Genomic DNA, 144,179 nt, shown 5'->3' on the forward strand with positions numbered 1-144,179 from the left:
GAATAAGTATTAAAGATCAACTAATTTTGTTGAAATTCAAACTTGAAATTAGAAGTGAAAAACGAGTATTCCTTTAGTGATGGCTAGGTTTTGATTTCTGCAGCATTTCAGATTGATTCAGGGTCCCCCAAATGAATGAAGCAGTGCATCTATTTATAGCACAAGGTGATGCAAGGAGGTGGAGAACTCGTGTGTGCATGAGCTTGGGTCCTCCATGCATGGTCCTGTACAGGCGCATGTGAGGCCCAAACTCAATTGGTTTTGCATGCTGAACACAAATGGATGAGTTTCGGACGTGCAAATGGTAAGGCAAAGGCTTGTGCATGAAGTTTCATCATGAATTCCATAATTATGCCTAAATGTTCACCTCTTCGAAAATGCCAATTAGAAAATCCAAACATAAGCATGTGGGTAATTGTTGGAAAGTTATTGATATAAGGAACAAGTGTTATGTTGGACAAAAACTCATTTGGAGTGTGGATCACCTAGAAGCTTTTAGATCTTGTGACTGCTCAAGCTACAAACAAAAGATGTTAGTGACATATTTTTATGCCTTTGGTTAGTAAACAAAAAATAATGAGAAAAGCAATGATATACAATTCAAGCATGCTTGGTGATCTCACACCACTCACAAGAGGTACCACCCAAAGGCAAAGGGAACCAAGATGCTTATGATCTTTGAGGCTTTGCAAATGCAATGTTATGATGCTATGAGGGATCTTAGGGCCAAAATTGGGGTCTTACAATGAGCTTAAAAATAGGATGAGGGAAAACTCAATATTTAACCAATTCGTGGTGTATAAATTCCAAAAGACACTCCACCAATGCACCCCATTTTGTCATTGTGTTTAGGAAGCTTACACTAGATCCAAATGTTGAAGAATGTAGGTTACTCATTAAAGAACGTCTGTCGAATCAACCACAATATAGTCTCCATTCAGCTTCCCAAGTCGCAACAATTGTTATAGGCGGCGGTGATGAAGATACAATAGAACATGGAAGAGATATAAATGTCATCAACTATGATGGAAAGCTAACAAAGGTTCAAGAAACAATGGGGTATTATGATCCTTTACAATATCCTATATTGTTACTGTTCGGAACATACGGTTTGGACATAGAAACAAAAACTAATGTTGGAAAAAATGTTACATGCCGAGAGTACTACAATTATGTGCTTCAAGTACATGCTGGACTATTTTTCTAAGAAATATACTTTTAAATGTGTGAAAAAATAATTAAAAATTGATATTTTTATTCAATGTAGATTCGTCGTAATGATCAATCTGTATTGTTAAAATCGGGTCGACTTTTACAATAATATGTTATAGACAATTATGTAAAGATTGAAACAAGAAGGTTAAGATGGATCCGAAGAAATCAAAATAATATCCGGTCTGAGGTATATTAGGGGTTACAAGATTGATTGCACAATGGGGAGAATAACGCAGGTATTTAATATAACATGTTATATTTATACATGAAAAGCACCTACTTTATGTTTACCACTATTGACACATTTAATTTTTATACTTTTCATATATTTATATAGATAATGTCGGACAAAGAACAATACTACCATTGTCATTTATTGGAAGTAAGCGAGATATGACACAAAGATACCAAGATGATATGGTTATTGTTCTTAACAATGGTAAACCAAATATATTTCTTACAATGACATGCAATCCTTCTTGGATTGAGATAACTTCTGAACTAGGTCTTCATCAAACCCCACAAGATCGACCTGATTTGCTAACAAAATTTTTTCAATCAAAATTTGAGCAGTTGAAGGATGATGTCATTAACAAATGAGCCTTAGGGAGGGTTAAAAGTTATATGTATGTAACGGAATTTGAGAAACTGGACTATCACATGTGCATATGCTACTCATCTTGGATACTAATGACAAGTTACGGGAACCTGAAGAGTATGTGTAGGTGTTTAATTGGCTGCATTGTATGGTAAAACACTAGCTGGATTCTAATGTCTTGACTGATGTCATGACATGCTGTGAAGGTGTTTGTGTGACTGCGTTGTAGGTTAGAATATCTAACTGTACTCTGATGTCTTGACTGATGTCATGACACACTTGAGTAGTTTACTGCAGGATTAGCTAATACAGGATTTATTGAATGTCAAATTGGATGTGGTGACATTCATCCCTGTCAGCAGATACTGAGGAATAGAACAGTTGGTGTTCTGTTAGAGCTCAGTATTCATTTCCAGTCTGGTTATCAAGGAAATACCAGACCTCGCATAAGGCCTACTATCTGAATGTCAAACTGGATGTTATGACATTCATCATGGACAGCATATACTGAACAATAGACAGAATGGTGTTCTGCTACACTTCAGTATCTTTCTCAGTCTATTCTTCAAAAGGATAACAGAACTGATTTAAGGCTAAATGTGTAAATGTCAAATTGAATACTTTGACATGTATTAATGTAAGTTGCTACTGTAGAATGGACAGTTTGGTCCTGTACAGTTCAGCAAACTTGTACAGTCTGTTTTCAGGAAAAATAGACTTAGCATATGGTCCTTGATGTCAAGCTGAATGTTGTGACATTCATTCCTGACAGCATATGCTAGATTGTAGGTTGTTTAGTTTTTCTGTTTCGCTTTTTCTCAAGCTATTCTTCAGGGATTCAACAGCTGAGAGAAAATCCAGGAAATCAACAACCAAGCTACATTTAATGAACCTAACAAATAGCCTATTTGTTAGTAACCTAGATGTGGAATTTAGGGGAACTCGTGTGACCTTAAATTCAGGAGAATACAAGTGCAAAGGCCCAAGTACTGCAATATAAAAGGAAGTCGTTCCTTCATTCAGAACTGGGGATTTTAAGGCGTGAAGATTTAGTGTGTCCATCATACTTCACTGCTGTATTTTTGTGAGTCTTGTATTAGACATATCTTGTAAACCAAGCTATTATCACGTAGGTGATTGCTTTGGTATAGGGTGTTCATTGAGTTGTAAGTGTTGTGCCACTCTAAGCTTTTAAGCGTGAGTGCTGTGTATCTTGATTAAAGCTGTTAAGCACAATCAAGAATTGTTTGAAGTGTGACTTCAAAATTGTCTTTAATATTGATTAAAGGTAGTAATCACTGAGGTGATTGAGGGGGAGTGAGTAGGAACTCTGATCTTAGTGTAAGATTGAAATTGCATTGGGTAGGGATTAAGTGAAGAGTTGTAAACGGGTGAGTTTAGCTTTGAATTAATACTACTAATAGTGGATTTCCTCCCTGGCTTGGTAGCCCCCAGACGTATGTCATGTTGGACTGAACTGGGTAAACAATTACTTGTGTTATTAACTGCACTTACTTTTAAGGTCTGCATAATTCTTGTCTGTGCAGATTTAGATGTCATAACAACCCGTGTGACATCGAAAGTCTGATAACTAGAATTTCAATTGGCATCAGAGCAGGCACCCTGCCTGTTAATTTCTGGGTGAGATCTAGGGAAGTTACTTTCTAGTACCATGGACAAGGATACAGGACACTCAAATAGACCACCCATGTTGGATGGCTCTAACTATGATGACTGGAAGCCTCGTATGATAGCCTTCTTAAGGTCTCTAGATAGCAAAGTCTAGAGAGCTGTCAACAAAGGATGGGAACATCCAACGAAGACAGGTGAAGATGGAGTCAGTGTGCAAATTCCTGAAGAAGAGTGGGACAAGGAACAAGAGGCATTAGCCCTTGGAAATTCTAAGGCCTTGAATGCACTGTTCAATGGAATCAGTAAGAACATCTTCAGGCTGGTACACCACTGTGAGCTAGCTAAGGAAGTTTGGGATACCCTCAAGATAACCCATGAAGGTACTTCCAAGGTGAAGATGTCCAAACTTCAGATGCTGACCACCAAGTTTGAAAATCTGAGGATGAAAGAGGATGAGACCATTCATGACTTTCACATGAATATTCTTGAAATTGCAAACACCTCTGGTGGACTAGGTGAGAAAATGGATGAAGAGAAACTTGTAAGAAAGATTCTCAGGTCCTTGCCTAAGAGATTTGCTATGAAGGTCACAGCCATAGAGGAGGCTCAAGACATCTGCAATATGAAGGTGGATGAGCTCATTGGTTCTCTCCAAACCTTTGAAATGGGCTTGTGTGAGAATGCTGAAAAGAAGAACAAAAGCGTAGCTTTTGTATCTAATGCTGAAGAGGAGTCAGAAGCAGGATATATTGGAGGTGATGAAAGCATATCAGAAGCCATAGCCATGCTTGGGAGACAGTTCAACAAGTTCGTGAAGAAGATTGATCAAAGAGGTAGACCTAATGTCAAGAACATCTCGTCTGACATCAGGAAAAGATCAACTTCTGAAGAAAATTTCAACCTAGGCAAGGGAATCCAGTGTCATGGTTGTGAAGGGTATGGACACATTAGAGCTGAATGCCCTACTTACCTCAAGATGCAAAAGAAGGGACTAGCTATCACATGGTCTGAGGGAGATTCTGAAAGTGAATCTGAAGGAGAATCTGCTAAACATGTCACTGCACTAACAAGTGTTTGTGCCACTGATGATGACTCAAGTGCAGATGAACTGACCTTTGATGAACTTGCTGCAACTTATAAGAAGCTATGTGTCACCAGTACAGAAGTGCGTGTACAAGGAGAAAAGCAGAAGAAACTCATCAAGGAGCTGGAAGATGAGAGACAAAAGCATCTGACAGTCATATAGGGTCTAAATGGTGAGATAACCATGCTGACCTCCAAGCTGGATCAAATGACTAAATCCATCAGAATGTTGAATAAAGGAACTGACACCTTGGAAGAGATCCTAAAGGTGGGACAGAAGTCTGGAACCACATCTGGTTTAGGCTTTGTGAAAAAATCCTCAGCCAAACTCAAACGCCCAAAGGCTAAAGTTCAGAAATTCAAGCGGAGGTCACATCCAATGTCTCAACCTCGGGGAACCAGGATGAATAATCATCAGAAGAGGAAATTCCAGAAATGGAGATGTCACCACTGTGGTAGGCTTGGGCATATAAAAGCCTTCTGCTACAGGCTTCATGGTTACCCGAACCAAGCCCCTCGTGTCAGGCCTAAGCATAAGACATATAGGCACTATGTCCCAATCAAGAAGCGACAATGGTATGCTAGGTTAGCTCACACAGCTCTAAGGGCTTCTACCATAGAAGACTGGTACTTTAACAGTGGCTGCTCAAGACATATGACTGGTATGGAAAATCTATTGGTGGATATTCAAACTCACACTACCAGCTATGTGACCTTTGGTGATGGTGCTAAAGGAAAAATAAAAGGTGTGGGTAAGCTGGACTGCTCTGGAGTTCCAAAACTGAATAATGTGCTGTTAGTAAGAGGACTAACTGCAAACCTCATCAGCATAAGCCAGCTGTGTGATCAAGGGTTCTATGTTCAGTTTACTAAGGAGCTATGTATTGTGACAAATGGTGACAATCAGGAAGTTATGAGAGGATCCAGATCCAAAGATAACTGTTATCTGTGGGAACCTAAAGTCTCAAACTTCTCCACAATCTGCTCCTCAGCCAAGGAAGAACAGGAGGTGAAGCTGTGGCATAGACGCCTTGGACATCTCCACTTACGGGGAATGAAGAAGATCATATCCAAGGAAGCAGTTAGAGGAATTCCAAAGCTGCTTATTGATGAAGGAAGAGTCTGTGGAGAATGCTAGGTGGGCAAGTGTCATACGGTGAACTGACTTTATGTGTTTTTGCTTTGGAAAGCAAATGTCGCGGATAGCAAGAGTCGCCACCGACTTTTCTTTTATCCAATAAGGAAAGGTGGAAAAGAACAGGAAAGACCTTAATTAGATTTTGGGTTCGGGAGGTACATTATACAAAGGGAAGGTGTTAGCACCCTTTATATCCATGGTTATCCATGGGCTCTTAATTGCTTGATCACTTATGTTTTTCTTGTCTGAAAAAGTGTTTATGAACTGCTTAGAAAATGTTTTGAAAAGAGAATTTAACTTTGTAATGATTCTTGTATGAATGTATACAAAGTGGTTATCTCGTTTAGTTTTGAAAATGGTTTAGAAAAATATAACTCAGTAATGATTCTAGTATGAATGTATACCAAGTGGTGATCTCGTTTAGTTTTGAAAATGGTTTAGAAAAATATAACTCAGTAATGATTCTAGTATGAATGTATACCAAGTGGTGATTTTCTAGTATTTGTGAAGTGTGAAAAGTATTTTTAAATTGTGAGTAAGCAATTAAGAGTTATACCTACCCAAGGTCTTGATGGGCATTTCCTATCCTTGTGAGGGTAAAACCGTCCTTATTATTGAGAAATAAGTAGTTTTATCCTTTGGATGTAAAAGGGTCATCGTAGGGTCATCGATTGGTCATTGAAAGCAACGGTTGTAAGGATACCTTAGCATTCGAAGGGACTATCATCATTTAACCGTAGGCTACACCGAAGGGTCATCGAGGGACAAAATCATATATTCGAAGGCAATATCCGAGGGGCTATGATTTATTTTAGAGGGACATGATGATTTAATCGAAGGGTCTTGGCTAAGGGTATCCCCACATTCGCGGGACATGACCGTAATACTGTAAGGCAACAAAGAGAGGTCCAAGATCACATATTCAAAGGCAATATTTTGCAATTAAGTATTTAAGATGAATTTCCACATTATGATCAATTAGGATGAATCTCCACATTAAAATTAATTAGGCCATTAGGATGAATCTCCACATTAAAATTAATTAGGCAATTAGGATGAATCTCCACATTAAAATTAAGTAATTCAGAATCCATCTCCATAAGGGTATCCCACAAATAAAGTGGAATACCTAGCCGGCCGTTTCTTCGGGAATATGTAAGCCTTTACACAATTCAGCACACGGGTTAGAACATCGAGATAAAGTACAATTGAAAATTGCACCACAAAATAAACACAACAGTCATAAGGTCAGGCCAAATAATGCAGAATTATAATAAATCTTGATTAAATAAACATAAGGCATAACAGAAAAGAAACAAAACAGCCACTGTTCCGTTCGCTCCTGCTTCGCCTAACGAAGGCTTAGCGAGTGCTCGCTACAGGCTCGCTTAGCGACGTGCTAGCGAGCTGCTACGGGTTTTGAGTTTGATAGCAGCATGATCTCCGGAACCCTGAACTTTATGGCATTTAATTACAGGAATAGCATGGACAAACATCAGGATATTCAGGCATACTTAAATTCACATGTGAAATCAAATTACATATCCGAAAATTTAATCATGATGCCTTATGTATGTAGAGATTACCGATTAAAAGCATAAAACAATAGTGATGCGCAAACCTGTTTGCAACTGAGCTGCGATTTTGAAGGGACTGACCACTCTTGGTATCGGATGGAGTTGGGCGGAGGTAACTTCGGTGCGGATGAGCGGCCTTCAGGGTTTCTTTACTCGGAATTCTCTGAGTTAGTCTCCAGGGTTTCTATGCCAGGGTTTTTGTCCGTCTTCGTCTGTCCATTTTCGTGACTGAAGTGTCGGTATTTATAGTAATTGTGGTGACCTAATGGGCTCAGAATGAAGCCCGAAAATTCTGATATATCGCAAGCTTCGCTAGGCGAAGGAGTTGCTCGCCTAGCGAGCAAGCTAGTTTGGGCCTTTTTCTGGATTGGGTCTGTTGTGAGCTGGGCTTTTGTTCCTTTAAGGTTAATGCCTTGCAGAATAAGTTGGAGTGCTTCGAGAAATGTTTTGCAAGATTAATGGGCAAATTTTGGGGTATGACAGCAAGCAAACCAAGATGTCACATCCGAAGCTGGGACATCCTACAACTTCCAGAGTTCTGGAACTGTTGCACATGGACTTAATGGGACCTATGCAGGTTGAAAGTCTGGGTGGAAAGAGATATGCATACGTGGTGGTTGATGACCATTCCAGATACACGTGGATAAGCTTTATCAGAGAGAAGTCAGATACATTTGATGTCTTCAAAGACCCGTGTATCAGACTTCAAAGGGAAAAGGACAGCCGTGTTGTCCGAATTAGGAGTGATCATGGTACGGAGTTCAAAAATTCCAAGTTTGATGAGTTTTGCTCGTCTGAAGGAATAAGTCATGAGTTCTCCTCTCCTATAACTCCTCATCAGAATGGGATAGTTGAAAGGAAAAATAGAACTATTTAAGAATCTGTCAGAGCCATGATTCATGCAAAGAAGCTCCCTATGCACTTTTGGGCTGAAGCTATGAATACCGCGTGCTATGTTCACAACAGAGTCACCTTGAGAAAAGGAACCTCCTCTACTCTGTATGAAATATGGAAAGGCAGAAAACCCACTGTGAAGTACTTTCATATATTTGGAAGTAAATGCTACATTCTCACAGATCGTGAACAAAGAAGGAAACTGGATCCCAAAAGTGATGAGGGTATATTTCTAGGATACTCCACTAACAGTAGGGCGTACAGAGTGTTCAACTACAGGACCAATGTCCTGATGGAATCCATAAATGTTATTGTGGATGATAAAGAGGAAGGAATCGATGTCATAGAGGATGTTGAAACATTCCCTGACAGTTCAACAGACATTCCAATCAAGTCTGAAGAAGTACAGAAACCTCCTCCTGAATGTGAAGTAGATGCAACCACCAAAATGCCATCTATCAGAATTCAGAAAGACCACCCTAAGGATCTTATCATAGGGGATCCCAATAGTGGTGTGACTACCAGGTCAAGGGGAATAAGCTCAAATTCCTGTTTTGTATCCAAGGTTGAACCAAAGAATGTGAAAGAAGCCCTGACTGACGAATACTGGATCAATGCCATGCAAGAGGAACTTGAGCAGTTCAAAAGGAATGAAGTATGGGAGCTAGTTCCAAGACCTGAAGGGACCAACATCATTGGTACCAAGTGGATCTACAAAAACAAGTCTGATGAGAAAGGAGTAATTACTAGGAATAAAGCAAGTCTAGTAGCTCAAGGATACACTCAAATTGAAGGGGTTGACTTTGATGAGACGTTTGCTCCGGTTGCTAGGCTTGAGTCCATCAGATTGCTGTTAGGTGTAGCACGCATTCTGAAGTTTAAACTGTTCCAAATGGATGTGAAGAGTGCATTCTTGAATGGCTACTTGAATGAAGAAGTCTACGTGGAACAACTTAAAGGGTTCTGTGATCCTAACCAACCTAAGCATGTGTACAAGTTGAAGAAAGCCTTGTATGGGTTGAAGCAAGCTCCTAGAGCATGGTATGAAAGGTTGACTGAATTTTTGACCTCAAATGGATACAGAAAAGGTGGGATAGATAAAACCTTGTTTGTGAAGGATGAAGAAGGGAAAATCATGATTGCTCAAATCTATGTGGATGATATAGTCTTTGGTGGAATGTCAGAACAAATGGTAAAACATTTTATTCACCAAATGCAATCTGAGTTTGAAATGAGTCTGGTTGGGGAACTGACTTATTTTCTTGGAATGCAAGTCAACCAAATGGAGGACTCTATGTTTCTCTCTCAAAGCAAGTATGCCAAAAACATAGTTAAGAAGTTTGGTATGGATAATGCTAGGCACAAGAGAACTCCTGCTCCTACTCATCTAAAGTTAACCAAAGATGATGGAGGGCCTAGTGTTGATCAATGCCTGTATAGAAGCATGATAGGTAGCCTACTATACCTAACTGCAAGTAGACCTGACATTTCTTATGCAGTTGGAGTGTGTGCTAGATACCAAGTAGAGCCTAAAGTGAGCCACTTGAATCAAGTCAAAAGGATTCTCAAGTACATCAATGGGACTTGTGACTATGGGATGATGTACTCACATGGTTCTGAACCTGTCCTATCTGGGTACTGTGATGCTGACTGGGCTGGGAGTGCTGACGACAGAAAAAGCACATCAGGAGGTTGCTTCTTCTTGGGAGACAATCTCATATCTTGGTTCAGCAAGAAGCAGAATTGTGTATCCCTGCCCACTGCTGAGGCTGAATACATAGCTGCTGGAAGCAGTTGTTCCCAACTGGTTTGGATGAAACAGATGCTCACTGAGTACAATGTCACTCAAAATGTCATGACATTGTTCTGTGATAATCTCAGTGCCATCAATATTTCCAAGAATCCCATCCAACACAGCAGGACCAAACACATTGACATTAGACATCATTTCATCAGAGATCTGGTGGAAGACAAGGTGATCTCCTTGGAACATGTAGCCACTGAACTTCAAATGGCTGACATATTTACAAAGGCTATGGATGCTACTCAGTTTGAAAATTTAAGGGGCAAAATGGAAATATGTCTCTCTGAGAACTTATAGCAACCAATGATGTTTGGAATGTATTGTTTAATATCTCTGCCTATTAAACAATTGGATCTATGCTCTGATTGGTCAACAGATCATAGCTATGCCACTTACAACAAGTGTGGCAACAAGAGGATACTGAGATATCCTAACGTGAGGCGGCTTAGGCACCTGCAGGAATTCAAGGACGCTGTTCATGCAGGAGTGGTTCTGGATGTCAGAAACAAAGTCATGGCATCTGATATGGCTGTACCTACTGTAAAGCAAAAGTGGGTGATTACTTGATCAAAGCTGTGAAGCAAGATCAAGTGGGTGCTAACTTGGTTGAAACTGAGAGACAAAACCAAGTATGTAATTCTGTCATTTGTGTGTAATTCTGTGGTCTGTCATTTTAAGTGTTGCTTTGGCAACATTTTTGACAAAAAGGGGGAGTAAAGGTGATACCCCAGGACAACAGATTAGTGTGTTGAAACAGATATTCATGACAGATACAAGATTCCCTCCCCTGCAGCTGATGTGTGATGAAGTTTTTATTTAACTTCTGTATGTGTGCTGTTGTGTGAAGTTTTTATTTAACTTCCATCTGTGTGAGTGTGCTGCCACTCTGAGTGTATTAGCTAGGTATATTTCCTACTAGATGTGTGATTTCCGCTGCTATGAACTCTGTTATGGGGATCAAAATGTTTTAGCCAAAAATTTGCCAAATGAGGAGTTTGTAGGTGTTTAATTGGCTGCATTGTATGGTAAGACACTAGCTGGATTCTAATGTCTTGACTAATGTCATGACATGCTGTGAAGGTGTTTGTGTGACTGCGTTGTAGGTTAGAATATCTAACTGTACTCTGATGTCTTGACTGATGTCATGACACACTTGAGTAGTTTACTGCAGGATTAGCTAATACAGGATTTATTGAATGTCAAATTGGATGTGGTGACATTCATCCCTGTCAGCAGATACTGAGGAATAGAACAGTTGGTGTTCTGTTAGAGCTCAGTATTCATTTCCAGTCTGGTTATCAAGGAAATACCAGACCTGGCATAAGGCCTACTATCTGAATGTCAAACTGGATGTTATGACATTTATCATGGACAGCATATACTGAACAATAGACAGATTGGTGTTCTGCTACACTTCAGTATGTTTCTCAGTCTGTTCTTCAAAAGGATAATAGAACTGATTTAAGGCTAAATGTGTAAATGTCAAATTGAATACTTTGACATGTATTAATGTAAGCTGCTACTGTAGAATGGACAGTTTGGTCCTGTACAGTTCAGCAAACTTGTACAGTCTGTTTTCAGGAAAAACAGACTTAGCATATGGTCCTTGATGTCAAGCTGAATGTTGTGACATTCATTCCTGACAGCATATGCTAGATTGTAGGTTGTTTAGTTTTTCTGTTTCGCTTTTTCTCAGGCTATTCTTCAGGGATTCAACAACTGAGAGAAAATCCAGGAAATCAACAACCAAGCTACATTTAATGAACCTAACAAATAGCCTATTTGTTAGTAACCTAGATGTGGAATTTAGGGGAACTCGTGTGACCTTAAATTCAGGAGAATACAAGTGCAAAGGCCCAAGTACTGCAATATAAAAGGAAGTCGTTCCTTCATTCAGAACTGGGGATTTTAAGGCGTGAAGATTTAGTGTGTCCATCATACTTCACTGCTGTATTTTTGTGAGTCTTGTATTAGACATATCTTGTAAACCAAGCTATTATCACGTAGGTGATTGCTTTGGTATAGGGTGTTCATTGAGTTGTAAGTGTTGTGCCACTCTAAGCTTTTAAGCGTGAGTGCTGTGTATCTTGATTAAAGCTGTTAAGCACAATCAAGAATTGTTTGAAGTGTGACTTCAAAATTGTCTTTAATATTGATTAAAGGTAGTAATCACTGAGGTGATTGAGGGGGAGTGAGTAGGAACTCTGATCTTAGTGTAAGATTGGAATTGCATTGGGTAGGGATTAAGTGAAGAGTTGTAAACGGGTGAGTTTAGCTTTGAATTAATACTACTAATAGTGGATTTCCTCCCTGGCTTGGTAGCCCCCAGACGTAGGTCATGTTGGACTGAACTGGGTAAACAATTACTTGTGTTATTTACTGCACTTACTTTTAAGGTCTGCATAATTCTTGTCTGTGCAGATTTGGATGTCATAACAACCCGTGTGACATCGAAAGTCTGATAACTAGAATTTCAGTATGATAGTGTGATGAAAGTAGAGGGAGAGAAGGGGATTTTACCAAAAATATAGTTTTTAAAGAAATTTTGTTGTCACAAACTCAGATATTTATCTATTATGTTTAATCGTTCAACTATACTTTTTCAATGTCACACTTGGCGTTTACAATATATTTTTAACTACTAAAATTTACTTAAATTGTTTTATAGTGAAACGAGAGATATTTCAGATTTCGATTCCATGGTTGATATTCCTATTAAGCAACAATTTCACTTAATGTCTCTGTTAATATTTATGTTTATTTGCTTAATAAACTGTGAGAAATATTTTCTTCTTCTTATTTTATCTAAATCTTCTTATGGTTTTGAACAATCTATAACAATATATAAACACAATTTAATTTTGGTGTAACCTATTTTGATTTTCCATAGGTATTCCTAACCATCAAATTATTTCACTCACATTATTGATTTTCTTGAAAAAAACCGATTCAATATAGTCATGTCACAATACGGTTTTCTCAATTCAAACAAAATTTAATGCGTGAATATTACATATTGCAAACAAAATTTAATATGTATATGAATAAATATCATATGTTTCATCATATAAATAGTTTATATTAAAATCAAATTTATAAAAAAAACGCTGCTAATGTTTTCACTCGTTAGTGCAATAAAAAAATGGACAAACGTGCACGGAGTGCCCGTTTGAACCCTAGTAATAATAATAGTGAAGTTTAATGATGAGTTTGGTTCGGGATAAATGGAGAAGAAAGAAGAGAATATTTTAACTTAAATATGTTTGATTCAAAATTTATAAAAGGAGAGGATTTGGAGAGGAGAGGAAGGATATACATTTCAAAATACATTTTTTAGGTCTCCCCGATTGAAAGGATTTGGAGAGGAGAGGAGAGAATCTAAACTTTAATTTTAAAAAATTATTATATTTATTAAAATATTCTCAGTTTTAATTTTCAATATTATTTATTTTCTTTAATTTACTGCTTCTCTTTAATATTGTTTTTTTTTGCTTCCATTAATTTATCATAATTGTTCATCACTTTTAAATAATTTTTCATGTTTTTGTTATTTAATATAAATTATAACTATTTTATTTTTATTTTTTTATTTTTATGTTTATTAAGGTTTGTTTTTTTTCTAATTTTTTTATCCTATTATATTTCTTATATTAAATTTTAAACTATTCTTTCAATATATTTGTATATATATATATATATATATATATATATAATATATATAATATAATATATATATATATATATATATATATATATATATATATATATATATAGTAATATATATAATATATATATATATATAATATATATATATATATATATATATATATATATATATATATATATATATATATATATATATATATATATAATATATATATATATATACCAACAACACAGCGAATCGAACAACAGCAACCCAAAACGCGAAACCGACAAGTATCCCTTTCTTTGGCGTCACGAACGTGCGTACGTTTCGTTATTGTCGTCGATACTGATTCACGACGTTTATTCTTAACGTCGTTTGCTTTCGTGACTTTCAAAAGAAGGTGATTCGAATTGAACATTTAGGGTTTTTCTGGATGAATCTCCATTTGGGATTTTTTCTTAATGAATCGCATTAATGGCGATTATGTGCGAATGAAGAGTGAGCTATTTTTTCTTTCATCGTGCGGTTTTCTTTGATTCACGCATTTGGAAGTGGCGTCGTTTTAACCTGGCCGACAGCTGCAGAAGTGAAAACTAGGTTGGAATCCGGGTCGTTCATGGAGTCATTTGGCATGGTTAGAAGCTTGGGCTTCAAGCCCAAGCATTCCTGTTTTATTAATACAGCACCCCTATCCAGTTCTTGTCAACACCCCAGGCCCATCATCTATTTCTTAATTCATTTGTTAAACCATGATTAGGGTTTAACTTCGTTTAAATTATGTCGTTCATCGTGATGCTAATTAAAATTTCCAATCCATGTTAGATTTAGTTTAAATTCTAGACTTTAGATATTAGGAATTAATCCATCTTTTGACCAATTAGTTAACTAGATTCAAATAGATAGTTAATTAGAAATTAGGTTTAATTAAAATTTCAAGTTAGATTTAGTTTTCTTAAGTTTCCAGAATTAATTTTCATTTTGATTAACCATGCCATGATTAATTTTTAGTCATTATGTCTTGGTGTTTCATTTTGTGGATTTTTGTTGAGATTAATATGGTTAATGATTGATTTTACTATGTTTAGACCTTAGGTTAATTTCCACCACATTCGATTTGTATGATCATGTAGATTAAAATTCAATTCTTGATTATAGATTGGTAATTTTTCCTTTGATTAATTTGTTCCCTATTTCATGCTTAGGTAGATTTTAACTTCTAGAATTAATAGCCACTTTAATTGTCCATTTAATCGTTTCTTTGATTTATGATCATATTGTAAATTAAAAATCCCATTTCAATTTGGGTAATGAATATTTGGCATGTCTAATTTCATTTGTCATGATCATAAGATAGATCTTTGATTACTTTTCATTGAATAATCCATTATCTTTTGAATCGATTCTAACTATTGTATGTACTTACATATTATTGCATCATTCTCATTCATGCTAACTCGTTTGTTGTTTTGTGTCCATATGTGACTTGGAGAAGCAAGCTCACTCTTAGCTAGCCATGCTCCTAACCGTTTCATTTTCATTCAGTAACTTTGTATTGTTTGAAGTACCATGTCACTTGTATGCCTTAGGCATGGTACATAGTTTAGTAGTTTATAACTTGTATTTTCATTTCATTCTCTCTCCATTGTATTGCATGGATCCATCCCCCCATTGTGGGTCAAATGTTCCCCCTCCCCTTAGTCATGTAATAACTTAGGTTTATTGCTTTCTAGCTTAGTTCACCATACATGTTAATAATCAAAGATAAAATACCAAAATGATAAACAAAGCATTTCAAAAGAAACAAAAGGTACTTGATTCAACACCAAGTTGTTTTCCAAATAAAACTCACACCATTGCAACATGAATGCTTGATCCAACGCCAAGCATTCTCCATCCACTCCAAGATCCATCATTCACCTCTCTTCTCTATTCTCTTCTCTAACTCATTCTATCTCACCTCCATTCTTCACTCTCTATTTTCATAATAAATTCAAACGCTTGATTCAACGTCAAGTTTCCTTTTTCAAAACATTTTCATAACAAATTGGAATGTAAATGGGGTGTACGTGTTTTTACACAATATTCAAGTAATTGGGTTATCGACCGTACCTAGCCTGAGGACCCGACACTTGACTTTCCCCTTAATACATCTAATGATTCAAACAAGTTAGATCTAGGTGCTATGAGGATGAAAAAGAATAGTTAGGACTTCATTGTTCTCTCGATTCCTAAGTACTTTAATCTTTGATTGTACTTAGTCAAGGGTTAGATACTTGTCACCCTCTAAGTTCCAACAATTAAACTTGCCAAACTCCTTTCATAATCAAATCTCTTTTTTGGATGAAAAATAGTGGTTAGGACAACATTATCCTCTCAACTCCCGAGTTATTGGACCGTTGGATGTATCTAGCCAAGGGTCTAATGCTTGTCTCCATGCATAAAATCGACCCTAACAAATCAAATCATCTTTCGCCTTAGTGCACTCTATTCAAAACCTTTTAATAAGGACGTGTTACTTCCGTTCTACCGTGAACAAAGATTAAGCCTCCATGTGTGAGCAAGTAATGTTTAACTGCTAGAGTGCGAACAAAGCGTATCCATTTTATCGCAAACAAGCAAATACTTTCCGCTCCCATGATAGAGTATACAAGCAAGTGAACAGTAGCACGCGAACGTCAATACTGTTCAGTAAAAACAACCAAACAAATACGCCATTTTTGAGCCGAACTACGAAGCTCTTACTTCCCTATTGCACGTATGGGGATACGTAGGCATGAGGGCCCAAATTCTTGGCGAGCACACTAAATTAAAACTTATTTTCTCCCCCACCTTATTCTCTCATCTCACTTCCGATAGCAAGCAACTTACAGATAAATAAACATCCATACGTATTTGATACGAGCAAGTGGTTCCCATGGAGTACCGTGGATGTGAGGGGTGCTAATACCTTCCCCTTGCATAACTGACTTCCGAATCCGCTCTTGGTTGTGAGACAGTTTCTCCCATTTGGAGTTTTATCGCTATTTTTCCTTTCCTTTGGAATAAATAAAATCTGGTCGCGACTCTGTATTTTTTGCGGTGATTCACACTTTAAGTGGAATTGGTTTAATGGATTGGGTGATGACCCGCTCTGCAGGTTCCCTTGTAGAAGCCATATGTTATGTTCTATTACTGCTATGCCTTGGTGGGTTTTGGAATGCAAACCATTGCCTGCTTGTTTTGATCTCTTCTTGCACTGCCTTCAGTTGTGGTGGCTTGTTAAGCAGAGTGCTATTGTAGGCTTTGTGATTGGATTAAGAACTTGGATTGGACATGGAGGTTGCATTTTACATGAGCCTAATTGTGTTTGAATTGCAGGGTTAGTTGGGTCCATGGTGCGGCAAAGCAAAGGATCGGTATGGAATCCTCTGCAGGTCATTTGCAGGATGTTATTGTTCAGCATTGACACATGATTTGTGATGAACTGTTGCATTTCTGTTGTGGTCTGCAGGTTTATGATCATGGCCTTGTTTATGTAAGTGTTATGTTACAAGATTGTGCCTTGGAAAGGTTTGATGCAAGGTTTTGCACTTGGTTCTGCTGGGACCTGTTTTCATTATGACTTTGTTATTTGAATTCCAGGTTTGCAGACATGGAGTTGTTGGTGATCCTGCCAGGTGTGGCTTTTGCATGCAGGATGTTGGTGGGATTCACTTGGATTGCACAAATCTGGCTTGGCCTATGTTTTGGTTCAGGTGATAGCTCATGGCCTTGTGTGGTGATGGTAATACTTGCACTTGTCATCTGGTGAATCTTTGACCTTTTGTATTGCAGCCAATTTGAGTCATGATGGCATAGTCATGTTATTGTGCAGCTTGTGCATTAGAGATGGATTGTTGAGTTACTGAGTGCAAATGTTGTGTTTGAACTGAAATCATGTGAAATCAGGTTGGTGACTTACTGAACCTATTGTAGGTAGTGTTTTAACGTGCTCACTGTGGTAATTCGTAGGTTTAGGTTGATGATTAGCTTGTGCATAACCTGTCTAATTCCAACTTTGTTGAACTCCAACTGAGCATATTGGTTGTGATGTCAATTGTTGTTAGCACTTGTGCAGACTAAGACAAGTGGGTTAGTTTGTTAATTCATGTCAGTTTTGATTAGAAAATGAACTGTTAGTACATTTCCTGTCATATTGAAATGGTTTTAGTGTGGTATAAACTGTGATGTAGTAAGTTATTGTTAATCTGAACTGTTGGTTCGTGAGATGTTATTGGATTGTTAGTTGTTAATAATGGACCTTCAATTCTGATTGTACATATGCATTAAGTTGCTGACTTGCTTGCTAATCCAATGAGTTTCTCAATTGCAGTATGTTGACCTAGCCATGGTTGACAACATGTATTGTTTTCAATGCCTTTGTTCATGATTTGTTGCTGGCCAGTCTTGTACCCGATGACCTGTACTGGTGCTTGCTTACTTGGTGCATGATTCTGGGTTATTATAGCATATTGCTGGTTAAAATTTGGCATGTGCACAGGACATGGTAAGGACATTGTTGATGTTTGCAGGTCCTGTTTTGTGAAGGGTTTCTGACTTGGTTCAAAGCAAGCCATGACTTTTGCCCATATGTGCTTTAAGGCATAGTTCATTTGTAGGTATGCATCGTATTGATCCTGCATGCATTGATTCATGCAGTCTTGGTTCACCTGGGCATTTCTGACTGGATATGCTTAACATTTCATGGTTTCCTATGCAGCTTGACATTGGTTCTGTTTGATGGCAGGTTGGAGGCTTTGGCCAGGTAATGTGGTATACTGTGAACAAGGAATTTGGTTGTAGTTTCCAAGAGCATATTCCTATGGTGCTGGTGCAGTTGGTAGCATTTTAAACATGTCTTGTTCTGCTGCAGGAAGGTGTGTCGAGGTGAGTGCAAAACCAAAATTCATGTGCATTGCTTTGTAAAATTAACCATGTATGTGCCCTGTTTGATCATGTGATTAGGGTGTCTGGTTTTGTGGTGAATGCAGGGCCAGTTCAGTAGGGTAAAGGTTGGTTGTCAAGGCAAGAAATCCAAGTCATGATATGGTGGTGTGAATATGAAAATAAGCCAAATTGCTTGGAAATGAAGAAACAAGGGAAAACACAACCAACATGGATATTGGATTATGAATCAAGGCAAAGTAGCATGGGATTAGGTCCAAGTTTGGGGAAATTAGGGTTTTAGAATCTTGGGTTGACTTTGGCCAAAGTTGACCAAAAAGTCAACTATTGACCAAAGTCAACAATAGGTCAAAACTCATTTTCTTGGCATTTTCTTTGTAAATGGCAATGGATTAATAATTAGGGTGAAATTTAGGGTTTTTGAATTTTAGGTTGACTTTGGTCAAAGTTGACCAAAAAGTCAACTATTGACCAAAGTCAACAATTGGTCAAAAATGTCAAGTTTTGTATTTTCTTGGGTAGAATCACATGTAATGGTTTAAAATGACATGGAATGGATTAAAATGGTTTGAAAAAGGATTGGACATCGGTTTCACACTTGGTTTATTTATGGCTTGAATGTTTGACTTTTGAAAAGAAAATAACTTGACTGATAATGCATATGAACAAGGCCATGAAATGAGACCATAAGGTTAGGGTTTTGACATAACATCCATGAACCAAAGGCATGACTAGCAATTGGCTTGTGACACGAGAAGACTGGTTGTTTGGATGGCCAAGACCATAAGTGTATCAACAATCCCATGAACAACATCATGACCTTGAGACCAAAACCAATGCCCATAGGAGACCAAAGTAGGATTGGACCAAGTTCATTGATAAAAGGTGAAGATTGAGTGGTCATGGATGCCCAGTCAGGCCACCAAGTCCACCTGATTCACCATCTCCCTAATTAGGGTTTTCCCTGAGGCTTACCCCTCAAGCAAGTTTCTTGAATCAAGCCATAAGTTCCAACCATCGCCCTTCTTGTGTGTGAACCTGCATTAGGGTTTTGAAGGCCAAGACAAGGCCTAGGGAAGCCCTATGAGATCATGTCTTAAGGAATTAGGGTTTTGAAAGCCCTAGAAGATTTCCTGGTGAAGCTTTGTTGAATTCACAGCCTTCATCACCATCATTATGGTTTCACATCTCCCATGTTGATGATATGGTTAGACCATGCCTTTGAGATTTGATATCCACACTAGCTCTAGCTTTATAAGTCCAAGTTTCTTCTGAATCCATGATGAATGATGCATGTGGATGAATTATGAATGTATGCAAGTTATCTCCTGATCAAGTGATTGGATGAATAGGTGAGAAAGGGGAAGGCAAATTTTGAGGTACAACAGCTGCCCTTATTTAATCTTCTTGAACCTGAATACAAGAATTGTGGGAGCTTTCTCAGGTATTCAAGGTGGAAGGTAATTAAATACCTACGTGCTCGAAATTTACCTGAACAGGTGGTCGAAGTTCTATCATCGGTGTGGGGAAGATGCTTCATGTAGTGCATGATGTATGCTTATTTTTTATGATGCATGTTTTCTTGCTTATTTGTCATATGTAGGGATGAGTCTTTATTGTGATGGGAACTCTGACTCATCATCGAAAAATAATTGTCGTGACGTCTCAGTGAGGTCGACACTACTGTTAAGGAATCTTTGTTTGTTAAGGAGCACTGAAACTGCCGGAACCAACATGGTATCCTAGTCAATTGAGTGTCACAGGTGTTCGAGTGAATCATTTTTTGAGTCACCGATCATCTTTCTTGTTTATTGAGTTTTAACAGTAACGCAAAGTGTTTCTCTTTAGTGTAACTTTTTATTATTCCCCGAAATTTTAAAGCATTATGTGAGCAAGACGAGTCAATTATTTTGCATACAAAACACAGGAGAAAATGTTTGATGGAATAATTGAATTTTATTGATATGAAATCTATACATATGTCAGTACAAGGACGCATACACCCTTAATGAGGATGTTGCGAAAATTGAAAAAATAATTGAAATGGAAATGGGAAAAAAATTGTATGATTTTCTCCATTGATTATAACATTGGCCTCATTCTACCTTATAACCTGTATCCCCAAAACCTTGTTTCAACTAACGGTGATTGGATAAGTCCTTGACCCTTTGATATCTAGCTTGTAGTGTATGGACCCAAGGATCATAGTCGATGCCTTTATCCCTAACTTTTGCCTGGACCTTTCAATTATTTTCGTCCACCAGGATGCTCCTTTTTGCCTAAGCCTCCCTTTCGGGTTTTTGGCTTAGCGAGCTTCATATGTGTTCCCTAACTTTTGCATGGAGAAATCATTTTTTGGTCCATCAGGATAGCCATTTTTGCCTAGATTAACCTTGTGGAGATTAATCTAGCGGGCTTTCATCATTTCTTTTTAGGCATAATATTTTTTGACTTTGTCTACATTCATTGGCGAAGGCAAATCTTCCCCATCCATTGTCGTGAGGATCAGAGACCCACCTGAGAAGGCCTTCTTAATGATGAAAGGTCCCTCATAGTTGGAAGTCCATTTGCCTCGCGGGTCTGAGTGAATAGAAGAATACCTTTTGAGTATGAGTTCTCTCCAGCGTGGTATTCGCGAGGAAGAACCTTCTTATCAAAAGCTCGTTTGAGGCGTCTCTGGTATAGCTAACCGTGATAGACGACCGTCAAACGCTTCTCTTCAATTAGATTCAGCTGGTCATAACGAGATTGAACCCATTCAGCCTCATCAAGGTCGGCTTCCATGATGACTCTGAGTGAAGGAATCTCGACTTCAATCGGTAGGACAACCTCCATTCCATAAACCAGAGAGTATGGAGTTGGCCTAGTGGATATGCGGACCGAGGTTCTGTAACCGTGCAGAGCAAAGGGTAGCATCTCATGCCAGTCCTTGTATGTCTTGACCATCTTCTGGATGATTCTCTTGATATTTTTGTTAGTTGCTTCTACGGCGTCGTTCATCTTGGGCCGGTATGGTGAAGAGTTGTGGTGCTCGATCTTAAATTCTTCGCACAACTCCCTCATCATAGTGTTGTTGAGGTTACTGGCATTGTCAGTGATGATCTTGCTAGGTATTCCATAGCGACATATTATCTCTTTCTTGATAAACCGGGTAACCACTTGTCGAGTGACGTTGGCATACGAAGCAACTTCGACCCATTTCATGAAGTAATCAATAGCGACTAGGATGAATCGATGTCCATTGGAAGCTTTGGGCTCTATCATCCCAATCATATCGATGCCCCACATAGAAAAGGGCCATGGAGAAGTCAGGACATTCAATGGAGTTGGTGGCACGAAGATCTTATCACCATATATCTGGCACTCATGGCATCTTTTCACGAAATTGTAGCAATCAACCTCCATTGTCGTCCAATAATAACCAGCCCGGAGGATTTTCTTGGCCATAGCAGGACCCTTCGCATGTACACCCTCGCAACCCTCGTGTATGGACTTCATGATTGTACTAGATTCGTGTCTATCCATGCATTTGAGTAGTACGGAATCATAATTCCTCTTGTATAGTACATCACCGTTTAGGAAGAACTTGGAAGAGAGTCTTCTCAGAGCCTTCTTATCGGTAATGGATATACCCTTGGGATATTGTTGTTTCTCCAGAAGCGTTTTCATGTCATAGAACCAAGGCTTATCGTCAGGATCAGCCTCAATTGCTAGACAATGTGCTGGTTCATCTAAGTGGTTAATCTGGATAGATGATGCTTCATTCTTCCATTTGACTTTAAACATAGATGCCAACGTGGCTAGAGCGTCAACTAATTGATTTTCTTCCCTAGAAATATGGTGAAAGGAGAATTCATCAAAATAGGGTATCAGTTTTATGATATGCTCTTTATAAGGTATCAACTTGCTATCTCGAGTCTCCCAATTGCCTTTCACCTGACTGATTACCAGAGCTGAATCACCGAATACCTCAAGAATCTTGATTCTCAAGTCGATTTCCGCCTCTAAACCGTAGATACATGCTTCATATTTTGCCATGTTGTTAGTGCAGTCAAAACATAATCTAGCGGTAAATGGAAGGTGGAAACCAGTTGGAGAGGTGATAATGACACATATACCATGGCCTCGAGCGTTGGAAGCACCATCAAACATGAGCGCCCATCGCGATCCTGGTTCGGGGCCTTCCTCAGGGCCTGCCTCGAAGCCTGGGATAGTAAAGTATCTGATAAACATGATGTCTTCATCTGGGAAGTCAAACCTCAACGGTTGATAACCTTCGACAGGCAGGTGAGCGAGATAGTCAGATAGAACACTCCTCTTTATTGCTTTCTGGGTCACGTACTGTATATCATACTCAGTTAGCAGCATTTGCCACCGGGCAACTCTACCAGTAATAGCAGACTTTTTGAATATATACTTTATCAGATCCATCTTGGATATAAATAGAGTAGTGTGACAAATCATATATTGTCTCACGCAACGAGCAACCCAAGTCAAAGCACAACAAGTCTTCTCTAAAAGTGAGTATCGGTCTCACATTCAGTGAATTTCTTGCTGAGATAGTAGATAACATGTTCTTTATTTCTTGTGTCGTCGTGTTGACCCAAAATGCAACCCATGGATTCATCAAGTACTGTGAGGTACATAATGAGTGGCCTACCAGGAATCGGTGGTATCAAGATTGGCGGTTCTTGCAAGTACTTTTTTATTTTATCGAATGTAGCTTGGCAATCGTTGTTCCACACAATCAATTGGTTCTTTCTCAACAATTTGAATATCGGTTCGCAGGTAGCCGTCAAGTGAGATATGAATCTAGAGATGCAATTAAGTCGCCCAAGGAAACCTCAGACTTGTTTTTCTGTTCGTGGAGCTGGCATATCTTGGATGGCTCGAACTTTGTCGGGATCAACCTCGATACCCTTCTGACTGACTATGAAACCCAAGAGTTTACCGGATCGGACCCCAAAAGTACATTTAGCCGGATTCAGACGCAGTTTAAACTTTCGGAGTCTACTAAACAACTTTCTCAAGTTTACTAGATGATCTTCCTCAGTTCTGGATTTGGAAATCATGTCGTCCATATAAACCTCGATCTCTTCATGAATCATGTCGTGAAAGAGTGTTACCATGGCACGCTGATATGTTGCCCCTGCGTTCTTCAAGCCAAATGGCATGAATTTGTAGCAGTAAGTTCCCCAAGGCGTGATAAAAGTTGTCTTCTCCATGTCGTCTGGTGACATCTTTATCTGATTGTACCCAGAGAACCCATCCATGAAAGAAAAGATGGAGAATTGAGTTGTGTTATCAACCAAAACATCAATATGAGGCAAAGGGAAGTCATCCTTTGGGCTCGATCTATTGAGGTCTCGATAGTCTACACACATTCTGACTTTACCATCCTTCTTTGGAACTGGAACGATATTAGCAACCCACTGCGGATATTCTGAAATGGCTAAGAAGCCAACGTCTAGCTGCTTCTTAACCTCTTCCTTGATCTTGAGTGCCATATCGGGTCTAGTTCTTCTGAGCTTCTGTTTGACTGGAGGACATTCATGCTTAAGTGGCAAGTGATGTTCAACAATGCTGGTGTCTAACCCTGGCATATCTAGATACGACCAAGCGAAGACGTCAACATATTCACACAATAACTCTACCAATTCAGAGTGTACATGCTCGACAAGAGATGCCCCAACTTTTACTTCTTTTTTGTCAGTTTCAGAACCCAACTTAATGACATCCACTGGTTCTTTGTATGGCTAAATCTCTTTCTCTTCGTGTTAAAGGAGTCGTTCTAGTTCAGCCGGTAGTTCACAATCTTCCTCACTGTCGTCTTCATCTTGGTTGATTGGAAGTCCAGATTTATAGTTGATTTTATCCATGTCGTAATCAATGGTTTGATTTTCTCTGCATATGATGAGCTTATTTTAGTATGCCTTTTTTGAGAAAAGTGGGAAAAGAAAAAGAAGAAATCTTTTGCCATTTCGTTGTTTTTAGTGAAAAAGGAAAATAACTGAAAGAAAGGGAACACAAGTTTTGCATGCAAAAAAAGTACTTTTTATTTATTCACATAATAATTTTAAACATGGGGGCCCTTACAAGCTATCCTCTTATCTCGGGCGAGGACGAGGGATGGAGAAAACAAAATGCATTATGTTTTTTCTGAGTACACCTTAGGAATCACGATGGTTGTCCAATTGGGAATCTTGAATCCTGGAGGACATCTACGAACAAGGTTGGGTGCCCCTGGCCTGTTACCACTGGATTCTCCAATAACTTCCATGGTATGCTCATTTTTATAGCCAGCGCTGCTGAACTTGACTGGGTTGACTTGTTTTTTCTTCGGACGCACCTTGCATGTTGCCGGGTGATAACCGATACCATACATGTCACACTTTTCTGCCACATTGACGACCTTACCCCAACCAGGAAGCAGACCTTTCTCCAATGTTTGCTTGACACTCTTTTTTGAGGATAAGATGGTAGCAGATGATTGATTGTTGTTGGCTGTGGCGGAACTAACATCTTCATATTCTAGACAGTGGAGCGGAACCTCGACGATCTCCTCATCTGTTTTAACATATCTCAAGGAGGAGAGTTTACTGACCAACAAATCTTCTTCCCCACACACAATTACCAGTTTGTCATCTATCAGGTATTTCAGTCTCTGGTGCAATGTAGAAGTGACTGCTCCAGTGGCATGAATCAATGGTCTTCCCAACAGACAACTATAGATTGGGTTAATATCCATGATTTGGAATGTGATGTTGAACTGGTGGGGTCCCACACAAATAGGCAAATCGACCTCCCTAATTACCTGTCTTCGGGAATCGTCGAAAGCTCTAACGATCAGTGCACTGGTCCTTATTTCGGGCCACTTAAACTGTAACTGGCCTAATGTAGACTTTGGCAGTATGTTAAGCGAAGATCCAGTATCAACGAGGACTCGTGATAAGAGAGAGTAAGTACATGTGATTGAAATATGTAGTGCTTTGTTGTGGGCATTTCCCTTAGGAGGTAGCTCTGCTTCACTAAATCCCAGATACCTACTGGCGGTGATATTGGCAACCACGTCATCAAATTGATCGACAGTGATATCTTGCATCACGTGAGCGATATTTAGAACTTTCAGCAATGCTTTACGATGAGCCTCAGAACTCAACAGCAAAGACAAAATTGATATTTTTGAGGGCGTTTCGTTCAACTGTGTTGGCAGCAATTTTGGTAAAACAAAGAATGTTCACAAGATGTTACATGTAATGTCTTAACATAAGATATTATGTACCTGCTGGATATTTAAAATGGAATTATGCAGGACTGTTCCAGGATGTCAGACCCGATGTCATGACATCTGTGCACAAAATATTCAGTCTGAATGTTATGTGTTATGTGTTATGTGATTGCGCTTTTAATGGAAATCTATGTTTGATTGATGAGTTAATTGCAAACGCAATCAATCAATGATTACAACGTGATTTAACTTATTTTCCAAAGAGATCTAACCAACTGTCATGAGAAGATTTAAAAGGAAAATAGTTTTAGGGTTTTATGATGTCCAAGCCTAGCCAAATGCTTATATAAAAAGGACATGGAAAACCTGATTTGATACACAATAAATACAGAGCAAAATATTGAGAGAGAATAAGGGTTTAAGTCTTGTATGGTCGTGTGACTTGTAAGCCATTCAATTCATCCATTGATGATTGAATTGGTCTGATTTGTGAGTTGTATTTTGTCACTCAAAGCTTTTAAGCATGAGTGTGTGTCTACTTGATTGAAGCTGCTAAGTAAGATCAAGTGTGTGTCTTTGAAGAGTGTCTTCTTTTCATTGTAATTCTTGTTTAATATCACTGGTGTGATTGAGGGGGAGTGAGATGGGATCTCATATCTAAGAGTTCTTAGGTAGAAGTCACACGGGGTAGAGATTAGGTGAAAAAGACTGTAACTTGTGTAGTTTACTGAGAGTCTTTGAACTGATTCTATTTTAGTGGATTTCCTTCCTGGCTTGGTAGCCCCCATACGTAGGTGAGTTGCACCGAACTGGGTTAACAATTGCTTATGTCTCTTGCATTACTATTCTTTATCTTTATTCTGTTTGTATTATTCAGATATTAGTGTCGTGACATTACCTTCGACATCTCATATCTGATACCAGAATTTCAATTGGTATCAGAGCAGGCATCCGACTCTGGTTCTGGGTGAGATCTAGGGACGATACTTTCTGGTACAATGGAGAGAGATGAAGGGTCTGTTCACAGGCCACCTATTTTAGATGGATCCAACTATGACTACTGGAAACCTCGAATGGTAGCCTTCCTAAAATCTTTGGATAATAAGGCTTGGAAGGCTGTGTTGACAGGCTGGGAACATCCAGTAGTTACTAAGGAAGGAGAAGCTACAACTGATAAAAAACCTGAAGAACAATGGACCAAGGAGGAGGATGATCTAGCCCTTGGAAATTCTAAAGCATTGAATGCTATATTCAATGGAGTAGACAAGAATATCTTCAGATTGATAAACAACTGTGAGGTGGCTAAAGATGCTTGGGACATTCTCAAAACCACTCATGAAGGCACCTCTAGAGTGAAGATGTCTAGACTGCAGCTGCTCACCACCAAGTTTGAAAATTTAAGGATGAAAGAAGATGAAAATATTCATGAATTTCATATGAGTATCCTTGAAATTGCTAATGCCTCAAGAGCCGTGGGAGAGAAGATGTCAGATGAAAAATTAGTAAGGAAAATACTCAGGTCACTCCCTAAGAGATTTGCTATGACGGTGGCAGCCATAGAAGAGTCTCAAGACATCTCCAATATGAGAGTTGATGAGCTAATTGGTTCCCTCCAAACTTTTGAGATGGGAATGTGTGATGGATTTGAAAAGAAAACCAAAAGCATAGCCTTCATGTCAAACACTAAGGAGGAAGAAGAGGAAAGTGGTCAGGATGTTGATGAAGATCTGGCAAATGATGTAGCCATGATGGGAAGACAATTTAACAGACTTCTGAAAAAGATGGATGTAAGATCTAAGGCAAATGTCAAGAACATCTCATCTGACATCAGTAGATCCAACAATGCTGGAAGAAGAACAAGGTCAGATGAAAAACCCAAAGAAGGAAAAGGAGTATAGTGCCATGAATGTGATGGATATGGACACATTAGAACTGAATGTGGAACCTACCTCAAGAAACAGAAGAGGAGTCTTGCTGCCACTTGGTCTGATGAAAGTGAAACAGAAGTGTCTGCAAATCTGGTTACTGCCTTAATTGGAAGATGCGATTCTGATGAAGACTCAAGTGATGATGAAGTAACCTTTGAAGAGTTGGCCACTACCTACAGAAAGTTATGTCACAGAAGTGCAGAGGTGTGTAAACAGGTTGAAATCCAGAAGAAGGTAATAACTCAATTGGAGAATGAGAAGGTAGAACAATTGGAAACCATCTCCAAATTAAAAACAGAAGTTGTGGTTCTGAATGCCAAACTAGATGAGAGTCAACAAGTTGAAAGCTAGAAGAAAGTGATAGCACAACTGGAGAATGAGAAGGCAGAACATGTGGAAACCATCTCCAAGTTAAAGACTGAAGCTGTATTCTTGAATTCTAAACTGGATGAGATGACCAAGTATGTAAGGATGCTAAGCAATGGATCTGACACCTTAGACAAGATTCTCCAGACTGGTCAAATAACAGGAGACAAATCTGGCATTGGGTTTAATGAATCTAAGGCTGAGTGTAGTTACACTGGTGGCAGACCTAAATCCAAACCTAAGTGCAGCCATATGGATAGGAGACCTGCGATGTCACATCATATGTCACAACATCATAAAGGAAGACAACAGAAAGGGAAACACCAAAAATGGAGATGCCATCACTGTGGAAAGTTTGGCCACATAAGACCCTTCTGCTATAAGCTGTATGGTTACCCTCAGCCTGCTCATTATCAACCTAAACCCAAACATCACAAACCTGTCAACAAAAAGCAATGGATTCCTAAGACTAATGTTACATGTCTAAAAGCTCACACTTCCTTCAGAGTTTCAGCCAAAGAAGATTGGTACTTTGACAGTGGGTGCTCCAGACACATGACTGGAAACAAAAACCTGCTAACTGGTCTTCATCCTCAAGCCAAGAGCTATGTAACCTTTGGTTATGGAGCAAAGGGTGAAATCAAGGGCATTGGTAAGCTTGAATGCCCTGGAGTTCCTGATCTTGACAATGTCCTACTTGTTAAGGGCTTGACTGCAAATCTAATAAGCATCAGTCAACTGTGTGACAAGGTCTAAATGTTAACTTCACTAAAACTGAATGTCTGATTACTAACAAAGAAAGTGAAGTGATCATTAAAGGAGTCAGGTCCAAAGACAACTGTTACATGCGGAGTTCTCAAATTGGTTATTATTCAAAGTGTACCTTAGTCAAAGAAGAAGGAGTAAAGACATGGCATCAACGATTGAGCCATCTGCATCTTAAAGGTATGAAGATATCTGTTGAAGCTGTTAGAAGAATTCCTAACTTGAAGATTGATAAAAGAAAAGTCTACGGGAAATGTCAAACAAGGATGTCACACCAGAAACTCAGACATGACACCACTCCCAAAGGTTTGGAACTCCTCCATATGAAATTGATGGGACCTATGCAAAACCTTGGTGGGAAGAAGTATACATATGCAGTGATGGATGACTTCTCCAAATACACCTGGATCAACTTCATAAGAAACAAATCTGATGTGTTTGAAATCTTCAAAGATCTTTGTCTAAAACTTCAAGGAGAAAAGGAAAGTCAAGTTATCAAAATTAGAAGTGAACAAAGAAGGAAGATTAATTCCAAAAGTAATGAAGGATTAATTCTGGGCTACAGCAGAGTATATAGAGTCTTTAATTCCAGAACTAAAGTGATGGTTGTCGCAACCTGAAAAAGGAGATGCGAAAAAACAACCGGCGAGAAATAAATGACAGAAGAGTCGCCACCGTGCGTTATTTATCCCAAAGGAGGGAAAGGAAACGCTCGAAGTAAACCTAGAAAAAAAGGAAAGGAAAAGACAAGGTCTCGCAACCAAATCTTGGGTTCGGGAGTCGATTATGCGAAGGGAAGGTATTAGCACCCCTACGCATCCGTAGTACTCTACGGGATCCACTCTTGTGGTTCTTGTCTAAAGGGTGTGGGTTTATCTAATGTACTATTTACTAAAAGAGGGGTCAAAACAAAATGACTCGCACGGATATCGCATCCACTGCATACGTATCTCACCTGGATATGAGAATCAGAGTCTTCGTAGCTCGGCTGCCTATGGGCTAAAGAGGAGTGTGCTCGCTAAGACATCGCGTCTTATGCCTACGTATCTCATCTGGAATGAGAATCAGAGCAAACCGTAGTTCGGCTAACTACGTGTTAAGGGTTGTGTTTTTTAGATGAACGACGTTACTATGCAATCTACCGGATGCTCAACCTTTCGAGACTTACTCGCCTATAGTAGAAGGAGTTAACGTGTTCTTAGGAGAAGAAAAATCAATGAGTTTGTTTGGGTTTTAGGAATGCTCAGGTAAAAAAGGAAGTCCTAGATGAAGGAACAGTGCTACCTTAATTGACATGCAAACGAGAGACTATACGAAGCCTAGCAATCCTATGGGGAGACGATCACACCATACAAAACAAACATGCATAAAGTAAAATGCCAACAAGGGGGCTTAAACATACATGGGTAGGGCTTTAGTCAAGAGGGGTCATATCAACCTCGACAAACAAGCCATGGAATAGGTAATCAAATGGGCTCTTAACCACTGACATTGAACGTCAAGGTGAGCAGATCAAACGGGTAATGAGGATAAGACCTCATAGCTCTTAACCCTGGACAGGGTGAGCTCATGACAAAAAGTGGGGATTCAGAAAGGTGGAACCCTCTCCACTGACTGACCGGACAAAAGATCTTGGGCTTTTGTTCTAAAGCATCGACACGTAGTGTGATCTTAAAGAATGATACACTGAATAACGGGGGATTGACTGCTAATCCCTTTTATCCGTCAATTGCCTCTTTATGGAGGTCTTTGGGCACCAAAGTAAACAAACAAAAGAAAACATTGCCTCCTGTCGAGGTCTTCCAGCTAAGAAAGCGGTAAAATGCAGGGAAAATAAAGGGATCAAGAGATCTACCACACGGATAAAAATCCGAAGTAATAACAACTACAGAGACAAGAAACCCAGAGATCTCTCAAGTTGGCACCACCAAAGAAAGCAAGTCAGTACAGGTAATCGGAATAAACCTCCAAATGGTATCCCACAAATAAAGTGGAACACCAAGCAAGCTATCCCTGCAAGAGTATGTGAGCCCTCACAAAAAAACTCAACAAACAGGTTAGAGAAACAAGATGGAGTGCAATCAAGAGTTGCACCAAACAGAGAATCACATGAATCATGCCATTAAAGTTCACAAAAAGCTCATAAAAAGCAACCAAGGGTATGAGGCATAAACCTCTTGTCAAACAAATGCATTAAAAGGGTATCAAAACTCAAAGTCAGGGGGCAAGGATCCACACATCAAGGCATGACATACATACTAAAACATGTGCCCACATGCAAAACCTAACGATACCCACTCTTCCAAATTCACCCATAATACCTCATACATTCAGAAATTTCAGGTTGAAAGTATAAAGTAGTGGAAATAGGGCATACCTGATTGGGGAGGATCGATTGAAATTGAATTGCACCGTTGGCTTTGCAGAACAATCTTAGGGTTTATATGAGAGGGAATTCGTTCTTTGCAGATGAGTTCCCTTCAGTCTCTGGAGGTTGCTCTGAATTAGTTAGAATCTCTCTAGGGTTTTGTTCCAAGGAAACTTCAGAGTGTTTTCAGCTTTCACCAATTCTCCCTCTCTCTCTTTCTTTTTCCTTTACTGAAATTTCAGAATTTATAACCTGATTTTCGTGGCTTTGTGGGCTCAAATGAGAGAGGTCCAAGTCCAAGATTTTTCTGTTATATTTTATTTATTTATTTATTTATTCGTTTTTTTTAACGCGCGGGCTTCGCCTAGCGAGCATGACAGTTCAAGAAATTCCTCTAAGCGTAGGTGATTCTGGTGGCTTTTCTTGGGACTCGCTAGGCGACCCATTCTGCTCGCCTAGCGAGCATGACAACTCATGAACAAACTTTTGCTCCTTCAAGATTAACGTTTTGACTGATGAATAGACCCCATTTGAACATGTTGGAAGTATCTCAAGCCATTCCCTTGTGTTGACTGATCACCCAGATAGGACCCACAAAGTGTCTTGGATGATATTCAAGCTTCTTGGATCTAATTCCGATTGACATGATGAAATGCAATATGAAATGTTAAATGACCTAAAAATGAATGCATGAATGAGGGGGGCAAATTTTGAGGTATTACAGCTGCCCCTATTCAATCAACTGGAGACCCGAAAAGAATATAGCAGCGGCTTTCGCACTTTCGAGGTATCAAAGGATTGAATACAATAAAAGCCCGAAAATTTGCACTGAAGTGAAGTGAAGTAACAATGCCTGTCAGAATCGGCAAAGAGGTGGTCTTGAAAGAAGAATCCGTCTGGTACGGTGAGAGTCAATCTGAATACCGAAAAAGAATGTTAACCTGGATACCAAAATAAATGGTAACACAGAAATAACCATGGCCTGAATGCCGCTCATCAGTCTGAATACTGGAAATGACTTCGATCTGAACATCGGAAGATATGAGATTATTAATATCGGTCTGAACACCGAGAGGCTGGCCTGAATGCCACAAGTTGCGTCGACCTGAATGTCGGAAACTTCTTCGATTTGAACATCGGAAAACTGGCCTGAACGTCACTTCGATATGAATACCGGAAACTGGCCTGAATGCCACTTCGGTCTGAATACCGGAAACTGGCCTGAATGCCACAAGTTGCATCGACCTGAATTTCGGAAACTTCTTCGATCTGAATATCAAAAAACTGGCCTGAACGCCACTTCGGTCTGAATACCGGAAACTGGCCTGAATGCCACTTCGGTCTGAATACCGGAAACTGGCCTGAATGCCACAAGTTGCATCGACCTGAATGTTGGAAACTTCTTTGATCTGAACATCGGAAAATTGGCCTGAATGCCACTTCGGTCTGAATACCGGAAAAACTTCATGCCTGTCAGCATCGGCAGAAATAGGGAAAGATAATAGAGGTGGCACATGGGCCAATGACACTTGCTGGGGATAATAAAGGTAAGTCATGAACAATCTTCTTCTTCGATCTGAACATCGGAAAATTGGCCTGAATGCCACTTCGGTCTGAATACCGGAAAAACTTCATGCCTGTCAGCATCGACAGAAATAGGTAAAGATAATAGAGGCGGCGCATGGGCCAATGACACTTGCTAGGGATAATAAAGGTAAGTCATGAACAATCTTCAGTTTGAGTACTGGAAACAACTTCTGGCTTATCACTTGGGATACCGAGAATGTTTTATGCTTACATGCGTATGTTTGAATTTTTCAATGGCGTAATGCTCCATGAAAATGGAAATGCTACGCGATTTGGGAGGATGCAATGCAATATGATTCTACATGCAGGGATGCGAAATGCTGGGTAGAATGCCAAGCCGAGGAAAGGGAATCTACTGAGGAAATGATCACCATCTTCTGGACCCTGGCAAGGCTGTTGGAGATGCACAACGCAAAGAACTCTATGGGGAAATGACCCGCCACACGGTGTTCTAGCAATGACGAAATACCGAGACTCTGACTGGGGGGAGAACGGCACTGAAAACCTGCTGTTGGGGAAAGCGATAGTGGTTATGGCAACCATAATCTGCGAGAGAAACGACTTAGCAGGGGAAGCAAACACCGATACGGTACCAAGATTCTGCTTCAAGGAAAAAGACCATGGATCTGGCGTCGAGATCATCGATCTGGCATCGAACCCTGAGGAGCAGCCGCTTCTGTTGGGAAGATATAGTCTGGCACTGTCAACTCCGCTGGGGATGTATAGTCTGGCACTATCAACTCTACTGGGGAGTGTATATTCTGAAATAACCGCTTGGGGGAGGTACAATAGTGAGAGCCTGCTGGGGATCGAAGAATCCAATGCTCTGATCAGCTCTGCAGGGATAAGATACCAACTACGACTGTTGGGGGAAAACATTCGCGATCATCGGCTGGGAACCTTAAGGAAATGCCCCGAGGGTACCTGTTCTGAATAGACGATCTAAAACACTTAACATTTGCAGCAATTTAAATGTTTATTAAGCATGTACCTATAAAGCTCTTATGTTTATCAAAAATTCGGACGTCATTTTTGCAAACAAAACAGTAAAATGAAAATGAAAACAAAGATATACTGAATAACATGATTTTATTGATTGAATGGCCTCTTAATAGGCATTTACATCAGGAAGCAATCCCTGGAAAGAGGTAATCGCACAAAAGATAAAAACAGAAATTAATCTAATGGCAATGTGAAATGGATTTCTATTGGGTTCCAATTCTGCTATGACTTGCTCGTCTTCAAGATCCTCCAGATGATCAGCTTTCTGAAAAGAGTGATTGGACTGTTTCCTATCCTTCAAAAGTTTCCAGTCATTGACACGAGATGAGATTCAGAACTACTCAGAACGCAGTCATTCGTTTAATCCCTAACTTTTGCCTGGATCGCCCTTTTCGGGTTTTCAACCCACCGGGATACCCATTTTTGCCTAAGTTGCCTTTTCAGGTTTTCAACTTACCGGGTGTACGATCTTTTCATTTTTAATCCCTAATTTTTCCCGAACCTTTTCATTTTCTTGGTTCGTTGGGATGCCCATTTTTGCCTGGACTATTCTTTTTACTGTCCAGCGGGTCTATTTTATGCGAAGTATTTTTTAACTGCGTCTGAGTTCACATGGGAAGTGAAGTTTTCACCATCCATAGTTGCAAGCATTAAGGTCCCACCATCAAAAACCTTGGTGACAATATACAGTCCATCATAGTTAGGAGTCCACTTACCCCTGTGATCTGTTTGAGGAGGAAGGATCCTTTTCAACACCAAATCTCCGACCTGGAAGCATCGAGGACGCACTTTCTGATCAAAGGCCCTATTCATCCAAATCAGATACAACTGCCCATGACAAATGGCTGCCATTCGCTTCTCTTCGATAAGACTCAACTCATTGAACCTTGTCCGAATCCATTCAGCTTCGTCTAACTTGACATCCAACAGGACTCTTAGAGAAGGAATCTCCACTTCAACAGGTAGGACTGCTTCCATACCATACACAAGGGAGTAAGGGGTTGCCCCGGTCGATGTACGTACTGAAGTACGGTACCCATGCAAGGCGAAGGGTAGCATCTCATGCCAATCTCTGTACGTAACGACCATCTTCTGCACAATCTTCTTTATATTCTTATTTGCCGCCTCAACAACACCGTTCATCTTAGGGCGGTAAGGGGAAGAATTGTGATGCTGAATGTTGAAGTTCTGGCACAACTCCTTCATCATTTTGTTGTTGAGATTAGAACCATTATCAGTAATGATTCTTTCAGGAATCCCATAGCGACAAATGATTTCTTTCTTGATGAAACGGGCAACCACATGTCTGGTGACATTCGTGACGATGCTGCTTCGACCCACTTGGTGAAATAGTCGATGGTAACAAGGATGAAATGATGCCCATTGGAGGCGGTCGGCTCAATCTTTCCAATCATATTGATGCCCCACATAGCAAAAGGCCACGGCGAAGACATCACATTCAAAGGATTTGGAGACACATGTACCTTATCAGCATAAATCTGGCATTTATGACACTTCCGAGCATATTTGAAACAATCAGATTCCATGGTCATCCAGTAATATCCTGCTCTCAACAATTTCTTAGCCATTGCATGTCCGCCGACATGAGTACCGAAGGAGCCTTCATGAACTTCCTGCATTAACATGTCTGATTCGTGTCTATCCACGCATCTGAGCAAAACCATGTCGAAGTTCCTCTTATACAGCACATCATTTTTGTTCAAGAAGAAACTGCCTGCCAATCTTCTCAAAGTCTTTCTATCATTGTTGGATGTTGTAAGACCCCAATTTTGCCCCCTAAGATCCCTCATGGCATCATATCATTGCATTGCATTGCCTCAAGGATCAATTGGGCACCTTGCTTCCTTCCCTGTGGGTGGGTCATCATTTTGAGAGTTATTCTTGATCACCAAGCATGTTTGCATTTGTATATCATTTGCTTTTCTTTTCATCACTAACCAAAAGTACAAAAATATGTCATCTAACCTTGGTCTTGCAAATGAAGCAATCAACAGTCAAGACAATCAAAGGCATTCATTGAGCAATAGATGGTGGCCATTCTTGAGAATTTGGACCCCACAATAATTATCAAGAGTTCATATGAGCTATGATATCATGTTGAAGCAAAGTCCCAAGTGGTAGAGGCTTGAATTTCATCAGAACATTTTCAGATCAACTGAAGGCCCAGAAAGTCAACTGCCAAGTCAACTGTGGATTTGGAGGTGGGAAGTGATTAGAAATACTTAATTCATGTTCAAACAAGTCTCATTTGACATTTCAAACACTCACATTGAAGAATTTAAAGTCAGGTCAAAACTTTCCAAAAATAGAAAGTGACCTGTAATTTGAATTTGCCAAAAATGGAAAGGTTTTAACCCAACTTCAACTTCAAATTACATCATCAAGAAAGCTTCAAATGAAATTTTGTTGAAGATGAAAGTTGTAGATCTTTCTCTCCCATTTCCAAAAAGTCCAAGATCAAGGATTTCTCATGTGTGGTTAAGGAGATATGATCAAAACATGGCAAATTATGCATGGAACTTCAAATGGACATAACTTCTCAACCAAAGCTCCAAAATGGATGGCTCTTTTTGCATTCTTCTCTTTTTGACCTCTAATTTCCAAAACATGCATTGCATTTCACAAATTATATTCATATGATCATTTGGTAATTCATTGGTTTTTTGGAGGGAAATCTTGGAATTCAAATTTGGTGAATGGCTTGAACTTTTTCCCATCACCATTGGCTCCAAAATCAGATTTTAAGTGGAATTGAAAGGATTTTCGTGCACTGTTCATGCATGCATTCCATGCATAAGGGTGAAAGACCAATTTGCACTTACACCTCATTCTTGTTAATTACCATTAGCATTGGCCTAAACCTGATTAGAGCATGTTTAGCATGGCATATATAAGCATAAACCCTAACTGTTTTTCAAATTAGCATTCATTTTTCAGATCTAGATCCAAAATCACAAAAAAAATTCTCTCAAACTTTCTTGCAATTTTTTCACACACAATCACTTTCTCTTGGTTGATTCATGCTTCTGAAGTGTTCTTGAGCAAGTTTGGACGTGGAACCAATGCAAATCGTGCCTGTTTTGTTCATACTCAAAGCTTGGAGCATTAATGGCAATGTCAAATTCTGTTGGATTCAAGAGCAATTGAGCTTCAATCTCTCATTCAATCATCCATACAAGTATCATAGAAGACTTCTGGAGCATCACAAAGCCTGGATAACACGATTCAAAGGATCTGCACTTCAAGAGGTTATAATTTGCATCTCTTATTTTTGAAATCCTTTGCTATGATGTTATAGATCTTGATGTGCTGATGATGCTGAGCTTTGAATCATGAATTTTCGTGCTGTTTTGAGTGAGATACGAAAGTTTGAAGTTTTGATGATGAACTTTTAATCTCTTCGATTTGATCTTGTTATGTTTTTTTATGTTGAAATGATTATGGATCTTGAGTGTGCATTGCATGAGGAATCGTTTAGTGTAGTTGATTTCAATTTCTGGACACTTTTCGTTTTTTCTGGAAAATCCAGATGAAGATCTTCATGATCTTCATCTTCAATACATGAATGTTCATAATTTCCAGATTAGCTACGAGACTGCTGCGCATTTGCTACATTTTTTTGAATTAGCTACGAATTTGGTTGGGGCGCTAGGGTTTAGTACAAAACGCAGTCGTTTAGGTTGAGCGCTACTTTTGAATTGGTACTTGGTTCGATTCCCAGCGGATGAAATATTTCAAATGCTTCATTGTTTTTCTCTTTTCCCTCCTTTTCCATATGCTACATGCTTCATATCATTTTTTTTATTTTTTCCTCATCTTTAAAAAATCATAAGAAATGCAAAACTCATCCAAATTCATCCCAATTTTTTGCATTATGATCCTGATTCTCTCTAGTTTTTTATCATCATATTTTCACAAGTTGTGCTTGGCTGGATATGTTTTTGTGCTAGAATGTTTGAACATGTATGCTTATTTGACCTTGCCATGCTTATACATTTGTGAAATGCTGGTCTTTGATCCAATGATTCTGAAAATTTGCATGATGAAACTAGACTCATTGCTTGACATTTTTGTGTTGATTTGGTATTTTTATCAATTATCATTTCTGTTTTATGATCATGTTAAGTTGGTGTGACAATTTGTGTCACACCTTTGCTTGTCCAACTTGTATGATGTGTTTTCCATGCCAAATGATCTCCAATTGTCCTGATTTTTTGTGTGATGCATATTATGAATGTTGTGATTGCTCATGAATTTTGTTGGAATTATTTGAATCATTTATGATTTAATTGAGATTTTTCATTCTGGTTGATCACATTTGAGCTTTAAAATTGATTTGAACTTCAATTGATCATGAAATGCTTTTGGTTAATGATATTGATGTGAGACCTTTTGGAATGTTTCAAGATGTGTTTGAAGTTGATTCATGTTAAATTTCAGCTTCTGTTTTGAATTTTTTCTCCATCTTTGACCCTAGGCTTTGACCTAGTGGTTTGTGGCTTATCTTTGAGCTTTGATTTCAGGTTGAACATCCAAGTTCCATGGTTAATGATGCTTCATCACTTGAGCATTGATGTTTGCCTTTGATTACTAATCTTTGTGTGTTTTGTAGGTTGATGTTAACTCATTTGAGTTGGACTTTTGGCTTACACATTTTGTACATTGGGATTGTTGGTTGCTTATTGACTGTTGTTTGATTGTCTGAGTATTGTACTGATTTGTTTGATGTTTCCACAGGTACATAAGTTGCTTTAAGTTCATTTTGAACTTTGCTTTGCTTGGTTGCTTAACCACTTAGGTATAATTTCTAATCTTCATGTAGTCTGGAAGACCTACTGTTATTGGTAGGCACCTGTCTAAAGTCCTCCTTAAGAGGCAATGCTTGTGATTGTTTACTCTTTGTGCCAAGCAGAAAAAGTCCTCTTATGAGGCATTTGGTAGATAAAAGAGATGTGTAATCCATCTCCTACTACTCAGTGTGTCATTCACTTTGCTCACACAATGTGTTGATGCATTATGGATACTAACCCAAGATCCTATAGAGTCAAATCATTTGTGGAGAAGAGTTCCAGCTTTCTGAACTCCCACACATTCTATTGTTTAAAGCTCTCCCTGACCAGGGATAAGAGCTATGAGGCACACCCCTCATCTCCATTTCATCTGCTTCACCCTAACTCTCAATGTTAGGGTTAAGAGCTCATAATACCCCATTCCAGTTGGCTGTAAAGCCTAACCTTGCTTGAGCCTAATTGTTTGTATATAGTGTGTGCTAACTGACTTGATTGTCTGCTTACTTGATTCATCTGTGCATATTTGCTTGAGTGTGCCTTTGTGCATTTATCATCATCATTTGTATATTATTTCATAAACTTTGCTTTATAGCATTTTGCTTTGTCCATGGAGGAGACAAGCATAAGTCCATTACTTGGCAGTTGTCCCTATGATATGGTAGGAGACTAGTATAAGTCCATTGATTGGCATCTGGTATCCATGTTTTGTTTTAGGAGATTGGTGTAAGTCCATTGATTGGCATCCGGTATCCATTTCGTTTTGTGAGACTAGTATAAGTCCATTGATTGGCATCTGGTATCATTGTTTCTTTATTTTAGGAGACTAGTATAAGTCCATTGATTGGCATCCGGTATCCATTTTTGTTTTGGGAGATTGGTGTAAGTCCATTGATTGGCATCCGGTATCCATTTTTGTTTTGTGAGATTAGTGTAAGTCCATTGATTGGCATCTGGTATCATTGTTTCTTTGTTTTAGGAGATTGGTATAAGTCCATTGATTGGCATCCGGTATCCATTTTTGTTTTGTGAGATTAGTGTAAGTCCATTGATTGGCATCTGGTATCACTGTTTTGTTTCGTGAGATTGGAATAAGTCCATTGATTGGCATCCGGTATCCATCTTGTTATTTGCTTATTTGCATTGTTGCCTTATTCCAAAGGAATCACTTAAATCATCTACATATGATTTCAAGAGGTGAACATCTAAGAAGTTTTACTTCCTCACCCTCCCACCTTTTTGTTTCTTTAAACCTCCATGTGCATGTTAACTCAAACTTGAAAACTATTGTGCAAGCATCTTCATTTCTTTTCAAATTAGAAACCTAGGCCTTAAGCCTTTGATTTTCAAACTCCATTTCATAATACTTCTTTGAATTGAATTCTAATCATACTTTGACCATCTTTTGTGAATAAATCCTAATTGGTTAATTTCACTCATTCAATTGTTTTGTGGCTTTGTCCATTCTTGATAAGTTTTCATACATTAGCCATAGGTTTGATTTATCCTAGTTGGTTGATGTTAATCTCACCTTGTGGTCCTTAGTGATTGAATTGTAAGACTTCCTTGCTTATTATAGGGTTAACCCCTCACTAGCAAGTTGAAGCTTTTCTCACATGGTGGACTTGTTGTTTGTATAAGGTTGAGTTTTCTCCCGTGGATAACGAAAGACCTTAGGGCTTTTGTTTTAAAATGAATCCACTCATATTTTGGAAATCTTTTAGCCGAACTACGGCGTTTTGATCCTTACCTTCCATGGAAAGGTACGTAGGCAACGGGTTCATCCGTTCAAACACAAAAATAATAACTTGTATATTCTTTTCTCATCCCTTCAATTCATGTTTGCACAATAAATATTTCATAAACAAATAACCTTTCGTACAACAAGGTGTGAAAAGGGCTCCCTAGGAGTACCTAGGACGTTTTGGGTGCCTAACACCTTCCCATTGCGTAATTAACCCCTTACCCAGATCTCTGATCTTTTCATTAGTTTTCTATGTGTAAAACTTCTTAGGCTTTTGTTCGCTTTTTAGCCATTCCTTTGGATAAATAAAAGTGCGGTGGCGACTCGATTCTTTGTATGCGTTGCTTTTGATTTAGTCAATAAATCATAAAGTGACAAATACACCGCTACAAAAAAGTGGCGACTCTGCTGGGGATACATCCACTTGGTGGTTTTGCCTACTTTTCACCCTTGTTGTATGATATTTGTTTATTTGTTATTTGACATATTTTTGTACAATTTGGGATTACTGTATTGATTGTAATGTTTGAATTGCTTGATATACAATTGTTGTTTGCTTGGTGGTCTCTGTGAGATGAGTTCTATACCCGAACTCGAGTACACCTTAGGATAGGAGAATGGCATAGTCTCGTCGACTTGTGTGGAGTATTCCTTTGCAAGTTGACTTGCGAGCCCATTCACTTGGTGGAGGTCATATTGGATTAATAATGTCACACAAGTTATTTGTGGTTAGGAATTATTCTTTCAATCATGTGCCTTAGAAGCCAAGGACCTTAGTTTACCAAGCCCATCTTGGCCTATTTTTAGGGCGTAGTGCGGAGGTCGTTCAGATGTAAGATCTGATGCGATTGTTACACGATACTACACTCACAAGAGTCTCTCTTGAGAATATTTTTGGAATACGAGTATTCGTTCCTCCGATAATATTCGAAAGATGGGATGATGACTATGGGAACCTCTGGTAGAACATGTTCGGCAGGTTTAAACCCTAGTACACTCCCTTTGGGTGGTTCTTAACCAAGACTCCATGCTCGTGACTCTCAACAAACCCGTGATTCATGGTTGAGTCGTTCAGACATCCTTAATATCAATGGAACTTGGGTGTCGATAAGGTGAAAACCGTAATCCACCAAAATGGATGATTGATATTAAGGATGATTGAGCCGGTTCATGTATTGTTAATATCAATGGAACTTGGGTGTCGATAAGGTGAAAACCGTAATCCACCAAAATGGATGATTGATATTAAGGATACTATGAGCTTTCCCATGACCTTTGTTTGGTGTGATTTGCTTGATCCTTGAGTGTGATTGTTGCATTCATACATTCATGCATTCATCTGCATTCATGTCATCAGAAAAATGAGAAAATTTTCGAGGAACTTAAAGGGTTTATTTGCAAAATTTTCAGACATGGAAAGACCAAAAAGGCATACAAAGAAGTACAGCTTTCGACAGCCCGATGTGAAAGAGTTAAGGAATCTGACATCTTATGTATTAGATCCCTTGGGTTTCAAAGCTCGTTATGGGAAGCTTCTGCCTCTGTTGACTACTCAGGTTGACGAAGGGTTGATGAGTACTTTGACACAGTTCTATGATCCTTTGTATCACTGCTTCTCTTTTCTGGACTTTCAGTTGTTGCCTACGCTCGAGGAGTATGCTCATCTTGTGGGTATTCCTATTCTGGATCAGGTGCCGTTCAGTGGCTTAGAGAGTATTCCGACTTCTCGAGAGATTGCAGACTTGTTGCACATAGGTGAATCCCTGATTGAAGCGCATATGACCACCAAAGGTGGAATTCAGGGTCTTCCTTCTGATTTCCTCATTGCTCAAGCTACCGTTTATGGGAAGGCCATGAGTGAGGATGCCTTTGAGGCCATATTCGTGCTGCTCATCTATGGTTTGGTATTATTCCCCAACATCGACAAATTTGTGGATGTGAACGCCATTAGGATCTTTTCAGTTCTTAATCCCGTTCCTACTCTGTTGGGTGATACATATTTCTCTTTGCACCTAAGGAATGCAAAGGGTGGAGGAGTTATTGTGTGCTGTTTGCCTCTGTTGTATAAGTGGTTTATTTCTCACTTACCGCAGACGGTCGCTTTCAAGGAGAACAAGGGATGTCTACGGTGGTCTACGAGACTTATGTCTCTCACTAATGATGATATCTCTTGGTATGATCGCGTGTATGATACTGTTCAGATCATTGATTATTGTGGTGAATTCCCTAATGTGCCTCTTCTTGGTACATGTGGTGGGATTAGCTACAACCCTATCTTAGCACGTCGTCAGCTTGGGTTCCCCCTAAAGGATAAACCTCATAACATTCTGTTAGAAGGTGTGTTCTTTCAGGAGGGTAAAGATCCCCAAGGTCTGAAAGCCAGGATGGTCCGCGCTTGGCGCAAGATTCACAAGAATGGTAGAAATGAGTTGGGTCCGAAGAACTGCATTGCTTTGGAGCCTTATACTTCTTGGGTCAGACAGAGAGCCTCTGAGTATCTTATGCCATATGATTATCCGAGACCTACACCGTTGGATGTGGCTGGGCCTTCAACCCTCCCTAACCAAGGCGTAGAGGAGTTGAGAGAAGAAGACCTTTCACGTGCCTGGATCCGTAAAAGAGAAGAGTTGCTTCAACAGCTTAGGGAGAAGGACGCTCTGATCGAATTCCTCGAGCATCAGGTGATAGATGATCCGGATGATACCTGGACTTCTCTACTTCCTCAGTCTTCCAAATTCTGGAAGAGGAAGTATGATCGACTTGCTAAAGAGAAAGCAGATATGGAAGCGGCATATGAGAGAGAGATCAAGAAGCTTGGTGTATCTCGTCTTCCAGCATCTCGAGCTTCTAGGGATCCATAGGATGTTTATTTTCCTTTCCCCTTGTAATAATCAACAATGCTGTACTTCTTTGTCTTGAATATATATTGATGAGATATTTTCCATATGCGATTAAATGCTTTAAATTTCAAAAAAATTGCAAATAGAACCCTAAAAGTTCCTTGAAATAAAACAAAGCATATGCACGAGCATTGCATGCATCATTTGCATAAGCAGGTGTTGTTCTGGTCTTCTTGTCTGTGGCCTAACTCTGTGCTCTTCATTTATTTTGAAGACAAGCTGACTCACCGGTACTATACCAGAGCCAATTCTGCAAGAGTGATGGATCAGTTAGAACAAGAGAACCGAGAGCTGAAGGAAGAAGTTGCCAGATTAAGTGCTCTGATGGAGCAATTCTTGGATGCTCAGAATCAACCATCTCCACCTCCCGCAACTCCTCCCCAGAGGACTGTTATATCATAGATTGTCTCTTCGACTGTGCCAGCTGCTAGTGCTCATTTCATGCCGAATGCCATGCCAGCCGGGTTTCCGTGGGGTATGCCTCCTGGTTTTATGCCAGATATTCCAGCTCCTACTTTTGCTTCTATGCCGGCATCTAGCCCGATCCTTGCAATGCCTCCTCTTGTCGTGCATACCATTCCCAGGGTAGACGACACCATCTATCATTCTGAGCCGTCTGAGGGCCCAGATGTTAATGAAAAGATGGACGCGATGAATGACCAATTTCTTGAACTCCGCAAGGAATTGAAGACCCTCAGAGGGAAAGATTTGTTCGGCAAGTCTGCTGCTGAACTGTGCTTGGTTCCCGGTGTTAAGATACCTGTCAAATTCAAAGTCCCTGACTTTGAGAAGTATAAAGGGAACACCTGCCCTCTCAGCCACTTGGTTATGTATGCCAGGAAAATGTCTACTCAGACAGATAATGATCAACTGCTGATTCATTATTTTCAGGATAGTTTGTCTGGCGCAGCTCTTCGTTGGTATATGAGCCTTGATAGCGCAAACATTCGTTCCTTCAACGATCTTGGCGAAGCCTTCGTCAAGCAATACAAATATAATGTTGATATGGCTCCTGACCGTGATCAACTCAGGGCCATGTCTCAGAAGGACAAAGAGACATTTAAGGAATACGCCCAGAGGTGGCGAGAGCTGCCAGCTCAGATTACTCCTCCGCTGGAAGAGAAGGAAATGACTAAGATCTTTTTGAAGACTCTTAGTTCATTTTACTATGAGCGGATGGTCGCGAGTGCTCCTTCTGATTTCACCGAGATGGTGAACATGGGGATGCGTTTGGAAGAAGGTGTCCGGGAAGGACGATTATCTAAAGATGAAGGCTCTTCTAAACGATATGAGGCGTTTAAGAAGAAAGATGGGGAGGCACATGCTGTGCAATCCCATGTTAAACCTAGAAGACCCTCTGATAAGAGGAAGCCAGTGCGTCATGCCAGCAACCAGCACCAGGTGGCCAGTGTAGCACCTGTCTTCAGAGACAATCATCAGCATAATCAGCAACAACCTCAGTATCAGCAACATCGCCCACAGCAACAGGCTTACGAGCCTCGTGGCAGCACCAGTAATCAGGCTAATTTGAATTATGATAGGAAGAAGATCACTTTCGATCCTATTCCTATGTCATATGCTGAGCTATATCCCTCTTTGATAGAGCGGAAGCTGATTACCCCGAGGGATCCTCCGGCTGTGCCTGCTAACCCGCAGTGGTGGTACAAGCCCGACCAACATTGTGTTTATCATTCCGGTGCTCTGGGACACAATATAGAGAATTGCTATCCATTGAAGACTAAGGTGCAAGACCTTATGCGTTGCGGCATTCTGAGCTTTGAGGACTCTGGCCCCAATGTTACGAAGAACCCATTGCCCGAGCATGGGAAGTCGGTTAACATGGTCCAGGGTTGCCCTGGCAAATATAAAGTCAAATATGTAAGCCATATTCGACAGTCATTGGTTGAGTTGCATCGTCTGCTGTGTGATTACAGTCATATGGAGCATGACCATGACAGATGCCGTATCTGCTCTGTTAATAGATTGGGTTGTCACCAAGTGCGAAGAGAGCTTCAAGAGCTATTGGATGATGGTACCATTGAGATTCTTCAAAACAGAAATGTTGATGAAGATGAACCTGAGGTGAATGTGATTTCTCCTGTGTTTAAGATTCCTGAGCCTGTTGTCATCCGGTATGATGGTAGCAAGCCGAAGGTTTCTCCTTCTTTGGTGATCAAGCCTGCAGGCCCTGTGCCTTATTCTTCGGATAGAGCTATTCCTTTCCGATATAATCCAGTTGCTGTGGAAGATGGGAAAGAAGTTCCGTTGCCTTCGACTTCTGTGGTTAATATTGCTGATGTGAGCGGATTGACCTGTAGTGGTCGCGTGTTTTCAGCACCTAAGCCTCAAGCTAGAGCTATTGTTTCTGATTCTGCTGAGCATCCGGTTGGGACTGCGGTGAATGTTCCGAACCCGACACCTATTTCCAAACCCTCCTCTGTACAAAAGACTTCTGCTTCTTCTGTTGGCCCGAGTGGCACTGTGAATGAAGACTGTGATGAGATGCTGAGGCTCATCAAAAAGAGTGAGTACAACGTTGTAGACCAGCTTCTACAAACGCCGTCCAAAGTCTCCGTGCTATCTTTGCTTCTGAATTCAGAACCCCATAGGGAGGCTCTGCAGAAAGTATTGGATCTGGCTTATGTTGATCATGATGTCACAATTGAACAGTTTGACAGTATAGTTGCAAACATTACTGCTTGCAACACTTTGAGTTTCTGTGACGCTGATCTCCCTTAGGAGGGAAGAGACCACAACATGGCTTTACATATTTCCATGAACTACAAGACCGACGCCATGTCCAACGTGCTGGTGGACACTGGATCATCTTTAAATGTATTGCTGAAGACCACTCTTTCGAGATTGTCATATCAGGGGCCTCCCATGAGGCAGAGTGGTGTTGTTGTGAAAGCTTTCGATGGGTCGTGTAAGACCGTGATTGGGGAAGTTGATCTCCCAATCAAGATTGGACCAAGTGATTTCCAAGTTACCTTTCAGGTTATGGATATCCACCCATCTTATAGCTGTCTCCTTGGTAGACCATGGATTCACGAGGCTGGCACCGTGACATCCACCCTACACCAGAAGCTGAAATTCGTTAAGAACAAGAAATTGGTTGTGGTAGGGGGAGAAAAGGCTCTCCTGGTTAGCCACTTGTCTTCTTTCTCATATATTGATGCTGAGGATGAAGTTGGAACGCCTTTCCAAGCTTTATCTATTGTTGAGCCGATTGAGAAAAAGTCTCCTTCATTTGCTTCCTATCGTGATGCGAAACTGGCCATTGAATGTGGTGCAGTTGTTGGTTTAGGAAAGATGATTGAGCTTGAAGACAACAAGTCCCGGGCTGGCATTGGCTATTCTTGTGGGGCATTTAATGAGCAAGGGCTGTTCAAGAGTGGAGGTTTCATCCATGCTGATCAAGCTGAGGAAACTGCTGCTATTCTGGAAGAGGATGCAGAGGATTTGAGCAACTTTGTTATTCCTGGCGGTGTCTGCCATAATTGGGTCGCTGTGGATGTTCCTACGGTCATTCATAAGTCAGCGTAATTTGTTCACTTTGTTCAAAAACCCTTCTCCCATGCCAAAAGGAGAAGTGGTGACAGTCTTGGCAGCATTTATACAATGATATTTTCATTCAATTAATGCATTGTTAAACATTTGTTTTTCCATTTGTTTTCACTTTTTGCTTTTGCATGAAATCAGTGATCACAAAAAACCCTAAAAACAAGAATAAAAACAATCTTTTCATCTGCATATTGATTTGTTTGTTTAAATTCTAAAGCTTTTTATTATCCAAAATCATTATGCAGGTTGATTCTAAAACCCATTGAACATAATGATCTAACGCCATCTCCCAATTTTGAATTCCCTGTATTCGAGGAAGAGGAAGATGATGTTGAAGGGATTCCTGATGAGATTACCTGTCTCCTTGAGCACGAGAAGAAGATCATTCAGCCGCACCTCGAAGATCTGGAAACAATCAACTTGGGGTCTGAAGATTGTGTTCATATGGTGAAGATTGGGGCGCTTCTTGAAGAGTCTGTCAAAAAGGGGTTGATCAGTCTGCTACGAGAATATTCCAATATATTTGCTTGGTCGTATGAAGACATGCCAGGTCTAGATACAGATATTGTGCAACATTTCCTGCCTTTGAAGCCTGAGTGCGTGCCTGTGAAGCAGAAGCTCAGAAGAACTCATCCAGATATGGCAGTGAAGATCAAAGAGGAAGTTCAGAAGCAAATTGATGCGGGGTTTCTGGTGACTTCTACATATCCTCTATGGGTGGCCAATATTGTGTCTGTGCCTAAGAAGGACGGAAAAGTCCGTATGTGTGTTGATTACAGAGATTTGAATAAGGCTAGTCCTAAAGATGATTTCCCTCTACCACACATTGATATGTTGGTAGACAATACAGCTAAATTCAAAGTCTTTTCCTTTATGGACGGATTTTCCGGATATAATCAAATCAAGATGGCACCCGAGGATATGGAGAAGACAACATTCATCACACCTTGGGGAACATTCTGTTATCGAGTGATGCCCTTCGGTTTGAAGAACGCCGGAGCCACGTATCAACGAGCTATGACTACCTTGTTTCATGATATGATGCACAAGGAGATAGAGGTCTATGTTGATCATATGATTGCTAAGTCTAGAACAGAGGTTGAACATGTTGAGCATTTGTTGAAGCTTTTTCAGCGTTTGAGGAAGTTTAGGCTTCGTCTGAATCCGAACAAATGTACATTTGGAGTCCGTTCTGGCAAGTTGTTGGGTTTTGTTGTCAGCGAGAAAGGTATTGAAGTTGACCCTGCAAAGGTCAAAGCAATACAAGAGATGCCTGCACCCAAAACTGAGAAGCAAGTCCGAGGTTTTCTTGGCCGCTTGAATTATATTTCCAGATTTATATCCCACATGACTGCCACATGTGCGCCGATATTCAAGCTCCTCTGGAAAGATCAATCTCATGATTGGATCGAAGATTGCCAGAAAGCTTTCGACAGTATCAAGGAGTATCTGTCTGAACCTCCGATCTTGTCTCCTCCCGTAGAAGGAAGACCTCTGATCATGTATTTGATTGTGCTTGAAGACTCGATGGGTTGTGTACTCGGTCAACAAGACGAATCAGGGAAGAAAGAATCTGCTATCTATTACCTCAGTAAGAAGTTTACTGATTGTGAGTCTCGATACTCCATGCTTGAGAAGATGTGCTGTGCTCTGGCTTGGGCTGCTAAGAGTTTGCGCCAGTACATGATAAATCATATAACTTGGTTGATATCCCGAATGGATCCAATCAAGTATATTTTCGAGAAGCCTGCTTTAACCGGGAGGATTGCCCGTTGGCAGATGTTGTTGTCTGAGTATGATATCGAGTATCGAGCTCAGAAAGCTATCAAAGGTAGTATCTTGGCTGACCATTTAGCGCACCAGCCGATTGAAGATCATCAGTCTGTTCAGTACGACTTCCCAGATGAGGAGATTCTGTATTTGAAAATGAAAGATTGTGATGAGCCTACACTTGATGAAGGTCCGGAACCTGGTTCCAGATTGACGATGGTGTTTGATGGTGCTGTAAATCAGTATGGAAATAGAATTGGGGCAGTAATCATTACTCCTCATGGCACGCATATTCCGTTTACAGCAAGGCTAACTTTCAAATGCACGAATAATATGGCTGAGTATGAGGCCTGTATTATGGGATTGGAAGAATGCATTGATTTGAGAATCAAGCATCTTGATGTGTATGGTGATTCGGCCCTGGTTGTTAATCAGATTAAGGGTGAGTGGGAGACGAACCAGCCAGGTCTCATTCCGTATAGAGATTATGCGAGGAGGATTTCAACGTTCTTCACAGAAGTTGACTTTCATCATATTCCTCGAGAGGATAATCGGATGGCAGATGCGCTTGCTACACTTGCTTCCATGATTATGGTCAAATATTGGAATGAAGTTCCCAACATTACTGTGATGCGCTTGGATAGACCAGCTCACGTGTTTGCAGTTGAAGAAGTGAATGATGACAATCCTTGGTATTTTGATATCAAGAATTTCCTCCAGAACCAGGTCTACCCGCCTGGGGCATCTGTGAAAGATAGGAAAACTTTGAGAAGATTGTCAGGCAATTTCTACCTCAGTGGTGAAGTGCTGTATAAGAGAAATTTTGACATGGTTTTGCTCAGATGCATGGATAGACACGAAGCAAACTTGTTGATGACTGAGGTCCATGAGGGTTCATTTGGTACTCATTCCAATCGACATGCCATGGCTAGAAAGATGTTGAGAGCAGGCTACTATTGGCTGACAATGGAGTCTGACTGCCGCAAATATGTGAAGAAATGCCACAAGTGTCAAATTTATGCGGATAAGATTCATATTCCTCCGACATTTCTGAATGTGATTTCATCACCATGGCCTTTCTCTATGTGGGGAATCGACATGATCGGGATGATTGAACCGAAAGCGTCCAATGGGCACAGGTTTATTCTCGTAGCAATTGACTACTTCACCAAATGGGTTGAGGCCGCATCGTATGCGAATGTAACCAGGCAGGTGGTCGTGAAGTTTATCAAGAATCGGTTGATTTGCCGTTATGGTGTGCCAGATAAGATCATTACTGATAATGGATCTAATCTGAATAATAAGATGATGGAAGAGTTGTGCGCTGAGTTCAAGATTGCACACCATAATTCCTCTCCTTACAGACCAAAGATGAATGGGGCTGTTGAAGCTGCTAACAAGAATATCAAGAAGATTATCCAGAAGATGACAGTTACGTACAAAGATTGGCATGAGATGCTGCCATTTGCTTTGCATGGTTATCGTACATCTGTCCGCACTTCAACAGGGGCAACCCCTTTTTCTCTTGTTTACGGCATGGAGGCTGTTCTCCCAGTAGAGGTGGAGATCCCATCAATGAGAGTCTTGATGGAAGCCAAGTTGACTGATGCTGAATGGATTCAGAGTCGTTACGACCAGCTGAATTTGATTGAAGAGAAACGATTGACTGCCATGTGCCATGGTCAGTTATATCAGCAGAGAATGAAGAAAGCATTCGATAAGAAGGTCAAACCTCGTGTGTTCCGAGAAGGTGACCTCGTGCTCAAGAAAGTCTTGTCTTTCACGCCCGATTCCAGGGGCAAATGGACTCCAAACTATGAGGGCCTATATGTTGTTAAGAGAGCCTTTTCAGGCGGAGCTTTGATGCTTACAATAATGGATGAGGAGGATTTCACTCGTCCTGTGAATTCAGATGCAGTCAAGAAATACTTTGCCTAAAAAAAAAAGAATGCAAAAGAAAAACAGAATAGCTTGCTAAGTTGAAAACCCGAAAGGGCGGCTTAGGCAAAAATGAGCGTCTCGGTGGAGAACCCGAAAGGGCGATCCAGGCAAAAGTTAGAGACATAAAAAAAAGAAGAATATTTGCATCCCGCTAGATTGAGTACCTCACCCTGGGGCAATCTAGGCAAAAATTAGGGATTTGGCAAGTAACTGCATCCTGACAAGACTTTCTGTTCCATAGCTGTTCTTTTCGTCAGAGATTTTTGATTTGTCGTCGACTGAAGCTTCGAATACATCGAGATTCAAATTGGTAGAGAAATGATCATTATGTTCAATGTAGCCCTCTTCCAATATATATCACTGATTTCAAATTTGTACAGATCTATGGAGTCTTGCCATTTGCAAGCTACCATTCCATCAAATCAATTTGAGTTTTTATCCAATTATTTGCACTCTTATTTGTTTCAATTCAACAAATGTTTTGCATGTTTTAATTGATAAAGTGTCATTGTTTTAAACAAATAAATTTTTCAAAAAAAAATTTGCTGTTTTAAACAAAGTGAACATTCACAACGATGAAAGGATACTTAAGAATTTCTCAGTGCTCTCCCGAGGGTGGCATGATTTCCAACAGGTAAGACATTTATTCATGTTCCTGGCTTGGTTGTATCCTCTTTCTCCAAGATTTTTGTTGTTGGGGTTGTTCCCCAAGTAGAGCTCCTGTGGAAAGCTTGTTCCCTAAACAGAGTGTTTGTTAGGACTTCATGGTCCTCTCCAACAATGTTTTTTCCTCAGCACAGTCGCTGGCAGAGTTGTTGATATGATATACTTCATCTGTGCTACCTCTCCCCACCAGGGTGCTTGTTGAGGTTTTCACCTCTTTTCCCTTTAGCGGAGCAGTGATTATTTCCTCCTCAGCGGTTTTTAGTTTCCTCTAGGAAGGTTCAGCATTTGGTGGTTGATCCCCAGCTCTCTTCCTCATCCCCGGTGGAGCCACCAGTAGATTTGTAGTATGATGGATTGTATTTGTGGTGTTTCCCTATGGAATCCACGACAGAGTTGGTATCCTTAACAAATTTGCTTTTGTGGCAGTTGCTGCCTGTTGTGAACTTCTGTTCCCCAGTTGGGTCGGTTGGTGATCTATCATCCATAGATTTGATTGATTTCCTGATGCTTTTGATCCCCAGTAGAGTGGCTTGTTGCAGAATCTACTTGTGTGATCTATTTTTCCTCAGTGGGTTTATCCCCAATGGAGTGGCTGATAGTATTCCCAGAAGAGTTGCTTGTGCGGCTAGATTCTACTTATATTCTGTTCTCTTCAGCAGTTCTTGCTTGTGCAGTGAACTTTTGTGTCCCAGTTGATACTGAGGACTCCCTGCAGAAATCTTGGGATTTCTCCATTTCCTTAACAGATTTGCTTTTGTGGCAGTTGTTGCCTGTTGTGAGCTTTTGTTCTCCAGTTGGGTTGATTGTTGATCCATCACTCAGAGATTTTGTGATTTCTTTGATATCTTTGATCTTTTGCCTCCCCGCAGATCTTTGCTTTTTAGCATGTAGATCTCCAGCAGATTGGTTCTCCAGTTGGACTTCTTTGGTTGTTTTCCTCTGGAAGTGTGGTACCGGGCGTTTGATTCCTGGGCCTGTTTGTGTTAGATATGTCTGTATTGTCAGCATTCATCAAACATAAATTACGCATATTCATGCATACTTTCAACATTCAGATGTTCATAATTGCATTTTTTGCCATATATCTTTTGATTGTTGTCTCCTGCTAATGGGTGATATAGATCTCTTCAGTAGATCTTTCCAAGCAGATGTCGGGTGTTTAATCTCTCAATATAGAGTCAGCCCCATAAGCAGAAAGTGTTTGTCTTTCCTTCTGCAGTTCCCCACTGAGATATATCCTCGTGGATGACGGTTTCTTCCGTTTCCTCCCAACACATATATTGGGATGGATCTTCCTATTGAGTTATATCCTCATTAGGACGAGTCTTGATTCAGTTTTCCTTTTTGGTTTTATCCTGAATTGGCATTTGTCAACTGTTTCTTGTGCTTCCCTGTGGAATAAATGAATGAATTGCCCAGTAACCGACAATAATTCTTTTTATCCCCAGCAGAATCTTGTGGGCCTCTACCCTTATACCGGTAGTTATAAGTCCTATGTTCCCTCTTCTTGGCGGAATTTGTGGTTATATACCTTTTATTCCTCAGGAGAGTTGTTGGTTTTCTACCCAGTAGTTGGTAGTCGTAAATCCTAGTTTTGCTTGCTCCTCAGCAGTTTGTGGTTTGTTATAAACCCTATTTTGTTTCCCGTGCGGAATTGTGATTCTTTCATTCCCACGCAGACGTTTTGGTTTTCTACCCCGTATTCGGTAGATGTAAACCCTACTTTTGATCCTCATCAGAGTTGTTGGTTTTCTACCCCGTATTCGGTAGATGTAAACCCTATCTTTTTATCCTCATCAGAGTTGTTGGCTACTACCCAGTATTCGGTAGTTGTAAGTCCTATCTCTTTTCCCCTAGCAGAGGTAACCATTGTGGTTCATCCTAGTTGATGGTGGATGTTGTGGTCTTCTACCCAGTATTCGGTAGTTGTAAATCCTATATTGTTGTTGTATCCCTAGCGGAGTCTGTGCTTTCTTGTGGATAATTTCCGGATGCTAGCAATTTCATCCTCAGCCAGAGTTGTGGTCTTCTACCCCGTATTCGGTAGTTGTAAACCCTAATTTCTCCCCTTTGCAGAGTTAACCTTGTTGTTCATCCTAACCGATGATGGTTACTCATCGTGTTTATCTTCATTCAATATTCGATGTTGATAGTCCCCCATTGCTTCTGGGTAATTGCCGTATGCTAGCAATTGTATCCCGAGCAAGTCTTCGGGATAATTGCCGGATGCTAGCAATTTTATCCTCAGCAGGTCCTTTCACCGTATGCCAGTGATTTGTTCCCCGGATCATTGATTTTCTTATCAATGCATCCCTGGTGAGTCCTCTTTCATTTACCCTTTTGCTTGGTAATGATTGTTGCTCCCTTTGATCGGTCATCTTTATATACCTAGTTTGGTATCCTGATGCCTTTCTTTTCGGTGGATTTATCCTTTATTAACCCAGTAATCGGTTGTGGATAATCTTCCATGCGAGTATGTTATCCTCGTTCTGACGGTAATGGATAATATATCTCATGCAGTCTTCAGTCGAAGCCTGTTGTGTTTCCCCAGTCGAGTAAGATTCGTATTCCTTTGTGGAATTGAATATTTGTTGTTCTCTTGGATGATTGCCGGATGCTTGCAATTTGTCCCCTGTGAGTTATCTATCGTTTACCCTGTTGTTGTTGGTAACGATTGTCTCTCTTTTTGGTTGGCCACCTATTATATACCCAGTAACCGGTATCTCTGGTGTCTCTTCCTTTTCGAGTGTATTATTCACGTTCTGACGGTAATGAATAATATATCTCATTCGCTCTTTGGTTGGAATCCTTTGTTGATTTTCCCCAGCGGAGTAAGATTCGTATTCTTTGTAGAATCGAATATCCATCCTTTGATAAGTTTGCGTTTTGCTCCTTCAGGATGATGAGTGTTTTGGCATATATACCAATTCACATTTTCGGTAGGTCGCCTATTATATACCCAGTAACCGGTATCTCTGGTGTCTCTTCCATGCGAGTATGTTATCTACGTTCTGACGGTAATAGATGATATATCTCATGCGAGTATACTATCCACGTTCTGACGGTAATGGATATTGTATCTCATGCGCTCTTTGGGTTTGTTTCCCCAGCTGAGTAAGATTCGTTTTCCCGTTGTGGAGTCGAATGTCCATCTCGTAAGTCGATTTGCTTTTTCAAGCTCCCTTTCGGATGATGAGTGTCTTGGCATATATACCAATTCACGCTTTGGTCGGTCACCTATTATATACCCAGTAACCGGTATCCCTGGTGTTCCTTCCTTTCTGCTCCCTATTATGACCTCGGTCCCCTGTGGAGTCAGATTTTCCTGAGTTGATGTACCTTTTCAGGTCTTTCTCAGATGTTTGGTTGATTGATATCTCTTACCCTTATACCGGTCTTAGATATTCATTCTTCCTGAGCTTGTTATCCTTATACCGGTAACACCTCTTTTTTTTTGTTGCTTCTCCAGGAGAGTCTCTTTGTTAGACCTTCTCCAGTGGAGTTTTCGTTGTGATTTTACCCTTTTGCTGTATTGGCGTTTTCCCCAATATATGCAATTTTCCCCGGCAGGGAGGTTCTCTGTGAATCTTTCCCCAGTCCGAGTCCGGATTTTTATCCGAAGTATCCTTCGTGGATAGTTTGAGTCAGCTTGAGTCTTTCCAATGGATGTGTCTTCCTTTGGAATTCTTCTTCTCCCCAGTAAAGTCTCCAGTCGTGTCTTGTTCACGCAGTGTCAGTTTTGCCCTAATTCAGAGTTGTGTCCTGCTCACGCTTTCTTTTTCTTATCCCCATGACAGTCCTGTTAGAGTCTCTGTTCCTGGTGAGTGTATTGCTCCGATGGATCGTCCTTCCTTCTTTGTGGACCCATATTCCCCACAGAGTTTTATTTCTTTTGCATGCATACATTTGCATCATGAGGTCTCTTAGGGACCAAAATTTGTCTCATTACTGTTATTTAAGCCCATTCTACCGCGTCAAGATGAAGATTTCTAAACTTCACTTCTCTGGCTAGAATGACCTTAAATAGGGGCATCTGTAAGACCCCAATTTTGCCCCTAAGATCCCTCATGGCATCATATCATGTTATTGCATTGCCTCAAGGATCAATTGGGCACCTTGCTTCCTTTCCTGTGGGTGGGTCATCATTTTGAGAGTGATTCTTGATCACCAAGCATGTTTGCATTTGTATATCATTTTCTTTTCTTTTCATCACTAACCAAAAGTACAAAAATATGTCATCTAACCTTGGTCTTGCAGATGAAGCAATCAACAGTCAAGACAATCAAAGGCATTCATTGAGCAATAGATGGTGGCCATTCTTGAGAATTTGGATCCCACAATCATTATCAAGAGTTCATATGAGCTATGATATCATGTTGAAGCAAAGTCCCAAGTGGTAGAGGCTTGAATTTCATCAGAACATTTTCAGATCAACTGAAGGCCCAGAAAGTCAACTGCCAAGTCAACTGTGATTTGGAGGTGGGAAGTGATTAGAAATACTTCATTCATGTTCAAACAAGTCTCATTTGACATTTCAAACACTCACATTGAAGAATTTAAAGTCAGGTCAAAACTTTCCAAAAATAGAAAGTGACCTATAATTTGAATTTGCCAAAAATGGAAAGGTTTTAACCCAACTTCAACTTCAAATTACATCATCAATAAAGCTTCAAATGAAATTTTGTTGAACATGAAAGTTGTAGATCTTTCTCTCCCATTTCCAAAAAGTCCAAGATCAAGGATTTCTCATGAGTGGTTAAGGAGATATGATCAAAACATGGCAAACTATGCATGGAACTTCAAATGGACATAACTTCTCAACCAAAGCTCCAAAATGGATGGCTCTTTTTGCATTCTTCTCTTTTTGACCTCTAATTTCCAAAAAATGCATTGCATTGCACAAAATATATTCATATGATCATTTGGTAATTCATTGGTTTTTTGGAGGGAAATCTTGGAATTCAAATTTGGTGCATGGCTTGAACTTTTTCCCATCACCATTGGCTCCAAAATCAGATTTTAAGTGGAATTGAAAGGATTTTCGTGCACTGTTCATGCATGCATTCCATACATAAGGGTGAAAGACCAATTTGCACTTACACCTCATTCTTGTTAATTACCATTAACATTGGCCTAAACCTGATTAGAGCATGTTTAGCATGGCATATATAAGCATAAACCCTAATTGTTTTTCAAATTAGCATTCATTTTTCAGATCTAGATCCAAAATCACAAAATTTTCTCTCAAACTTTCTTGCAATTTTTTCACACACAATCACTTTCTCTTGGTTGATTCATGCTTCTGAAGTGTTCTTGAGCAAGTTTGGACGTGGAACCAAAGCAAATCGTGCCTGTTTTGTTCATACTCAAAGCTTGGAGCATTAATGGCAATGTCAAATTCTGTTGGATTCAAGAGCAATTGAGCTTCAATCTCTCATTCAATCATCCATACAAGTATCATAGAAGACTTCTGGAGCATCACAAAGCTTGGATAACACGATTCAAAGGATCTGCACTTCAAGAGGTTACAATTCGCATCTCTTATTTTTGAAATCCTTTGCTATGATGTTATAGATCTTGATGTGCTGATGATGCTGAGCTTTGAATCATGAATTTTGGTGCTGTTTTGAGTGAGATACGATAGTTTGAAGTTTTAATGATGAACTTTTAATCTCTTCGATTTGATCTTGTTATGTTGTTTTATGTTGAAATGATTATGGATCTTGAGTGTGCATTGCATGAGGAATCGTTTAGTGTAGTTGATTTCAATTTCTGGACACTTTTCGTTTTTTCTGGAAAATCCAGATGAAGATCTTCATGATCTTCATCTTCAATACATGAATGTTCATCATTTCCAGATTAGCTACGAGACTGCTGCGCATTTGCTACGTTTTTTTTTGAATTAGCTACGAATTTGGTTGGCGCACTAGGGTTTAGTACAAAACGCAGTCGTTTAGGTTGAGCGCTACTTTTGAATTGGTACTTGGTTCGATTCCCAGTGGATGAAATATTTCAAATGCTTCATTGTTTTTCTCTTTTCCCTCCTTTGCCATATGCTACATGCTTCATATCATTTTTTTATTTTTTCCTCATCTTTAAAAAATCATAACAAATGCAAAACTCATCCAAATTCATCCCAATTTTTTGCATTATGATCCTGATTCTCTCTAGCCTTTTATCATCATACTTTCACAAGTTGTGCTTGGCTGGATTTTTTTTTGTGCTAGAATGTTTGAACATGTATGGTTATTTGACCTTGCCATGCTTATACATTTTTGAAATGCTGGTCTTTGATCCAATGATTCTGAAAATTTGCATGATGAAACTAGACTCATTGCTTGACATTTTGGTGTTGATTTGGTATTTTTATCAATTATCATTTCTGTTTTATGATCATGTTAAGTTGGTGTGACAATTTGTGTCACACCTTTGCTTGTCTAACTTGTATGGTGTGTTTGCCATGCCAAATGATCTCCAATTGTTCTGATTTTTTGTGTGATGTATATTATGAATGTTGTGATTGCTCATGAATTTTGTTGGAATTATTTGAATCATTTCTGATTTAATTGAGATTTTTCATTCTGGTTGATCACATTTGAGCTTTAAAATTGCTTTGAACTTCAATTGATCATGAAATGCTTTTGGTTAATGATATTGATGTGAGACCTTTTGGAATGTTTCAAGATGTGTTTGAAGTTGATTCATGTTAAATTTCAGCTTCTGTTTTGAATTTTTTCTCCATCTTTGACCCTAGGCTTTGACCTAGTGGTTTGTGGCTTATCTTTGAGCTTTGATTTCAGGTTGAACATCCAAGTTCCATGGTTAATGATGCTTCATCACTTGAGCATTGATGTTTGCCTTTGATTACTAATCTTTGTGTGTTTTGTAGGTTGATGTTAACTCATTTGAGTTGGACTTTTGGCTTACACATTTTGTACATTGGGATTGTTGGTTGCTTATTGACTGTTGTTTGATTGTCTGAGTATTGTACTGATTTGTTTGATGTTTCCACAGGTACATAAGTTGCTTTAAGTTCATTTTGAACTTTGCTTTGCTTGGTTGCTTAACCACTTAGGTATAATTTCTAATCTTCATGTAGTCTGGAAGACCTACTGTTATTGGTAGGCACCTGTCTGAAGTCCTCCTTAAGAGGCAATGCTTGTGATTGTTTACTCTTTGTGCCAAGCAGGAAAAGTCCTCTTATGAGGCAATTGGTAGATAAAAGAGATGTGTAATCCATCTCCTACTACTCAGTGTGTCATTCACTTTGCTCACACAATGTGTTGATGCATTGTGGATACTAACCCAAGATCCTATAGAGTCAAATCATTTGTGGAGAAGAGTTCCAGCTTTCTGAACTCCCACACATTCTATTGTTTAAAGCTCTCCCTGACCAGGGATAAGAGCTATGAGGCACACCCCTCATCTCCATTTCATCTGCTTCACCCTAACTCTCAATGTTAGGGTTAAGAGCTCACAATACCCCATTCCAGTTGGCTGTAAAGCCTAACCTTGCTTGAGCCTAATTGTTTGTATATAGTGTGTGCTAACTGACTTGATTGTCTGCTTACTTGATTCATCTGTGCATATTTTCTTGAGTGTGCCTTTGTGCATTTATCATCATCATTTGTATATTATTTCATAAACTTTGCTTTATAGCATTTTGCTTTGTCCATGGAGGAGACAAGCATAAGTCCATTACTTGGCAGTTGTCCCTATGATATGGTAGGAGACTAGTATAAGTCCATTGATTGGCATCTGGTATCCATGTTTTGTTTTAGGAGATTGGTGTAAGTCCATTGATTGGCATCCAGTATCCATTTCGTTTTGTGAGACTAGTATAAGTCCATTGATTGGCATCTGGTATCATTGTTTCTTTGTTTTAGGAGACTGTTATAAGTCCATTGATTGACATCCGATATCCATTTTTGTTTTGGGAGATTGGTGTAAGTCCATTGATTGGCATCCGGTATCCATTTTTGTTTTGTGAGATTAGTGTAAGTCCATTGATTGGCATCTGGTATCATTGTTTCTTTGTTTTAGGAGATTGGTATAAGTCCATTGATTGACATCCGGTATCCATTTTTGTTTTGTGAGATTAGTGTAAGTCCATTGATTGGCATCTGGTATCACTGTTTTGTTTTGTGAGATTGGAATAAGTCCATTGATTGGCATCCGGTATCCATCTTGTTATTTGCTTATTTGCATTGTTGCCTTATTCCAAAGGAATCACTTGAATCATCTACATATGATTTCAAGAGGTGAACATCTAAGAAGTTTTACTTCCTCACCCTCCCACCTTTTTGTTTCTTTAAACCTCCATGTGCATGTTAACTCAAACTTGAAAACTATTGTGCAAGCATCTTCATTTCTTTTCAAATTAGAAACCAAGGCCTTAAGCCTTTGATTTTCAAACTCCATTTCATAATACTTCTTTGAATTGAATTCTAATCATACTTTGACCATCTTTCGTGAATAAATCCTAATTGGTTAATTTCACTCATTCAATTGTTTTGTGGCTTTGTCCATTCTTGATAAGTTTTCATACATTAGCCATAGGTTTGATTTATCCTAGTTGGTTGATGTTAATCTCACCTTGTGGTCCTTAGTGATTGAATTGTAAGACTTCCTTGCTTATTATAGGGTTAACCCCTCACTAGCAAGTTGAAGCTTTTCTCACATGGTGGACTTGTTGTTTGTATAAGGTTGAGTTTTCTCCCGTGGATAACGAAAGACCTTAGGGCTTTTGTTTTAAAATGAATCCACTCATATTTTGGAAATCTTTTAGCCGAACTACGACGTTTTGATCCTTACCTTCCATGGAAAGGTACGTAGGCAACGGGTTCATCCGTTCAAACACAAAAATAATAACTTGTATATTCTTTTCTCATCCCTTCAATCCATGTTTGCACAATAAATATTTCATAAACAAATAACCTTTCGTGCAACAAGGTGTGAAAAGGGCTCCCTAGGAGTACCTAGGACGTTTTGGGTGCCTAACACCTTCCCATTGCGTAATTAACCCCTTACCCAGATCTCTGATCTTTTCATTAGTTTTCTATGTGTAAAACTTCTTAGGCTTTTGTTCGCTTTTTAGCCATTCCTTTGGATAAATAAAAGTGCGGTGGCGACTCGATTCTTTATATGCTTTGCTTTTGATTTAGTCAATAAATCATAAAGTGACGAATACACCGCTACAGATGCCCCTGCAGGGTACTCTTGATTCTTCAGAAAGCGCTTGATGTCGTGATACCAGGGCTTGTCGTCAACTACCAGTTCAGCAGCAAACACATACGCGGCCTTGTCGAGGCGCATCACATCGATCCTGTGAGCGTGGTTCCACCGAATCACGTTGATCATGGAGGATAGGGTGGCAAGAGCATCTTCCATCTGGTTCTCATCACGAGGTATGTGATACAGCTTTACTATTGTGAAGAAAGTCAATAGTCTTCTCGTGTAATCTCTGTAAGGGACCAGATTGGGCTGGAGGGTGTTCCAATCACCATTCACTTGATTGATCACTAGAGCTGAATCTCCGAAGATGTCTAGAGTCTTGATTCTCAAATCAATGGCTTTCTCAATACCCAAGATACATGCTTCATACTTAGCTTCATTATTTGTGTACTCAAAAGTCAGACGAGCGGTGAAAGGCATGTGGGCACCTTTCTGAGTAGTAATGACAGCGCCAATTCCACTTCCTCTGGCATTGACAGCCCCATCAAACAACAAAGTCCACTTTTCGTCTGGATCAGGTCCCTCCTCAACAACTGGCTCTTCACAGTCTTTCATCTTGAGGAACATGATGTCTTCATCTGGAAAATCAAACTTCATCAGCTCATAATCATCAATCGGATGCTGAGCAAGATAGTCTGACAGAATACTCTCTTTGATGGCTTTTTGGGATGTATACTGGATATCATACTCTGTCAGTACCATTTGCCAACGAGCAACCCTTCCGGTGAGAGCTGGCTTCTCGAATATGTATTTGACTGGATCCATCTTGGAGATCAATAAGGTTGTGTGAGACAACATGTATTGTCTCAATCGCTTAGCAGCCCATGCAAGTGCACAACACGTCTTTTCAAGCATCGAGTATCTCGACTCGCAATCTGTGAATTTCTTACTCAGGTAGTAGATGGCTTGCTCTTTCCTACCTGTCTCGTCATGTTGACCGAGAACACAACCCATGGAATTGTCTAGTACTGTCAAATACATAATCAGCGGTCTCCCTAGGACCGGAGGCATAAGGATAGGAGGATTCTGCAAATACTCTTTTATCTTCTCGAAAGCCCTTTGGCAATCATCATTCCACCTGATAGCCTGATCTTTTCTCAGCAATTTGAATATTGGCTCGCACGTGGCTGTTAGGTGAGAGATGAACCTTGCAATGTAGTTCAACCTCCCTAAGAAACCACGGACTTGTTTCTCTGTTCTTGGCTCAGGCATTTCCTGTATCGCTTTCACTTTGGCCGGATCCACCTCAATCCCTTTTTCACTAACAATAAAACCCAGTAATTTTCGAGATCTCACCCCAAAAGTACACTTGTTCGGATTAAGCCTCAGCTTGAATTTTCTCAGACGCGCAAACAATTTCTGCAAATTCACCAAATGTTCTTCTTCCGTCTGAGATTTGGCAATCATATCATCAACACAAACCTCGATTTCATGATGAATCATATCATGGAAAAGAGTCACCATCGCTCGTTGATATGTTGCTCCGGCATTTTTCAGACCAAACGGCATCACCTTGTAGCAGAAGGTGCCCATGGGGTTATGAATGTTGTCTTCTCCATGTCTTCTGGTGCCATCTTAATTTGATTATAGCCAGAAAAGCCATCCATGAAGGAGAATACCGAGAACTGAGCCGTGTTATCCACCAAAACGTCGATGTGAGGTAATGGGAAATCATCTTTAGGACTAGCTCTGTTCAGATCCCAGTAGTCAACACACATCCATACCTTTCCATCCTTCTTAGGTACTGGAACGATATTTGCAACCAATGGCGGATAATTTGTGACTGCTAGAAACCCCGCATCCAACTGTTTTTGCACTTCTTACTTTATCTTGACAGCCATCTCTGGTCTTGTTCTTCTGAGCTTCTGCTTGACCGGAGGACAACCTTCTTTGAGAGGCAAACGGTGTACCACAATATCTGTGTCAAGCCCTGGCATGTCCTGATAAGACCAAGCGAAGATGTCAACATATTCTTGCAGCAATTCAATCAGCCCTTTCTTCACATTATCTTCCAAAGCAGCCCCTATCTTGATTTCTTTCTTGACGTCCTCGGTGCCAAGATTAATCACTTCAATAGACTCTTGATGCGGTTGAATGACCCTTTCCATCTGTTTTAATAACCTGGTAAGTTCTTCAGGGAGTTCACAGTCTTCATCACCCTCTTCTTCAGCTTGAAAGATTGGATTTTCAAAGTCGAAGCGAGCCATAGCAGAACCGTTATCAATAGGATCCGGTGACGTGCATCTGCATGAGTGATGGTATATGCTTATGAGTGTGAACAAGAAGTGACAACTAAACAAAACATTGCCAAATATGTACTTTTTTTATTTTTGAAAACTGCAAAAATAGAAAGACAGTGAACAAAATATTTGAATGCAAAAAGACGTCCTTTATTTATGATAAAAAATGCAGGTATCCACATAGATGAGCCCTACAATGAGTCATTACGCCCTGGGCGGAATGCAAGACTTGGATATGCATGAATAAACAAGAAAAATTACTCCTCCGGAAAAGTGACTTGGACAATCTCCTCAGAAGACCAATTGTTGATGACTTCACCCGGGATCCTCGGACGCACCCAATTATCGATGTCTCAATCACTATCCCCATCTTCTTCGTTGACCGCAGAGACCTGGCCATATTGGATGACGCCAGCACTAGAGAAAGTAATCGGCCCCTGACGAGTCTGAGGCATTGAAGTACACACATCCGAAACATCGGAATCAAGTTCAGCAAGTACATCAGAATCAAACGCCATGTTTGGAATATCAGCGACAACATCATCATGGATCACAGAATCAGTAGGAACACCATCTGCGAATTCATCAGTAGCATCTTCAAACACTTCTTCCTCAACCCCTTCCGCAGACTCTTGGACAGACAAATCTTCAACCTGGAGGATACCTTTGTCGAGCAAGACCTGGATACCCTGCTGTAGCTTCAAACAACTTCCACTCTGAGTAGCACAATCCAAACAACCCTTCCCACAACTGGGGAAAACATCGGCCTTCAACAAGTAGCCCTTGATATCCAACAACGGAGTCTTCAGCTTCAACGTATCTTTGACGGATCTGGCTTCCCCTTCCATCATATTAACATTTGCACCACCATGCTGGGGCATGGGATTGTTGACGAAATTCGGAGCCGGTGCAAGGTCGATGGCCTTTGAATCTATGAGGTCCTGAACTACGTGCTTAAAAGCTTTGCAATTCTCAATATTGTGGCCAGGTGCCCCAGAATGGAAGCTACACCTAGCGTTGGCGTCGTAACCCATCGGAAGTCTACCAACGGGAGGAGCCAGAGTGCGTAACTGCACAAGTTGTAGTTGTTGAAGACTAGAAAGTAGCTGAGCGTACGACATTGGAAGAGTATCGAAACGCCGGTCCATCGTCCTTGGCCTCTGTTGATAAGCGGGTCTGTTACCCGGTTGTTGTGGTTGGTACTGAGCTGGTTGACGCTGGGGTTGTTGTTGTTGTTGTTGTAGTGGTGCTGTAGCTGGAATGGTCACAGCCGCAACATACGATTGCTGATGATAGTTCTGAAAGTTATTCCTCTGGTTATCCCTGTTCTGATAAGAAGATATGGTACTTGCATCCCCTTCTCTCATCTTCTGTCCCTGAATGAACGACTTTTTCACCCCTGATGAAGATCCACCTCCACTCTGGGTCTTGTATGTCTACAGGTAATTCTCTACCCTCTCTCCGGTAGAGACTACATCAGCAAAGTTGGAGGCATTGCAACCCACCAGGCGCTCAAAAATAAGGTCCGGGCAGAGTGTTCATGAACATGTTAGCCATTTCCTTCTCCAACATAGGAGGTTGAACACGGGAAGCTGTCTCCCTCCAGCGTTGAGCGTATTCCCTGAAGCACTCATTGCCTTTAAGAGACAGATTCTGAAGTTGAGTTCTATCCGGAGCCATGTCTGCGTTGTACTGATACTGCTTCACGAAAGCCTCAGCCAAATCCCTCCAGCAACGGATGTGGGCTCTATCCAGCCTCATATACCATTCCAGGGACGCCCCAGCTAGGCTATCCTGGAAAAAGTACATAAGCAACTTTTCATCGTCAAAGTATGCAACCATTTTACGGAAGTAGGCTTGCACATGGGTCTTCGGGCAAGAGTTGCCGCTGTATTTGTCAAATATCGGGACCTTGAATTTCGATGGCACCCTCACCCCTGGGACCAATCCCAAGTCAGCAACGTCTACTCCCAGAGGATTCTATCCTTCCACTGCCTTCAACCTCTCTTCCAGTCTCCGAAACATAGGGTCCATACCATGACTCATTCCAAAGTCTTCCTGAAGCAAGGGGAACTGATCCTCCTGGTCATCATGGACGGGTTGTTGACCGGAGTTGACAAGTAGGATCGGGGTAGGCCCCGGTCCATTGGGTCCGTTAACCTCTCCAGCTGGAGGATCAGTCAACGTCTCTGGTTGAGTAGTGGCGGGATTCCTCTGCATCATCTGCCTGAGCTCTTGCTGTCCCTGAGCCACCCCTTGAACCACATCCATGAATTGGTTCATGCAGATCTTCATCTCGGCGAGCACTGCTTGTAGGCTTTCCATTGCTCTCTGGTGGTTTCTGCGGGTACCGTACCGGTGAATGCCTGAGTCAGCTATCCTGCTAGTGGAACACCAAACAACTGAGAACACTGCGGCGGTACCTGTTATGCAAGACATGCTAATGGATATGCAAATGCAATGACATGTTTATCGATTCCAAAGGGTATTCTACCCCCTTGATTCCAGTCTCACATTTGATAAACGGTGTAAGAAGAAAACCCCGACTAGAATCAAGAAGAAGATATAAACCCCTGGGAAAAGATAAACATGTGTTAAATGATATGAATGCAAAATGATGTGATGCAATGATGTGAATGCAAAACGATGTGATGCAATGCAGTGACATGGGAATCAGGATTGCTGGATCCGCTTGAATATCTGTTGGGTTGCACTGTCTGAAGAGAAACCCACTGAAGAATGTAATACAAGATCAGAACTGTGCTCCAGAAAACCGGGTTAGTTGGAGGTTAAGGTTTCCTGAATTTAGCCCGCCCCTCACTAGTAGGTTCTAAGAACAGAAGTTTGTCAGCTTCGGCCCTTCAGTCGAGAATAATACGTTTTCCACTGAAGGTTTGGAATTATTACGGGATAAAAGACCTCCATTGACTCCCCTCAACAAGACATCCTAATAGCAAGTTCCCAGTCTCGGGGTCCTCGGATTGATCAGCGAGAATGCACCCACCAGAGCTAACATAAACGCATCTCGGAGGAGAGGCCTCGACTGAGTTCTCGGGAAATGGTCACCAGAGTCGACGATTTCTAGAGGAACATCTGCCGTTATGGAACACCCATAGGACAAAATATATCCAAAAGAAACCTCGTCTGGATGTGGGTCTTCATGAACGACTTAACGTAGCAACACGCCACGCAAGCCTCACGACTATCCACTCTAAAACCTGTGTGTACACTCAAGCCTGGGTAATGGGCTTATCTCTCATAGAACACCCCATCCCAACAAACAAATAAACCAACAGCAGAGCCAACAGATACAACAATGATATGTACACAATGCAATGAAGCAGGTAAATGCTGAAAAATAAATAACTATACAAAAGAATGAACACCCAATAAACAAACAACCTACAAAAGCTAGGAGGGACTCGCTCAGGGAAACCAGGGTCCTCAGTGGAGTCGCCAGCTGTCGCAACCTGAAAAAGGAGATGCGAAAAAACAACCGGCAAGAAAGAAATGACAGAAGAGTCGCCACCGTGCGTTATTTATCCCAAAGGAGGGAAAGGAAACGCTCGAAGTAAACCTGGAAAAAAAGGAAAGGAAAAGACAAGGTCTCGCAACCAAATCTTGGGTTCGGGAGTCGATTATGCGAAGGGAAGGTATTAGCACCCCTACGCATCCGTAGTACTCTACGGGATCCACTCTTGTGGTTCTTGTCTAAAGGGTGTGGGTTTATCTAATGTACTATTTACTAAAAGAGGGGTCAAAAGAAAATGACTCGCACGGATATCGCATCCAATGCATACGTATCTCACCTGGATATGAGAATCAGAGTCTTCGTAGCTCGGCTGCCTTTGGGCTAAAGAGGAGTGTGCTCGCTAAGACATCGCGTCTTATGCCTACGTATCTCATCTGGAATGAGAATCAGAGCAAACCGTAGTTCGGCTAACTACGGGTTAAGGGTTATGTTTTTTAGATGAACGACGTTACTACGCAATCTACCGGATGCTCGACCTTTGGAGACTTACTCGCCTGTAGTAGAAGGAGTTAACGTGTTCTTAGGAGAAGAAAAATCAATGAGTTTGTTTGGGTTTTAGGAATGCTCATGCAAAAAAGGAAGTCCTAGACGAAGGAACAGTGCTACCTTAATTGACATGCAAACGAGAGACTATACGAAGCCTAGCAATCCTATGGGGAAACGATCACACCATACAAAATAAACATGCATAAAGTAAAATGCCAACAAGGGGGCTTAAACATACATGGGTAGGGCTTTAGTCAAGAGGGGTCATATCAACCTCGACAAACAAGCCATGGAATAGGTAATCAAATGGGCTCTTAACCACTGACATTGAACGTCAAGGTGAGCAGATCAAACGGGTAATGAGGATAAGACCTCATAGCTCTTAACCCTGGACAGGGTGAGCTCATGACAAAAAGTGGGGATTCAGAAAGGTGGAACCCTCTCCACTGACTGACCGGACAAAAGATCTTGGGCTTTTGTTCTGAAGCATCGACACGTAGTGTGATCTTAAAGAACGACACACTGAATAACGGGGGATTGACTGCTAATCCCTTTTATCCGTCAATTGCCTCTTTATGGAGGTCTTTGGGCACCAAAGTAAACAAACAAAAGAAAACATTGCCTCCTGTCGAGGTCTTCCAGCTAAGAAAGCGGTAAAATGCAGGGAAAATAAAGGGATCAAGAGATCTACCACACGGATAAAAATCCGAAGTAATAACAACTACAGAGACAAGAAACCCAGAGATCTCTCAAGCTGGCACCACCAAAGAAAGAAAGTAAGTACAAGTAATCGGAATAAACCTCCAAATGGTATCCCACAAATAAAGTGGAACACCAAGCAAGCTATCCCTGCAAGAGTATGTGAGCCCTCACAAAAAAACTCAACAAACAGGTTAGAGAAACAAGATGGAGTGCAATCAAGAGTTGCACCAAACAGAGAATCACATGAATCATGCCATTAAAGTTCACAAAAAGCTCACAAAAATCAACCAAGGGTATGAGGCATAAACCTCTTGTCAAACAAATGCATTAAAAGGGTATCAAAACTCAAAGTCAGGGGGCAAGGATCCACACATCAAGGCATGACATACATACTAAAACATGTGCCCACATGCAAAATCTAACGATACCCACTCTTCCAAATTCACCCATAATACCTCATACATTCAGAAATTTCAGGTTGAAAGTATAAAGTAGTGGAAATAGGGCATACCTGATTGGGGAGGATCGATTGAAATTGAATTGCACCGTTGGCTTTGCAGAACAATCTTAGGGTTTATATGAGAGGGAATTGGTTCTTTGCAGATGAGTTCCCTTCAGTCTCTGGAGGTTGCTCTGAATTAGTTAGAATCTCTCTAGGGTTTTGTTCCAAGGAAACTTCAGAGTGTTTTCAGCTTTCACCAATTCTCCCTCTCTCTCTTTCTTTTTCCTTTACTGAAATTTCAGAATTTATAACCTGATTTTCGTGGCTTTGTGGGCTCAAATGAGAGAGGTCCAAGTCCAATATTTTTCTGTTACATTTTATTTATTTATTTATTTATTTATTATTATTTTTTTTAAACGCACGGGCTTCGCCTAGCGAGCATGACAGTTCAAGAAATTCCTCTAAGCGTAGGTGATTCTGGTGGCTTTTCTTGGGACTCGCTAGGCGACCCATTCTGCTCGCCTAGCGAGCATGACAGCTCATGAACAAACTTTTGCTCCTTCAAGATTAAAGTTTTGACTGATGAATAGACCCCATTTGAACATGTTGGAAGTATCTCAAGTCATTCCCTTGTGTTGACTGATCACCCAGATAGGACCCACAAAGTGTCTTGGATGATATTCAAGCTTCTTGGATCTAATTCCGATTGACATGATGAAATGCAATATGAAATGTTAAATGACCTAAAAATGAATGCATGAATGAGGGGGGCAAATTTTGAGGTATTACAATGGTATCTATTACTGTTGTGGTTGATGACCGACAAACTAATGTCACAGACGGTGTTGACATATCTATGAATGATTCCCCAACTGATTTCTCAGATAAGGAGAATGAACCTCCTCAAGCTGAACCTGACAAAATCAACAAGGGACCCTCCATCAGAGTTCAGAAGGATCATACCAAAGATATCATTAAGAGAGATCCAAATAAAAGAGTCACAACTAGATCAAGGAAAGTGATCTCACATGGCTGCTTTGTGTCCAAGCCCAGGAATGTCAAGGAAACCTTGACTGATGAGTTCTAGATCAATGCCATACAGAAGGAGTTAGGTAAATTCAAGAGGAACGAAGTATGGGAACTGGTTCCCAGGCCTGAAAGAACAAATGTCATAGCTGGCCCTAAGTCCATTAGGGAGTGACATGTATTCTAAGGTTCAAACTATTCCAAATGAATGCCTTCTTGAATGGCTACTTGAGAGAGGAGGAATATGTTGAACATCCTAAAGGACTCACAAATTCAAACCCTCCAAAGCATGTGTACAAATTGAAGAAAGCCCTCTATGGTGTGAAGCAAGCTCCTGGGGCTTGGTATGAGAGACTCATAATGTTCCTCACTAACAATGGGCTCAGGAGGGGAGGTATTGACAAGATCCTATATGTGAGAGAAAAACTCATGGTAGTTCAAATAGATGTGGATAATATTGGGTTTGGTGGGAGGTCAGATCAGATGGTAAAACATGTTATTAAACAAATGCAGTCTAAGGTTGAGATGAGTCCTGTTGGACTTAAGCTATAAGTCAAGCAGATAGAAGAGTCTATTTTTCTATCTCAAAGCAATTATGCCAAGAACAAGGGTGGCATGGAGAATGTAGATCATAAAAGGACACCTGCTCCTCACATTTGAAAGTATCAAGCTAAATACATAGCAGCTGGAAGTAGCTGTTCTCAACAGGGTTGGTTGAAACAAATGTTGACTAAATACAATGTCACACAAGATGTCATGACATTGTACTATGACAATCTGAGTGGTATAACTATTTCCAAAAATCCTATTCAGCACAGTAGGACTACGCACATTGATACTTGTCAACACTTCATTAGAAAATTTGTGGAAATCACAACACTAAAGCATGAAATGCAATTAGCTGGCAAATTTACAAAGGCTAGGGATGCTAATCAGTTTGAATGTTTAAAAGGGAAATTGGGGATTTGCTTTCATGAGAATTTATAGCAATTAAAGTGGAGTGGAAAAGGTAATAAAAATATTATCTGCCCACTTAAAAGAAAGTGCCTCATTTATGATGAATCATTACCTAGTATTGGAACTAGTATCTATGTCATTTCCATACGCTACCTCAACACAACCATTTCCATCTTCATCCAACTTCTCAGACAACCTATGCTAGGGCAACCACATTTCTCTCAAAAGTTCAAAGAAATGTCTCAACATCCCTCATCCTCTAGTTCAAACCCCACTCATAAAGCAAGGACTCTCTCCATGGAGTTTCTAGATGAAGACGTGCTGAATGTTATTCCACTTTCTGTTATCCCAGGTGACGCCTCTGGCCCTTCTCCCACGACTGGAAACAATCAAGGTAACAACTCAGAAAACTCTCCTCCTAAAGATGACTTGCACTATACAGATCGTGTCATTAGGAACCTAGTTACTAGGATTCTAAACGAAGGACATGCAGTCAAGGGTGTTTCAACCCCTCTGTCTAGAAGGGACCCCTCACCTGAGATGGAACCTCAAACTAAGAAAGATGATGATTCATCTAGATCAGAAAAAGGCATTGCTGCTGAGGGACTATGCTCTCTAAGAAAAACCATGCCTAGCAAAGATCCTATAGATGCTTCTCACTCTAAGAAGCCTGACACTGCTGAGAGAGTAATCGATTTGGAGGAAGAGAGTTCAGAAGAAAAAGATGACACCTTGGTTCATCACTTGAAACCAAGTGTTGCAAGGAAAATGAAGACCAGGAAAGGCAAGACTGTGGCTGAGGTGTTGACAGCCAGAACTATAAAGAAGACTGTTGCAGTAGGACCCTCTATATCATGGAGTAAGGTAAAGGTCAAGAAGAGGAATATCAGAGAAAGCTCTAATTCTGAAGATGATGTCGAAGACGATGTCCCAGACATCTCTCCTACTAAAAGGCAGACTCTTAAAAAGTCTCCAGCTAAGGTTGCAGCTGTCCATTTGGACAACATTTCCTTCCATCTGGAAGATGGTGCTGCCAAGTGGAAGTTTGTTATTCAAAGGAGAGTTGTTGTGGAGAGAGAGCTAGGGAAAGAAGCTGTAGAAGTGAAGGAGGTGATGGAATTGATCAAGACTGCTGGTTTGATGAAAACAGTTGTTTCACTACCCCAATGTTTTGAAGGTTTAGTGAAGGAATTTGTGGTGAATATCGCAGAGGATATTTCTGACAAGAGTAGTAAAGAATTCTGCAAGGTCTTTGTGAGAGGAAGGTGTGTGAGGTTCTCCCTTGCTGTTATCAATAAGTTCCTAGGAAGAGGAACTGAAGGAGGTGTGGAGTTAGAGGCTACAGACAATGAAGTCTGTAGGATAATTACTGCTGGCCAAGTCAAGGAATGGCCAAGTAAAAAGCATCTATTAGCTGGCAAATTAACTGTTAAATATTCCATCTTGCATAAGATTGGTTCAGCCAACTGGGTGCCAACAAACCATATCTCAACTATCTCTAATGGTCTTGGAAGGATTATATATGCTATTGGAACCAGGCTCAACTTTGATTTTGGAAGGTTCATGTTTGAACAAATTGTTAGACATGCCTCCACTAATGCATTAAAGCTACCAATTGCCTTTCCCTCTATCATTTGTGGAATAATTTTAAGCCAGCAACCTGGTATTCTAAACACAAGTGATATTCCCAACAGAAGGAAGCCTCCATTGTCCATTCACTACAAGTTATTTGAGGGAAGTCATGTCAATGATATTGTCATGACATCTGCAAGGAAGGAGCCAGCCTCTCAAGGTGGCTTGATTGCTCAATTGAAGGAAACTTGTAAGGAGCTGGAAACTGGGATTAGGGTTGCTAAGGCTAGGAAAGAGGCTTTAGAGGTTCTCATTAGTAGCTTGGAACAGGAAGAGATGGATAAGGTTGGTACAACCAAGGAGTCAGATGCCCATACCTCAAGTGAGAGGTCCAATTCTCAAGATCAATCTAGTGGCAGTTCTGAATCTGAAGGTGAAGAAGATGCTACTTCCTCAGACTAAGTTGTGATGGTCCCCCTGTTATGAAGACTGCTGTTCTGGATGCTGTTTTGGATGTTTTGGGAGCTTGGATGTTTTTATGTTTTTCTGTTTAATGGTTTGTTTTGGCAGTCTTTCTGATGCCATGATGTAATATTTGGGCTCTTTATGAGTTCCATGGATTTCTGATTATCTCAACTATTGCAGTTGTGTATAATTATGTTTTGTATCTCCTGACATTGTGTTTTAACATTTTATATGTTATAACATCTTTTGTGACATTCTCTACTGACTGCTTGACATTTATTTTGTCTAATTGGCCACCTTTGGTCTATTTTGACTAAAAAGGGGGAGAAGTGATTATGTGGAAGACTGTAGAGTGATTATGTGGAGAACTGCAGAGTGATTATATGGAGATGTGGATTTGCAGTGTTGATGTAGCTAGCTAGCTAAACAAACAGATGAAAAGCTGATGTTGAAGGAGATGTTTGATGTGGGACAAACTGATGTTCTATTCTGTGATGTTGAAGAAGATGTCTGATGCATATTCTGTGTTGCACATGTGATGTTGAAGAAGATGTCAGAGGGTAACTCTGAATGTTACAGGTGCTGTTATTGTTGAAGGAGATGTCTGTGTTGTACAGACTTAGAGGGAGAAGAAGTACCCATGTTTTTTTTATGTGTATTACTAGTTGCTGTTATAACTAGTAATTGTGTTTGCTTCTGTTGCTGCTTAAACTGCTGATGAGTTTTTTCTTGTGAACAAAATGGACAGATATATGTTTTAGCCAAAATTTTCCAAAGGGGGAGTTTGTTGGTTCTAAGTGTTGGCAATAATTTTGGTAAAACAAAGAATGTTCACAAGATGTTACATGTAATGTCTTAACATAAGATATTATGTACCTGCTGGATATTTAAAATGGAATTATGCAGGATTGTTCCAGGATGTCAGACCCTATGTCATGACATCTGTACACAGAATATTCAGTTTGAATGTTATGTGTTATGTGATTGCGCTTTTAATGGCAATCTATGTTTGATTGATGAGTTAATTGCAAATGCAATCAATCAATGATTACAACGTGATTTAACTTATTTTCCAAAGAGATCTAACCAACTGTCATGAGAAGATTTAAAAGGAAAATAGTTTTAGGGTTTTATGATGTCCAAGCCCAGCCAAATGCTTCTATAAAAAGGACATGGAAAACCTAATTTGATACACAAGAAATACAGAGCGAAATATTGAGAGAGAATAAGAGTTTAAATCTTGTGTGGTCATGTGACTTATAAGCCATTCAATTCATCCATTGATGATTAAATTGGTCTGATTTGTGAGTTGTATTTTGTCACTCAAAGCTTTTAAGCATGAGTGTGTGTCTACTTGATTGAAGTTGTTAAGTAAGATCAAGTGTGTGTCTTTGAAGAGTGTCTTCTTTTCATTGTAATTCTTGTTTAATATCACTGGTGTGATTGAGGGGGAGTGAGATGGGATCTCATATCTAAGAGTTCTTCGGTAGAAGTCACACGGGTAGAGATTAGGTGAAAAAGACTGTAACTTGTGTAGTTTACTGAGAGTCTTTGAACTGATTCTATTTTAGTGGATTTCCTTCTTGGCTTGGAAGCCCCCAGACGTAGGTGAGTTGCACCGAACTGGGTTAACAATTGTTTGTGTCTCTTGCATTACTATTCTTTATCTTTATTCTGTTTGTATTATTCAGATATTAGTATCGTGACATTACCTTCGACATCTCATATCTGATACCAGAATTTCGAACTGGTCAATAATCTTGAAGTCACTTTTCTTGATCAGTTTGAGGAATTCCTGACTTTCCTCAAAGGTGATACTCTTCTTGTGATCTTCAGACTGTTCTTTCTCAACCATCGACTCTTTACCCTTGGATGCTTCGGCCTCGGCAGTTTTATTGTTGTCAATAACCTTCGTCAACACCTGAGCAGTCGTCACGATCGGAGTCGGAGCAGGAATGACCTTCTCCTTAGGCGGGATAACTGTGGGTGCTGGAGACACCCTAGGAGTGTATTTAGGAGCGAATACACGGCCTCTTCGAGTCATGGCTCCCGTTCCTGCAATGTTGACGATTCCTGTGTCAGAAGTGCGGATTTCTCTTCCTCCCAAATACATTATGGTCTCATAATTCCAAGGCACTGCCTTAGTATTCTGATACGGGAACGGAGTTGGAACACGAAAATGAATCGGCTGAATCCTCCTAGGAGGAGCTTCAACCTTCTTTTTCCTGTATACAATTGTTATTGGTTCGATCACTGCCACTTCTTTTGCTGCTTGAGATTTGGAGAATTGTATTAACCATTGATCCATCAGTTCTTGCACACACCCTTTCAACTGCTCGCAATTATCTAGATCGAACTCGCATACTCTGTGTCATACCCCAATTTTGTCCGGTTATTTGTGGTTTACCCATGAGATCTTTTTATTTCAAAGGTCCATTTGCATAAATGTGTTCATAATCTAAAATGTAGTTTGAATCCTTTTACATTACTAATCCAAAACCTATTTTTTCTATTAGTCAGTATTAAGAGCCACGTTATTATTTCTATGATCACTATTTACTAGTCCATTTACATATCCCAAATATTTATACAAAGTTCTAAGTTCTTCATGGGTTCCCAAATTAAATTTGCATTTTTTAGACACATGTATGTATTGTTTTTAAATTAAAAGTTTCATATTTATATTTTTGTAATTAAAATAAAATTGTGTTGTTTTTTAAAGTCCCCTATTTAGATTTTTATATTTAAAATAGAATTGTGTTGTTTTTAAAATTAAGTCATTATACTTAAATTAGAAATTTGTTTTTAAAATTAAGCCATTATACTTAAATTAGAAATTTGTTTTTAAAATTAAGTCATTATACTTAAATTAAAAATTTGTTTTTAAAATTAAGTCAATATACTTAAATTAGAAATTTGTTTTTAAAATTAAGCCATTATACTTAAATTAGAAATTTATTTTTAAAATTAAGTCATTATACTTAAATTAGAAATTTGTTTTTAAAATTAAGTCATTATACTTAAATTAGAAATTTGTTTTTAAAATTAAGTCATTATACTTAAATTAGAAATTTGTTTTTAAAATTAAGTCATTATACTTAAATTAGAAATTTGTTTTTAAAATTAAGTCATTATACTTAAATTATATGTTGTTTTTAAAATTAATTCATTATACTTAAGTTAGAAATTTGTTGTTTTTAAAAGTTGAAATTGATTAGCATAAATAAATATTGAGTTAAATTTTGAAAGATTAAAAGGTAATTACATAATTAAAATTTAATTCAATAAGTCCCAAATAATCCAAACACACATTTTGTCTAAAAAAAACTAAACTAAGTAATTACAGTGAAAAATTGCTACAGATGGAAATAGGTTCCTAATGACCAAAACCAAGCAATTAGGATGAAATCACTTTGGACTTAGTCATGAAAACAGGTTGTCTTGAAGCTTAGAGCATCCACCTTCCATTACAGCAGGTCATCTCAGAGTTTTAATCTGCAAAGAACAAAAATAGCTTATTTTAAAAGCACTTTTCAAAAGCACTTAGAGAGTTGAAAAACAACTAAATGAATCATTCAGTTTAAAGCTTTACCCAGAAAATTAACCTAAACATCCAAAAAAGCATGTCAAAGTTGATCTAAAATAGGAACATATCAAATCCTACATAATCTGGGATGAGACAAGTTGAAAAAGGAGGAGTTTTTTTAAAACTTAAAAAATTCTTCATAAAACGTTCATGAAAAGAGGACAGCAACCACACAGTAAGAAATTTCTTCTAAAAACCCTAAACCACAACAACAACAACATATGCACAACAAGATTTTTTTTCTAAAACCTAGAACACACATCAAGAACAACATAACAATATTTCATAAAAGACCTGATCTTTGCGTCGTTACTCTGTTGAAATTCGACCTCAAACCGCACACAAAAGCTCGAAACACAAAAGGGGTATTCAGGGTTTATCGCCGAAACTCTGGGTACACTGAGCTAGACCAAATCACACCAAGCACAGAAGTCAGAAGAAGGAAGCAGAAAAGAGAAATCATTTGGGCAAAGCGAAAGAAAGTTCGACGGTTTACCGTTGGGTTTTGTTGGGAAGACAAGAAGGAAGGACCGGAAAGGAGCACGAAGAGGAACCAACCTACGGGTCACCGCCTTAGCATCCGAATCGGGTAGATCTCTGTTTCATGTCCCTTGCGTCGTTGTTCTGTTTATTTTGCGTTTTCCTTCTTTTAATTGTTGACTGTCGACGATTTGCTTTAAATCGTTGATAAACGTTACTTATGGATGCATGAATTTAGGACGTTTAGGCGGATGAATCTGCAATAGGTTTAGGTTTGTTTCTTTTGTTGGAACGTGTGAGTGGAGCGTATGCAGGAAGAGAAATCAAAAACTGAGAGGAATCTAATGAATTTGTGGAGAGAGAGGGTGAAGTTGAAGAGACTAATGCTTTTAAAAAAAAAACATTATCGCTATGCAGTATATTCTTTGATTTTCTTTTAAATTCCCTTTATTAGAAATGGATTCTTGAATGGTTCTGTGTACCAATGGAATTACTAAGTAGGTGTGACTTTTAAAGTCCTTGGCCATAGCTGTCGATCATAGGAGAAGGGAAACGACGTTTCATTTATTTTACATTAATGCTTTTGTTCTTTTTATTTATTGCTTTTTTATGGTATTAATTAAAAACTTTATCATGGCTATTCAAAAGCTGGGTACCAATTTCCCACTGTCCAACGTTTCTTCTAATTTCCTTTCCCTACTTGATGCCACGTATCAGCAACCTTAATGGCTTATCATAGCATATTTGGATTGATACCATCATACTGTTGTTGAGTTTTCTTTACAAGTTTATTTTATTCCAGAATTTGTGATTGGGCCGTGGGGTTTTGGGCTTCGTGTGCTCATCTATTATCCCAACTGTTTTTTTTTGTAGTTTTTTTATAAGAGGTTGTTGTTCTAAATAGATGGAAAGAAATAATCAAAATAATAAAAAGCATAAAGAATAATATTTAGAAAATATTTTGTGTTCATGGTATCATCCTTTCAAAATGACTACTCCTAATTAATTATAAACTCTAAAAACTTTATTTTAAAAATTAATTTTTTGGATGAAAAGGAGGATAGTAAGTGTACGCTTCACTACCTCTCGATTATTCGAATAATTGGCGTTCGCCATATTGCTCGAATTTTCGTCATTCAATTAAAATCCTAAAAAAATTCCATAAAATTAAAATCATTTCCCCGATTTATTTATAATTTCTAAAAGCTTCATTTTAATAATTAATTTTTGGATGAAAAGGAGAATAGTAAGCGTCCGCTTCACTATCTCTCGACTATTCGAATAATTGGCGTTCGCCATCTTGCTCGAATTTTCGTCATTTAATTAAAACCTCAAACCATAATATTCAAATCATTTCTTCCAAATTAAATACGATTTCTAAAACATTCTAAATTCTAAATTTCCGATAATAAAAGGATAGGAGGCGTTCGCCTCACTATCTTCCGATTATTCGAATAATTGGCGTACGCCATATTGCTCGAATTTTTGTCATCAAATTAAAATCGCAATCGAATAAATTCAAATCACCTTTTTGATCAAATACAATTTCAGAAAAATAAATAACTTAAACTTTAATCGATTGAATGGGAGGCGTTCGCCTCGCCATTCCTTGATTATTTGAATAATTGGCGTACGCCACATTGCTCAAATCATCGATTTTCCAAACAAACCTACAAATTCAAATTCAAACTATTTTCACATATCAATTACAACGTCCAAAAACATATCTTTTATAAATTAAACTTCAGATGACAAAAGATGGGAGGCGTTCGCCTCACCATCTCTCGATTATTTGAATAATTGGCGCTCGCCACATTGCTCAAGTTATCGACTTCCGATTAAAATACTTTAAATAAACTTGGATAAGGGAATAGGTGGCGCTCGCCTCATTATTCTTTGAATAAGCAAGTAGGAGGCGCACGCCTCACTACCGTGCATATTCAACATCCACAAACAAACTTTCAAAATAATTCGAACGAAAAAGGAGTAGAAGGCGTTCGCCTTGTTATTCCTCGAAAGAATTGGACGATTGGTGTGCACCACATTGCTCAATCTTTCGTCGTTCTTCAAAAACATCTTAAACAAATCAAACTAGATTCTCGCCCCGCGCGATCGAAACCTAACCAAAACACCCAAACACATCAATTCAACTTGTCACCCCCGCGTGACTAAAACTCTTTTAAAAAAGAACACTGTTTAATCCTTTCTAACGCGCATAACAAACCAATGCTTAAGCCTCCGCCAAGAGTAGACAAGCCAGCTTTTAGCCTTTAGGACGCGATCTACACAACCGTTCATTAAAAGACACCAACAAAACCGTAGTTCCACGAACTACGAATGCTCTGACTTCCTTATTGCACCATAAGGATACGTAGGCACGAGATTGCGAGATCTTGGCAAGCACACTAATAAAAAACCTCCCATTTCCCCCTCCTGAGGTCGTCATCCATCTCTATTATCAACTCTAATTACTCGAAGAAAGCAAATAACATTTAACTAACATTCAAATAGCAAATTAGACTAAAAGGTTCCCGTTGAGTACAACAGACGTGAGGGGTGCTAATACCTTCCCCTTGCGTAATCGACTCCCGAACCCGAATATGGTTGCAACGACCATTATTCCATTTTCTAAAATGTTTTATCGATATTTCCCTATTCCTTCAATGGGATAAATAAAGTTCGGTGGCAACTCTGTTCGAATATAAATATTTCCGCGACTATCGCGAGGAATCGTATTTTTCGAGATGCGACACTGTGCAATCATCATGTGCCCTTTCTAGAAACCCAAATTGTCCAAGCTTTTGCAATACAATGGACATCAGAGTCTTTACTTCTTCAACCCTCAATATAACTTCGGTATTTTCCTCTTCTATCACGATGTTGACTGCCGCACCGCTATGATTTGGAAAAGGATTTATCTTTACGTTTGGTTTTTCTTCGGAAAATGACAGAATCTTTTGGTCAATTAACTCTTGGATCCTTTTTTTGAGGGTCCAACAGTCTTCGGTGGAATATCCTATATACCCTGCGTGGAAAGCTCATGTGGCATTAGGATTGTAACGGCGATTGAAAGGAGGAGAAGCTGCTGGTAGTTCTCTCGGTACAATAGCTCCCACATGGATTAGATACGGCACTAACTATACGTATGGCACCGGGATCTTATCAAATTGGGGACGATCACCAAAGTTGCCTCTATTATTCTGACCTCGGTTTCATCCTCTGTTGTCGCTATTATATTGTTGGTTTGGATTTTTCTGAGCGGGTGTTGATTGTTGATTTCCTTTCCGCGTTTGATACTAGAAAGGCGGTTGCTGGTATTGAGCTGCGGCGACGTACAAATACGGGTAATATGGCATAGGGGCCATCAGAAATTGATATCGGGGGCGAGCCTTCGCCGTTACAGCGTTTCTTCCCCTTCTTTCTTTTTAGCGAAGCCCTTATGCGGTCTCTTGTTGGTTGTCTGCTGGGCGGTCGTGTCTGTGACTTTCCCTGATTTTAACCCACTCTCATCATGTTCCCCAATGGTTACCATGTCAGCAAAATTTGTCGATGAACTGCCAACCATCTTTTCAAAATACAACCCTTGCAGCGTACCCATGAAGATGTCTACTAATTCATTGTCAGATAATGTTGGCCGAACCCTAAACGCCATTTCGTGCCAACGTTGAGCATATTCCTTGAAAGTTTCATTAGATCTTTGAGATTGATTCTGTAACTAAAGCCTTGTCGGAGCCATGTCAAGGTTGTACTTATATTATTTCAAGAATTCCTCAGAGAGCTCCCTCCAAGACCGGATCTTTGAACGCTCCAGACTCATGTACCAATCCAAGGAGGCCCCAACCAGGCTATATTGGAAGCAATGGATCAAGAGGTTGTCATTATCAATGTGTGAGGCCATTTTCCTACAAAACATGGTGAGGTGACTACGGGGACAACTGAGGCCCTTGTACTTTGGAAGATCAGGCACCTTGAATTTCTGAGGTAACACCACATTCGGGACCAAGTAGAGGTCTCGAGCATCTATACCAAAGGAAGAGAAACCCTTAATGGCCCTTATTCTGTCGTCCAAGAGCTGGTAATCCGCAGGTTTGACCAGATCAATAGTGGGAGGAACGACCTGACTGACCGATCAAGAAGCTTTTGGAGTGATCGGTGCAGGCATGTTCGGGGTGAACCACATTTGAGGCGGGTAGGAGAAACTTGGTGGCACAGTCTGAGCAGCATGAGTAGGTTGAGGATATTGCATTCTAGCCTGAGCATTAGGGGCCTGAGGTGCCCCTATCTATGCATGCTGGGATGCAGGGTATGTCAACATGGGCATGGAGGTTGCCCTAGGGTAACCAAAAGGAAAAGCCGGAACCTGGCCCGTGCTCACAGCTTGAGCGGTTTGATTGGGAAGTTGGAAGTGGAGATGCGGGCCTCAGTAGTCCTCTTCATCATTGGGGAGGTCGTCAGGAACCTGACCCTGGTTGTTATCTGGATCAACAACATCGATTGGAGTAGTTTGGAGAGTGGGGAGAGCCCACGGGAAACCAACATTTCTAGCAGTGGCAGCGGCGGAGAGAGCCGAGTGAGGGAAGAAAGCTCCCCCGCTAGAAAGACTGGTAGCTAGGTGTGGGGGCATTCCCCACGGATAGGCAGCATCAAGCCTAGCAGGGTCCATGGGGACCATCTGACGGTTCCTAGAGTTAGGCACAACAGTTTCCGCCGGAGTGTCAACGGTAGTGCCAGGAGCAGCATTAGGAATGGTCACCCCAGCAGCATGGGTGACATTGGCACCAGCAGAGGCAGGGTTCCTCTGAGATTGGAGGATCTCAATGATAGCCTCCATGTTTCCCCTGAACAGATTCATTTCACCTTGCACCTGGGCAAGGGATTCACGAACGGCAGCGTTGTTAACTTCGTATTCGGGCATGATTCTTAACTTGTTGGAATGTGTGTAGTACTGATGACGAGTCGTCGTTGTTGCTGTGGCAAAACGACGAGTGTAAGCATTTTGTTTTCTGACACCTTTTGGAAAATAAATGCGTGGATGCATGTATGTATTCAAAAGGATTTGATATATGCATTCATTATACTTTTTATTATTATTTTTTGTAAAGGAAAACAGTTCCAGGGAATCTGAGAGTTTGTTCATTTAACACAAGAAATTATAAATAAAATAAAGAGAGACAGTTTATGAAGCCAATAATCGAGAAACTCTTTTATTCAATGTCGATAAAGCGGAATATAAGTACATCAAGGAAATGCCCACCGGCTACAAGAGGGTCACATTAGTCCTATCTGACCTCAATCTAGTGAATTACAAGCGACTAGAAGCAATTGGATAACAGCTTTTCATAGTAAGTCTGAGATTTGGGGGACAGGCAGGCGCCCCACTTTCCCAACATCGCACTCCCTTCAAGTGGTGGGTTATGATCTGGCTCGCTCGGAATGTTGTTCACAATTGTCTTCCCCCGATTGAAGAGGTCTTCAGGATGCTCATTCACTTGTGTGTTGTTGTCTTTCAGGTTCCCATGTGATTGTACCTTCAACTCTCAAATCTCTTCTAGTCTCTGATTCATCTCGTACTGGTTTTGGCAAAGGATGACTTCTAGCTGTTTGTTGCGGATTTTCTCATCCTTCAACTCTTTCTTACAAGCTTCTAACAGGCTTTGAAGTTTCTTCATTTGTTCCATGTGTTCTAGTTCTGCTTTGCTGGCTCGACATTGGGCTTCGGCTAACTGCTTCTTTTTTGTTGTCAGGCTGGCATAAGTCCCTTTGAGAGTGTCACCCACTTTGAGTCTTTTGAAGACCTCTGTCTGTACCTCATCATCTTCTTGATGAACTCGGTCTCTCTTCTGATTCAGATTGAATTTCAAGGTTTCCTTTTCCAATGAGATCTTAGCAAGCCTAGATTTGAGATCGGCATTCTCTTTCTCTAGGGTCTTGATAACCTTCTTCAATTCATCTACTTCAGAATTTGGCTAGTTCTCTGGCTCGGGGAGGGGGGGGGGTTGCAGGCTCATGGACGGTTCGTGCGGGAACGGCAACAAGACCTCATTAACTCTGCTCTTGACCCAACTAGTGTAAGCTTCCTTGGTGATACAGTTCTTCTTACCCATCTCTGCTCTTCCTTGAGGACAAATCGATCCCAACGCCTTGACAATCTTCTTGATCAACTCTGGCTCTTCGACCCCTTCGTATAAGACAAAACCCTCTACACTTTCGAGATCTGGTTTGTCCATCATAGGGTATCAAAGTTGTCACAATGCTAGCCTCGGGTTGTAGTTGATCCCTCCTTTTGTACCAAGAAGAGGTACATGAGGAAAATCCCCATAATCGAGGATGAGCTTGACACCATCGTATACTCGAGAATACCAAGGAATGTCTTTGGCTTTTAAGGACATGATCCGCTGGGACCACTTCAAGTTATCTTTGTTCTCAATGAAAGGGCCTTTACTGGGTAGATGCGAAATAAACCATCTATATAGAAAATGGGTACAACATATGATAGTCCCTTTCTTCTTCTGGGTCCTCACATGGATGGAATAGTAAGTATCAACAAGAAGAGTGGGAATCGAATTCTGAGTCAGGAAAATGTGAATAGCAGCCAAGTCTATGAACTCCTCCATATTCGAAAACAATACAATCCCATAGATAAGTAAAGCTAGATTGACGTTGAAGGCCGTCCAGCTTACAGCTTCAGCGAAGGCGATAACTTTGTTTACGAGAAACCTAGAGGTGAAACCATGGATTCCACCCTTTGGCTTCAGGTTCAGTTCTATTTCCTTCTTTCCCATATGCAGAGCTTCAGCAAGATCTTGATATTTAGGAAGTTCCTTAGTGTGGATATAGGGCACTTGGTTCTTGATCCTAATACCCAGAATATGAGAGTACTCTTCCAATGTCAACGCTAGCTGGTAATCTTGGAAAGTAAAGCATCTTAGTGGTGGATCGTAGAATTGCACCAAGGTGTGCACAGCGGTGATGTTGACCTTGGTGTTCAGAATACCCAAAAGGTTACCATAAGCTTCCTTGAAGTTGTCTTTGTGTGTCAGATCTAAACGTGCCCCAAGTCCCCTAAATACGGCCAACTGAGGTTCCGCAAACTTGTAATTGTGGATGCTCTTTCTTTTGGGATTCATACTTTGCTTCAAATGCTTGGTAAAAAGACTGGGCTCTTGGATTCCTAGAGAAGACATGCATATGCAAAAATTGGTCATGATGAATGATAATATAATGATGAGATGATAATAAGTCACATGGTTTCGAAACTCAGGTAAGTTCTGGACAATCTGTAAGTGCCGCATGTTGCAAGTTAAAAAGTTCGACGTAACATGAGTATCAAGGTAGGTGGAGTCTATGGTTTCCTGCAATAAAAACCCATATCCCCCCTCACAGGTGTGGACTATGCTCCAAGATGGTCCCTAGAAGGTCTCCTAGAGTCATCAACTCAAAATGGAAATACCTTGCCATAGTGAATACTCACAGGACAAAAGTATTTCCAAGTGAATCTAGTCTGGGTGTGGTTCTCGTGACACCCAATACACGAAACGCAGGTGTACACGACTATCCACGAGTCTAACCTATGTGTGTACTAAGCTCGATTACAGAGCTTCCTCTCATGTAGTCTAACCCATCCCAACAATAGCACAACATATATATATATATATATATATATATATATATATATATATATATATATATATATATATATATATATATATATATATATATATATATATATATATATATATATATATATAAAGCGAGTAAAAATGCGATAAATAAAAGCAGATAAAGCTATAAGGATAAACACCTAAAACTAGCGAGAGAACAACCTAAACTAGGCTTGACTCCTTTTAGAGACTAGGAAGTACTCCAAGTAGCGAAGTATCCCCAATAGAGTCGCCAACTGAAGCTAGCGGAAATATACCCGATCGTATCGCACGCTTGAACATATAACAGAGTTGCCATCACACTTTATTTATCCCCAAAGGGAAGGGAAAACATCGATAAAACCCGGGGGAAAGAGATATGCTGGATAAGGAAGTCGGTTATGCAAGGGGAAGGTATTAGCACCCCAAACATCCATGGTACTCCATGGGAACCATTTTGATTGTTATCGCTTGAATAAGTGTGACATCTAAAGATTACTCGCAAAAGAATTGGAAAAGGAAGAGAAAATAGATAGAGTGCTCGGTGAGGATTAGGGCGAGGATTAGGGCCCTCATGCATACGTATCCTTATAGTGCAATAAGGAATTCAGAGCTCCGTAGTTCAAGAAACTAGTGGTGGGAGGTGGAAAGAAGTGTGATAAAAGGTATGATTTGAACCAAAGGATTGTGTGATTTGAGCTCGAAAAGAGGGTGAAAATGTGAACCCACGAGTAAACAGGTATGAACCGACAAGTGAGGGCATATAACACTTGTATCACTGTACGGGGACAACCGAAAAAGAGAGAAATTTGGTGTTTGGGGTAAGGGCCAAACAACTCTTGGTTCACAAGGAGGTACAAGATGGAGCACAAAGGTATAGTGTATTTGGCTCAAAGAATAAGTATATCACATGGAGTGAATGAAGGTAGAATATGAAGTTATCATGGAAATGAATGGATGAAGTGAACAAAGTCACAAAATTGGATATTTGGTAATAAGTGACTGAAGAAATATTGTTTGAAATCGAAACAGGAAAGTGTATTGGAATCCATAAGAGAAATAAGATTTCTACCATAGAGGGAAACAACTCTGACCGCGATAGGGTGTTAGCCAAAAAAGAAGGAATTAAATGTTTGGGATAAGAGCCAAACAACTCTAGGCATGAAATGCGGACTATTCGTTAGGCGTCCTAAAAGGGTGTATATGGAATTCCAAAGAAAGTGTATCTCGATGTCAAAGAGACAGTACATCACTGGGTGAACGGTTTATGATCGAAGGTAGGTAATGGGTTGTGAAAGGTATGAATGATGCCCTAAGGCGAAGAAGGAATAATTAGAAATATGCTCGCCAAGGATTCGCATCCTCGTGCCTACGTATTCTCAATGTGAAATGAGAAAGTCAGAGCAATCATAGTTCAAAACTATGAGAATAAAAAGAGAGATATTTTTCTAAGCAACAAGGACTCACAAGACAAACACTAAGTCAAGGGATAACTGCAATGCAAGGAGTAGTGTATCACTTGCTGGGGAATCAACAATTTGAGACCAAATCGGGATAATATATTGGATCCAAGAGAATGATAGACTCTTAATCGAAGAGCAAAGTGGCGTGTTAGCCGAAAAATAATGAATTAAATGTTTGGGATAAGAGCCAAACAACTCTCGATTGTAGAGATGGACTATCATCGGTACGTCCTAAAGGATGGACAAGGAGTCCAAGGAGAAATATGATTGATCTCAAAGAGATGGTATAGATTGCATGAATGAAGAATGATTGCTTGATAAATTGGGTAGCTCACGAAGAAACTGGGCTCTCCTGCCTACGTATCCTTATAGTGCAATAAGGAAATCAGAGCTTTCGTAGTTCATCCCACTAGGGCTGAAAAGAAATTGGTTGGAGGCAAGAAGAATGGATGATTGAGATTGAAGTGATTAGAATTGGAATGATTTATAATTGAATAGGATGAATAGACTTGACAGTTACTGGATGATGAGAATCACACTAAATTTCAAGTGGAGGGAGAAGAGTGTTTGTAGTTGTTTCTTGCAATGATGAAGATCTTATCAATCGTTCGATTCAAATTGAACTAAAGTCTATGAATAGAGGTGAATACGATTAGCACTGGGTCATATGTCCCATACTCAAAGATACTCAAAATGGGGGTAGGAATACTCCAGTCCCACTCTTCTCTATTACTTAAGGCTCGTATCGTACAACTTGACTCATGATTAATAAGTTGTTAACTATAGTCCTTGCTTTTGTTGTATTTTCTTTGTGAATATAGACTTGTTAATCGTATGGTTAGAATTGTGCTAAAGTCTATGAATAGAGGTGAATACGATGAGCGCTGGGTCATACGTCCCATACCCAAAGGTATTCAGAATGAGGGTAGGAATACTCCAGTCCCACTCCTTCTCTATTGCTTAAGGCTTGTGTCACACCCTTCTAACTTTGATTTAACAAGTGTTGAAGTTTCCACCTTTGATGTGCTTGAATAATCCGCTGCTTGGTATGACTAAGGATGCCTTGATCGAAGATCTTGAGTTGAGGCCTTGAGCTCCACAGCTTGGAGGAAAAGTCTTATTAAGTGACCAAGGATCTTTTGGTTACTCAATTTAGACTGTGGGATTATACAAGTTCGATGGATTTAATTAATCAAAATTTCTTTTGATCAATTTAATCAGGGGTTTTGATTTGGTTTTTAGGGAACTAGTTTTGGATCTAATCAAAGTCAGTAATCGTTAGAAACTATCCTAAGGGATCATGCATCAGAAGTTTATTGAATATTCTAAGTTAGAAGTCCTAAGGGAGCATGTGTAAATTGGTCAAAATCATGATTAAAATTCTATGTTAAGTCCTAAAATTGTTAGGAAATGATTGAATTCTAATCATAAGGGGAGCATGCAACTATAACACAAAAATACCAAAAATAAGCCCATAAGGGCAAAATGGTCAATTGCAAAAATATGTCTAATTTTATTCATGGCCTAAAGATAAATTCTAATCTAATGTTGAAAATGGTATGATTCTAAATTCAACTAAGAACCTAATTGTCCCTAATTAGGATCTAATCAAAGTCCCAATTAAAGTTCTAATTAAAAGTCCTATTTAAATCCTAATTAAATCCTAATATCCTAAAATCAAAATTTTATTCCTAATTATCAATTATCAACCTAATTAGTCTAACAATGTCCTAGTTAATCTACTTACAAAAATGCAAAAAAATAATTAAGAAAATAAAAGGAATGAAATTAAATGAGAGGTATGAATTGAAGCTGGAGGCGCAAAACTGGACTTACCTAATGGGCTGCAGGTGAGCCCAAGGCAGATTTTTTGTTATAAGCCACGTATTCCAAAAACAGAAGGGATGTAAACAACACATGGGCCGCGTCTGAGCCCATCATCAGTTCATTCGTTTCTTGGGGTGTGTACGCTAGAAAGGCGTGTGAAATTAGTAAAAAAACCAATGAGCTTGGTTGAGCCCAATTCAACTTCTTTCCAAAAGGCACTGGGGGTGTATCATCAATACAATATGTATGATAAGTAATTCCATGGGCCTTACACAGATTTGAGCCCAATATCCATTCCCTTTGATTCTCACGGGGAGTGTTAGCAATGTATGGTGTGTTAAAAGTAATCCCATGGGCCTGCTGACTTAAGCCCAATCCTCTCTCCTCTGTTGACTTGCCTAAGTCAACATAGTTCAAAATCCTTCACTGCGCGCGCTCATCCTCACCTCCGTTCACTGTGGCTTGCCGCGTCGGCGTCCATCGCCGACATCGGTGTTGGCTTACATCTAATCATCACTATTATTAGACGCGTAATAACAAGCTAATTATGAACATGGAAATGGAATTGTGAAACAGTTCCTGTACCGGTTGAATCGAACAACTAAATGGAAGAACCCTAACGATCTACAAGTTAAATTAAATTCTACTTAGTGCAAATCAATCCCTAATGCTATGGGGCTTCAATTTCCTACCTCAGATACTACAACTTGGTGTTCTCAAAGCAAGAAAGTGCCACTGAATAAGAAATGACATACCGGAGAAGATGATCGGAAAATCCACCGGTAAGTTTCCTGAACTTGATTCTTTCTTCTTCTTCTTCTTCTTCTTCTTCTTTCGCCTTCCTCTTCTTCTTCTTCTTCTGAACTAGAATAGTGAAAGGAGAATGTAGTGGCTTAGCTCAAGCAAAATTGAAGCTTCGATGTGAAGCTTTAATGGCTTCTTTGAGAGAGAAATAGAGCTCTGGTGAGGGTGAGGGAAGAGATTGCAAAGAGTGATTGCACATAATTACACAGGTTCTCCAAAAAACTCCTCCAAATGAGAGCCATGACTTGCTTAAATAGGGATCAGGTTTGGAGTTGGATTAGGCTTGGGAGGAGGTTAGGAATTAGTTGAGGGTGGCTTGGAGTTAGTTAGGGATGACTCACTGAGTTGATAGCAAACTCAGTTAGTTAGCTCAGTTAGTTAAATTGGTTAATGTTAGTTGGTTAATGATGGAATGACCAATTGGTTTTTTGTTGACTGGATAATGCAGGTTACACTTTAAGTGGAATTGGTTTAATGGCTTGGGTGATGACCCACTGCGCATGTTCCTTTGTATAAGCCATATGTTATGTTCTATTACTGATATGCCTTGATGGGTTTTGGAATGCAAACCCTTGCTTGCTTGTTTTGATCTCTTCTTGCATTGCCTTCAGTTGTGGTGGCTTGTTAAACAGGGTGCTATTGTAGGCTTTGTGATTGGATTAAGGACTTGGATTGGACATGGAGGTTGCCTTTTATATGAGTTGAATTGTGTTTAAATTGCAGGGTTGGTTGCGTCCATGGTGCAGCAAAGCAAATGATTGTTATGGAATCCTTTGCAGGTCATTTGCAGGATGTTATTGTTTAGCATTGACACATGATTTGTGATGAATTGTTGCATTTCTGTTGTGGTCTGCAGGTTTATGATCATGGCCTTGTTTATGCAAGTGTTATGTTGCAAGATTGTGCCTTGGAAAGGTTTGATGCAAGGTTTTGAACTTGGTTCTGCTGGGACCTGTTTTCATTATGACTTTGCTATTTGAATTCCAGGTTTGTAGACATGGAGTTGTTGGTGATCCTGCCAGGTGTGGCTTTTGCATTGCAGGATGTTGGTGGGATTCACTTGGATTGCACAAATCTGGCTTGGCCTATGTTTTGGTTCAGGTGACAGCTCATGGCCTTGTGTGGTGATGGTAATACTTGCAATTGTCATCTAGTGAATCTTTGACCTTTTGTATTGCAACCAATTTTAGTCATGATGTTATATTCATGTTATTGTGCAGCTTGTGCATTAGAGATGGATTATTGAGTTACTGAGTGCAGATGTTGTGTTTGAACTGAAATCATGTGAAATCAGGTTGGTGACTTACTGAACCTATTGTAGGTAGTGTTTTAACGTGCTCACTGTGGTAATTCGTAGGTTTAGGTTGATGATTAGCTTGTGCATAACCTGTCTAATTCCAACTTTGTTGAACTCCAAATAAGCATATTGGTTATGATGTCAATTGTTGTTAGCACTTGTGCAGATTGAGACAAGCGGGTTAGCTTGTTAATTCCTGTTAGTTTTGATTAGAAAATGAACTGTTAGTACACTCCCTGTATTATTACAATGGTTTAAGTATGGTATAAACTACGATGCAGTAAGTTATTGTCAATCTGAACGGTTGGTTCGTGAGATGTTGTTGGACTATTAGTTGTTAATAATGGACCTTCAATTATGATTATAGATATGCATTGAGTTACTGACTTACTTGCTAATCCAATGAGTTGCTCAATTGCAGTATGCTGACCTAGCCATGGTTGACAGCATGTATTGTTTTCAATGCCTTGGTTCATGATTTGTTGCTGGCCAGTCTTGTACCTGATGACCTGTACTGGTGCTTGCTTACTTGGTGCATGATTCTGGGTTATTATAGCATACTGCTGGTTAAAATTTGGCATGTGCACAGGACATGGTAAGGACATTGTTGAAGTTTGCAGGTCCTGTTTTGTGAAGGGTTTCTGTCTTGGTTCAAAGCAAGCCATGCCTTATGCCCAGATGTTCTTTAAGGCATAGTTCATTTGCAAGTATGCATCGTATTGATCCTGCACGCATTGATTCATGTAGTCTTGGTTCACCTGGGCATTTCTGACTGGATATGCTTAACATTTCATGGTTTCCTCTACAGCTTGACATTGGTTCTGTTTGATAGCAGGTTGGAGGCTTTGGCCATGTAATATGGTGTAATGTGAACAAGGAATTTGGTTGTAGTTTCCAAGAGCACATTCCTATGGTGCTGGTGCAGTTGGTAGCATTTTAAACATGTCTTGTTCTGCTGCACGAAGGTGTGTCGAGGTGAGTGCAAAACCAAAATTCATGTTCATTGCTTTGTCAAATTAACCATGTATATGCCCTATTTGATGATGTGATTAGGGTGTCTGGTTTTGTGGTGAATGCAGGGCCATTTCAGTAGGGTAAAGGTTGGTTATCAAGGCAAGAAATCCAAGTCATGATTTGGTGGTGTGAATATGAAAATAAGCCAAATTGCTTGGAAATGAAGAAATAAGGAAAAACACAACCAACATGGATATTGGAAGATGAATCAAGGCAAAGTAGCATGGGATTAGGTCAAAGTAGACCAAAAAGTCAACTGTTGACCAAAGTCAACAATTGGTCAAAAGTCATTTTTCTTGGCATTTTCTTTGTAAATGGACAATGGATTAATGATTAGGGTGAAATTTAGGGTTTTTGGATTTTGGGTTGACTTTGGTCAAAGTTGACCAAAAAGTCAACTGTTGACCAAAGTCAACAATTGGTCAAAAATGTCAAGTTTCGTATTTTCTTGGGTAGAATCACATGTAATGGTTTAAAATGACATGGAATGGATTGAAATGGTTTGAAAAATGATTGGACATCGGTTTCACACTTGGTTTATTTATGGCTTGAATGTTTGACTTTTGAAAAGAAAATAACTTGACTGATAATGCATATGAATAAGGCCCTGAAATGAGACCATAAGATTAAGGTTTTGACATAACATCCATGAACTAAAGGCATGACTAGAAATTGGCGTGTGACACGGGAAGAATGGTTTTTTGGATGACCAAGACCATATGTGTATCAATAATCCCATGAACAACATCATGACCTTGAGACCAAAACCAATGCCCATAGGAGACCAAAGTAGGATTGGACCAAGTTAATTGATAAAAGGAGAAAATTGAGTGGTCATGGATGCCCAGTCATGCCACCAAGTCCATTTGGTTCACCATTTCCCTAATTAGGGTTTCCCTGAGGCTTACCCCTCAAGCAAGTTTCTTGAATCAAGCCATAAGTTCCAACCATCACCCTTCCAGTGTATGAACTTGCATTAGGGTTTTGAAGGCCAAGACAAGGCCTATGGAAGCCCTATGAGATCATGTCTTGAGGAATTAGGGTTTTGAAAACCCTAGAAGATTGCCTGATGAAGCTTTGTTGAATTCACAACCTTCATCACCATCATTATGGTTTCACATCTCCCATGTTGATGATATGGTTAAACCATGCCTTTGAGCTTTGATATCCACACAAGCCCTAACTTTATAAGTCCAAGTTTCTTCTAAATCCATGATGAATGATGCATGTGGATGAATTATGAATGTATGCAATTTATCTCATGATCAAGTGATTGAATGAATAGGTGAGAAAGGGGAGGGCAAGTTTTGGGGTACAAAATTGTGCAGGTGGTCCCATATTGAGAATGACATGAAATTTGTGACCTGAAACTTGCGCAAGATAGAGTTCATGGTACCATGTTGGAGCTTAGGCCAAATGAAATTCACTCGTGCGTTTTAAGATGTTCTTCATGATAAATGTTCTCCTCATGGTGAATAATCATATGCAAAAATAATCAGATCAAAAGAGTGCTTGAGTTGAAAATGGCATGGATCGAAAGTTGAGGTCGTTAACTGAAATTCTAGGTCAAGAATTAGGTCGATCAGGTCTTGGACATGCTTTTGTGTACACATGGGCATCTTGGTCAATTCCAAAATTGATGGACTTAGAGGCAAACTTGATGTTTGACCCTTGAAGGAAAGTTGTAGAAGAGTTCAAATGTGACATTTGGCTCAAAGTATATTCCAAAAATGTTGAGAAATGAGAGAGTTATGGTGTTTGGACCAAGTGATATGCCATACTTGATTTTAGGTTAACCAAACATGTGCCAACTTGTGATTTCTCGCATCCAAATGCCTAATGATGAACACTTGAATACCAAATGAAGGAAACTTGATTATCCTTTGAAGAATCTTGATAATTGCTTGAAAATCGGATGGAGATGGCATGGATATAAACACATGAACCATACTTTAATCAACTTTGAAAACATGCACCAAATTTGAACTTCTCTTGATCAAATAATTTTGAATGAAACTTGACATGAATGTGACCTAAGATTATATGTCATTCTTTGAAGTGAAATCTCTTATGGACCACTTGTTGACAAAACTTTAACCTTGGGAAGCAAACCCCTAATTTAGAAACCAAGCTTGATCCTTTAATTACAAGTTCGTACCTTGTACAATAAGAAAAGAAAATAACAATTATTTTTGTATTTTGAATAAGTCTAGAAAAGTTAGAATGCAAGCAAGTAAAAAGGTAAAAAGAAAACACAAAGGATGCTTGATGATCTCCGACAAAGGTAAACCCAAAGAGGTGAAGGTTAGGAGGATACCATGCTTGTTATATTGGTTGAAATGCAAATGATATGATAGGTGGAATATTAGGGGTAAAATTAGGGTATGGCACATTGTAAGACCCCAATTTTTACCCTAAGATCCCTCATGTAATTTCATCATGAGCATTAGCATTGGGATCACACCTTAGCATCCTCCTTACCCCTCCTTCATTGGGTTTGTTTTGGGAGAGATCACCAAGCACTTTGTGATTATACCATACTTGTATTTTATCATTTCACTAACCAAAATACCAAAAATATTTCTTTGCATTTGTCTAACTCTTTTGTAGGAAGGGCATGATTCCATTGATTCATCAAGTTCACATCTAGGGTTTGATACCCTCATAAACAAAGAGCATAACCAAGAATTGATTCAAGAATGGTCATGAACATCATATATGATTCCCAATGTTCTCTACATGTTATATGGATCAAGTTTTCTTCAAGAGTTTGAGGGTGATTTGCCTTGAAAACCCTAGTTTGACTGGGTATCTTGAGTAACTTCTCCAACAAGCTATCTCACCAATTGATCAAATTTCTCAAGGGACACTTAAAAATTCATCATCTTATGCATATATGATCTACCATGAGCCAAGAAAGTCAAGAGGATTGGAAGTTAGCAAGTTGGTTGATGGTGGTTGGCCAGATGGATTCATCTGATCAAAACTGGGTCTCCCTAGACCCTATCTCCTATAATTTTCACCATATGAAAATTATTATAAGAGAAAACATACTCTAAATGACATTATAAACAACTTTCATGTTGAGACCTAGAGATAGTTTTGCTTGGAAAATCATTTTCTATGTTGAAACATTATAGGTCATTTTGTCTAAACCCTAATTTGAAAGTCAACTTCCCAAGGCCATAACTTGCTCAATTTTTATGAGATGAAATATTTACAAGTTTAACAATCACATTAAATGTGTCTACTTCAAATTTTATGTTTGGATTGGAAGCTAATTCAAATTGTTTTAGCATGTGATATGAGGTTACATTATAGGTCACTTTTGACCTATACAATTGACCAAGTGATTTTTCTAAACTTCAAAAATGCATAACTCTATCATTTCAAATCCAAATGACATGAAACTAGTGACCATTTTGAAGGTCTTTGAGAGAGATACAACTTTTATGAAGACACTTTTCTCATTTGAAGCTCATATAAAAAGTTAAGCAAGGTGGAACATTGAGACATATGGCTTGACACTGAGAAAAAATTTGATATGTCAAAAGTTTCCAAACTTCCACCTCAAATTTCTTCAAGTTCCAAGCTCCAAATGAAAAAGTGTTGAACATTAAAGTTGTTCCTCTTAATCTCACCTTTCCAAAGATCTAAAATTTATTCATTTTCGACAAGGAATGCATAGGCTGCACATGGCATGAACATGTTGTCATCACTTGGCAATGATAAAACTTCAAATCCAAATGTACACTTGCCTTGCAATCCAAGCTGAATTCAGACTATCTAACATTCATTTATGGACTTATTGCATTGATTTTATGGGCCTATGCACGCCCATGCATCTATGCATCATCAATGACCAAATTTGGAAAGTGATTTCAAGTGTTCAAATATCAATGGTTTCAGCTATAAATAGAGCCTCATATACTCAGCAATCAACACACATTCGCGCTAGCTTCGATCCCCCATCTCTAACCCTCACTTTGCAAAGGATAAACCTGAGAAATTCATTTGAATTTGAGGTTGAATTTACACTATTTTGAAATTCAAATCTCCATGAATCCACGGCCTTGTAAGCATCTAATCCTTCTTCTGCTAGCAAGTGGAGTGAGATCAAGCACAAGCAAGATCAAGATCAGTTGAATCCAAACCTCCATTGAAGGTATTTTTCAGAAATTTTGATCTCTTCGATTCTCTCAAATTCTTGCTCAATTCTATTGATTCTTTGGTTGTCTGAAGTCTTACCAATGTAGGCAAGAAGATTGAGTTGCTTTGAGGCCAAATCAAAGCAACTCAGTTCATGTACCTCAAATTTCAACTCCATGTATCTCTCAATATACTTGGAGTTAGAGTGAATTGAGGCTAGATTCGAGCTCAGTCCCATTTTTACTTTGAAATCATGTCCTTGTTTTTAATTTTGGTGATGGTTGATGGTGGACCAGTCCGGTGAGGTCCACCGGAGAGGAAGACCGAAGCTACAGCTCCGGCGACGTGTTGGCATCTCTCACAGCCATAGGATCCATCTTATTTGTTTTAATCACGATCGTCCCTCTTAAATACCAATGTTATGGCGCGCTGACTCATGTCCATCATGGATAGCGCGTTTCTGGCCACTTGATCTTCCACCTCAATTAATGAGGAAGATCAAGTGGTCCACATTTTTTCTGATATTTTAATTTTCATTTTAATTGCATTATTTTCAATAATTCATTTAAATTCAATATTGATCCGAGAAAATATGGGACTTTCACCAAAAAATTCAAATATTTTTCTCTTTCATATTCTGAATTAAAATTATTTTTTGGATCATTATTAATATTTTTCATGAATTAATTGATTTTGCATTTGTTTTTAATTGTTTAAAAATATTTTTAAATGTCCAAAAATTATGAAATTTTTTCTCCTAGGTCCTTTAACCTTGTTTGACCTATGATAAATCTCATGGTCATTTCTTTGGTGTTTTGATGAGATTTTAGGAATTAGACAAACCATATTTAATTTAAATGCACTATTTTAGTATTTTAATTTGAATAAAATGCCAAATAAATTTGTTGACCAATTATGATTAGTTGTTTATGTTTAAATCTTGTTGTTGGGTCTTGGTCAAGGTTGATTTGACTTTGTTAAATTAATATCATTGGATTTAGGGGATTGATGGAATGTACATTCCATCTCCCAAAATGAATGGATGATATTAATTTGGTAAAAGTCCTCATTTGACCAATTTGTGTTTTGATGCATTCCCCTTCCACATCATCTTATTCCCTTTCTTCATTCATTCATTCCATTTGGCCTATGACATCTCAAAATCCTAATGCTAGTTGATTGAAAAATTGACATGAGTATGGATGAGATTGAGCCACACCTTTTGCATATTCTTTTTGTTTGTGGTATGTTTAATGAGCATAGTCCATTATACTATGTCTCTAACATGCATTAACACCAAAATTCTATTGTCCGACCTCAAATAGTTGTGACTTCTACATAAGTCCAATTACGATTGCTTAACATAGCGCTAAATTTGTGACATAAAAGGAATAAGCATTCTAGTCAGTGAGATTGTAAGTCTCCCCTCTTTCATGGTATTGTGTGGAAACTTGGCCTTCTTTCCTTCCTTCGGAAGATGTTTTGGCTTAAATATTCATGCTTGTGATAAGTGGGTTGAGTGTTCTCCAAAGAATGTCTTGAAATGAAAAGCAAAAGCAAAACAATACTAACTTCTAATCAATTAACTACTAACTTTTAATTTCAAGCTTTTACTTTAATGCAATTTACCTTTAGCACTCTATTTCATTTGCCATTGTTCATATCATTCTAATTTTTTATGTTAATGCAATTTTCACTTTGTCCATTTAGACCATATTGTGTGATATATTTTGTTTGTGTATACTTTGCTTGTTTGTGTGGTCTTTAACCATTAATGTACATAATAATAACAAAAACCCTAAAAAACTTTTGAGTGGACTGTTGGCTTGATCTTGGACAAATGGACTTAGAATCTACGCAACCTTCATAAGATAAAGGACTTGGCCAATGCCAACTTGTTGAAGAATCAAGTGCTTGCAATTTGAACTTCATCTCATACATCTTTGAAGACCTCTTTAAGTACATCTACAACATGATCCTTGTGAAGCTGTTATTTTGAACCTGTGACTTATGGAATTCATCTGTTACATGGGCTATTTTGAAGAAGATCATGGAATGGATAAGCTTGGATGTGGCCATCTTTATTTGATGCCTTGCTCTTCAAGATAATATAATTATGCATTTGTGTGTTGCTTGATTCTAAAAGTCCAAGGGAATTCTGAGTTTCTATTGATATTCTTGTCTATTGGATTGCTACCCACTTGGTCAGATCTTTTCAACTATTAACTTTTAATTTGGTGCATAGGATAGTCTCTTCATCTTCTCCCCATTTATTTAATTTCAAAATCTCTCCCTCCATTTTTCAAAATATTCTTTATGTGAACTACTTTTGTTCTAAACTTTGACCACTTTTGCAAAAAGATAGAAACTTTGACCTTATGCCATTGCATTTTCAAACTTCTTTTCTTAAATCAAACTTGTAAATAAACTTACCTATACTTGACTTAAATTTTCAAAAATCAAAATAAAAAAAGAACTGACACATTCAAACCCTTTTTAGGCCTTTGTGCCTTTCAAACTTAATTTTTGTTAAAAGTAATGCATCCACTTTGAAATCTGTATCCCGAACTACGAGGTTTTGAATCCTCATTTTTATGTTGGTACGTAGGCATAAGACCGAAGGTCTTGTCAAACACAAAAATATAATTAACGAATTCTTTTCTCATCCCCCCATTCTATTTGTTTGTAAAGATCACTTTATACCAAGTACATATGCACACAAAAAGGGCTCCCTAGGAGTACCTAGGACACTTTGGATGCTAACACCTTCCCTCTGTGTAACCAACCCCCTTACCTGTGATCTCTGACTTTTTATTAGTTTTTATTTGAAAACTTCTTACTTTTGGGTTTTGTTCGTACTTTTTCCCTTTTCCCTTGGAATCAATAAAAGCGCGGTGGTGACTCTTGTTATTTGATCTCTAGCTTGCCAATAGCTTGATGATCATGAATTTCCCGCTACAGAAATTAAGTGGCGACTCTGCTGGGGAGTAGTCTCTAGTGGGTTTAGCCTACTTTTTGTGTGAATATATTTGTATATATGTGATGTTTGTATATATGTATGTGTGATATAATCTGCTTGTTGTGCTTGGTGATCTCTGAGTGGTGTGATAAGTTCTAACTCGAACTTGAGTACAATTAAGATAGGAGGATGGTATAGTCATGTTCGACTTGTGTGGAGTAGTCCTTAACAAGTTGGCTTGAGACCCATCTTCTCAATGGAGACTCTTTTGGATTTGTAAATGTCACACATGTATTTGTGGTTAGGCATTACTATCTCTAATTGGGTCCGAGAAGATGAGGACCGTAGAACATTTAACCCATCTTGGCCTATTTAGGACGTAGTGCGGAAACTGCTCAATTGTAGACTTGATAACAGTTGTTACGCGATACTACACTCAGACGAGTTTCTCTTGAGAATATTATGGGTCGATGAGTCAGTCATCTTAACCTGCAATATCCGATAGATGGAATTAAGACTATGGGAACTTTTTGGAACATGATCTACAGGTTTTTATCCTTAGTTCACTCCTTTGGGATGGTTCTTACCCATACTCCATGCTCGTGACTTACAATAAACCCTTGATTCTTGGTTGATCCAATCAAGTCTTGTCAATATCAATGGAACTTGGGTGTTGATAAGGTGAGATCCATAATCCACCAAAATGGATGATTGATCTTGATAATGACTTGATTCATCCCTTGACCTTTGTTTGCCTTTTGTGTGATCCCTTATTTGTGATTGTTGCATTCACGCATTCATGCGCATCATAACATTTATCACATGAAAATTTCAAGGAACTAAGGTGTCATTTGCAAATATTTTCAGACCATGGATTGTGGACGAAGGAACACTAAGAAGTATAGTTTCAGATGTCCCGACTTGAAAGAGTTAAGGAAGCTAGCATCTTTTGTATTAGATCCCTTGGACTTCAAACAACGTCATGGGAAGCTTCTATCCATCTTGTATGCTGATGTGGTTGATGGACTTTTGAGTGTGCTAGTGCAGTTCTATGATCCTCTCTACCATTGTTTCACTTTCCCAGATTTTCAGCTTGTGCCTACCTTGGAGGAGTATTCTCATCTTTTGGGGATACCTGTTTCTAGTAGAGTGCCTTTTAGTGGATTGGAGGAGATTCCCTGATCTAGTATTATTGCTGAAGCTCTTCACTTGAAGAAGTATGAGATAGAGGCTCATTGGGTGAAGAAGGGAGGATTATTTGGGTTGCCATCTGTTTTCCTCATCAAGGAAGCTACTACTTTTGCTCAAGCTGGTAGTGTGGACGCTTTTGAAGCTATCTTTATGTTGCTCATCTATGGATTAGCTTTGTTCCCTAACATTGACGGTTTTATTGATGTTAACGCCATTAGAATTTTCTTGATTGGGAATCATGTGCCTACTTTGTTGGGTGAGATGTATTTCTCTTTGCATCTAAGGAATTCTAAAGGTGGTGGAACGATTGTTTATTGTATCCCTCTTCTGTACAAGTGGTTTATTTCGCACTTGTCTCAGACACCTGCTTTTATGGAGAACAAATAATGTCTAAGGTGGTCTCAGAGACTTATGTCTCTCACTAATGATGATATAGTTTGGTATGATCCGTCCTTAAGCAGCTTGGAGATTATTGATAGTTGTGGTGAATTCTCTAATGTGCCTCTCATTGGTACACAAGGAGGAATTAACTACAACCCTGCTTTGGCTCGTCGTCAACTTGGGTTCCCCTTGAGAGACAAACCTAATAACACATTGTTAGAAGGTCTTTTATATCAAAAGGGTAAAGATCCCCAACATTTGAAGAAGAAGATTATGCATGCTTGGCATAATGTGCATAGGAAAGGAAGATCCGAGCTTGGTCCGCGCAACCGTGTAGCTTTGGAAGCTTACACTCTTTGGGTGAAGAAGAGAGCTATGGAGTTGAAGATTCCTTATCCTTGTGAAAGACCTATGTCTATGGTTGTGGTCGAGCCATTAGCTCTCTCTAACCAAGATGTAGAGGAGTTGGAATACACCTCGTCAACATGAAGCAAGAGAATGATATGTGGGAGGAACGTTTACGTGCTTTGAGCAAGAAGCATGAAGAGTTGCAGTTGGAGTCTAAGGACAAAGATGCACTTATCGAGCTACTTGAAGACCGAGTGACAAAGAGACAGAAAGAGCCAGAGGTTTCATCTTCTAGCATGCCCCAGCCTTCCGCTGCTTGGAAGAAGATTGTTGATCAGCTTGTCCTCGAGAAGATTCAGATGAAGGCTTCTTTTGAGACCGAGATCCGTCGCATTCGAAGGAAATACGCGTCTTCAGCTAGATCTTCTGACATTGTTGTTAGGGATCCTTAGAATGACTAGTCTCCTTTTCTCTTGTATCTTTTTATTTTAGTTTTTGAAATTGTACTCAGTGTAATCCTTCCAATTTATATAAATAAAAAGAGATTTTTGGTCATATCAAATTGTTGCAATTGCCATTTAAATGTTATATATTTGCAAATGATATAGTAAGTTCCTTGAAAAATAAAAATAATCAAGCATTGCATTTCATGCATCATTTGCATAAGCAGGTTTTCGCCAGAAGTATGATTGGTGTTTCTTCTGTGCTTTAGCCAAGCTGACTCACCGGTACAATACCCAAGCCAATCATCAGAAAATCATGGAACATTTGGAGCAAGAGAACAGAGAGATGAAGGACGAGATCTCTTACCTGACTGCCATGATGAAGTCAGTTCTTGCTGCTTAGAACCAAGCTTCTCCAACACCTGCAACTCCTCCCACGAGGACTGTTACTTCAGAGGTGACTACCTCTACCATGTCTGTTGCTACCACCCACACCGCGCCGAATATGCCTGCCGGATTCCCATGGGGAATGCAGCCCAACTTTGTGCCCGAAGGCTTTGCACCTACATTTACTTCCATGCCGGCATCTAGCCCGGTCATGTCCGTGCCACCTCCTGTTGTGCAGACTCTGCCTCGCGTAGAGGATACCATCTATCATTCCAAGCCGTCCGAGGGTCCAGATGTTTATGAGAAGATGGACGAAATGAAAGATCAGTTTCTTGAGATACGCAAGGAATTGAAGATGTTGAGAGGTAAAGACCTGTTTGGGAAGAGTGCTGCCGAGTTGTGTTTGGTGCCCAATGTCAAGATCTTGGTGAAGTTCAAAGTGCCTGACTTTGAAAAGTATAAGGGGAACTCTTGTCCGCTCAGTCATCTTGTGATGTATGCTTGCAAGATGTCTACTCAGACCGACAATGATCAATTGCTTATTCACTACTTCCAAGATAGCCTAATTGGTGTTGCACTCCGTTGGTACATGGGGTTGGATAGTGCAAGAATTCGCACTTTCAACGACTTGCGAGAGGCTTTTTCGAAGCAATACAAATATAATGTGGATATGGCGCCGGATAGAGACCAGTTGAGGTCTATGTCTTAGAAGGACAAAGAGACATTTAAAGAGTAGGCGCAAAGATGGAGGGAGTTGGCTTCCTAGATCACTCCTCCTTTGGAGGAGAAAGAAATGACAAAGATCTTCTTGAAAATCCTGAGTTCATTTTATTATGAACGCATGATCGCTAGTGCCCCTAGTGATTTTACCGAAATGGTAAATATGGGGATGAGACTTGAGGAAGGAGTCCGTGAAGGACGATTGTCAAGAGATGGGGCGTCAACAAGCAAGCGATATGGTATCAACTTTAGCAAGAAGAAGGATAGTGAGACCAACGCAGTAATCAGTGGGAGACAAAGGAGGCCTCAGATCAGAAGAAATCCACCATCCCGTCAACATCATCATCATCATCAAGTGTCGTCAGTAATTCCGGTATTAATCAACAAGCAACACCAATTCAACAACAACAACATCAACATCAACAACAACAACCACAACAAAGAACAAACACCTACAACAACAATACCAACAACAATCATCATTAGCAAAACTTTGAGAGGAAGAAGGTCTCTTTTGACCCGATTCCTATGTCGTATGCAGAGTTGTATCCCTCGCTAGTTCTCAAGAACTTAATTCAACTGAGGAACCAACCGCAGATCCCAGAACCACTTCCCGGGTGGTATAAACCTGAACTCCATTGTGCTTTTCACCAAGGAACACTCGGACATGATATTGAAAACTGTTATCCATTGAAGTATGAGGTTCAAAAGCTTATGAAGAATGGTATGGTGTCCTTTGAGGAGCGTGCACCAAATTTGAAAGCAAACCCTTTTCCCGCTCATGGGAACTCTTCAGTGAATATGGTGGACGGTTGTCCTGGAGAATTCAAGGGTTTTGACGTCGGGTTTATCCAAAGATCTTTGGTGCAGATGCACAAGGATATCTGTTTGGTGAGTGACTGTGAACATGACCATGATGGTTGTGTTGTTTGTAGTGTGAACCCAAGAGGGTATGATGTAGTGAAAAGGGTCATCCAACGTCTGATGGATGAAGGCATGATCCATATTGTTCAATCTTGTCATGTAGATGACGACGTCAATGTCATAGTGTCTGTTTTCAAGCAACAAGAGAGGTTGGTAATTCAATATGATAGCAACAACAATAATAATGTCAGTTAAAGATCAATATCGTCGTTGGTAATACGGTTAGCGGGCCCAGTCCCGTATTCATCTGATAAGGTTGTACCATACCAGTACAATGCTATAATGATAAAGAATGGTCAAGAGGTCCCGTTACCTACGACTAGTTCAATAGTGATCATTGCCGATATAATGAAGGTAACCCGTAGTGGTCGAGTGTTTGGGCCGGTGTTCCCAGAAAACAAAGAGGAGACGATTGTTGGTAAGAAGGCGGAGGTGCCTAATGTAGATCCAGTTGGCTGTTCAAAAGATAAGTCTGGTGAATCCAGCAACTTGAAAGCCAATGATGATGATGAGGTACTCCGATTGATAATGAGGAGCGAGTTTAATGTGGTAGAGCAGTTACTCCAGACCCCCTCAAAAATCTCAGTGTTGTCTCTGCTGATGAATTCTGAAGCCCACAGAGAAGCACTACAGAGAGTTCTTGAACAAGCATATGTAAAGCATGATGTTACTGTGGATTAGTTTGATCACATCGTGGCTAACATCACTTCATGCAATAATTTGAGCTTCTGTGATGAAGAACTCCCCGAGGAAGGAAGAAATCATAACCTGGCTTTGCATATTTCAATGAACTGCAAGGAGGATGCTTTGTAAAATGTTCTTATTGACACTGATTCGTCACTGAATGTGCTTCTGAAGTCAACTTTGTCAAAGCTATCTTACCAAGGAGCGCCCATGAGGTATAGCGGTGTAATCGTCAAACCTTTTGATGGTTCGCGCAAGACAGTAATTGGTGAAGTGGACCTTCCGGTTAAGATAGGTCTGAGTGATTTTCATATTACTTTTCAAGTAATGGATATCCACCCGGCCTACAGCTGTTTATTGGGAAGGCCATGGATTCATGAGGCATGGGTTGTTACCTCCACTTTGCATCAGAAATTGAAATTTGTCAAGAATGGCAAGCTTGTGATTGTTGGAGGAGAGAAGGCGTTGTTGGTTAGCCATCTGTCATCTTTCTCGTATGTTGAAGTTGAGGATGAGGTTGGAACTCCGTTCCAAGCCTTGTCTATTGCTGCTGAGAAGAGAGTTGGGGCACCTATGTGTCATACGGTGAACTGACTTCGTGTGTTTTTGCTTTGGAAAGCAAATGTCACGGATAGCAAGAGTCGCCACCGACTTTTCTTTTATCCAATAAGGAAAGGTGGAAAAGAACAGGAAAGACCTTAATTAGATTTTGGGTTCGGGAGGTACATTATACAAAGGGAAGGTGTTAGCACCCTTTGTATCCATGGTTATCCATGGGCTCTTAATTGCTTGATCACTTATGTTTGTCTGAAAAAAGTGTTTGTGAATTGCTTAGAAAGTATTTTGGAAGGAGCATTTAACTTTGTAATGATTCTTGTATGAATGTATACAAAGTGGTTATCTCGTTTAGTTTTGAAAGTTGTTTAGAAAAATATAACTCGGCAATGATTCTAGTACGAATGTATACCAAGTGGTGATTTTCTAAAAGATGTTTTGAAAGGTGTGAGGTATGAAAAATGTTTTAGTTTGTGAGTCAGCAATTAAGAGTTATACCCACCCAAGGTCTTTATGGGCATTTCCTATCCTTATGAGGGTAAAACTGTCCTTACTATTGAGAAGTAAGTAGTCTTATCCTTTGGATGTAAAGGGACGTCGCAGGGTCATCGATTGGTCATTGAAGGCAACAGTTGTAAGGATACCTTAGCATTCGAAGGGACGATCATCATTTAACCGTAGGCTACAACGACGGGTCATCGAGGGACAAAAATCATATATTCGAAGGCAACATCCGAGGGACTATGATTTATTTTGTAGGGACATCATGATTTAACCGAAGGGTCTTTGCTAAGTGTATCCCCACGTTCGCGGGACATGACCGTAATACCGTAAGGCAGCAAAGGGAGGTCCAAGATCACATATTCAAAGGCAATATCTTATAATCGATTAGGTAGTTGTAATCAATTAGGTAATTAGGTCCACATTATAATCAATTAGGCAATTCCAAATATATCTCCATAAGGGTATCCCACAAATAAAGTGGAATACCTAGCAGGCCGTTTCTTTGGGAGTATGTAAGCCCTTACAAAATTCAGCAAACAGGTTAGAATATCGAGACAAAGTGCAATTGAGAATTGCACTACAAAAGAAACACAACAGTAGTAATGTCAGGCGAAATAATGCATGATTATAATGAATCAGATCAGGTAGGCACAAAACAGAACAGAAAAATTCAGCGACTGTCATGTTCGCTGCTGCCTCGCCTAGCGAAGGCTTAGCGAGTGCTCGCTACATGCTCGCTTAGCGATGTGCTAGCGAGCGGCTACGGGTTTTGAGTTTGACAGCAGTACGATTTCCGGAACTCCGAACCCTATGGCATTCAATTACAGAAATAACATGGTCAAACATTCAGGATATTCATACATACTTAAACTCACATGCAAAATCTAATTACATATCCAAAAATTCAGTCATGATGCATTATGTATTTATAGATTACAGGTTGGAAGCATAAAACAGTAGTGATGCGCAAACCTGTTTGCAATTGAATTGCAACGTTGAATTGGCAGATCACTTTTGATATCGGATTGAGTTGGGCGGAGGTAACCTTTGTGCAGATGAGTTGCCTTCAGGGTTTCCTTTAGGGTTGCTCTGAATTCTCTTGGTTAGCCTCCAAGGTTTGATTGCTAGGGTTCCGGTTCGTCCCCCTCTGTCTCCCGTTTTTCGTTCCCTTTTTCTGACTGAAATGCTGGTATTTATAATGATTTCTGTGACCTAATGGGCTCAGAATGAAGCCCAGAATTTTCTGGTATTCGCAAGCTTCGCTAGGCGAGTGGCGTAGCGAAGGGTTCGCTAGGTGAAGGAGTTGCTCGCCTAGCGAGCAAGCCAATTTAGGCCATTCTCTGAATTTGGCCATCTGTGTGTTGGGTCTTTGTTCCTTTAAGATCAATGCCTTGAAAAATAAGTTGGAGTGCCTTGAAAGATGCCTTGTAATATTAACGGGCAAATTTTGGGGTATGACAGCTGCCCCTGTTCAATATTCTTGAACCGAGAGAGTTAGAATGGTGTGTACGCCATTCGTGGTCTGGAGGTGGAAGATTATTGAACACTAGAATGCCCCAAAAATTTTCACTTGTTAATTAGTCTTGATGGAGATGGGCTTAACGATGCCATCCAGAAAGTTTGATGATGAGAGCTTCAGAGTGCGTCGTACATTAGACGATATCTGAAGACAGGGGTGTCATACCGGGTCATACGCTAGACCGTATAATGAGTCATCCATTATGCTGTCGACTTCGCTGGGGAGTCAGAGTGTGTCATACGCTGCTGGGGATAAAGAATCAGAACGAATCATACGCTAGATCAAATCTGAGTTGCAGAATAAGTTGTCCATTAGGCGGGTGACTTCACTGGGGACGAAAGATCAGACCGAATCATACGCTAGATCGTATCTGAGTAGCAGAAGGAGCCGTCCGTTAGGCTGTATCTGGAGAAATAAAGGTCAGGCCAGATCGTACGCTAGATCGTGTCTGAGTAGCAGAATGAGCCGTCCGTTAGGCTACATCTGATGATGAAAGGGGTAGTCGTACGCCAGACTACACTTCAAAATGTACCGTACGCTAGGTAGCATCTGAGCAGTAGAATGAGCCGTCCGTTAGGCTGCATCTGATGATAAAAGGGGTAGTCGTACGCCAGACTACACTTCAGAATGTACCGAATGCTAGGTAGCATCTGAGGAGCAGAATGAGCCGTCCGTTAGGCTGCATTTGATGATGAAAGGGGTAGTCGTACGCCAGACTACACTTCAGAATGTACCGTACGCTAGGTAGCATCTGAGGAGCAGAATGAGCCGTCCGTTAGGCTGCATCTGATGATGAAAGGGGTAGTCGTACGCCAGACTACACTTCAGAATGTACTGTACGCTAGGTAGCATCTGAGGGGATGAACATCCAAATGGGTCGTACGTTAGACCGTCTTGAAATAGTTGAAGGAATCATATATTGGGCTGAATCAGAATGAACCGTACGTTAGGCTATATCCGATGATATTTGTATATGTTGTATCCGCAATAAATGTCTGGGATGGGCTTAGAGATGCCATCATTAGGAGGACGTCAGAATGAATGTTGACATGGAGTATATCTGAAAGATGTATCCGAACCTTGAATGTAATCAATAGGAGTATCCGTCTGACTGGATCTTCACTTTGACTGTATCAGGAGGATAATTAACCTGAAAAATAAAGTTAGCTTCATGCCATGTCATGATGCATGAGATGTTTTATGCTTCCGAAAATAAATGCGAACAATGTATGCATGTATGCTGTGAAATGATGTAATGCGTGAGTTATGCGTCTGAAAATAAATGCGAACATTGCATGCATGTATATGATGATGCATGAATGAATTATGCGTCTGAAAAGTTCTTCCAGGGGAAAATGAATCCCAACATTCTGGTTGGAAATACTTGTATTGATGACCCTTTCTTAGCTGGGGGTATTTGATTTCTGTCTGATGGTGGAAATATTCAACAGAAGCCTGGCTGGGGGATGGAGGAGATGATCCGTCTGTCTAGCGATGCCAATTCCTTCTGGGGAGTAACTGGTTTATGCTGGGGAATAGAACTAGCAACCGGATTCGTTGGAAAGCATGGTTAGACCTTCTCCTCGATCCTGAAGTCTTTTAGTAATTGCTATTTCCGTTTTATGCATGTATTTTGATAAACATCGATCATATTCAAATGCATATATCAATTCAGATTAAATCAATGGACGTTTATGCAAGCAAAATAGAGAAAGTAAAACAAAACATCTTTTTGGAAATGAAATTGTATTGATTTTGAAAGAGGGCCTATAAACAGGCAATTTGAGCACAAGGAGACAAAAATCCTAGTAAGAGGAAATCGTCGAGACAACAAAGAAAAGCTATGAAGAAAAAGTCCTATTGATTTTAATTCTGCCACTGTCATTATGTCTTCAAGCATCTCATCTCCTACTGTCGGATAAAAGTGATTGGCTTGTTCAGTCCCTTGAACTTGGATGAAGCTGTCTGAAAACGGGACATAGTCATGCGCTTTTAATCCCTAATTTTTGCCTGGACCGCCTTTTCAGGTTTTCAGTCCACCAGGATACCCTTTTTTGCCCAAGCCGCCTTTTCAGGTTTTCGACTTGCCGGGTGTACATTTTTATATGTTTATCCCTAATTTTTGCCCGAACCCTTTTGGTTCGCCGGGATGCCCTTACTTTTTCCTAGGTACGTCGACCTAGCGGGTCTCTTTTATGCGTAGTATTTTTTAACTATGTCTGCGTTCACGGGATGTGGGAAGTCTTCGCCATCCATTGTAGCAAGTATCATGGCTCCACCAGAGAATACCTTCTTAACTACAAATGACCCTTCGTATGTGGGGGTCCATTTGCCCCTGGGATCACTTTGTGGTAGAATGATACGCTTGATCACCAAGTCGCCAATTTGATACACCCGTCTCTTGACCTTTTTGTTGAATGCCTGGGTCATGCGCTTCTGATATATCTGCCCCTGACAAACAACCGCAAGTCTCTTTTCATCAATCAAATTTATCTGATCGAGTCGAGTCTGAATCCTTTCCTCCTCGTCTAAACCTGTCTCTTTCATGATTCTTAGAGAGGGAATCTGAACTTCCACCGGTAAGACGGCTTCCATTCCATAGACTAAAGAGAAAGGAGTTCCCCTTGTCGCATTACGCGAAAAACCGGCGGGAAAACAAGAACAACAGAGCCGCCACCGTGCGTTATTTATCCCAAAAGAGGGAAAGGAAACGCTCAGAGTAAACCTGGAAAAGACATGGTCTCGCGACCAAAGAGAATGGGATCGGGAGTCGGTTATGCGAAGGGAAGGTATTAGCACCCCTACGCATCCGTCGTACTCGACGGGATCCACGCACAATAGGAAGGAAAATGGTTGCTAAAACACTGCTCACACACACACACTGGCTGAAAGAGACACAAGAAAACAGACTGAAACTGACTCGGCAGGACATCGCGTTCTGGGCCTACTTAGTCTATCAGGCATAGACATCAGAGTCAAAGTAGTTCGGACTGGGGAAACGACACATGCTCGCTAGGATATCGCATCCTATGCATACGTATCTCCTTTGGACGAAGGAGAATCAGAGCATTCATAGCTCGGCTGACACGCACACAAACAAACACGGGAAAAGGCAAACGTGGAGCCCGAATGCCAATCACTGGATTTATATCAGCATCCGAACCAAACAAACACACACAGGAAACCAACTGCCAATCGCTGGACTTACGTCGGACTCCAACCAGAAAAGGAGAAACAAACTCACACAAACAAAACAAAAGGGCGAACGTGGAGCGTGAATGCCAATCACTGGACTTACATCAGCATCCGAACCAAAACACACGCAAGGGTGGTTAAGACACAAAGGGTTGAAAAAAGAAAAAGGGCGAACACGCGAACTAATAGGGAGACTAGAGCTCGAGCCTAATAGTTGCCACGCAAACAAAAAGAGACGCTGAGACGTCAGAAGGAACACAAAGGTTGAAAGGACAAACTAATAGGGAGACTAGAGCTCGAGCCTAATAGTTGCCAAACACACACAAAAAAAGAAAAAAGGGCGCCCAGAGAGATCTGCTCATCTCCTGCCTACGTACCTCATCTGGTATGAGGATCAGGGCGACGTAGTTCCCCTACGCAGGGATACAGGACAAGCCTAACCAGATAACAGAGGGAGACACAACACTAGGGAGACTACGACTCGAGCCTAGATGTTGTCATGCAAAATCGTCCCTAAGTTAAGGTTTCTAGCTAACTTGCACAGGAAGCAAGCCTATCCTAAACATGACTTGCACAGGAAGCAAGCCACACCTAACCTAACTTGCACAGGAAGCAAGGGTCTCGATTGCAACTAGGGCAAGAGAAAGGGGAGGTCTCAATCGCAACGAGGGCGAGAGAAAAGAATTAGTGTTAGTCGTTAATCAAACTCGACAAGACATTGCATCTCGTGCCTACGTATCTCATCTGGACATGAGAATCAGAGTTCCCGTAGTTCGGCTAAACTATTCCCGTTGGTTTGTGTTTTTTAAGTGGACAACGTCACTGCACAATCTACCTGATGCTCGACCTTTGGAGACTTACTCACCTGTAGTAGAAGGAGTTAACGTATCCTTAAGAGGGGATAATGTTTGTTTGTGTTTTAGGAAAGCTCAAGCAAGAAAGGAAGTCCTATACGAAGGAACCGTGCTACCTTAATTGACATGCAAACGAGACTACACGGAGTCTAACAAACCTAGGGGATACAATCACACCACACAAGCACATACAGCATGAAATAAACACACCAACAAGGGGCTCAAACATCAAGGCTAGGTTTTAGTTGAGGGGTCATATCAACCTCAACAAACAAACCACTGGAACTGGGTAGTGTTAGCTCTTAACCTTGCCATTGAGGGGCTAAGGTGAAGCAGATGAAAGGTGAGTGAAGATGAGACTTCACAGCTCTTATCCCTGGCCTGGGAGAGCTTAAGACAAGAATGTGTGGGTTCAGAAGGTGGGAACCCTTCTACACATTTGAAACTGACTCAACTGTACAATTGTACCAGATCTTGGGTTTGTATCTGCAATGCATCAACACAGTGGTGTGAGCAAAGCAGATGACACACAGAATAGCAGGGGATAGGTTGCATATCCCTTGGATTCTGCCAATTGCCTCTTCACTTAGGAGGTCTTTGAATATGTACAGGGACAAAATGTAAACAGTCACAAACATTGCCTCTTAAGGAGGACTTCAGACAGTTGCCTGGCTAAGTAACAAGCCAGGTCTTCCAGACTACATGAAGTTAGAAAGGTATACCTCAATGCAAATTGCTTATCAAGCAAAGCAAAGCAAAAGTTCCCAAGGAACTAAGCAACTAAAAGTACCTGAAATCAGTCAGACAACATTAGTACACAAGTCAAAGTTAAATCAGAATGAAACAAAGGTTAACAGTCGACACAAGCAGATAAATGTGCAATGCACAAGGTTCAAGGCATGTGAGCCAAGCAACCTACAAAACAAATAGATTAGTCATGACACACAATCACACTCAATCAATTTGTATTGGTCTCATTGGGTAATTGTTGCTTAACCTGAAAAAATGAGCTCAAACATGAGTAACAGGACCACTAGGACAAGCCTAGGGTCAAAAGGGGATGAGAAAGTCAAAACAGTAAATAAACTCCAATCAAAATCATATTCAAACAATCAAGAAACAAACTCAATTGGGTTCACATTCATATCAATCATTATCATCATTTCATAAGCAAAAGAAGTCAAAGCATGGCATATGGAAGCTCATAGAAGTCAACAACAAGACTCAACTCAAAACCAATCATAAACAATTCCAAAAATCATCAAATAAATCATGATCTAACACAACCCATAGCATGGTGAGCATGTCAAATTTCAACTCATTTGGACAAGTAGAAGGTGGTCAATGAAAATCAGAAAGGCAAGGCAATTCTAAGCATGCTCAAAGAAGTCAAACAAACATGCATCAACTTGAAAAAATCATAAATCAGTGATAGCATATGAGAAATGAATGGGATCAAAACCATGGCAAAGCTTAAGATGTCTAATAATCACATATCAAATTTCATGTCCATCTAATAAGGTATGAGAATTTCACAGATGAAATGGGAGCATGTGTCACAAAAAGTCAACATAAGACCAAACAGGGGACAAAAATCTCAAACAATTAGAAAATGCCACAAACAAATCCAAGAAAAATTACATGTAAACTAGACATTCAAGAGTACATTCATGCAAAAATTCAAAGCATTTGAGGTCAAGAGGCATGGTATTGAAAATCATCAAGTTGCACATCAATGGTGTGACACAAATTGTCACACCCTACTTTAGAAAATCATAACTCACAAACCAGAGATGATAAATTCATAAACTCTATACCAAAATCACCATGGATATGTCTAGTTTATGCACAAAAAATTTCAAGGGCAAAGGATAAAGCATCATCATTTCACAAATGTTTTGGCAAAAGGTACAAAATAGGAGCACATGATCAAAACCCTAATACCAATTAAAATCCATTTATCCAAAAAATCAGGAAAAAATATGATAATAAACTAGAGATCCAGATGAATACAATGCAAAAATTCCCATTAATTTTGGATTAAAACTGATGATGTTATGAATTTTGCAAAATGATGTATCAAATTGAAATAAATATTAAGACATAACATGAAATAATGGGACACATGCCACGGCCGATGGCAATTTTGAAATTACTGAAGCCACTAATCAAAACGCAGTGTTTTGGCAATGCAGATGAAATGATTTGATTGGCCAATATGAACGTACAGTAGCATGCACACGTGAATGAACAAAAAAATCTGGGCAGCTACAATGAACATTAGGGTTTATGTTGAACAGTGCTATCATCTTCATCCTCAAGAAATCGCGAAAATGAAATTGCCCAGAAATACAAATTGGACACACCATCATGACCAACAAACATCCAGCATGCATAATCCAAACATATTTTCCATTGAATCAACTTAAATAACACGAATCAAGCCAAAACAAATTTCAACAACAAACTTAAAAGCTAGATTTCTCAGCCAATATGCAATCATTTTCAACCATTCAAAGTTCATTGTGACCAGGGTAATGAGATCTACACATTGCATAGCATGATTTTGGAAAAGGATGGATTCGAAATCTTACTTGTTTTTTGAAGAAACTGATGCAACAGTGATGATTAGGTGATGTAAGTTCCAAACAGATGCGCAAAAGGCTTCCAAATGATGAATACTTGAAGACCCTAGCTCAGCAAGGCATGAGATAACTCAAACAAAAATCTGCCATGGATGAATGCTTGAAGAAACAGAGCTTGCTCCTTGGTTCCAGTTGGTTTATGATGGTTGGAATCAGCTCAAAATGGATGTTGAATGATGAAGCAACAATAGCCAGCTCGTGTGCTTTACAAGTTTGCAAGGAAAAGTTCAAAAATGCAAAAATGGAAATTTGAGAGAGTGAGAGAATTCTGTGATAATGTTGGCTGCTAGGGCTTCAATCAGAAAGAAAATGATCTTATATACTTCTGTTTATGATTGGTTAAGTGTGTTTAGCAAGGTGGTAATCCAAATTTGTAAAATGACCTCTTTTGCTAATTTTGCCAATTTCACTTAAGTGGTGAGGTGTATGATGGCTGCAGCTCGAATTGGGCTTAAAACATGTTTCAAATGTCAATTCAGAATGTTCCCAATTGGCCAAAGTGATGAAAATATTTATTTCAAAATTCATTTTTGTACCACACTTGAAATAATTCAAAGCCATTCCAAAAATGCCATTTTGATCTATGATGTTTTGGTGAATGATGATTACATTTTTGGAAAGAGGGGATCAAATGTGACTTGTTGCAAAAAACCCCACCCAATTTGGCCAAATGGTTTGAGAGATATGGCCTTTTGAAGTTCAAAAATTTCTGAAAATGATTTGATCATAACTTGCCAACCATACATGGGAATTGAGTGTTCTTGGACTTTTTGAAAATGGGAGAACAAGATCTTCAACTTTAATGTTGGGCGAAAATTCATTTGAAGCTTGTATCATGATGTAAGTTTAGGATCAAGAAGTTTCCATTTTTGGTAAGTTTCAATTACAGGTCAAGTTTCTATTTTTGGAAATTTCTTGTCTGGCTTCAAATTCTTCCATGATGATGTTTGACATGTTATATGAGGCCTATATGGACATGAAGGAACCCTCTCAAACCAATTCCCACCTTGAAATCCATAAAATCAAGCCCAGTTGGCCAAGGTTGACTTTTTAGGGTTTCTGGTAAACTGTGCATTGACTGATGACTTCTGAACATCCAATCCTTGACCAAAACACTTCAAGAGGACCCCTAGGTCATGTGAACATGTTGGGCCAACCCTAGGGCCTTGGCTCAATGAAAAATTGTACTTGCTTGATTGACTGACTGATCTCCTGATCAGTTTGACCTAATTCTTCTGACTGGCTTGCACTTGAGGCAAAAGGGACAATGCAATGCTATGCAGTGGACCATGTTAATGCTATGACCTAATATGAGAATGTATGTACGATGATAGGTGCAAATTTGAGGTGCTACAGCTGCCCCTATTCAATCAGCTGGGAACCCGAACGGATGATAGCAACGGCTGTCAGACTTTCAGGGTAAACAGGGATTGAATACTAAGAACCGTAGAATTTGCACAATACAGGGATCCAATAATGGAAACGTCCACTGGGATTTGATATTTATTACTGGGTACATTATTATTTTTTGGTTTTTGTTTTCAAAGGGTACGGCCACATCCAGACATCACAACGATGATGAATGGGAATAAAAATCACAACTAGATGCCGACGGACAACTAGGAAAACTCAACGTTTACCAAGACCAACGGAGAGGTAACCAGACATTAATGAATGACTGGAAGAGATACAACCATACGTCAACGGACGAAATGGGAAAAACTCAACGTTTACCAAGACCAACGGAGAGGTAACCAACTGGGGACGACCAGGAAAAACTCGACGTTTATCGACACCAACGGAGAGGAGGACTACTGCTGGGGAGACAGAACACACCCAATCATCAACGGATGATTGGGAAAAACTCGACGTTTATCGACACCAACGGAGAGGAGGATTAACTGGGGACGACCCTGCGGAGAAAGATATCAACTATACGCCAACGGACGCATAGGAAAAACTCGACGTTTATCGACACCAACGGAGAGGAGGAATACTTCACTAGGGAAGAAGGACACAACCAAATCATCAACGGATGATCGGGAAAAACTCGACGTTTATCGAAACCAACGGAGAGGTAACTCTGCATGGAGAGGGGTACAACTAGACATCATCGGATGACTAGGAAAAACTCGACGTTTATCGACACCAACGGAGAGGAGGAAACTCTACTGGGGAGAGTGAACACAACCAAATCATCAACGGATGATCGGAAAAACTCGACGTTTATCGACACCAACGGAGAGGAGGAAAACTTCACTAGGGAAGAAGGACACAACCAAATCATCAACGGATGATCGGGAAAAACTCGACGTTTATCGACACCAACGGAGAGGAGGAAAACTTCACTAGGGAAGAAGGACACAACCAAATCATCAACGGATGATCGGGAAAACTCGACGTTTATCGACACCAACGGAGAGGAGGAATCTTCACTAGGGAAGGGAGGGCGACGTTATGAACATCGAAAGAGGATGTTTACCGACATCAAAAGAAGACCAGACACTTACGCATGACTGGAAATCACCGAAGGATGGTGTTTACCGACACCAAAGAAGACCAGACACTTACGCATGACTGGAAATCACCGAAGGATGGTGTTTACCGACACCAAAGAAGACCAGACACTTACGCATGATTGGAAATCACCGAAGGATGGTGTTTACCGACACCAAAGAAGACCAGACACTTACGCATGACTGGAAATCACCGAAGGATGGTGTTTACCGACACCAAAGAAGACCAGACACTTACGCATGACTGGAAATCACCGAAGGATGGTGTTTACCGACACCAAAGAAGACCAGACACTTACGCATGACTGGAAATCACCGAAGGATGGTGTTTACCGACACCAAAGAAGACCAGACACTTACGCATGACTGGAAATCACCGAAGGATGGTGTTTACCGACACCAAAGAAGACCAGACACTTACGCATGACTGGAAATCACCGAAGGATGGTGTTTACCGACACCAAAGAAGACCAGACACTTACGCATGACTGGAAATCACCGAAGGATGGTGTTTACCGACACCAAAGAAGACCAGACACTTACGCATGACTGGAAATCACCGAAAGATGGTGTTTACCGACACCAAAGAAACAACACACGCGGGTGCTGACGGGATACTGACATCCACAAGATGACAGGGCAAGGCTGAACACTTGCAGGGGGTCTCACTGGGGAGAAGCAGGCTTTCCTTTCACCAACGGATGAGGAAATAAACCTCTGTGGGGATTATCAACACCAAATGTTGACTGGAGCAACTGTAGCAAATGTGTTGTACAGGTTGAACAAAAATCCGTCGCTGCAGGGGATACGGTTTGATGGGGTTTCGAACACATGAATGCATATGTTTGAATTTTTCTATGGCGTAATGCTCCATATGGAATGGAAATGCTACGCGATTTTAGGATGCGATGATCACTACATGCAAAATGATGAGAACTCCGCCGGGGAATACACAGGACGACTGTGCTGAGAAACCTTCAATACAACTCCGCTGGGGGAAGAACAAGGCAACTGTCGGGGAACCAATCAATACAACTCCGCTAGGGGAGGACAAGGCAACTCGCTGGGGAGTAATAAAGCAGCTTGCTACTGACAAAAGTAAAATTGCTGGGGATATCCCAATCAATCCACAAGTAGGATAAACTCCGCTTGGGGAAATAACTGCTCCGCTGGGGAAGATAAACCAGGCAACTCTTTGGGGATAAGGCTCATACCAACCTCAGGTATGATAAACTCTGCTTCGAGGAATATCTGCTCCGCTAGGGGCGACCCATGCAATCCACAGGTAGGATCAACTCAGTTGGGGATGCAGATGTCGGTCTGCTACGGAAACTCGTCCAATCCACTGGTATGATGAACTCTGCTGGAGAAATAACTGCTCCGCTGGGGAAGACTCGACCAATCCATAGCTAGGAGAATAGCTTTGTTCTGGGAAATAACTGCTGGGGAATACTCACAAGTGACGACCTGCAAAACGAAATAACAGATGCCCCAGGGGATACGTGGACAAGATACGCTCAAGTGTCCTCAACATTCCAAATGATTTTCAAATGTTTTAGTCTTTCTGCACGTTATTGTTTAGCCTTCATGTTTTTATATGCAATGTTTATCAAAAATTCGGACATTTTTGCAAACAAAACAGTAAAAGTAAAAAACAAGGGAGCAATTTATCTGAATAACGACTTTTATTGATTGGAAGTGTGCCTGAAAAGGCAAATACATTGGGAAGCAATTCCTAGGAAGAGGTAATTGCGCACAAAAGGAAAATAAACTATCCTAATGGCAATGTGAACACGGCATCCACTGTTTCCTAACTCTGTTATAACTCATAGATCATCAGTTTTTTTTTTCAACTCCTTGCTTTCTGAGAAGACTGACTGGACCGATCACATCTTTCGAGATGACAGCTGACGAAGCATGATGGAGTACAGATAACTCAGACTGTAGTCTTCGCTTTAATCCCTCTTTTGGCTGGATCGCCCTTTCGGGTTTTCAATCCACCGGGATACCCATTTTTGCCTAAGCCGCCCTTGCGGGTTTATGACTTACCGGGTGTACAAATTCTTCATTTTTTCCCTAATTTTTGCCCGAACCTTTTCTTTCTGTTTTTTGGTTCGCCGGGATGCCCATTTTTGCCTGGACTCTTTTATTCTTTTTGTCCAGCGGGTCAATTTATGCGAAGTATTTTTTGACTACGTCTGAGTTAACAGGGGAAGGAAAGTCTTCACCATCCATAGTTGTAAGCATCAAGGCTCCACCGGAGAAGACCTTCTTCACAACATATGGCCCTTCGTAATTAGGAGTCCACTTGCCCCTGTTATCTGTACCGGGAGGAAGGATCCTCTTCAAAACTAGATCACCAGTTTGAAATGTCCGAGGACGCACTTTCTGATCAAAGGCTCGCTTCATCCTTCTCTGATATAACTGCCCATGGCACACAGCTGCTAACCGTCTTTCTTCGATAAGGCTTAACTCATTAAACCTTGTACGAACCCACTCGGCTTCGTCCAGCTTGACGTCCAATAATACCCTCAGAGAAGGGATCTCCACTTCAACTAGTAGGACTGCTTCCATACCATACACAAGGGAGTAAGGGGTTGCCCCGGTCGACATACGCACTGAGGTACGGTACCCATGCAAAGCGAAAGGCAGCATCTCGTGCCAATCCTTGTACGTAACGACCATCTTCTGCATAATTTTCTTGATATTCTTGTTTGCTGCCTCTACAGCACCGTTCATCTTCGGTCTGTAAGGAGAAGAATTATGATGTTCAATCTTGAAATCTCTGCAAAGCTCTTTCATCATTTTGTTGTTGAGATTTGAACCATTGTCAGTGATGGTTCTCTCAGGGACTCCATAACGATAGATAATTTCTTTCTTGATGAACCGGGCAACCACTTGTTTGGTAACACTAGCAAAGGAAGCTGCTTCCACCCATTTGGTGAAGTAGTCAATCGCAACCAAGATGAAGCGATGTCCATTCGAAGCAGTAGGCTCAATCTTCCCAATCATATCAATGCCCCACATGGCGAACGGCCAAGGCGAGTTCATGACATTCAACGAGCTTGGTGGTACATGCACCTTATCAGCATAGATCTGGCATTTATGGCACTTCCGAGCGTACTTGAAGCAATCGGATTCCATAGTCATCCAGTAATAACCGGCTCTCAATAATTTCTTCGACATTGCATGACCACCAGCATGGGTACCAAACGAACCCTCGTGCACTTCTTGCATCAACATGTCTGCTTCGTGTCTATCCACGCATCTGAGCAAGACCATGTCAAAGTTCCTCTTGTACAGCACATCATCCTGATTCAAATAAAAGCTTCCAGCTAGCCTTCTCAGGGTCTTCTTGTCATTCTTTGACGCACCTTCAGGATACTCTTGAGTCTTGAGGAAGTTCTTGATATCATAGTACCACGGTTTCTCATCAATCGCAACAGACTCGGCTGCAAACACATACACAGGCCTCTCGAGTCGGTTCACCGCAACATGTGGTACATGATTCCACCAATGAACCTTTATCATGGAGGATAAAGTAGCCAGAGCATCAGCCATTTGATTCTCGTCCCGGGGACATGATACAACTTCACCTTCTTGAAGAACGTCAGTATTCTTCTGGTGTAATCTCTATATGGAATCAAATGCGGTTGGTTCGTATTCCAATCTCCATTGACCTGATTGATCACTAGAGCAGAATCTCCAAATATGTCGAGAGTTTTGATCCTCAGATCAATGGCTTCTTCTATCCCCATGATACAAGCCTCGTACTCAGCTTCATTGTTGGTGACGTCAAAAGTCAATCTGGCAGAGAAAGGTATATGAGCGCCCTTGGGATTGATCAATACTGCCCCAACACCGTTACCGTTCATATTCACAGCCCCATCAAACATTAGTGTCCACTTGTCATCAGGATCCGGTCCTTCCTCAACAAGCGGCTCTTCACAGTCTTTCATCTTCAGATACATGATGTCTTCATCAGGGAATTCAAACATCATAGGCTGATAGTCATCAATTGGTTGCTCGGCGAGGTAGTCTGACAGAATACTACCCTTGATGGCCTTCTGTGACGTGTACTGAATGTCATATTCTGTTAAAATCATCTGCCATCGAGCAACGCGCCCAGTGAGAGCCGGCTTCTCAAATATGTACTTTACTGGATCCATCTTAGAAATCAACAGAGTAGTATGGTTCAACATATACTGCCTTAGTCGGCGAGCAGCCCAGGCCAAAGCACAACAAGTTTTCTCGAGCAGTGAATATCTTGTTTCACAGTCGGTAAACTTTTTGCTAAGGTAGTATATGGCATGCTCTTTTCGACCAGACTCGTCATGCTGCCCCAATACACACCCCATCGAGTTCTCGGTAACTGATAGGTACATTATCAGTGGTCTCCCTGGAACTGGAGGAATCAGGATTGGAGGGTTCTGTAAATACTCTTTTATCTTGTCAAAAGCCTTCTGACAATCGTCATTCCACTTGATCGCCTGATTCTTTCTGAGCAATTTGAAAATTGGTTCACACGTGGCCGTTAGATGAGATATGAACCTTGCAATGTAGTTCAATCTCCCTAAAAAACCACGGACTTGCTTTTCCGTTTTCGGTTCAGGCATCTCTTGAATAGCCTTGACTTTTGCTGGGTCAACCTCAATCCCTTTCTCACTGACAATGAAGCCTAACAGCTTCCCTGATCTCACCCCAAACGTACACTTGTTCGGATTCAGCCTCAGCTTGAACTTGACCAATCTGTCAAACAACTTCTGCAGATTAACCAGGTGCTCCTCTTCTGTCTGTGACTTCGCAATCATATCATCCACGTACACTTCGATCTCTTTGTGCATCATGTCATGAAAGAGAGTCGTCATTGCCCCCTGATAGGTAGCACCGGCATTCCTCAGCCCAAATGGCATCACTTTGTAGCAGAACATGCCCCAAGGTGTAATGAATGTCGTCTTTTCCATGTCCTCTGGCGCCATCTTGATCTGATTATAGCCTGAGAAACTGTCCATGAAAGAGAATACCGAGGATTGAGCCGTATTATCCACCAATACATCAATGTGAGGTAATGGGAAATCATCTTTCGGACTCGCCCTGTTCAGATCCCGATAATCGACACACATCCTGACTTTGCCATCCTTCTTTGGCACAGGAACAATGTTGGCCACCCACGGTGGATAACTGGTGACAGCCAGAAAACCTGCATCCCATTGCTTCTGAACCTCTTCCTTGATCTTGACAGCCATATCAGGACTTGTTCTGCGAAGCTTCTGCTTGACCGACGGACACTCTTCTCTAAGAGGCAACCGATGCACCACGATGTCTGTATCCAAACCAGGCATATCTTGATATGACCAGGCGAATATTTCCATATATTCTCTTAGCATCTCAACTAGCCTCCTCTTGACAGAGTCCTCTAAAGCAGCCCCAATCTTGATCTCTCTTCTGGCGTCCTCAGTACCCAGATTAACAATCTCCAACTCCTCCTGATGAGGTTGGATGACCCTCTCCTCTTGCTTCAGCAATCTGACCAATTCTGCGGGGAGTTCACAGTCTTCCTCACTCTCCTCTTCAGCTTGGTAGATGGGATTATCAAAATCATACTGAGCCATAACAGGATTGTTCACAGTGGATGCCAAAAGATCATTTCTGCATGTTTAATGTTTTGTTTTTAGAAAAAGATTTCAATAAAGTCACAAAAAACAAAAACATTGCCATTTTTATTATTTTGAAAAAAAAAAGTGAAAACCAAAATAGAAAGACAAAGATCTCAAAATTTGATTGCAAAACGTCCTTTATTTATGATAATCATTAAAACATGATGAGGCCCTACAATGAACCACTACGTCTTGGGCAGAACGTAGGGTTTTTCATGCAAAATGATAAAAACAAAGGAAAATTACTCTGTCTGAAGAGTAACTTGAACCACTTCTTCAGCCGTCCAATTATTGATAGACTCCCCTGGTGCACACGGGCGGACCCAGACGTCTACATCACAATCACTGTCAATATCTTCACCATCAGTAGTAAAGACATCTCCATGGTTCATCAGCCCAGCGCTGGTAAAGGTGCTCGGACCCACATTCTGCTCTGTTTGGAGAGGCTCATAACCGATACCAAACTTGTCTTCTTTAACTGGCAAGTCAACCATCTTGCCCCAGCCCTCGGCTCTACCGGAATCCACAACTTCCTTGGCTTGTTTATAGGATGCAATCGAAGCACCTGGCTTCCTCTGCTCAGCATAAGCTACCTTCTCCAAAGCCACGGTCTCAAATGCCTGGCACAGTGTTTCATGGATCTCGCCATCTACCTCGACATACTTGAACGAGGATAGGTGACTCACCAGAATCTCTTCTTCGCCACACACGGTCACAATCTGACCGTTCCAGACATACTTGAGCTTTTGGTGGAGAGTCGACGAGACTGCCCCAGCTGCGTGTATCCACGGACGCCTCAACAAACAGCTATAGGCAGGCTGAATGTCCATAACATAGAATATGATGTCGAAAACCTCCGGACCTATTTTTACCGGCAAGGTGACTTCACCAAACACAGAATGTTTGGATCCATCAAATGCGCGCACGATAAGGTCACTGGGAGTGAGCACAACTCCCTTAACATCAATCTTCTTTAAAATCTGCTTTGGTAGGACATTCAAGGACGACCCGGTGTCTACCAGCACGTGAGACAGAACAGCACCCTTGCACTCCATAGTGATGTGCAAGGCTTTGTTATGATTACGACCCTCAGGCGTCAAGTCTAGGTCAGTGAAACCTACACCATGCCTGGTGCTCACGTTGGCTAGCACACCCTCCAGTTGGTTGACGGAAATCTCTTGCGGTACGTATGCCATGTTCAACATCTTCAACAAAGCATCACGGTGTGCCTCGGAGCACAACAGCAAAGAGAGTATTGAAATCTTAGACGGAGTTTGGTTGAGCTGATCTACTATCTTGTAGTCACTCTTCTTGATAATTTTCATGAACTCCTCGACGTCCTTTTCAAAAGAACCCTCAGCCTCCTTCTGAGCCGGTTCTTCGTCAACCACAACCTGTTTACCCTTCGCCCTAGCAGATGCCTCAGCATTGGCATCTCTCAGCGGCTGAGGAGCAAACAGTCGTCCACTCCGGGTAAAACCTCCTGGTCCACCGACGTTGTCCACCACAGGACTTGCAACCACAGGAGTTCTTACTGGTGCGCTGATCGTCACAGGCGCTTGAACTGCTGGCCTTGTCTGGTTATCAGCCCTCCGATTGCTGCGATAGGCATTGTCATACCTCCAAGGAACAACCCTACTATTCTCAACCGGTCTTCTGCCAGACGCAGCGATAGTAGTCGGAGCACTGATAGTTACCGGAGCGGGACTGGTAACTGGAGCACTGCTTGCTGCAGGTGTACTGACAACCCCTTGTCCTCGTCCTTCAGACGGCTTGAAGTAGATGGTGACAGTAGACACCGACCCATTGTTTTTGGCAGCCCGACTAAACTGGAGACAGCCTTCATCAATCAACTTCTGAATACCAGCCCTCAGCTGGTCACACCCATTAACAGCTTCGGCACAGCCCAAACATCCTTCGTCACAACCCGGGTAGACACCCCCCTTCAACAGATGGCCCTTGACTACCAGCAGAGAAGTCTGAATATCATCAACATTATTAACCAAATCTTCAGCTTCTCGCCCTTCAATATTGTTTACCCCATGCCCACCATGTTGAGGCATAGGATTGTTCATTACATTGGGCACCGGAGCAAAGTTGATCGCCTTGGCATCGATCAAGTCTTGTACCTTGTGCTGCAAAGCCCGACATCTCTCAGTATGATGGCCTGGTGCCCCAGAATGAAAGTCACAGCGGACGTTCGCATCATACCCAAGCGGCAATACTGTTGGTGGAGCCATGGTACGCAACTCCACGAAACCCAATCTGAGCAACTCAGGCAGAAGCTCAGCATACGTCATGGGTAATGGGTCAAATCTTTTATTAGGCTGCAAACTCTGTCTCGGCTGATAGGGACGTTGCTGTTGTTGTTGTTGTTGTGGTTGTTGTTGTGGTTGTTGTGGTTGTTGAACCCTTTGTCGTTGTTGACGAGGCTGAGGTGCAGGAATGGTCACTGCAGCAACCGGACGATGCTGTTCTCTACCCACACTTCCTCGGTACCCATTCCCTCGGTGGACAGCATTGGTCTCTCCTTCTCTACGGCGAGGTGCCCCAGAGAAAGGTTTCTTCGATGACGAAGAAGAACCCACATCTTGAATCCTACCGGCCTTGATCAGACTTTCGGTTCTCTCGCCACAGATGACGACATCAGAAAAACTTCCGAATGGGCAGCTTCCCATTCGGTCCATATACACACCTTGAAGAGTGCTGATAAACATATTTGTCAACTCCCTTTCCAGCATAGGGGGTTGAACTCTCGCAGCAAGCTCGCGCCATCTCTGGGCATACTCTTTAAAGCTCTCATTGTTTTTCTGACACAGACTCTGCAGCTGAGTCCGGGTCGGAGCCATATCCATATTATACTTGTACTGTCTGAGGAATGCTTCACCCAAATCCCTCCAGCATCTGATCGATTCTCTTTTCAATTCCATGTACCAGTCCAGAGACGCCCCAGATAGGCTGTCTTGGAAAAAATACATCCACATCTTCTCGTCGTCAGTATACGCTGAGATCTTTCGATAGTATGCCTGCACATGGGTGCGAGGGCAGGAAGTACCGTTGTATTTATCGAATGACGGTGCTTTAAACTTGTGCGGGATTCTCAAGCCTTCCACTAATCCCATATTGGTAACATTAAAACCAAGGGAGTTTTGACATTCCATAGCCCGAATCTTCTCAGCAAGGGCCTCAACTTTACGATCTCTCGCATCATTTCTTCCCAGAATATCTTCGTCTTCGCTGAGTAGAGTAAACATATCCTCTTGTCTGTCAACAATCGGAATTCTGTTACGGGCCGGAGCATGAATGACTCTGGCATTAGCAGCATCTGGAGCAATTGGTTGACCGTCGACTCGGATACCCCTCAACTCTTCACCTACAGCATAGTTGTTGACGGGAATAGCAGCAGCAGGAGTGTCATGAACTGGGTTTCCTTCTTGCAGAGGCTGGTTGGGCGGTGGGATTACAGCTTCTTGCCTCTGAACCAGAGCTCGGAGTTCTTCTTGTCCTTGTGCAACCCCTTGCATCATGTGAATAAATTGGGCCATGTTAGCCCTCATCTCAGCTAACTCAGCTTGTACTTGATCCATATTCTGCTGATGGTTGAGTCTCGTTGAGTAGCGATGCGGTCTTTGATCAGCTATCCTGCCTGAACACAGGAACCAAAGTGAGAAGTCGGCACAAGAACACCTGTTATGCAAATGAGATGAGTATGATGTTAATGATGTGTATGATGCACATGATATGCTCATTTCTCAAGCATTCAAAGAGCCTGATCCATCCTCAAAAGATGGCAACCTGCAGCAACAAGAGAACAACAAAATACAGGGAAAATGAGAACAACAAGGAAAAACCAACAACCTTATCTAAAAATAAGGGTAAAAAGGTCATACAACCAAAAGTCAACAAAAATCCGAAACGGGGTACAAACAAATGAAACCCATCCAACAAGCCTGGAGGTGATTCTCAATAACAAAGATCCAAAAGACGGAGTACAAACAAATGAATCCCATCCAACAGGCCTGGAGGTGATTCTCAACAAAATACATCAAAGATACAATCTAAGACAGACGGTCTTCCGGAATGAGGGTCTTCAGGTAATGGCACTGGTCTATCAACAGTGTGCATTCTGAACATTCTGGTAGAGGGGTGATCTTCTCCTTCAATTGCCTTCTAAGCTCCAAAACCTCTCCTCCAAGATAGTCCTCTGATTTCTGTCTTAACTCTATCTCTTTCTTCAACTGGATATCTTTGTCCTTGAGTTGCTTTTCTAGGTCTCTGATCTTCTTCTGATAGTTGGCCTCTGCTCTCTGCAGCCTCAAGCACTCCCTATGTTATGCATCCAACATAGATTCTATCTCCTCATATGATCTCTTCTTGCTCCTGGCTCTGCTAGCATCCTCTCCTTGCACTTCCCTGAGTTGATGGGCCAGGTGCAACCTATCAGCTTTAGCTTTGTACAACTCCATCTGGGTGTCCTGCTCCTTCTCCCTCAAACGACGACTTTCCATCAGAGCTTGCTTATAGTGCTCAGCAGGCACACTATCAGCAAGAATCAAGGGTGGTTGCTCTTGCAACGGCTCCATCCTATCGTAGGGTAGCAACAAAGTTTCCACTCTCTTCTTTACCCAATCGGTGTAATCGGGCATTGCAACGGCAAACTTCTTCCCTAAGACGGATCCATCCTTTACACCAACAGATCTCCATGCTCTTCCTATCTGCTCTAATCTAACAGGGTCATCTTTCTTCTCAAAACATACACTCTCAGCTATCTCAGCTTCAAGTGGTCTTCTTCTCATAACAAACCCTAACTGGCGAAGAGAAATAACTGGATTATAATTTATGCAACCCTTGGTCCCTACGAGTGGTACGTTCCGGAATTCACCACAACTCATAACAACATTCCGTACGTCCATCCGGTACGACTGCCATCTGATGTCGTAGGAGGTAAGCGACATGACCCTCTGAGTCCACTTAAGAGTGCTCTGGGTATCCACAAAGGGTCCACTGACGGGCAGGAGTGACATAAACCATCTGAACAGGAGAGGTAGACAGCACTTGATAGCTCCACCCTTACCATGCCTACTGTGAATGACATAATAAGTATCAGCTAATAGGGTGGGGACTGGATTCCCTCCAATGAAGACACTGATGGCAGCATGGTCAACGAAATTGGGCATGCTTGGGAATAGGACGATCCCATAGATCATAACAGCAAGCTGGGTGTAAAAAGCTTCCCAATTCCCCTTTTCTGCTTCATTTCTAGCAACTCTCAAAAGAAACTTCAACGGCAGACCCACAACTCCCCCACTGGGCTTCCAATTATCACAAACTTCCTTAACACTCAACCGGAGAGCTCTGGCAACAACTTTAAAGTCAACCTCCTTTGGTACGTCCAAGAAAGGAACCTGATGCTGAATCGGGATGCTCAACAGGATAGAATACTCCTCGAGAGTAGGCGCTAACTGATAATCTTGGAACGTGAAACATCTAAGCTCCGGGTCATAGAACTGAAGAAGTGTCTGCAACGGCACTGGGTCAACTACCATCTTCAACAAAGTCAACAGATCCCCATACTGGTCAATGAACCCCCTCTGATGATCACTGGTCACAAAACTGCTCAACTCAATCAGAGACGTCAAAGGCTCACGGTGAAAAACGTAGAAACAAGTCTTCCGCTTCGGCTCTGGGACTGTTGCCATCTCTATCAGTAGACCAAGCTCTGGAATGTACCTGAGAAATGATATGCATGCAGGGATTAGTTTTTTTTTCTTTTTTCCTCATTTTTTTTATTGCGTATCTTTTGAAAATAAATATGCTATGATGCACATGATGCAGACACAACTGGCTGGAGGTGCATCTCTGAACACAAAGTCGAAGCTTCGGTCTAAACTCAGAACCCAAATCCAACTTGAAAACCCAAGGTCAAATGAGACACTGTCGTCTGAACCCAAAGTCACCAACAGAACCACAAGTCACCAACGGTACCTGTAATAAAGATCAAACCCTTCCCCACTCACGGGTGTCGTCTAGGCCAGGGTAAGGTCGAGAGAAACGCAGGATAAACAACCCTTTCAAGAATATCATCCTGTGCACACCCGATGTATGCACCGATAATACCCCATCAGAGTCTGAACTACTCGTGATATCAATGTTCCGCTAAGTGGCGTACACCACCCGCTTCCCATGAATCACTCTAATCCTAGGTATCCTAGATTTCACTCATGGTCTGGGTATTGGACCTTTTACCTCAAGTGACTCCCACCCCAACAAAGAAAAACAGACAACCAGCCAGGCAGATGAATAATGAATGTGAATGAATGCAAACATAATTGCAAATAATAAATGAACTGAACAAATAATGAATGCAATAAATAAACACAGCACAAGGCAACCAAAACCCTAACCTAGAGAGCGCTAGGAGAGACTCGCTTAGGGAAGATGGACCAGCAGAGGTCAACTTCTCTAGCTCCCCAGCAGAGTCGCCAACTGTCGCATTACGCGAAAAACCGGCGGGAAAACAAGAACAACAGAGCCGCCACCGTGCGTTATTTATCCCAAAAGAGGGAAAGGAAACGCTCAGAGTAAACCTGGAAAAGACATGGTCTCGCGACCAAAGAGAATGGGATCGGGAGTCGGTTATGCGAAGGGAAGGTATTAGCACCCCTACGCATCCGTCGTACTCGACGGGATCCACGCACAATAGGAAGGAAAATGGTTGCTAAAACACTGCTCACACACACACACACTGGCTGAAAGAGACACAAGAAAACAGACTGAAACTGACTCGGCAGGACATCGCGTCTTGGGCCTACTTAGTCTATCAGGCATAGACATCAGAGTCAAAGTAGTTCGGACTGGGGAAACGACACATGCTCGCTAGGATATCGCATCCTATGCATACGTATCTCCTTTGGACGAAGGAGAATCAGAGCATTCGTAGCTCGGCTGACACGCACACAAACAAACACGGGAAAAGGCAAACGTGGAGCCCGAATGCCAATCACTGGACTTATATCAGCATCCGAACCAAACAAACACACACAGGAAACCAACTGCCAATCGCTGGACTTACGTCGGACTACAACCAGAAAAGGAGAAACAAACTCACACAAACAAAACAAAAGGGCGAACGTGGAGCCTGAATGCCAATCACTGGACTTACATCAGCATCCGAACCAAAACACACGCAAGGGTGGTTAAGACACAAAGGGTTGAAAAAAGAAAAAGGGCGAACACGCGAACTAATAGGGAGACTAGAGCTCGAGCCTAATAGTTGCCACGCAAACAAAAAGAGACGCTGAGACGTCAGAAGGAACACAAAGGTTGAAAGGACAAACTAATAGGGAGACTAGAGCTCGAGCCTAATAGTTGCCAAACACACACAAAAAAAGAAAAAAGGGCGCCCGGAGAGATCTGCTCATCTCCTGCCTACGTACCTCATCTGGTATGAGCATCAGGGCGACGTAGTTCCCCTACACAGGGATACAGGACTAGCCTAACCAGATAACAGAGGGAGACACAACACTAGGGAGACTACGACTCGAGCCTAGATGTTGTCATGCAAAATCGTCCCTAAGTTAAGGTTTCTAGCTAACTTGCACAGGAAGCAAGCCTATCCTAAACATGACTTGCACAGGAAGCAAGCCACACCTAACCTAACTTGCACAGGAAGCAAGGGTCTCAATTGCAACTAGGGCAAGAGAAAGGGGAGGTCTCAATCGCAACGAGGGCGAGAGAAAAGAATTAGTGTTAGTTGTTAATCAAACTCGACAAGACATCGCATCTCGTGCCTACGTATCTCATCTGGACATGAGAATCAGAGTTGCCGTAGTTCGACTAAACTATTCCCGTTGGTTTGTGTTTTTTAAGTGGACAACGTCACTGCGCAATCTACCTGATGCTCGACCTTTGGAGACTTACTCACCTGTAGTAGAAGGAGTTAACGTATCCTTAAGAGGGGATAATGTTTGTTTGTGTTTTAGGAAAGCTCAAGCAAGAAAGGAAGTCCTATACGAAGGAACCGTGCTACCTTAATTGACATGCAAACGAGACTACACGGAGTCTAACAAACCTAGGGGATACAATCACACCACACAAGCACATACAACATGAAATAAACACACCAACAAGGGGCTCAAACATCAAGGCTAGGTTTTAGTCGAGGGGTCATATCAACCTCAACAAACAAACCACTGGAACTGGGTAGTGTTAGCTCTTAACCTTGCCATTGAGGGGCTAAGGTGAAGCAGATGAAAGGTGAGTGAAGATGAGACTTCACAGCTCTTATCCCTGGCCTGGGAGAGCTTAAGACAAGAATGTGTGGGTTCAGAAGGTGGGAACCCTTCTACACATTTGAAACTGACTCAACTGTACAATTGTACCAGATCTTGGGTTTGTATCTGCAATGCATCAACACAGTGGTGTGAGCAAAGCAGATGACACACAGAATAGCAGGGGATAGGTTGCATATCCCTTGGATTCTGCCAATTGCCTCTTCACTTAGGAGGTCTTTGAATATGTACAGGGACAAAATGTAAACAGTCACAAACATTGCCTCTTAAGGAGGACTTCAGACAGTTGCCTGGCTAAGTAACAAGCCAGGTCTTCCAGACTACATGAAGTTAGAAAGGTATACCTCAATGAAAATTGCTTATCAAGCAAAGCAAAGCAAAAGTTCCCAAGGAACTAAGCAACTAAAAGTACCTGAAATCAGTCAGACAACATTAGTACACAAGTCAAAGTTAAATCAGAATGAAACAAAGGTTAACAGTCGACACAAGCAGATAAATGTGCAATGCACAAGGTTCAAGGCATGTGAGCCAAGCAACCTACAAAACAAATAGATTAGTCATGACAAACAAGCACACTCAATCAATTTGTATTGGTCTCATTGGGTAATTGTTGCTTAACCTGAAAAAATGAGCTCAAACATGAGTAACAGGACCACTAGGACAAGCCTAGGGTCAAAAGGGGATGAGAAAGTCAAAACAGCAAATAAACTCCAATCAAAATCATATTCAAACAATCAAGAAACAAACTCAATTGGGTTCACATTCATATCAATCATTATCATCATTTCATAAGCAAAAGAAGTCAAAGCATGGCATATGGAAGCTCATAGAAGTCAACAGCAAGACTCAACTTAAAATCAATCATAAACAATTCCAAAAATCATCAAATAAATCATGATCAAACACAACCCATAGCATGGTGAGCATGTCAAATTTCAACTCATTTGGACAAGTAGAAGGTGGTCAATGAGAATCAGAAAGGCAAGGCAATTCTAAGCATGCTCAAAGAAGTCAAACAAACATGCATCAACTTGAAAAAATCATAAATCAGTGATAGCATATGAGAAATGAATGGGATCAAAACCATGGCAAAGCTTAAGATGTCTACTAATCACATATCAAATTTCATGTCCATCTAATAAGGTATGAGAATTTCACAGATGAAATGGGAGCATGTGTCACAAAAAGTCAACATAAGACCAAATAGGGGACAAAAATCTCAAACAATTAGAAAATGCCACAAACAAATCCAAGAAAAATCACATGTAAACTAGACATTCAAGAGTACATTCATGCAAAAATTCAAAGCAATTTGAGGTCAAGAGGCATGGTATTGAAAATCATAAAGTTGCACATTAATGGTGTGACACAAATTGTCACACCCTACTTCAGAAAATCATAACTAACAAACCAGAGATGATAAATTCATAATCTCTATACCAAAATCACCATGGATGTGTCTAGTTTATGCATAAAAAATTTCAAGGGCAAAGGATAAAGCATCATCATTTCACAAATGTTTTGGCAAAAGGTACAAAATAGGAGCACATGATCAAAACCCTAATACCAATTAAAATCCATTTATCCAAAAAATCAGGAAAAAATATGATAATAAACTAGAGATCCAGATGAACACAATGCAAAAATTCCCATTAATTTTGGATTAAAACTGATGATGTTATGAATTTTGCAAAATGATGTATCAAATTGAAATAAATATTAAGACATAACATGAAATAATGGGACACATGCCACGGCCGATGGCAATTTTGAAATTACTGAAGCCACTAATCAAAACGCAGTGTTTTGGCAATGCAGATGAAATGATTTGATTGGCCAATATGAACGTACAGTAGCATGCACACGTGAATGAACAAAAAAATCTGGGCAACTACAATGAACATTAGGGTTTATGTTGAACAGTGCTATCATCTTCATCCTCAAGAAATCGCGAAAATGAAATTGCCCAGAAATACAAATTGGACACACCATCATGACCAACAAACATCCAGCATGCATAATCCAAACATATTTTCCATTGAATCAACTTAAATAACACGAATCAAGCCAAAACAAATTTCAACAACAAACTTAAAAGCTAGATTTCTCAGCCAATATGCAATCATTTTCAACCATTCAAAGTTCATTGTGACCAGGGTAATGAGATCTACACATTGCATAGCATGATTTTGGAAAAGGATGGATTCGAAATCTTACTTGTTTTTTGAAGAAACTGATGCAACAGTGATGATTAGGTGATGTAAGTTCCAAACAGATGCGCAAAAGGCTTCCAAATGATGAATACTTGAAGACCCTAGCTCAGCAAGGCATGAGATGACTCAAACAAAAATCTGCCATGGATGAATGCTTGAAGAAACAGAGCTTGCTCCTTGGTTCCAGTTGGTTTATGATGGTTGGAATCAGCTCAAAATGGATGTTGAATGATGAAGCAACAATAGCCAGCTCGTGTGCTTTACAAGTTTGCAAGGAAAAGTTCAAAAATGCAAAAATGGAAATTTGAGAGAGTGAGAGAATTTTGTGATAATGTTGGCTGCTAGGGCTTCAATCAGAAAGAAAATGATCTTATATACTTCTGTTTATGATTGGTTAAGTGTGTTTAGCAAGGTGGTAATCCAAATTTGTAAAATGACCTCTTTTGCTAATTTTGCCAATTTCACTTAAGTGGTGAGGTGTATGATGGCTGCAGCTCGAATTGGGCTTAAAAACATGTTTCAAATGTCAATTCAGAATGTTCCCAATTGGCCAAAGTGATGAAAAATATTTATTTCAAAAATTCATTTTTGTACCACACTTGAAATAATTCAAAGCCATTCCAAAAATGCCATTTTGATCTATGATGTTTTGGTGAATGATGATTACATTTTTGGAAAGAGGGGATCAAATGTGACTTGTTGCAAAAAAACCCCACCCAATTTGGCCAAATGGTTTGAGAGATATGGCCTTTTGAAGTTCAAAAATTTCTGAAAATGATTTGATCATAACTTGCCAACCATACATGGGAATTGAGTGTTCTTGGACTTTTTGAAAATGGGAGAACAAGATCTTCAACTTTCATGTTGGGCAAAAATTCATTTGAAGCTTGTATCATGATGTAAGTTTAGGATCAAGAAGTTTCCATTTTTGGCAAGTTTCAATTACAGGTCAAGTTTCTATTTTTGGAAATTTCTTGTCTGGCTTCAAATTCTTCCATGATGATGTTTGACATGTTATATGAGGCCTATATGGACATGAAGGAACCCTCTCAAACCAATTCCCACCTTGAAATCCATAAAATCAAGCCCAGTTGGCCAAGGTTGACTTTTTAGGGTTTCTGGTAAACTGTGCATTGACTGATGACTTCTGAACATCCAATCCTTGACCAAAACACTTCAAGAGGACCCCTAGGTCATGTGAACATGTTGGGCCAACCCTAGGGCCTTGGCTCAATGAAAAATTGTACTTGCTTGATTGACTGACTGATCTCCTGATCAGTTTGACCTAATTCTTCTGACTGGCTTGCACTTGAGGCAAAAGGGACAATGCAATGCTATGCAGTGGACCATGTTAATGCTATGACCTAATATGAGAATGTATGTACGATGATAGGTGCAAATTTGAGGTGCTACAGCTTCCCCTATTCAATCAGCCGGGAACCCGAACGGATGATAGCAACGGCTGTCAGACTTTCAGGGTAAACAGGGATTGAATACTAAGAACCGTAGAATTTGCACAATACAGGGATCCAATAATGGAAACGTCCACTGGGATTTGATATTTATTACTGGGTACATTATTATTTTTTGGTTTTTGTTTTCAAAGGGTACGGCCACATCCAGACATCACAACGATGATGAATGGGAATAAAAATCACAACTAGATGCCGACGGACAACTAGGAAAAACTCAACGTTTACCAAGACCAACGGAGAGGTAACCAGACATTAATGAATGACTGGAAGAGATACAACCATACGTCAACGGACGAAATGGGAAAAACTCAACGTTTACCAAGACCAACGGAGAGGTAACCAACTGGGGACGACCAGGAAAAACTCGACGTTTATCGACACCAACGGAGAGGAGAACTACTGCTGGGGAGACAGAACACAACCAAATCATCAACGGATGATTGGAAAAACTCGACGTTTATCGACACCAACGGAGAGGAGGATTAACTGGGGACGACCCTGCGGAGAAAGATATCAACTATACGCCAACGGACGCATAGGAAAAACTCGACGTTTATCGACACCAACGGAGAGGAGGAATACTTCACTAGGGAAGAAGGACACAACCAAATCATCAACGGATGATCGGGAAAAACTCGACGTTTGTCGAAACCAACGGAGAGGTAACTCTGCATGGAGAGGGGTACAACTAGACATCATCGGATGACTAGGAAAAACTCGACGTTTATCGACACCAACGGAGAGGAGGAAACTCTACTGGGGAGAGTGAACACAACCAAATCATCAACGGATGATCGGGAAAAACTCGACGTTTATCGACACCAACGGAGAGGAGGAAAACTTCACTAGGGAAGAAGGACACAACCAAATCATCAACGGATGATCGGGAAAACTCGACGTTTATCGACACCAACGGAGAGGAGGAAAACTTCACTAGGGAAGAAGGACACAACCAAATCATCAACGGATGATCGGGAAAACTCGACGTTTATCGACACCAACGGAGAGGAGGAATCTTCACTAGGGAAGGGAGGGCGACGTTATGAACATCGAAAGAGGATGTTTACCGACATCAAAAGAAGACCAGACACTTACGCATGACTGGAAATCACCGAAGGATGGTGTTTACCGACACCAAAGAAGACCAGACACTTACGCATGACTGGAAATCACCGAAGGATGGTGTTTACCGACACCAAAGAAGACCAGACACTTACGCATGACTGGAAATCACCGAAGGATGGTGTTTACCGACACCAAAGAAGACCAGACACTTACGCATGACTGGAAATCACCGAAGGATGGTGTTTACCGACACCAAAGAAGACCAGACACTTACGCATGACTGGAAATCACCGAAGGATGGTGTTTACCGACACCAAAGAAGACCAGACACTTACGCATGACTGGAAATCACCGAAGGATGGTGTTTACCGACACCAAAGAAGACCAGACACTTACGCATGACTGGAAATCACCGAAGGATGGTGTTTACCGACACCAAAGAAGACCAGACACTTACGCATGACTGGAAATCACCGAAGGATGGTGTTTACCGACACCAAAGAAGACCAGACACTTACGCATGACTGGAAATCACCGAAGGATGGTGTTTACCGACACCAAAGAAGACCAGACACTTACGCATGACTGGAAATCACCGAAGGATGGTGTTTACCGACACCAAAGAAGACCAGACACTTACGCATGACTGGAAATCACCGAAGGATGGTGTTTACCGACACCAAAGAAGACCAGACACTTACGCATGACTGGAAATCACCGAAGGATGGTGTTTACCGACACCAAAGAAGACCAGACACTTACGCATGACTGGAAATCACCGAAGGATGGTGTTTACCGACACCAAAGAAGACCAGACACTTACGCATGACTGGAAATCACCGAAAGATGGTGTTTACCGACACCAAAGAAACAACACACGCGGGTGCTGACGGGATACTGACATCCACAAGATGACAGGGCAAGGCTGAACACTTGCAGGGGGTCTCACTGGGGAGAAGCATGCTTTCCTTTCACCAACGGATGAGGAAATAAACCTCTATGGGGATTATCAACACCAAATGTTGACTGGAGCAACTGTAGCAAATGTGTTGTACAGGTTGAACAAAAATCCGTCGCTGCAGGGGATACGGTTTGATAGGGTTTCGAACACATGAATGCATATGTTTGAATTTTTCTATGGCGTAATGCTCCATATGGAATGGAAATGCTACGCGATTTTAGGATGCGATGATCACTACATGCAAAATGATGAGAACTCCGCCGGGGAATACACAGGACGACTGTGCTGAGAAACCTTCAATACAACTCCGCTGGGGGAAGAACAAGGCAACTGTCGGGGAACCAATCAATACAACTCCGCTAGGGGAGGACAAGGCAACTCGCTGGGGAGTAATAAAGCAGCTTGCTACTGACAAAAGTAAAATTGCTGGGGATATCCCAATCAATCCATAAGTAGGATAAACTCCGCTTGGGGAAATAACTGCTCCGCTGGGGAAGATAAACCAGGCAACTCTTTGGGGATAAGGCTCATACCAACCTCAGGTATGATAAACTCTGCTTCGGGGAATATCTGCTCCGCTGGGGGCGACCCATGCAATCCACAGGTAGGATCAACTCAGCTGGGGATGCAGATGTCGGTCTGCTACGGAAACTCGTCCAATCCACTGGTATGATGAACTCTGCTGGAGAAATAACTGCTCCGCTGGGGAAGACTCGACCAATCCATAGCTAGGAGAATAGCTTTGTTCTGGGAAATAACTGCTGGGGAATACTCACAAGTGACGACCTGCAAAACGAAATAACAGATGCCCCAGGGGATACGTGGACAAGATACGCTCAAGTGTCCTCAACATTCCAAATGATTTTCAAATGTTTTAGTCTTTCTGCACGTTATTGTTTAGCCTTCATGTTTTTATATGCAATGTTTATCAAAAATTCGGACATTTTTGCAAACAAAACAGTAAAAGTAAAAAAACAAGGGAGCAATTTATCTGAATAACGACTTTTATTGATTGGAAGTGTGCCTGAAAAGGCAAATACATTGGGAAGCAATTCCTAGGAAGAGGTAATTGCGCACAAAAGGAAAATAAACTATCCTAATGGCAATGTGAACACGGCATCCACTGTTTCCTAACTCTGTTATAACTCATAGATCATCAGTTTTTTTTTTCAACTCCTTGCTTTCTGAGAAGACTGACTGGACCGATCACATCTTTCGAGATGACAGCTGACGAAGCATGATGGAGTACAGATAACTCAGACTGTAGTCTTCGCTTTAATCCCTCTTTTGGCTGGATCGCCCTTTCGGGTTTTCAATCCACCGGGATACCCATTTTTGCCTAAGCCGCCCTTGCGGGTTTTCGACTTACCGGGTGTACAAATTCTTCATTTTTTCCCTAATTTTTGCCCGAACCTTTTCTTTCTGTTTTTTGGTTCGCCGGGATGCCCATTTTTGCCTGGACTCTTTTATTCTTTTTGTCTAGCGGGTCAATTTATGCGAAGTATTTTTTGACTACGTCTGAGTTAACAGGGGAAGGAAAGTCTTCACCATCCATAGTTGTAAGCATCAAGGCTCCACCGGAGAAGACCTTCTTCACAACATATGGCCCTTCGTAATTAGGAGTCCACTTGCCCCTGTTATCTGTACCGGGAGGAAGGATCCTCTTCAAAACTAGATCACCAGTTTGAAATGTCCGAGGACGCACTTTCTGATCAAAGGCTCGCTTCATCCTTCTCTGATATAACTGCCCATGGCACACAGCTGCTAACCGTCTTTCTTCGATAAGGCTTAACTCATTAAACCTTGTACGAACCCACTCGGCTTCGTCCAGCTTGACGTCCAATAATACCCTCAGAGAAGGGATCTCCACTTCAACTAGTAGGACTGCTTCCATACCATACACAAGGGAGTAAGGGGTTGCCCCGGTCAACGTACGCACTGAGGTACGGTACCCATGCAAAGCGAAAGGCAGCATCTCGTGCCAATCCTTGTATGTAACGACCATCTTCTGCATAATTTTCTTGATATTCTTGTTTGCTGCCTCTACAGCACCGTTCATCTTCGGTCTGTAAGGAGAAGAATTATGATGTTCAATCTTGAAATCTCTGCAAAGCTCTTTCATCATTTTGTTGTTGAGATTTGAACCATTGTCAGTGATGATTCTCTCAGGGACTTCATAACGACAGATAATTTCTTTCTTGATGAACTGGGCAACCACTTGTTTGGTAACACTAGCAAAGGAAGCTGCTTCCACCCATTTGGTGAAGTAGTCAATTGCAACCAAGATGAAGCGATGTCCATTCGAAGCAGTAGGCTCAATCTTCCCAATCATATCAATGCCCCACATGGCGAACGGCCAAGGCGAGTTCATGACATTCAACGAGCTTGGTGGTACATGCACCTTATTAGCATAGATCTGGCATTTATGGCACTTCCGAGCGTACTTGAAGCAATCGGATTCCATAGTCATCCAGTAATAACCGGCTCTCAATAATTTCTTCGACATTGCATGACCACCAGCATGGGTACCAAACGAACCCTCGTGCACTTCTTGCATCAACATGTCTGCTTCGTGTCTATCCACGCATCTGAGCAAGACCATGTCAAAGTTCCTCTTGTACAGCACATCATCCTGATTCAAATAAAAGCTTCCAGCTAGCCTTCTCAGGGTCTTCTTGTCATTCTTTGACGCACCTTCAGGATACTCTTGAGTCTTGAGGAAGTTCTTGATATCATAGTACCACGGTTTCTCATCAATCGCAACAGACTCGGCTGCAAACACATACGCAGGCCTCTCGAGTCGGTTCACCGCAACATGTGGTACATGATTCCACCAATGAACCTTTATCATGGAGGATAAAGTAGCCAGAGCATCAGCCATTTGATTCTCGTCCCGGGGGACATGATACAACTTCACCTTCTTGAAGAACGTCAGTATTCTTCTGGTGTAATCTCTATATGGAATCAAAAAGTCCATTGAATGCAAAAAGTCCATTGATTTATTGAATGTGAATATGCTCATAAAAATGACAAAACCTTTAACAAAATTTAATACATTAAAATAAGCAATAACAATTACTCCTGACTAAAGGAAATCAGGATAGTGTCTTCAGCCTTCCAATTATTGAGTCCATCACCAATTGTTGGGAAAATCCAACTATCCAAGTCACAATCGTTATCAGCATCTTCCACAACATTGACAGTCTCGTCATGGTTAGGCAGAGGGGCAGTGATGTCATTAGGAGTCTCCGGAGGATCAGAGGTAGCCGCCTGTATCTTTCCACTTCGAATGCCGCATTCAACATGCTCACCTATTAATATAAGTTCAGTGAAACCCGATGAGGAACTTCTCAATAGATGGCTGTAGAATAGGCCAGTCAGTGTGCTCATGAACATGTCCACTAATTCTCGATCAGTCGTGGGGGGTTTGACTCTGCAGCCAAATCTCTCCATTTTTGAGCATATTCTTTGAAGCTTTCTTTAGATCCCATAGTCATATTCTGCAACTGTAGCCGAGTAGGCGCCAATTTAGAATTATACTGGTAGTGCTTGTAGAAAGCTGTCGCTAAATCAGTCCAGGTGCGGATGTCAGAGCTCTCGAGCTGATAGTACCATTCTAACTGTGTGCCAGACAGACTCTCTTGGAAGAAATGGATCCATAGTTTCCTATCAGTGGTATACGGCTGAATCTTTCTCACATAAGCTCTCAGATGCATCTGAGGACAAGACGCACCATCGTACTTAGTGAAAGCGGGGACCTTGAATTTGCGGGGAATGATCACATCAGAGACCAGTCCCAAGCTTTCAAAATCCAGACCGGGCGCCTTCTGACCCTCCATAGCTAGCATACGTTCTTCCAGCAACTTATACTTATCATCTTTTGGAGAGTACTGTTCATTTTCATAATCTTCATCGTCGTCCTCAGGGCTGAAAGGATCAACATTCTCATCTTCTGAATCTATCCCCTCTTCTTGATCCTTCGGAAATCTATCCTTGACTCCTGCAGTCTGTCCTTTAAGCCTTCTTCCTGGGTTAATGTAACTCACAGCTTTCTTGTCTTTCTTCTTCTCGAGCAAGAGAGCCTTCAGTTCCTCCTGCCCCTTGGATAAGTTCAAGATCATCTCCTGGAATTGAGCATTCTGAGCCTGGAGATCTTTGACAGTTTGTTCGAGGTCCATTTTTCTGTTTGTAATAGGAAGATCGTGAGAACATTGATCCCTTTAGAGTACCTGTTATGCAATGTTATGTTATGCTATGCAATGTATGAAATGTTTTCAATGTTTAGAGTCCTTGAAATGGTTAGTATAATGCCATGATGTTATGATGTTATGATGTTAAGATGTTATGATGTTATGATGTTAAGTAAGTAACAAGCATAAACAAGTCACACAACAATCATTCCTAGGTTTTAAGGCTTGCATGAGTTCCATAGGTAAGTACCCTCCCCACTGAAGTTCGGTTGGTTCAACCTGTCTTAGAATAGTAACCGGGTTCTAGAAGGATCTCAAATCATTGACCTTCCTTTAAGTCCACTTCAGTGCAACACCAAGTGGCTGACCGAAGCTTCCCTAAGGTCCAATCTCAAAGAGTGTAGTATCGAGTCTCAACCAACCCCAGTCGGAACCGAATTCAGTTATCTCACTACTTTCTAATGGCTAGGATGAGTCAATTAGGGTTCTAAAGGTCTGGTTAATGCTTTGATGACACCACGCGAAAGCCAAATTTTTCCTCAAGTAAACATGAGGAACATCATGACATCCAAAGTGTCACATTAACCGTAGCCATCATTTTGACCATTCTAGTATACGCCGGATAGTCGCGATGATCTTTTGCTACTTACCTAAGGTACACTAGATCCGGGTGTAGGATCTTTCACTCAAGCATAAAATACCCAAGCAATCCCTTAAAAGTAAATCAGACAATTTGAATAAGTGATCTTGTTTTTAAGGTAACCTCTCTTTTTAATGTCCCCAGCAAAGTCGCCAGTTCTGTCATACGGTGAACTGACTTTGTGTGTTTTTGCTTTGGAAAGCAAATGTCGCGGATAGCAAGAGTCGCCACCGACTTTTCTTTTATCCAATAAGGAAAGGTGGAAAAGAATAGGAAAGACCTTAATTAGATTTTGGGTTCGGGAGGTACATTATACAAAGGGAAGGTGTTAGCACCCTTTGTATCCATGGTTATCCATGGGCTCTTAATTGCTTGATCACTTATGTTTGTCTGAAAAAAGTGTTTGTGAATTGCTTAGAAAGTATTTTGAAAGGAGCATTTAACTTTGTAATGATTCTTGTATGAATGTATACAAAGTGGTTATCTCGTTTAGTTTTGAAAGTTGTTTAGAAAAATATAACTCGGAAATGATTATAGTACGAATGTATACCAAGTGGTGATTTTCTAAAATATGTTTTGAAAGGTGTGAGGTATGAAAAATGTTTTAGTTTGTGAGTCAGCAATTAAGAGTTATACCCACCCAAGATCTTTATGGGCATTTCCTATCCTTATGAGGGTAAAACTGTCCTTACTATTGAGAAGTAAGTAGTCTTATCCTTTGGATGTAAAGGGACGTCACAGGGTCATCGATCGGTCATTGAAGGCAACAGTTGTAAGGATACCTTAGCATTCGAAGGGACGATCATCATTTAACCGTAGGCTACAACGACGGGTCATCGAGGGACAAAAATCATATATTCGAAGGCAACATCCGAGGGACTATGATTTATTTTGTAGGGACATGATGATTTAACCGAAGGGTCTTTGCTAAGTGTATCCCCACGTTCGCGGGACATGACCGTAATACCGTAATACTGTAAGGCAGCAAAGGGAGGTCCAAGATCACATATTCAAAGGCAATATCTTATAATCGATTAGGTAGTTGTAATCAATTAGGTAATTAGGTCCACATTATAATCAATTAGGCAATTCCAAATATATCTCCATAAGGGTATCCCACAAATAAAGTGGAATACCTAGCAGGCCGTTTCTTCGGGAGTATGTAAGCCCTTACAAAATTCAGCAAACAAGTTAGAATATCGAGACAAAGTGCAATTGAGAATTGCACTACAAAAGAAACACAGCAGTAGTAATGTCAGGCGAAATAATGCATGATTATAATGAATCAGATCAGGTAGGCACAAAACAGAACAGAAAAATTCAACGACAGTCATGTTCGCTGCTGCCTCTCCTAGCGAAGGCTTAGCGAGTGCTCGCTACATGCTCGCTTAGCGATGTGCTAGCGAGCGGCTACGGGTTTTGAGTTTGACAGCAGTACGATTTCCGGAACTCCGAACCCTATGGCATTCAATTACAGAAATAACATGGTCAAACATTCAGGATATTCAGGCATACTTAAACTCACATGCAAAATCTAATTACATATCCAAAAATTCAGTCATGATGCATTATGTATTTAAAGATTACAGGTTGGAAGCATAAAACAATAGTGATGCGCAAACCTGTTTGCAATTGAATTGCAACGTTGAATTGGCAGATCACTTTTGATATCGGATTGAGTTGGGCGGAGGTAACCTTTGTGCAGATGAGTTGCCTTCAGGGTTTCCTTTAGGGTTGCTCTGAATTCTCTTGGTTAGCCTCCAGGGTTTGATTGCTAGGGTTCCGGTTCGTCCCCCTCTGTCTCCCGTTTTTCGTTCCCTTTTTCTGACTGAAATGCTGGTATTTATAATGATTTCTGTGACCTAATGGGCTCAGAATGAAGCCCAGAATTTTCTGGTATTCGCAAGCTTCGCTAGGCGAGTGGCGTAGCGAAGGGTTCGCTAGGCGAAGGAGTTGCTCGCCTAGCGAGCAAGCCAGTTTAGGCCATTCTCTGAATTTGGCCATCTGTGTGCTGGGTCTTTGTTCCTTTAAGATCAATGCCTTGAAAAATAAGTTGGAGTGCCTTGAAAAATGCCTTGTAATATTAACGGGCAAATTTTGGGGTCTGGCACTATGTCCTTGTTGAAAGATGCCAAGAAGATTGTGGAAGAAGGTACCGTTGACAAGTAGGGGCGCATGGTAGAGGTCTCCGACAACAAAGGCAGAACCGGTTTGAACTTCCAGAAAGGCTCATCAATTGCAAGATCTGAAGATATAAAACTTAGCTTCCGTAGTGGAGGGTTCATTCATGACAATGAACAACACTTAGTTGTTGTGCTAGAGGATAGCGAAAAGGAAGACTGCACCAACTTTGTAACGCATGGAACGACAATCAACAATTGGACTGCCGATGACATTCCTATTATTTTGCATCAATCTAAGTAATTGCTTTTATATTTTAAAATCCTTCTCATATGCCCAAGGGAGAAGTGAACATTGTTTGGGCATTTTAAATTGATCATCAATAAAATTAATTCTATTCATCCACATCTTTGATGTTTATTTTTACTTTTTGCTTTATTCTGAAAATGGTAATCACAAAAAACATAAATAAACAATATAATTGTCCATCTGCATAATATTTGGTCACAAATTCACTTCTCTAAAATCAAAATATCAAATTATTATGCAGGTTGGTTCCTAACCCCATTGAATACAATGATCCTTCTCCTTCTCCAAATTTTGAATTCCTTGTGTTTGAGGCCGAGGAGGAAAGTGATGTAGAAGTGAATGATGAATTGACTCGTCTTCTTAAGCAAGATGAAAAGATTATTCAGCCGTTAGAAGAGAAAATTGAGCTAGTCAACTTGGGTTCCGAAGATGATGTGAAGGAAGTCTAGATTGGGTCTCGACTGTGTCCAAATGCTAAGAAGGGGTTAATTGATCTTCTTCGAGAATATTCAGATGTGTTTGCTTGGTCCTATTAAGACATGTCTGGGTTGGATTCTGAGATTATGGATAATAGATTGCAGTTGAAGTCAGAATGTCCGCCAGTCAAGCAGAAGTTGAGAAGAACGCATCCTGATATAGCTGTGAAGATCAAAGATGAAGTGCAAAAGCAGATTGACGTCGGTTTCCTTATGACTGCTGAGTATCCGCAATGGGTGGCCAATATTGTGCCTGTGCCGAAGAAATATGGAAAAGTCCGCATGTGTGTTGATTATAGAGATTTGAATAAAGCCAGTCTGAAAGATGATTTCCCCCTGCCACACATTGATATGTTGGTAGACAATACTGCTAAATTCGAAGTCTTTTCATTTATGGATGGATTTTCCGGATATAATCATATCAAAATGGCACCCGAAGATATGGAGAAGACCATATTCATTAGACCCTTGGGAATATTCTGTTATAGAGTGATGCCTTTCAGTTTAAAGAATGTTGGTGCAACTTACCAAAGAGCAATGACTACTCTTTTTCATGATATGATGCATAAAGAGATTGAAGTATATGTCGATGACATGATTGCTAAATCAATTAATGAAGAGGAACATGTTGAGAATTTGTTGAAGCTATTCCAGCGTTTAAGGAAGTATAAACTCCGCTTGAATCCCAATAAGTGTACTTTTGGTGTTCGTTCTGGTAAGTTGTTGGACTTCATTGTCAACGAGAAGGGTATTGAAGTTGATCCTACCAAGGTCAAAGCAATACAAGAAATGCCTGCGCCAAAAACTGAGAAGTAAGTCAGAGGTTTTCTTGGCCGCTTGAATTATATTTCCAGATTCATTTCCTACATGACTGCCACATGTGCGCCTATATTCAAGCTTCTTCAGAAAGACCAGTCTTGTAATTGGACCGAAGACTGCCAGAAAGCTTTTGACAGTATCAAAGAATATTTGCTTGAACCTCCTATTTTGTCTCCACCTGTTGATGGAAGACCGTTGATCATGTATTTGACTATGCTAGAAGATAGTATGGGTTGTGTTCTTGGTCAGCAAGATGAGACTGGAAAGAAAGAATTTGCAATTTACTACCTCAGTAAGAAGTTCACCGACTGTGAGACTCAGTATTCTATGCTTAAGAAAACTTGTTGGGCATTGGCTTGGGCTGCTAAGCGTCTGCACCAGTATATGTTGAATCATACCACTTGGTTGATATCCAAAATGGATCCAATCAAATATATTTTCCAGAAGCCTGTTGTAACTTGGAGACTTGCCCATTGGCAGATGTTGTTATCAGAGTATGATATCGAATACCGATCTCAGAAACCGATCAAAGGTAGTATCTTGGATGACCATTTGGCTCACCAACCAATTGAAGATTACCAGTCAGTACAGTATGACTTTCCTGATGAAGAGATTTTGTACTTGAAAATGAAAGATTGTGATGAACCATTGCTTGAAGAAGGGCCAGAACTTGGTTCCCGTTGGGGCATGGTATTTGATGGAGCTGTTAATCAATATGGAAATGGGATTGGGGCAGTGATTATTACTCCTCAGGGCACGCATCTACCATTTACATCTAGATTGAATTTCAAATGTACAAACAACATGGCAGAATATGAAGCTTGCATTATGGGGCTTGAAGAGGCCATGAATCTCAGAATCAAGTATTTGGATGTCTTCGGTGATTCGACTTTGGTTGTGAATCAGGTCAAAGGAGAATGGGAGACAAATCAACCTGGTTTAGTACCATATAGAGATTAAGCGAGGAGGATTTCAACTTTCTTTACAAAGGTTGAATTTCATCATATCACTCGAGATGAGAATCGGATGGCAGATGCTCTTGCAACGTTGGCGTCAATGATTGTAGTAAAATATTGGAATGAAGTTCCCAATTTATCTATGATGCATCTTGATAGGCAAACTCATGTGTTTGCTATTGAAGAGATTAAAGACGAGAAGCCGTGGTATTACGACACCAAATGTTTCCTCCAAAGTTAGATTTACCCGCCTGGGACATCTTTGAAAGATAAGAAGACTTTGAGAAAATTAGCCGGTAATTTCTACTTGAATGGTAATATACTGTACCAGAGAAACTTCGACATGGTTTTGCTCAGATGCGTGGATAGACACGAAGCAGACTTGTTGATGACCTAAGTGCACGAAGGTTCCTTTGGTACTCAATCCAATGGACATGCAATGGCGAAGAAGATGTTGCGAGCAGGTTACTATTGGCTGACAATGGAATCTGACTGTTGCAAATTTGTGAAGAAGCGCCGCAAGTGTCAAATTTATGCCGATAAGATCCATGTTCCTCCGACACTATTGAATGTTGTCTCTTCCACATGGCCCTTCTCCATGTGGGGAATTGATATGATTGAGATGATTGAGCCCAAAGCTTCGAATGGACATCGTTTCATTTTGGTGGCAATTGACTACTTCACAAAATGGGTTGAAGCAGCATCATATGCAAACGTGACCAAGCAAGTTATTGTAAGGTTTATCAAGAATCAGATTATATGTCGTTATGGTGTGCCAAGTAAGATCATTACAAATAATGGATCGAACTTGAATAACAATATGGTGGAAGCCCTTTGCAAAGACTTCAAGATTGCACATCATAATTCTTCTCCCTACAGACCCAAGATGAATGGGGTTGTTGAAGCTGCGAATAAGAACATCAAGAAGATTATTTAGAAGGTGGTTGTCACATATAAGGATTGGCATGAGATGCTCCCATTTGCTTTGCATGGGTATCGTACATCCGTTCTCACTTTAATAGGGGCAACCCCTTTCTCTCTTGTATATGGTATGGAAGCAGTGCTCCCCGTAGAGGTTGAGATTCCTTCATTGCGTGTGCTCATGGAAGCCAAGT

The 144,179-nt window shown here is 40.6% G+C and overlaps 3 protein-coding genes across 3 annotated transcripts; all 3 read right to left on the minus strand.

Annotated features, from left to right (window-relative positions):
- Positions 1–20,609: 20,609 nt before the first annotated feature.
- Positions 20,610–22,944, minus strand: LOC127096181 (uncharacterized). The gene is made up of 2 exons (XM_051034788.1): positions 21,864–22,944; positions 20,610–20,626 (listed from the first exon to the last, which is right to left on the minus strand). Exons 1-2 carry the CDS (start codon positions 22,942–22,944, stop codon positions 20,610–20,612), a joined length of 1,098 nt encoding a protein of 365 aa, XP_050890745.1.
- Positions 22,945–24,661: 1,717 nt separating this feature from the next.
- LOC127096182 (uncharacterized) lies at positions 24,662–74,114 on the minus strand. The gene is made up of 2 exons (XM_051034789.1): positions 73,542–74,114; positions 24,662–25,714 (listed from the first exon to the last, which is right to left on the minus strand). The coding sequence occupies exons 1-2, from the start codon at positions 74,112–74,114 to the stop codon at positions 24,662–24,664; spliced, it is 1,626 nt and encodes a 541-aa protein (XP_050890746.1).
- Positions 74,115–82,117: 8,003 nt separating this feature from the next.
- LOC127096184 (uncharacterized) lies at positions 82,118–82,999 on the minus strand. The gene has a single exon (XM_051034790.1). The coding sequence runs from the start codon at positions 82,997–82,999 to the stop codon at positions 82,118–82,120; it is 882 nt and encodes a 293-aa protein (XP_050890747.1).
- Between the last annotated feature and the right edge of the window lie 61,180 nt (positions 83,000–144,179).

Source organism: Lathyrus oleraceus, chromosome 6 (genome assembly GCF_024323335.1).
Source record: "Lathyrus oleraceus cultivar Zhongwan6 chromosome 6, CAAS_Psat_ZW6_1.0, whole genome shotgun sequence".
Lineage (NCBI taxonomy): Eukaryota > Viridiplantae > Streptophyta > Magnoliopsida > Fabales > Fabaceae > Lathyrus > Lathyrus oleraceus.

What these genes read in the sequence shown, in the direction of transcription:
- LOC127096181 (XM_051034788.1), bottom strand. Translation starts at nt 22,944, where the DNA reads ATGGATCTGATAAAGTATATATTCAAAAAGTCTGCTATTACTGGTAGA.
- LOC127096182 (XM_051034789.1), bottom strand. Translation starts at nt 74,114, where the DNA reads ATGGATCAATGGTTAATACAATTCTCCAAATCTCAAGCAGCAAAAGAA. An exon ending in TTGACCAGTTCGAAATTCTG is followed by an intron (nt 25,715 to 73,541) that starts GTATCAGATATG and finishes CTGCCAACACAG; the next exon opens with TTGAACGAAACGCCCTCAAA.
- LOC127096184 (XM_051034790.1), bottom strand. Translation starts at nt 82,999, where the DNA reads ATGAATCCCAAAAGAAAGAGCATCCACAATTACAAGTTTGCGGAACCT.